This window comes from Oncorhynchus clarkii, chromosome 2 (genome assembly GCF_045791955.1).
Source record: "Oncorhynchus clarkii lewisi isolate Uvic-CL-2024 chromosome 2, UVic_Ocla_1.0, whole genome shotgun sequence".
Taxonomy (NCBI): domain Eukaryota; kingdom Metazoa; phylum Chordata; class Actinopteri; order Salmoniformes; family Salmonidae; genus Oncorhynchus; species Oncorhynchus clarkii.
The window spans coordinates 30,532,571-30,676,749 of NC_092148.1; the positions used below are offsets into that span (position 1 = coordinate 30,532,571).

Below are 144,179 nucleotides of genomic sequence, written 5' to 3' on the forward strand. Positions count from 1 at the left end.
ACCATATCTTGCTGATCTTGTTTTTACACCTCAAACAAATGACGTGGAAGCGGAAACGTTTAAACATGTCAAAATGGTGTCCAAGTTTGAGCGACTGGAAACAGTGATCTAAGGGAGCTCGCATCCACTTCCACCACCAAAGTTAATGGTGCAAAAATTATGGAATGTTTGAGAAAGTAGGTGAGGCATGAAAAAGCCCATGAATAGGCTACCAGGCCCTGGGCTGTTCAACACGATATGGCTCCGTCACAACGTTCTGTAGAATAAGCACCAGACCCGGGTTGAAATACTATTTGAAATCATTTCAAATACTTCAGCTGTGCTTGATTGTGCTTGCCTGCTTGCCCATCCCAAAGGTGCAGACCACGCCCACCTGGCACTCCAAGCAGACCAAAGCAAACGCTCAAAAGTATTTTAAATATTTCAAATAGTACTTGAACCTAGGTCTGATAAACACATCTCAGGGTGAAGCAGGGCATCCCTCTGCCTCTCTTCTCTTCCCTCTCTCTCTATTGTTCTCGCTCTTCTTCTCCAGACAGTGAGAGAACTAGGGCTGAACGACCTCAGTAACACCAAAACGCCCTGTGTTTGGGGTCCAGCACAGCGAGACGGTCGTGGTGATGCCAAACGCTCTGCACTGCCCGGTTGAAAAACACTGTTAGCCGCCGCAACCCATTTATCAAAAGGGAGCTTGGGGGAACCTTGATTCTAATTTACAGGTCCTCGGGTCCACAGTGAAGGGAGTGTTGTGGTTTGCCAAGGATGCCAGTGCTACAGCGCCAGAGCTAGTCCTCGAGTCAGTCAGGTCAGAGAGAAACCATTAAAGGAGAAGGGCAAAGGGTTGTTACTGTATAAAGGCTCATACAGTACATGATTATAAGAAGTTTACAAAGCATTATACCCGTAGGCTTTTAGTAAAATGTTACCAGTTTCTTTTTATGGACTATAAGAAACAAGTCATAAGATGAGGATTGTGCTGTTTAGACAAGATGATTTGGTAGCACTTCATATGTTTGACTACAGAATATGAATGTGCTATGTATGGTGAATAATGGTAACAAGCAGGTTATCATACACAAGGTCACAGATTTGAATCCTACCCCAACACCTTACCCTACACTTAACCAATCACATCTTGCCTCTATTTAGCCCAACTTCTAACCCTAACCAATTAGGATTACTTGCCTAAATTTAAAGTGGCACTCCAGTCTCCTTTTCACCTCGTTTAACAGCTGATTTAACAAAAGGTACATCTCAATAGGTGGTTCAGGTTAGTCATAGCATAGCACAAATTCTCTATTCTCTATTCTCTATTGTTCTGTATGCTACTCTAATGTTCCTCAAGCATGAGGGGAGGCCGATGACATCATGGGTTTTCATCAGACCAACTCCTTGAAGGTCCTACTGAACTCCTTGATGCTTTTTTACCTTTTGGTGTGTGTACTTTACTGTATTTATACTTGGGATGTCGCTTTTCAACAGTAAACGTACAAAGTATTGCTGGAGAACGTCTTGAACCAATCTTCCCTAAACTTAACCAATCACATTTGTTTCTGCCCTCGTGGCAGAACAGCCCTCAGAAAAAGATTGAATAAGAGAAACTCAACTCTAAAAGTTGCTGACACAAAGAAATATAAAATATATAGAACTCTAGGTCTCTGACATTAGCAAGCTCCCAGTCACTAAACCTATAGGTGCTGAGTCTTGTGGCTATATGATGTGGCTTTTCTTGAACATTGCCCACCTCTGGGATGCCGAGCGAGCAGACAAGGGGTACAAAGACGAGGGGAAAGACAGCGTGAGACAGAGAGAGAAAGAGAGAGAAGAGAGGAGGAGTGCAGACAGACTACATGGGAACTAATTATCTAGCAACTAATAATCCCTACACAATGGCCCCAGGAATGAAGGTTCTGATCCGCACCATGGTGGCTATCCCTGGTCCCGCACATTCTTCCTGCCCCAGGTTTAGTTCCTCCGGGAAACGGCACTCACGTTGGGTCTTTTTCCCACTCCCCCGTAGAAGCCAATATCTCTGATCTTTCCCCTGGTCCATATTGCACAAGGTTGGGGGTCGGAGGGAAAAACTTCTGACTCATACCCTTCATGCCTCTTTGTAATAGCTTTTTAAGCATCAAGGTCAGACTCTGCATCACTGTAATGGTTACAGAACTTAAAGAATTGTTACAGAAAATCCATTTGATTTGTCTTTGACTACTGATTCATTTTAGTCTATAATCTCTCTTTATGGAGTGCAAAATGCCACATAGGCATATACAGTAATATGTGCCATGGCATGTCAATCATACTACTCTGTCTTGTTACAGCCCTCCCAACCTCTGTCACTGCCAGAAATACTTTTTTGGATCCTGGTTCCAATTCAAAGGTATGTAAATCATATATATCATTGTTTTTGCATATTGGTGGACATACTTGGAGCTCTAGCTGAAGCATGCTAAGAGATTGTTTATGATGGTTTATGTTTAAACTCTCCCATCGTGGTCTGTAAAGAAAGGGGGAGGCTAGGGAGTAGCTGTGGCATCCCTGACTCGAGGCCAGATAGCATCAAGCTTTAGCAGCCATTAAACAGCTAGTGCTAGCCAGGGGTGATGTGAATTTCATCTTGGCAAAGTGAAACTTAATTTACAGCGATGCTTCTGTTTCATTGCACATACACAGAGAGAGAGAGAGAGAGAGAGAGAGAGAGAGAGAACCTCATCAGGCCTGGAAAGCAGCAGCAGCCCACATCTCTATTCCCTCGCGTTTCCCCCTAGACTACTTTGTCAGCATTGCCTCAGTCAGCATTTTACGTAAATAAAGCTCCTCAAAAGCTCTGTTCCTCTGTATGTGACAGCAAGAGGTTTCAACAGAGATGAACATTCCACAACCGGTGTCTGTGTGTGTCCTTAGTCTTCACACTCCAGTATGTGCACACTGAATACTGGTTATTGATAGACTGCCATTCCACAATTCCATGCTATATTTGTTCTTCCAGCCTTTCCCTGACAAAGCAATCCGTGCTCATTCCACATTATACACATCTGGCCAAAATCGAAAACGGAGAAAATAGACATAGGGAGTTCAAAGTGTGTGTGTGTGTGTGTGTGTGTGGGGGGGGGGGGGGTTGTGAATAACAACTTCTACTATAAATCTTGTTATTTGATCAGCTGGAAGAAGAGGGGAGAAGAGGCACTCCAGTAGCGTGAGAGAAGAAAAAAAGAAATGCACTCCACAAAGGATAAGGGGATGATTTTCAACCATTTTATAACCACCTTTGCCGGAGTCATTAAAATAAGCCAGAAGCATTGTGGTTTGTGGGGACCGGGACAGACCTTAGGTAAACATGTCTTGAAGCAACGTAGAAGGGCGCCGTTAAACCAGAGCTGTTTTTTTTATGTTCTCTGGCGGAGGTCATTGTGGGTTGGATATGGAGACCAGTGTCTGGAAGAGGTTGGGTGGAAACACAGACACAAAGAAACACACACGGCTGCCAGGGGTGTCACTGTCTCTATCTCTGTCCTTTAAAGGTAACACTTGCACCATAGTGATACTCTGTTGTTGTTTCCCCCCCGGGACACATAGTTGCGATGGTCCCCATCTTGTAAGCACCCAAAAGGTTACATCACAATACCTAGAAAGAAACTGATTTCATCCATTTGTCCCTTCCAGAGACCCACTTAAAGGCGCTGTAAGTGTTCACTTCCGCAAATATTTAAAGTGAGACAAATACAATAGCTTCACCTGATCAAAACTGATCCTATATCAGCAATTCTACTGTGAGACTTGTGCATACGGCACAGAGATTAAAGACCTCTCATGGGGTACTTCTAGCAATTCTGGTTGAATTGGAAGGATGCAAAACTCAAGCCATTCTCAATTATATTGAAGTGAAACAGCAACCCACATTATAAAAGCACCAATATGATACACATGCAGTATGTAGTTTGGCGGTGTGATACGACCCCTGTATGACACACAAAATAGATTTTTCCCGGTCAAGTATAGAGTATGACCGCCGCACCATATGTAGAGAATATTGCCTGTCTGCATCCATGCCAATGTGGGGAATTTCTTTCAGACCTCAGGGACTGCTTCTGGTCTCTCTCTCTCTCTCTCTCTCTCTCTCTCTCTCTCTCTCTCTCTCTCTCTCTCTCTCTCTCTCTCTCTCTCTCTCATTCTGATCTTTTTTCAGAGTTGTACTTCTATGTAAAGACTATGAACTTGGTCACCCATTTGCAAAGGCCACTATGTGATTCAATACCAAAGGTATCCTGTCTTCTCTTGGGCTCTGAGCATATATTTGGGTATGTTTGTCAGGGGGTAGAAAGAGGGGTAGTGTATCCGCCAAGCCACATACACTACTGGCCCACAGATAGGAATTCAGTAACAAAACGGTCCAACACTTCACTGTCTATTGTTATGTCCCTCTGCGATTTTCTGAATTTGTAAATTCTTCAGCCCACTTCAATGCATTTTTATACACTCAGGCACTTTTATCCATGCAAACTACAATGAACCATGGTGCTGTTAGAGTATAATGATATTACATTCACACAACTGTCTTTAACTTTTTTAATCGGGGTGATTTTTTGTTAAAAGCATAATTATTATCTCTACGTCAACTCTAATTGCAATATCTAATCTTTTTTTTTTAGATTATTATTATTTTTTCTTAGAAAAAAAAAATGCTACCTAGAACCTAAAAGGGTTATTCAGCTGTCCCCATAAGAGAACCCTTTGAGGAACCCTTTTAGTTCCAGGTAGAACCCTTTTGGTTCCAGGTAGAACCCTGTTCGTTTCCAATTAGAACCCGTTCCACAGAGGGTTCTACATGTAACCGAAAGGGGTTTTACCTAGAACCAAAAAGGGCTCTCCTATGGGGACAGCCGAATAACCCTTTTGGATCCCTTTTTTCTAAGAGTACATGTCAAAATGTATTGAACCATGTTACTGTTACACCAACCCTTTAAACGACTGCCTCGGAACAATATATTGGAAAGGAAAGTGTCTGTGTCTCCGTGGGAGTTGTTCTCTGTGTGGTGTCTGACTGTTCTCTATGTGGTGACTGACTGTTCTCTGTGTGGTGTCTGACTGGTGGTGCCCTTGCTGTGACTGGCCCAGTCAGACAGAAAGCTTTACACATGGTTCAGGACAAACAGCAGAGGCATGCTGGGAGTCGGAGAAGGAATTGTTTCCTTCTGTGCTTCCCCTCTTCACCTGACATCCTCTCCCACGTTGTTACAGAAGAAATCTGTGTTTTACCAAGGCCAGTCCCAGTCCCATGTCATTTCAACGTGGAGTATTGGGTAATATTTGGTAGATACATTGATCAACGAGATTCCAACCTATTTTCACCCTCTCAAAAAGACAGCCAGAAGTTGGCTGTCAAAGATCCACAGATGATGCAATCTCTATTGCACTCCACACTGCCCTTTTCCACCTCACCTGGACAAAAGAAACACATATGTGAAAATGCTATTAATTGACTACAGCTCAGCGTTCAACACCATAGTGCCCTCATCACTAAACTAAGGACCCTGGGACTGGGACCTCCCTCTGCAATTGGATCCTGGACTTCCTGATGGGCCGCCACCAGGTGGTAAGGGTAGGTAACAACACATCCACCACGCTGATCTTCAACACGGGGGCCCCTCAGGGGTGCGTGCTCAGCCCCCTCCTGTACTCCCTGTTCACTCATGACTGCACGGACAGGCACGATTCCAACACCATCATTAAGTTTGCTGATGACACAACAGTGGTAGGCCTGAGATCACCGACAACGATGAGACAGCCTATAGGGAGGATGTCAGAGACCTGTCCGTGTGGTGCCAGGACAACAACCTCTCCCTCAACGTGATCAAGACAAAGGAGATGGTTGTGGACTACAGGAAAAGGAGGACCGAGCACACCCCCATTCTCATCGATAGGGCTTAAGTGGAGCAGGTTGAGAGCTTCAAGTTCCTTGGTGTCCACATTACCAACAAACTATCATGGTTCAAACACACCAAGACAGTCGTGAAGAGGGCAAAACAAAGCCTATTCCCGCTCAGGAGACTGAAAAGATTTGGCATGGGCCCTCAGATCCTCAAAAAGCTAAACGGCTGCACGATCGAGAGCATCCTGACTGGCTGCATCACTGCCTGGTATGGCAACTGCTCGGCCTCCGACCGCAAGGCACTACAGATGGTTGTGCGTACAGCCCAGTACATCACTAGGGCCAAGCTTCCTGCCATCCATGACCTCTATACCAGGCGGTGTCAGGAAGGAGGAAGGCCCTAAAAATTGTCAAAGACTCCAGCCACCTTAGTCATAGACTGTTCTCTCTGCTACCACACGGCAAGTGGTACCGGAGCGCCAAGTCTAGGTCCAAAAGGATACTTAACAGCTTCTACCCCCAAGCCATAAAACTCCTGAACAGCTAATCAAATGGCCACCCAGACTATTTGCATCCCCCCCCCCCCTCCCCCCACACACACACACACACCTTTTACGCTGCTGCTACTCTCTGTTTATTTTCTATGCATAGTCACTTTAACTCTATCTAAATGTACATATTACCTCAATTATCTCGACTAACCGGTGCCCCCGCATCAACTCTGTACCGGTACCCCCTGAATATAGCCTCGCTATTATTATTTTACTGCTGGTCTTTAATTGTTTGTTACTTTTATTTATTTTTTTATCTATTTTTTACTTAACACTTATTTTTTCTTAAAACTGCATTGTTGGTTAAGGGCTTGTAAGTAAGCATTTCAGTGTAAGGACTACACCTGTTGTATGTTCCCAATGTGTTTTCACTGTGCTTTCAACCATTTAAAAGCACAACACAGTTCAAATGGGCATACGATGTCAGATATTTGGGGTACTTATACAACAACTTAATGTATTATCACTGTGCTTCATCTAATAACACAACCAAATGACCTGGATTGCAGTTGAGATTACAATAAAATACATGGTGCAATGTCGTTTGAGATTCAGTGCAGATTATTATAGCAATTGTGAAGATCTACACAGGCCTGCGAATCCGAACACGCACGCACACTTTCTATGATTACAGTTGAAGTCGAAGTTTACATACCCCTTAGCCAAATACATTTAAACTCAGTTTTTCACAATTCCTGACATTTAATCCTAGTAAAAACTCCCCGTTTTAGGTAAGTTAGGATCACCACTTTATTTTAAGAATGTGAAATGTCAGAATAATAGTGGAGAGAATGATTTATTTCAGCTTTTATTTCTTTCATCACATTCCCAGTGGGTCAAAAGTTTACATACACTCGGGCCTCCAGGGAAGCGCAGTGGTCTAGGGCGATGCATCGCAGTGCTAGCTGTGCCACCAGAGACCCATTCTTCCTGACAGGTTTGTAGGCCTCCTTGCTCGCACATGCTTTTTCAGTTCTTTGCCCGCAAATTTTCTATGGGATATAGGTCAGGGTTTTGCGATGGCCGCTCCAATACCTTGACTTTGTTGTCCTTAAGCTATTTTTCCACAACTTTGGAAGTATGCGTGGGGTCATTGTCTATTTGGAAGACCCATTTGCCACCAAGCTTTAACTTCCTGACTGATGTCTTGAGATGTTGCTTCAATATATCCACATAATTTTCTTCCCTCATGACGCCATCTATTTTGTGAAGTGCACCAGTCCCTCCTGCAGCAAAGCACCGCACAAAATGATGCTGCCACCCCCGTGCTCCACGGTTGGGATGGTGTTCTTCGGCTTACAAGCCTCCCCCTTTTTCCTCCAAACATAACGATGGTCATTATGGCCAAACAGTTCTATTTTTGTTTCATCAGACCAGAGGACATTTCTCTAAAATGTACGATCTTTGTCCCCATGTGTAGTTACAAACCGTAGTATGGCTTTTTTATGGCGGTTTTGGAGCAGTGGCTTGCTGAGCAGCCTTTCAGGTTATGTCGATATGGGACTCGTTTTACTGTGGATATAGATACTTTTGTACCTGTTTGCTCCAGCATCTTCACAAGGTTCTTTGCTGTTGTTCTGGGATTGATTTGCACTTTTCGCACCAAAGTACGTTCATACCTGAGTGGTATGATGGCTGTGTGGTACAGATGAACGTGGTACCTTCAGGCGTTTGGAAATTGCTCCCAAAGATGAACCAGACTTGTGGAGGTCTACAATTTTCTTGGTCTTGGCTGATTTCTTTTGATTTTCCCATGCTGTCAAGCAAAAAGGCACTGAGTTTGAAGGTAGGCCTTGAAATACATCCACAGGTACATCTCCTATTGACTCAAATGATGTCAATTAGCCTATCAGAAGCTTCTAAAGCCATGATATAATTTTATGGAATGTTCTAAGCTGTTTGAAGGCACAGTCAACTTAGTGTACAGTTGTGGCCAAAAATTTTGAGAATGACACAAATATTAATTTACACATAGTTTGCTGCTTCATTGTCTTTAGATATTTTTGTCTGTTGTTACTATGGAATACTGAAATATAATTACAAGCATTTCAGAAGTGTCAAAGGCTTTTATTGACTATTACATGAAGTTGATGCAAAGAGTCAATATTTGCAGTGTTGACCCTTCTTTTTCAAGACCTCTGCAAACCGCCCTGGCATGCTGTCAATGAACTTCTGGGCCACATGGCAGCCCATTCTTGCATAATCAATGCTTGGAGTTTGTCAGAATTTGTGGAGTTTTGTTTGTCCACCTGCCTCTTGAGGATTGACCACAAGTTCCTGGCCATGAACCGCTCTCCTTGAAGTTGGTAATGATCCGATAAATGGTTGATTTAGGTGCAATCTTACTGGCAGCAATATCCTTGCCTGTAAAGCCCTTATTGTGCAAAGCAATGATGACGGCACGTGTTTCCTTGCAGGTAACCATGGTTGACAGGGGAAGAACAATGATTCCAAGCACCACCCTCCTTTTGAAGCTTCCAGTCTGAGTTCGAAAAACAGTCAGCATGACAAAGTGATCTCCAGCCTTGTCCTCGTCAACACTCACAGCAGTGTTAACGAGAGAATCACTGACATGATGTCAGCTGGTCCTTTTGTGGCAGGGCTGAAATGAAATGTTTTTGGGGGATTCAGTTCATTTGCATGGCAAAGAGGGACTTTGCAATTCATCTGATCACTCTACAAATTTGAATAATTACTGTTACATTAGTTTAAAAAATAGCCTTAACATTACACTATTTATTGTCTTACAAATGTCATATTGAATTGTGTTCGTTTGACAATGCAACCAGATATCAACATTTAAAGGAGATGTACAGTGCATTCACAAAGTATTCAGACTTTTTACACATTGTTACATTACAGCCTTATTCTAAAATGGATTTAAAAAAATAATAATCCTCATCAATCTACACACAGTACCCCATAATGACAAAGCATAAACAAGTTTTTAGATTTTTTTGGACTACAAAACAATTATAGAATATCACATTTACATAAGTATTCAGACCCTTTATTCAGTACTTTGTTGAAGCCCTTTCGGCAGCGATTACAGCCTTGAGTCTTCTTGGGTATGAGACTACAAGCTAGGCACACTGTGTATTTGGGGAGTTTCTCCCATTCTACTCTGCAGATACTCTCAAGCTCTGTCAGGTTGGATGGGGATCATCGCTGCACAGCTATTTTCAGGTCTCTCCAGAGATGTTAGATTGGGTTCAAGTCCAGGCTCTGGCTGGGCCACTCAAGGACATGTCCGAAAGCCACCCCTGTATTGTCTTGGCTGCTTGCTTAGGGTCCTGTTGGAAGGGGAACCTTTGTCCCAGTCTGAGGTCCTGAGCGCTCTGGAGCATGTTTTCATCAATAATCGCTCTGTAATTTGCTCTGTTCATCTTTCCCTCGATCGTGACTAGTCTCCCAGTCCCTGCCGCTAAAAATCATCCCAACAGCATGATGCTGCCGCCATGGTTCACCATAGGGATGGTGCCAGGTTTCCTCCAGACATGATGCTTGGCATTCAGGCCAAAGATTTCAATCTTGGTTTCATCAGACCAGAGAATCTTGCTTCTTATGGTCTGAGAATCCTTTAGGTGCCTTTTGATTAACTCCATGCGGGCTGCCATGTGCCTTTTACTGAGGAGTGGCTTCTGTCTGGCCCCTCTACCATAAAGGCCTGATTGGTGGAGTGCTGCAGAGATGGTTGTCCTTCTGGAAGGTTCTCCCATCTCCACAGAGGAACTGAAGCTTTGTCAGAGTGACCATTGGGTTCTTGGTCACCTCCCTGACCAAGGCCCTTCTCCCCAGATTGCTCAGTTTGACAGGCGGCCAGCTCTAAGAAGAGTATTGGTGGTTCCAAACTTCTTCCATTTAAGAATGGTGGAAGCCACTGTGTTCTTGGGGACCTTCAATGCTGCAGAAATGTTTTGGTACCCTTCCCCAGATGTGCCTCTACACAAACCTGTCTCGGAGCTCTACGGACAATTTATTTGACCTCATGGCTGTAATGCTCCGGGTGTCGTGGGTGTGGAGTCAAATGCAGGAGACAGAGAGTTCAATGCTGCACGTCTTTTAATCGCACCAACGCACCACAGGGTGCTCACAAAAAAGTTATGTTCCCACAACACAGGGAATCAAAATGTACAAGGGGAAACAATCCCGACCGGGCACTAACACGTGCCTATACCACAGAGCCGAAGGTTACATAGAAATAATCCCGCACAACAACCAGGCGGGCCGGCTGTCTAATAAAGACAAACTAATTAAACATCCACAGGTGCTACCACTCAACATACAAGGAGGGGGAGGAAAAACAATCAGTGGCAGCTAATAGGCCGGTGACGACGACCGCCGAGCGCCACCTGCCCGGGAAAGGGAAACACCCTTGGTCGGACTCGTGACAATGGCTTGGTTATTGTTCTGACATGCATGGTCAACTGCCTTTCCAAATCATGTCCAATCAATTGAATTTACCACAGTGGAATCCAATCAAATTGTTGAATCATCTCAAGGACGATCAATGGAAACAGGATGCATCTTTGCTCAATTTCGAGTCTCATAGCAAACGGTCTGAATACATATGGAAATAAGGTATTTCAGTTTTTTATATTGAATACATATGCAACATTTAAAAAAAATCTGTTTTCACTTTGTCATTATAGGGTATTGTGTGTAGATTGATGAGGAAAACATGTAATTTTATACATTTTAGAATAAATCTGTAACGTAACCAAATGTGGAAAAAGGGTAGGGGTCTGTATACCTTCCAAATGCACTGTATCTACTGCTTGGATAGTTCGATCTGAGCCACTGGCTTAATCCTGTTCTGTTATTTCTTTCACATTTATTTTGAGATGGAGAGGTAAATCCACATATCATTTGTTAACAAGTTAACAGGCTATTTGCCTTATTGCAAAAGTGATACTGAATGGTGTTTGGTTGTCAACGGAACCAAATATCAATATTTGAAGGAGATGTTTCCTCTGCTTGGATAGCTCCACCTGCGCCAATGAGTCTAGCTTTATCCCAGTTTGTCTACAAATTAATAATTGATTTGTTGGATTCATGTCCAAAAATTGAAGTTAAAGAATAGGACTATATCAAATCAAAAACTTTAAATTCACTTTAAATACAGTTTGATTTGATTTAATCATATTCTTTAATATTCCAAGATATTAATATTCCAAGATTTTTGGTTGAGATGGACACATATTTAATATTAACTTCCATTTCAAATTCCATTTGAAATCAACCAAAGCTTGAAACTCTAGGCCTACTGTATATGTATTGTATATGAATTTAAACAATAGCTGTTGTCCACTGAAGTCGGTTACCACGCCGAACTGCAGTCAGGTCAAGACCCTGGTGAGGACGATGAGCACATAGATGAGCTTCCCTGAGATGTTTACTGACAGTTTGTGCAGAAATTCTTTGTTTGTGCAAACGCACAGTTTCATCAGCTGTCCGGGTGGCTGATTTCAGATGATCCCGCAGATGAAGAAGCCGGATGTGTAGGTCCTGGGCTGGCATGGTTAAACGTTGGTCTGCAGTTGTGAGGCCGGTTGAACGTACTGCCACATTCTCTAAAACGACGTTGGATGCGGCTTATGGTAGATAAATTAACATTAAATTATCTGGTAACAGCTCTGGTGGACATTCCTGCAGTCAGCATGCCAATTGCATACTCCCTCATCTGCTGCACTGTGTGACAAAACTGCACATTTTCGAGTGGCCTTTTATTGTACTCAGCACAAGGTGCACCTGTGTAATGATCATACTGTTTAATCAGCCTATTGATATGCCACACTTTTCAGGTGGATGGATTATCTTGGCAATGGAGAAATGCTCACTAACAGGGATGTAAACTAATTTGAGCACAAAATTTGAGAGAAATATGTTTTTAACGCGTATGGAAAAGTTTTGGGATCTTTTATTTCAGCTCATGAAACATGGGACCAACACTTTACATGTTGCGTTTATATTTTCCTTTTATACATATAAAACTAAAAGCATTGTATTTGTTCCATCTGCTAATGCCACGCCCTCTACTTCTCATCCTGGACCTCCCTAAACCTGCCACCACTCCCCCAGTGCTCTCTCCCTCTCTCTCTCTGTGTGTATGTGACTGTGTGAGTGGAGACAGGTGTGCTGGAAGCAGAGCAGAATCCCATCAGCTGCAACCTGTTCCATAATCAAGAACCCTACAAATACTCAGCCCTGCCACTTCCACACCGCCAGATTGTAGCCTCTACTCAGTCAGTATGCTGTGCGAGCTGGTTGTGCATGCATTCATTCATCCTTTTGCACCTGGTTTCCCTAGTCTCGTGTTGCTTTTTCTCTCCGCTACAGTCCCGTCTGCTCTGGTACCTGTCTCCAGTCCCTCATCTCCTCAGTCCTGCTTCGCTGCCCTGGATCCCTGCTCTACTGCTTCATTGGATTCAGCTCCAGACTTGCTTACACGGTTCCTAATCTCCTTGACCTCAGCCTCAGTCCAGATTCCCTACTAACAATCCGAGATCCCCCTGGACTGCACCCCATCTCCTCTCCCGCTTTTCAAAAAATACATTGGTTACCTATCCGTGTCTCCTCGGTATGCGTGGATCATACGTAGGTATGATCCAATAATTTGGATGGTCAATTATCATGGTCAAGTCATTAACAAAGTTCTAGTGAAGATGGGGAGGGTATGTTATAAAAAAAAGTTTTTTTTTACATAAATCAACTGTACTAGTTGTTCAGGCTCTGGTCTTGTCTGATTAATATGGTCAAGTGCAGCAAAGAAACACCTAGCAAAGCTGCAGCTGGCTCAGAACAGAGCAGCACTCCTTGCCCTTAACTGTACATACAGAACTAACAACATGCATGCCAGTCTTTCTGGGTTGACGAGAGATTAACTGCTTCTTTTCGAGAAATATTACTGTGAAAATTCCAGATTGTCTGCGTAATCAAATAACATTTAGCTCAGACACTCCTACATACCCTACAAGACATGCTACCAGGGGTCTCTTCACAGTCCCCAAGTCCAAAACAAATTTACACCAATGCACAGTATTATACAGAGCCATGATCACATGGAACTTCCGTCTCCAGCAAAATCACCTTTAAAAACAGATTAAACATTGAACAGTGGGGACTGTGAGGGGACACACTAAAACACTATTTTTTGTTGTATTGTTTGTAGTTGTTGTATATCCTGTTTTATCAGTGGTTTGTTTTGTGTTACTTGTATTGTGGGGTTTTTGTGGACCCCGGAAAAGTAGCTGCTGCTTCTGCAAAAGCTAATGGGGATCCAAATAAACAAATACAAATACTGGCATTCATATCAACTTTATCAATCAAATGGTTAACAAGAAAATATATGTTTTCCCCTCGCAACTAAACCTGGCTGATTAAGCTAGCTAGGTGATAGTAAAGCTAGGATGAATGTCAGACGTTAGCTGCTGTCAATGGAGTTCATCTGAAATGTACCACTATATTTCCCATGATAAACAAACTACTGTCATGCCTTTTCACCAAAAATCGATGGACACATATAAAATAGATGGTTACCAGGCCGAGGAATAACGTTAATAGCATTACTTTGCAGAAATTACTTATCTTCTCCTTTTCAAGCTACTTCCTGAGATTTGATTGATGGATCAATCTAGCAATAGTTGCAGCAATAGGCAGCTGTGTTATTGGCTGAATGGTCAGGAGTAATAGGTCCTGTCGCTAGAGCTGCTCAAACCTCGTTTTTACTTGCGAATCTCTTTCTACAAACTTAAACATTCAACAAGCTTACAAATCTTTTAGTAAAGTGATAGAACTCTGAGCGTGCACAGATTCAAAATCTGCAGGTGTATTTTTGATTCACAGCAGAATATTTATAGTCGTAAATGGACCAAAAAATCTTATTAAATATATTTAAATGTCAATTTACAAGTTTGCGACCATTGTTATATTTTTCACACATCATGATACAAGTTTGCAAAATTACATTATACATTTGGGAATCGTACTTGAAACCACGAATCTCAATGTGTGACCACGAAATTCAAAATACAAACTCATGGGCTTCCGTTATCATTATCCCATAGAACACTGGTTACCATGATGACATAATCTTGTGGTTTTAAATTTTACCCTCAAAACAACAGTTGCTGACTTTTTCAAATCCAATGTATTTTCCACATAGATTCCACAACACAATACATTGACAAAATTTGTTAAAACAACATTGATTTACGCAGCTTGTGCCCAGTAGGTAATTACTGAAAGGTCTCCTTATCGCATAGAAAGTTCTGCAAATGTGCTTGAGTAGGAGAGGTATTTCTTTACCCATTGGTCTCACTTCATATTTTACCTCATAGATTGAGGTATCAGCCAACCATTTGTTTTACTGGGTAAAAGGCGCAAGATAAACAAATTAAAGAGACCCTAACTGAAGCATCTTGTGGTTTTTAGTATCACACACTGTTCTCACAAAGTTCAAGATGGAAATGTGAGGTATGGTGCCATAGTCCCTCTGCCCAGAGCCCCAGACCCTTTCCCTTCCTCCCCAGGCCCTCTCTCCTGGCAAGAGAAGTGAGAGGTAGTGGTTTCTTGGTTTTCTTTGATCCACACCGGTCCATGACTCTTTGGAGAGGGTAGAGAGTTGTTGTAATCATCTGTGCTGCAGATACATCTCACTGCATGACCTCAGTGGTTCCCCCCTAAAAGTTTCAGGGTGCCACAAACCTTGGCAACAATGGTCTCCTCTGTTGTCTCTATCTAATGCAAAGGGCACCAGATAAACAGTGGAGACAAGGTGGCACAGCGGGTAGCGCCCACCACAGAAAAACAAGAGGAATAGGAGAGAGGGGTGGAGGTGCCCACTGGGGAACACAACACTGTTTCGTTTCAACTGGAGAGAACTATTGGCAGCGGAGCAAGCATGGTATTAAGCCCTCTTTAAACTTACCGTGCAAAACATATTTTTAGCCTTCCCCTCCAGTTTTACATCACAGCCTGACCGCAATCCAGTTACTGACATTCAAACTATGGCCTGCAGTCCAAGCTCTGTACATTTGCACGAACACCCCAGATGCACAGACGTGGTGCGAAGGAGAGGCCTGAACTCCATGACAGCTCATCGTTGGACTTTGGAGAGTGAGGAGCGTCCGAGCGTGTTTGTTTTGGACCAACTATAGACAGACCTACATCTGCCAGCTTCTCTGAGCAAGTGCTCTGGCAGAGAGCAATTGGCTCGGGAAACTGAGATTGCGGGCGGGGAATCGTTTTCGCGTTTCACTTCAGATTAGCGCCGGGTTTCCGAGAAACCCTCGGCTGCACATATTTTTCTTATCAGAAGGTAATTATTTTATTGTTACTTTAAACACTCTGGGATAGTTTGCATACTTGCCTTCCTTAGTGTGTTGCTTTTGAAATACTAGGCCCGTAAGAAACAGATGAGTGTGTTTTCAGTCACATAAAGAAACAAGCTGTGTAGAATAATAAAGGAGAGCAAGCTTTGAACCTTTTTGGTCCTAAAGGGCTGTGGGAGAGCAGTTTCCTTGATGTCCTGTTGCCTTGGTCGCTCCAAGACACAAGTCTTTCTGTGTTAGTTCAGTCATGCACCCTGTTTTACAGATTTTGTAGTCCTTGATATTGTTCCATCAAAAGACCCTTGAAAGTATAGTTATTTAGACTTTTTGGGCTTTGCTCGTAATTGCTCCCACATGTTTCATTGGAGATCGCTATCTGATCAGATAAAACACTAAACAAAAGTGGAAAACTATTTTCAGGCTAACTAATAAATGCATTTCAATGTAAAAAATGATTTGTAAAGCCCCTGACTCGCTATAAAACACATTCAATCACTGGCTCAATGTGAAGGCAACTGCTTCTTTCCACTTACATCGGAGTTGTCAGTTTGATTGTCTCAGCTCAAAGCTGCCTGTATTCCAATGTTAGGAGGGCAGAGGCTGTTTTACTCTCAGTGACCATGCACGCATTTCCTTTAACTATGATGCTTACTTGTGATTTGTGGCAAAGAGAGAGTACGTAGGTGGCGAATTAGCGGCCATTATGAGAATGATGCCGGGTTTTCCTCTCTACTGTGAGGCCTACATTACTTCCCATTGGGCAACGACATCAGTTCAAGAACTGTCACCCTTTCATTGGATTTAGGTTCAAAGTTGGGTGAGGAAATAAAATGAAATTCCCTTGCGTTGATTACTTTTTGCATATCCAATCAGTTTCCCCTATTGATTCAACGTCGTCACATTAAATGTTTTTGTTGATATGGCGTGGAAACAACGTTGATTCAACCAGTTTTTGCCCAGTGGGTTGCCCCCAATATGATTCCAATTTTAGAGGAAAAGTCACTGAACGACTGTAAATTGGTAGCCTGGAATTAACTGATATGAAGTCGAACAATGGTAAAACTGAGTATATCAGTTTGGATTCTAGCCAGGCTAGCAGATTGGATCCTACAGGCAATCTAGGGAAAGGTTCAGCTAGTGTACTACATACACTTGGCCTAACCCAATTGATGGAGACATATAGACCAAATAGTGGTTTACATGCCACAGATTAGGCCCCATAAACACCATTCATTATAAAAGTAGGCATAGAGAACACCTCACACAGCCCCAGCCAGCAGATAATGCCATGATTTATGTGGTGTGATTATCGTGTCCACAGCAAGCTAGAGAACTCAACAAGTGGAAGGTTTTGGGGAAGTGGGGCAAAAATAAACAGAGGATAAAACACATTAGTAAAACATATCCCCTTAAAGAAGAAAATACAATAAGTGCCATAATTCCATCCTAGCTGGGTTTTTCCAACATTGTTTTCATTAGTTTTAGTGATTCACCGTTTGTTCCCGTCTTTCCATCTTTCATTGTTCGATCCTCTACCGTAAATTCCAAACCGGTCTAATCCCACATTAAACTGGCAATAGTCTGTCCATATATTTAATGAGGTGTAGGCGGGTATGAGTGATCTGCAGACAGTACTGCTGGGTAGCTGCTTTGGCCTGTTCGCAGAGTGTGGATAGATGGAGATCGAGGAGCTGAGATTGCCGCTGCCTCATAGCAAAAACCACAAGCCGCCAAGAGGATCTTCAAATGCTATATAATGACACAAAGTGGGGATGTTGGAACCGCCTTAACAACTGGGTTTGGCTCCACTGAACATACTACCACCTAAAGAAGATGGAATCTCATTTCTCTACGTTCCCAACCCACAACTTCTCTCCAGTTATTTTGATTGAAATGGCTCAAAGCAGCAGTGGCTCCGTCAGCACTTCGGTAGCACTTCAGTCCAGCTCTGAAACCCCCTTGTCCTGAGAGCAGGTTTTCTACAGCAGGGTCTCCACAGCACAGCACAGCGCTCAGAGTGAGAGAGAGAGCTTAGACCGTCAGCAATTAATCTCTTTTTGTTTAGTCAGGCCGGTAGAAAGCTGTACTCCCTCACCAGGGCCACCTATCCAATTTTGACTCAAAGCAAAGCTGATTTGAGACCCTTCTAATTAACCACACTGAGATATTATCTACAAATGTACATAGACAGTCAATTAGGAGCTTACTTCAATGCGACGCCACGGCTGCTTTGATTATCCCCTCTCGCCGCATGCTGTCGATTTTAAAAAGGCAACTGTACCTTTTAGCCTCGCTGCATCCTCTGCATCTGGCATTTGTCTAGCTAGTGGATAGGGAGAAAAATATAGATTTTCCACGAAAAGAAAATGTTTATAATTGCTGCCACAGTGTATTAGTGCCCCGCCAAACAATAGCGAGGGAGGAATCACCTAATTGCATTGCTTATGACGAATCATTGTGCTTTTCGGGCACTCTGGTTTTATACCAGCTTTAATTTGATGCTGCTGTGGCCTTTTGAGATTTTTCAGGGCTTCACTCTACAGAGGGGGGCTTTAACGCCTGGCTTTGTGTTTTGGAATGACATTTTCCTGTAGGCCAAAATCTGTCCTCGGTTACAAATTTTGAAGAAGTTATGTGACTTGTTTTGCTCTGACAAAATCAAGACCGAGGCCACGCACTACATGTTCCTGTACTGAACACCTAATCTCCTCACTGAATGGTGACAACGCTGACCTGATTTTGACCTGCATTCCATCAACAGCCATAGTACAGCAATGGAACAGCTCAGGTTCCTCTGTCTTATATCATCTATGTTACCAGGTACAGGTAAGCCATCCAAGGGGAATTGGTTCTCATTCATTAAACTGCACCAGCCTTTCTGAACCCTCATATACTTAGGTTAGCTTGAAGACACCACCTCTGGAAACTCCGAACCTTGTTCTATATTGTAGCCTAAGGACAGCAACATCAGAGGTGAATACATAATTAGCCCTGGATTAAAGACATACCGTAACTGAATGATCTCTCAACTCCATTACTATGCAATCTCAAAGCAAAGCAATGGTGGCCTAACGACAACGTTTACAGTATCCACAGGTGTAAGAGCAACTTAACGTAAAGTGTTACCCAACAGTACAGTCAAATATGAGATGCCTTGACCCGTAGAACAATATGAGGTCCAGTGTTATAAAACATACGATCAGCTCTGAGAGCTCGGATGGGAAACAGTGTTGCCTGGATCTCACGTCCTACTTCTGTGATGTCAGTCACGAACACGCTCCATGGAGGAGGTCCGCATCCATCCATGAACTTGATTGAGTGAATACCAACCCGCCAGAGGGATGCCATGACCTCGCTCATTGGCCCTGGGCAGAGGCAGAAACGAAATAAACAGGCTCTCCTTCCCGTGAGGCTCCAGAAGAGGACCCAAAAAGAAGAAAGGGAAGAGAAGCACTCTGCAAGTCATCTGTCAAACATTTCTCACACTGGCTCCTGGATGAGTGGCCAGAGCACATGGGGCTCCCCCTACTTGCTAGCCCACTTTTTTTTATATAGTGCTATAAAAACTAATACACGCAGAATCCTGTATTTTAATACAAGATTGCTTGGTAAATCTGCAATTTATTGCAGTGGTGTAATTTAGCTGTGTCTGCCGCAACTTGCTCTGTCTGCACGAGAGCACTGTGACCTCACTCTCCCTCCAAGACATGGCTTAGACGTACCAGAGTCTGGGAGCACTGATACATGCTTTTGTAAACCTGCCTGAAGAGTAGGGCATAAATAACCTTACCACACAAGTGGAGGAGAATATAGACCCATCTCACATGGCAAACATCATCAGGATCACTTTGACTACGTCCTAAACGGCACCCTACTCCCTATATAGTGCACTACTTTTGACAAGAGCCCTATGGGGCCTGGTTAAAAGTAGAGCACTAAATAGTCAATAGGGTTCCATTTGGGATGTACACTTTGTCTGTTTAAAGTCAACCTACTGAAAATGTAAAACACTTTGCAAAAACCCCTATGATACAAAGTGACATAGTATATAGTTTACGAAAGTTCAATCAAGAAGGCTGGTCTGAATGCTTGTTTAAATTCATCAATTGACTTTGTTTCCTATTAAATGGGCATGGTGGGAATGAATACAAACATATCATCATCAGCATAGCGTTTTGCTTCTTCTCCTCTTTCCTATTAGTCACGTGCGAAATGTCATTCACCTATTTACCTCATAGCCTATAAGCACGGCACAGTGATGTACATTCCCTCATGCTGTTAAACCTATGGTCTCACTCTTGCAGTTTTCACCATCTCTCTCAACCAATGGGTGTAAATCTTGGGAGGTATTTTTGTCAACTTACACATGTTCTCTCACTTGCTGTTTTTCAGCAACAGTTGTCGACAACCATTCACTTCCCCATCACCACCAGCATAATAACCATAAGCCCCCATCATTGGAACTCCTTTCCCCCAGCGAGGGAGTTTTGATGCCAGCTGCCTAGCATTGGGCTGTCATCAGCATCTGGCTCCGATGAGTACACCCCAAACTATTCAATAAAATTCCATATTGCATTCTGTCTTTGTTGTCTATTCAGTTTAGCCTGTGTTCTGCTTCTGTTAGATAGTTACAATTACAACGAAAACAAATCTTAGTCAAAACGTTTTCCGTATGTTGTCGATGGCTGGTTACATATGGTAGTAATGACTGGTTACACTTTGCAACGTTCATTTTGCAACACTTTATTGCTCAAAGAACAACATGTTAAACAGATTAACAGGAATAGGGTATTATCTGTGACGTATGATATGACCAGAGTAATACTACGAAATTACCCTAAATTGAACTCCCACTCTAATCTAAACGGTTAGGAAAATGTGAAGTGTTCCTGAAGCAAAAAAAGGCAAGACATTGTTTGATTTGCTTCTTTTGCTCCGACAACAGCTCGAATGTTAAAAAGACAGATGAGCTCAAAAGGGGCAAAAGGTATAAAACCTGAAAATAATGTAGGAGCATTTGTCTGTTCTCTCTTTGTTTGTCCTAACAAGACTTGACACTTGACATTTCAATACCCTTTGAGGGGAAAATGCAGCTTTATGATATGAGGGCGCTTTATTTATTTATTCGCAGTGCATTGCTGACGCCGTCTGTTTCAATTTCATCTGTATGAAAATTAACAGAGAACATTCCTTGGTCTGGTCTGAACTTTTCTCCTGCTGCTGTTGCGAGTTTACTGGAGTTGAACACTGGCAGATCCACCTTCAGGGGCAGTGAAAATTGGTTCTACGGCATGGCACTGTGCCATATAGTGTAGTACTACCACAGTAGCCAACTCTACACAATCTTATCTTTACTTCTATAAATTGCTAGTGTTGAGTGCAATTTATGTTCTTGCGTCATATACCTGATGATGAAAGTAAAACACGCTTAATTGGCAGTTAAAATGGTACCTTACGTGTGTCTTCTGACAGGGTAAAATGCCTCTAAATACACAGTCAAGGTAAAACGTTTCAAAATTCATTTAAACCTCATAAAATGGATATAGAGGGCATTATTAGGCTGGGTATGCCTGTTTCTTATTGGCAACGTGCAAGGCCTTTTATGCCATTATCTACGCATTCCACAAGCTATCTGTACAGGTTTCGAGTGTATTAGCCTATATACCGTAGGCTAAACACATTTATTATATTTGCCTGGGCTGTACTAAGATCACATTTTCATCAATTTATCTATTATGAGTACAGATTGTTGCAGAATAACAATGTAATCTAAACAACATTTGCATTTGAGCTGAAACTGATGCATTTAAGCTAACTTTTTAATAAATTAGTGGACAAGTAATCAGAATGACAGTGTTTTCAGTTAGGAATGCTGAGTGGAAACAACAGCAAAAAGACAGGTAGAATGTATGACTAACAGTCCAAAGTTGGTAGTTAGGCCTATATAAATAGTTGTGTATGCCTATAAACTGCACACATGGGTAGGGTGTAAAATACATGTTATGTGGTTGAATAAAGTGCAACTGTAAAACCAATTTATAACCTGACAGAACAGTTGCAATATGAATAGATGTATAGGATTGACAGTAAAAGGCTTAATGTACACTTCTGTGCATAATCCTCAATGACCCAGGCAAGCAAACCAATGCCTCTGTGTAGCACCCTCTTCTGGAAAAAGCAGCAATGTGCAGAATTATAGCATTTAGTAGCTAGTATCACCAGTACAAGCTACTACAAGCTACTAACTATATAAATAGGGTCTAAATAAAAAAAACTGCTTTCTCAGTTGGTGATTAAAAAATATACAAATTCTACAAAAAAAATGAAACAGCAGAACATTTAGTTTGGGGAGGGAGGGAGGTCACCTCGAAAAACACAGAAAATGTATTGTATTTGTCGTTTTGGGGCGTAGTTTACATTGTTAGTATTTCGCTTGGCTAAACAGCGCCCGTTTGGGAATTTGTTTGGGAATGTAAAGTAAGCAGAAGACCTGAGACCACCAGCTAAACGATTTTAGGACATTCCCCAAAATGTAGGTCTACTCTTAAGGAGCCTACCGTTACTCCTTAAGATCCAAGGATGATATTTATTACATTCATAGGTAACTGGCTCTGCCAGCCAAAACAGCCAAAAGCTCATTCTAAAGGTGAATTGATTCCCAATTGCTAGACGGTTTTAGAAACATAAAGCCCTTTACTTTCATGTCACATCGAAATTATTTCACAAATGCAAAATATACACTTACTATGCACTGTGTTAACCGACTTCACAGTTGCAGCAGACATTATTTTCAATGATCAAGTTTACATGCGCACAGTATTCCAGATAGTAACTCATACCCCGCTTAAGGTGTTACTCGGGAGCTGATTACATGCACCTTTGATAACCCACTCATAAATATCCCTGTATCTATGAATAAACAGAATATTCCTCATTTAAATATATGGGTTATAAATGGAATAGTAACTGAAATATGAACTCTGACAGTAGGCCTATAACCGCTCACCTGTTGAGTAATATACACTGAACGAAACATGTAAAGTGTTGGTCCCATGTTTCATGAGCTGAAATAAAAGATCCCAGAAATGTTCCATGTGCACAAAAAGCTAATTTCTCTCAGATTGTGTGCACACCTTGTGCTGAGGACAATAAAAGGGCATTCTAAAATGTGCAGAATCTGAATCTGCAGAATTATGCATTTCTTTCAATTAAATTATACAAGACATCTTAATTTTGTTTCAGGAACAGGAGTGAATAAATATTTTTTTATTTTTTTGGCATCTCTTGAGAAAATGCAAATGCTGGTGTAATCTGTTGTCTTTGACACTGTTAAGCAAGCAGACAGTATTTCAACCACATAAAATATGCACCCATACGTGTTTCATTGTTTTGTCAACTTTTCATTTCCTATAAAACTGTTCAAACTGATGAGACGTTGTCATTTTGCACAGGACCAATCTTTGCACTGTTGGAATACAAAACTTAACAAGTGTTAACTACACTGAACAAAAATATGAACGCAACATGTAAAGTGTTGATCCCATGTTTCATGAGCTGAAATAAAAGATCCCAGAAATGTTCCATGGGCACAAAAAGCGAATTTATCTCAAATGTTGTGCACACATTGGTTTACATCCTTGTTAGTGAGCATTTCTCTTTTGCCAAGATAATTCATCCAACTGACAGGTGTAGCATATCAAGAAGCTGATTAAACAGCATGATCATTACACAGATGCACCTTGTGCTGGGGACAATAAAAAGCCACTTTAAAATGTGCAGTTTTGTCACACAACCCAATACCACATACTGTATCTTGTAAGTTTTGAGGGAGTGTGCAATTGGCATGCTGACTGCAGGAATGTCCACCAGAGCTGTTGCAAGATCATTTTATGTTAATTGCTCTACCAATAACTGCCCCCAACATCGTTTTAGAGCATTTGGCAGTACGTCCAACCGGCTTCACAACCGCAGACCACGTGTGACTACGCCAAATCCATAGATTAGGGCCTAATACGTTTTCTTCAGTTGACTGATTTCCTTAAATGAACTGTAACTCAGTCAAATCTTAAAACATTTTGCATGTTGCATTTATATTTTTGTTCAGTAAAGATTACTAATGCATTAATTCTATCTGTTACGGTGCGTGAATGAGGACCCAAAAGCGAATTAATGTAAACAGAGCTTCTTTAATAACCAAACATAGGTAGGCTCAGATGGACCGGCAGATTCCGACAGGACAGGACAAGGTTGCAGCAAACATGACGATAGTCTGGTTCAGGCATGACTAACACAAACAAGAATCCGACAAAGACAGGAGCAGAAAGAGAGAGAGATATAGAGACCTAATCAGAGGGAAAAAGGGAACAGGTGGGAAAAGGGGTGAACGAGGTAGTCAGAGAAGACAAGGGACAGCTGGGGGAAAGAGGGGGAGAAAAGGTAACCTAACACGACCAGCAGAGGGAGACAGGGTGAAGAGAAAGGACAGAAACAAGACACAACATGACAGTACATGACAGTACCCCCCCACTCACCGAGCGCCTCCTGGCGCACTCGAGGAGGAAGCCTGGCGGCAACGGAGGAAATCATCGATCAGCGCACGGTCCAGCACGTCCCGAGAGGGAACCCAACTCCTCTCCTCAGGACCGTACCCCTCCCAATCTACTAGGTACTGATGACCACGGCCCCGAGGACGCATGTCCAAAATCCTACGGACCCTGTAGATGGGTGCGCCCTCGACAAGGATGGGGGGGGGGGGGGGGGGGAGACGAGCGGGGGCGCGAAGAACGGGCTTGACACAGGAGACATGGAAGACCGGGTGGACGCGACGAAGATATCGCGGCAGAAGAAGTCGCACTGCGACAGGGTTAATGATTTGAGAAATACGGAACGGACCAATGAACCGCGGGGTCAACTTGCGAGAAGCGGTCTTAAGGGGAAGGTTCTGAGTGGAGAGCCAAACTCTCTGACCGCGACAATATCTTGGACTCTTAGTTCTACGCTTATTAGCAGCTCTCACAGTCTGCGCCCTATAACGGCAAAGTGCAGACCTGACCCTCTTCCAGGTGCGCTCGCAACGTTGGACAAAAGCCTGAGCGGAGGGGACGCTGGACTCGGCGAACTGAGATGAGAACAGCGGAGGCTGGTACCCGAGGCTACTCTGAAAAGGAGATAGCCCGGTCGCAGACGAAGGAAGCGAGTTGTGGGCGTATTCTGCCCAGGGGAGCTGTTCTGACCAAGACGCAGGGTTGCGAAAAGAAAGACTGCGTAAGATGCGACCAATAGTCTGATTGGCCCGTTCTGCTTGACCGTTAGACTGGGGGTGAAAGCCGGAAGAGAGACTGACGGAAGCCCCAATCAAACGGCAAAACTCCCTCCAAAATTGAGACGTGAATTGCGGACCTCTGTCCGAAACGACGTCTGACGGAAGGCCATGAATTCTGAAAACATTCTCGATGATGATTTGTGCCGTCTCTTTAGCAGAAGGAAGCTTAGCAAGGGGGATAAAATGAGCCGCCTTAGAGAACCTGTCGACAACCGTAAGAATAACAGTCTTCCCCGCTGACGAAGGCAGTCCGGTGACAAAATCTAAGGCGATGTGAGACCACGGTCGAGAGGGAATGGGAAGCGGCCTGAGACGGCCGGCAGGAGGGGAGTTACCGGACTTAGTCTGCGCGCAGACCGAACAAGCAGCCACGAAGCGACGCGTGTCATGCTCCCGGGTGGGCCACCAAAAACGCTGGCGAATGGAAGCAAGCGTACCCCGAACGCCAGGGTGGCCGGCTAACTTGGCAGAGTGAGCCCACTGAAGAACGGCCAGACGAGTAGGAACGGGAACGAAAAGAAGGTTCCTAGGACAGGCGCGCGGCGACGGAGTTTGAGTGAGTGCTTGCTTTACCTGCCTCTCAATTCCCCAGACAGTCAACCCGACAACACGCCCCTCAGGGAGAATCCCCTCGGGGTCAGTGGAGGCTACTGAAGAACTGAAGAGACGAGATAAAGCATCAGGCTTGGTGTTCTTAGAGCCCGGACGATAAGAAATCACGAACTCGAAACGAGCGAAAAACAGCGCCCAGCGTGCCTGACGCGCATTAAGTCGTTTGGCAGAACGGATGTACTCAAGGTTCCTATGGTCAGTCCAAACGACAAAAGGAACGGTCGCCCCCTCCAACCACTGTCGCCATTCGCCTAGGGCTAAGCGGATGGCGAGCAGTTCGCGGTTTCCCACATCATAGTTACGTTCCGACGGCGACAGGCGATGAGAAAAATACGCGCAAGGGTGGACCTTGTCGTCAGAGAGGGAGCGCTGAGAAAGAATGGCTCCCACGCCCACCTCTGACGCGTCAACCTCGACAACGAACTGTCTAGTGACGTCAGGTGTAACAAGGATAGGTGCGGATGTAAAACGATTCTTGAGGAGATCAAAAGCTCCCTGGGCGGAAACGGACCACCTAAAGCACGTCTTGACAGAAGTAAGGGCTGTGAGAGGAGCTGCCACCTGACCGAAATTACGGATGAAACGACGATAGAAGTTCGCGAAGCCGAGAAAGCGCTGCAGCTCGACGCGTGACTTAGGGACGGGCCAATCAATGACAGCTTGGACCTTAGCGGGATCCATCTTAATGCCTTCAGCGGAAATAACAGAACCGAGAAATGTGACGGAGGAGGCATGAAAAGAGCACTTCTCAGCCTTCACAAAAAGACAATTCTCTAAAAGGCGCTGGAGGACACGTCGAACGTGCTGAACATGAATCTGGAGTGACGGTGAAAAAATCAGGATATCGTCAAGGTAAACGAAAACAAAGATGTTCAGCATGTCTCTCAGGACATCATTGACTAATGCCTGAAAGACAGCTGGAGCGTTAGCGAGGCCGAAAGGAAGAACCCGGTATTCAAAGTGCCCTAACGGAGTGTTAAACGCCGTCTTCCACTCGTCCCCCTCCCTGATGCGCACGAGATGGTAAGCGTTACGAAGGTCCAACTTAGTGAAAAACCTGGCTCCCTGCAGGATCTCGAAGGCTGAAGACATAAGAGGAAGCGGATAACGATTCTTCACTGTTATGTCATTCAGCCCTCGATAATCTATGCAGGGGCGCAGGGACCCGTCCTTCTTCTTAACAAAAAAAACCCCCGCTCCGGCGGGAGAGGAGGAGGGGACTATGGTACCGGCGTCAAGAGCTACAGACAAATAATCTTCGAGAGCCTTACGTTCGGGAGCCGACAGAGAGTATAGTCTACCCCGGGGGGGAGTGGTTCCCGGAAGGAGATCAATACTACAATCATACGACCGGTGTGGAGGAAGAGAGGTGGCCCTGGACCGACTGAACACCGTGCGCAGATCGTGATACTCCTCCGGCACCCCTGTCAAATCACCAGGCTCCTCCTGTGAAGAAGAGACAGAGGAAACAGGAGGGATAGCAGACATTAAACATTTCACATGACAAGAGACGTTCCAGGAGAGGATAGAATTACTAGACCAATTAATAGAAGGATTATGACAAACTAGCCAGGGATGGCCCAAAACAACAGGTGTAAAAGGTGAACGAAAAATTAAAAAAGAAATGGTTTCGCTATGATTACCAGAAACAGTGAGGGTTAAAGGTAGCGTCTCACGCTGAATCCTGGGGAGAGGACTACCATCCAGGGCGAACAAGGCCGTGGACTCCCTTAACTGTCTGAGAGGAATGTCATGTTCCCGAGCCCAGGTCTCGTCCATAAAACAGCCCTCCGCCCCAGAGTCTATTAAGGCACTGCAGGAAGCTGACGAACCGGTCCAGCGTAGATGGACCGACAAGGTAGTGCAGGATCTTGAAGGAGAGACAGGAGTAGTAGCGCTCACCAGTAGCCCTCCGCTTACTGATGAGCTCTGGCTTTTACTGGACATGAAGTGACAAAATGACCAGCAGAACCGCAATAGAGACAGAGGCGGTTGGTGATTCTCCGTTCCCTCTCCTTAGTCGAGATGCGGATACCTCCCAGCTGCATAGGCTCAGCACCCGAGCCGGCAGAGGAAGATGGTAGTGATGCGGAGAGGGGGGCAACGGAGAACGCGAGCTCCTTTCCACGAGCTCGGTGACGAAGATCAACCCGTCGCTCAATGCGAATAGCGAGTTCAATCAAGGAATCCACGCTGGAAGGAACCTCCCGGGAGAGAATCTCATCCTTAACCTCTGCGCGGAGACCCTCCAGAAAACGAGCGAGCAAAGCCGGCTCGTTCCAGCCACTGGAGGCAGCAAGAGTGCGAAACTCAATAGAGTAGTCTGTTATGGATCGATTACCTTGACATAGGGAAGACAGGGCCCTGGAAGCCTCCTCCCCAAAAACAGATCGATCAAAAACCCGTATCATCTCCTCCTTAAAGTCCTGATACTGGTTAGTACACTCAGCCCTTGCCTCCCAGATTGCCGTGCCCCACTCACGAGCCCGTCCAGTAAGGAGAGATATGACGTAGGCGACACGAGCAGTGCTCCTGGAGTAAGTGTTGGGCTGGAGAGAAAACACAATATCACACTGGGTGAGGAACGAGCGGCATTCAGTGGGCTCCCCAGAGTAACACGGCGGGTTATTGATTCTGGGCTCCGGAGATTCGAAAGCCCTGGAAGTGGCCGGTGGATCGAGGCGGAGATGGTGAACCTGTTCTGTGAGGTTGGAGACTTGGGTGGCCAGGGTCTCAACGGCATGTCGAGCAGCAGACAATTCCTGCTCGTGTCTGCCTAGCATCGCTCCCTGGATCTCGACGGCTGAGTGGAGAGGATCCGAAGTCGCTGGGTCCATTCTTGGTCGGATTCTTCTGTTACGGTGCGTGAATGAGGACCCAAAAGCGAATTAATGTAAACAGAGCTTCTTTAATAACCAAACATAGGTAGGCTCAGATGGACCGGCAGATTCCGACAGGACAGGACAAGGTTGCAGCAAACATGACGATAGTCTGGTTCAGGCATGACTAACACAAACAAGAATCCGACAAAGACAGGAGCAGAAAGAGAGAGAGATATAGAGACCTAATCAGAGGGAAAAAGGGAACAGGTGGGAAAAGGGGTGAACGAGGTAGTCAGAGAAGACAAGGGACAGCTGGGGGAAAGAGGGGGAGAAAAGGTAACCTAACACGACCAGCAGAGGGAGACAGGGTGAAGAGAAAGGACAGAAACAAGACACAACATGACAGTACATGACACTATCGATGTAAGACATTATTCTGGTGAGCACAACTTTATTTAGTCTTCTGTGGGAATAAGTTATGATAGAAGAGAAGCTACTGTACATGTATCAAACTATAGTTGACAAACAAATGGTCTACCAAATGTCGGAAATTATAATATGGCCTAGCAAATGTTGGAAATTATAAGCAGAAAGTTGTCTAAATTAGGGGTAAAAGTAGCCAGTAGTAAATTATAGTAAATTAATTATAGCAGGCAAAATTATTATGTTGGATTGAACTGCGCAGGTAACCTGCTTTTTGAAGTGATTTGTTTGACAATCAGATTAAAACATCATCACACAACATCCATGTGAAACTGAGCCTGCGCAGACTGCAATAACAACAGTAGATAGGATAAGATGTTTACATGCAACAGTATCCTGTTTAAGATCAGCATATCCCAGGTATCTTATCCTGGTTCTTCATAACCGGGATACAAGCTTTTTCGAGTGATTGTAAATGAGATATGAGGCTTATACAGTATGTGTCAACTCAAAAACAGAATACTTGAGTATCCCGAATAATAACGGGATATTGGTGTGCATGTAAACGTGGACACTGACAACACGTTTCTGGCGGCCTTCATCCATCACGCACAGGTGTAGCATGCTAGATAACTAATTAGCACAGGTGGTCCCTCTGACTTCTGTAAATACATGCTGTAACATGGATATATGGCTGTGTGGGAACAGTAACCCCCGCATAGCCGCGGGAAGTAGGGGTGCTGCGCTACAGCAACCCCTGAAAAATCTGAATAAAAATATAGAATTTTTCATGAAAGTAGTGCACTGCGCTTTTAATAGTCCTTTATTAGCGGAACAATATGGCTATGGGTTAAGGGTTATGGCTAAGGTAAGGGTGGAAAAGTCCTAATGATCCTGGATAGCACTGACCCTTACTTGAGCATCACATGGTCAGAGAGGAAGAGGTGAAGTGAGAGATTTCATGCAGCATTCAAAACAACTGGGAACTCTAGGTAAAAACTAGCTCCGACTGGGAAAAATATTTTTGAACGGCATCCAACTTGGAATTCCAAGTCGAAAACTGCCATCTTTCGAGAGCTCCAGATCAGTGTTTTGGTACATGTATTGTCGATGTGACCCTTTCGGTCACTTTTTTTGTCTTGTTATCAACTGTAACAACATTGTTACTATTATTATTAACAACATTTATGGGTACAATTCCAAACTTGAAAATGATCAGTTACTTGAATCTTTGGAAAGCGTATTCTCCATTGGCTAACCAAGTTCACTAATGCTTGACTTATAGTAGGTGGGAATTTAATATTTCTCAGAATAATTTAATTGATAGATGGCCTCCGGGACAGTCCACTTCTATGAATACAAGTTTGAGGCAGTTTATGGAAAGGTTTGATATTATATATATTTGGAGAGTGAAGTTTCTTTATGACCAGTCTTTAACTTGGAGTTATAATATATTTTTGGCTGGTGTCTAAATGTTTTAATAAACAGGATATTTCGGTTAACATCCTTGCCACTCCCCTTACTGATCATAGAGCTATTTATATTGACATTAAACTTTTTATTTCTAATAATGGCCTTGGCAGAAAATCCTACTGGATGCTTAATAGCTCTATATTAAAACATGAGTTGGTCAAGATGGAGATAACCAATTTAATTACAAACTTCTGGAACAAAGCTATAAACTACAATTCATACAAGTAATAATTGGGAACTTTTTAAATATGAGGTTGGAAAATATTCAAGAAAATATGGGAATATTCTTGCCAAGACGAGGAGAGCTGAAGAAGAAAGTGTAATTACAAAGATCACCTCTCTTGTTCAAAAGCCTGTTGAAAGTCTCTCAGAGGAAGACAAATCTGTTCTGTATGAGCTACAACACAAGTTGGATGATATGTATAAACTGAAAGCAAAGGGAGCCTTTGTCAGATCTAGGAAGAAGTGGCTAGAGGAGGGTGAACAAAATTAATCTTATTTTTTCAGGTTAGAAAAATACTACTCTAAAAATAACACAATTCAACAATTAAATGCTAATGGTCTCATCACAGATGATCCCATATGAATCACTAACTGTAGTTATAGTTCTAAGTATTGTGAGGTTTCCTCAACTCTTTTTTTTTTACTCTCTGGGGGATGTGAAATCAATTGGGGAGGCTGAGAGGGAACAGTGTGATGACCCTATTATAGTTGAAGATATCATTTATTCTATTGAACAGCTTAAAAATGATACGTCTCCTGAGACTGATGGTATATCTGCTGAGTTTTACAAAACATTTTGTCAACATTTAGCCCCGTTTCTGTTGGAGGTCTTTTCTGAAAGCATTGCAAATAATGCTCTCCCTCCCAGTTTGACTCAAGGTCTGATTACATGAATCCCTAAGCCCAAGAAATACTTGCTTCTCCTCGATAATTGGCGTCCAATCTGTCTGCTCAATAACAACTACAAAATATTAGCCTCTATATTTGAAAAAAGAATGAAGGCAGTATTGGACTCAATTATAGAAGAAACCCAACCTGGCTTCATGAGGAATATACATATAATCTAATAATATCCGACTGGTGTTAGCCTTATTGACTATTCTGATCTAATCTTCGAAGATAGTTTTATTGTCTTCTTAGACTTTTATAAAGCCTTCGATACAGTGGAACATAAGTTTATATTTCTCTCTCTTGAGAAATGTGGTTTTGGGGAGTTATTTTGTAGTACTATTAAAACTCTTAATATGAATGGCAACAGTTCCATTAAATTAAAGCATGGCACTTCTCCCAGATTTGATTTGAAAAAAGGAATTAGGCAAGGTTGCCCAATTTCACCTTACCTTTTCCTGCTTGCAACCCAACTTCTTACAAGTTTTGTTAAATCCAGCGATATAAAAGGGATCTCTGTTGCTGACAGAGATATTATCATAAGTCAGCTTGCAGATGACATCACCTTCTTTTTCAAAGATGCTGACCAGATTTCTAGAGCAGTCAATAAATATTTTTTCCAAAGCATCTGGTATTTGCCTAATCTTTAATAAGTGTGAATTGTTTGTTGTTAACGACTGTGTGATACCCTCTATATGCAACATTACAGTAAATAAAAAAGTAACATACCTTGGGATTAACATTTCTAAGGATCAACAGGAAAGATGCTCATTAAATGTCATATTATAGAAAAAAACTAAAAGAAGTTGAACCATTGGTTGCAAAATGATTTATGCTTGAAAGGTTGAGTATTGCTTTCTAAAGCTGAAGGTATCTCCAGACTTACCTATGCAGCCCAGTCCCTACATCTTGACAACAAAATAGGTAAAGCAGTTGACCAGATGCTTTTCAACTTCATCTGGAAAAATCCTAAACATTATATTAGGAAATCGTTCGTTTTGAACACATATGAATATGGTGGTCTGAATTTTTTTGATTTTCCTACTTTGAATAATACTTTTAAGATAATTTGGACTAAACATTTCTAAAAGAATCCTAATTTAATTTGGAATTTCCTCCCTCATTACATCTTCTCCCGTTTTGGTGGCTTCAATTTGATGTTACTTTGTAACTATAACATTGATAAGATTCCTTCAAAATGATCTGCTTTTCATAGACAAGTATTCTTAGCGTGATCAATAATATATAAACATCATTCTTTTCCCCGCATAGGTATTTCATTTGGATGGATATTTTGTATAGAAACAAGTCTTTATTTTTAAAGAACTGGTAAGTCTTTAAAAATAAGTTTAAAATGCTGGTAAGTCAACTTTTTAATGCAGAAAGATTGTTACTTAATCATGACGAATGTTTATCTCGTTACAATATTCCTGTTACACATAGAGAGTTTGCCATGGTTTTTGATGCTATTCCATCTGGAACTCTCATGTTGTTTAGAGGTGTAACCAGACCTCACCTTCTTGAACTATCCTTGCTTAATCCAGTTGACTCTCCAATAGGAATAATGTGTTTCTCCTTGCTCCCTCAGAACAACAGATCTATACATGCTTTATTTCAAAGGGATATGGTATCCATTCCTTATGTCACAACTTACTGGAATACATTTGTCAATAATATCTGTTGTAAAAAAAAAGTATGGTTATTACCACACATACCTGCTGTTAGTATTAACCTGCTAATCATTATTTGAAGAAACTCAAAAAATACATTAACATTAACTGTACTTTTTGTGTTGAGCATCCAGAAACAGTCTTACATTTATGTTGGCATTGTTTACATGTAAATAAATGATTTGTTTGGATGTATGTTCGTAGTTTTATAATTGTTAATATTCTTGATGACTTTAGTTTTGTTATGGGAGAGTGTGCTCCTCGGGTTTCCTTAACTATAATAGGGATAAAGAAACAGAATTTTACCTCGTAATATCGAATTGTGCAAATGTAAAATTAATATTCATGAATGGAAATTCATGAATAAAAAAAACACTCTTCCGTGTTGTCTATAAGGAATTAGAACAGTACATTCTACATTCTTCTAATAAGAAAGCTGCTAATTAGCTAATCTTCTAATCTGTAATTTGTTGTACCCCCTAGCATATGTTATAATTGTCTGTTTGTATACTTATTGTATGTATACTGGTTTGTCTGCAATAAATACAATTTTTAAAAAGACAAAAAAATACACGTACTGTCGCTCTCTGATGACGTCTTTCCGGAATGTGCGGGACGCTGAGTTAAAACACGTGGTTCGGGTACATAGAAGAAGTTGAAGATATCACTTTACATTTGGAGTGTTTTCGCTTATTGTTCATCGTCTACCTGTGTGTCAGATAACCTGCCAAAATGGTGAAGCCACGGTTCAAGGGGAAAAGCACGATAAACACCTCGGCGGCCAGCAGTAATCCTGGTAAGTTACAGTCCTTGCGCGGTGTAACGTTACTGTTTGTTTATAGCTAATGTTAGCTAGCTAACGTTAGTTGGCTAAGCCGATAGACTTTCTCTCTGAAAAGACTACATGGACAGATCCAACCTTACCTAACTAACGTTATCTATGCAGAAACATTTGCTCCATATGTGACATTCATGTTAGCTACAAATTGAAAAGTATACAATATGTTTGGCACTGACATAATTAGTTCGCTACAGTAACTACCTAATTTAGCTACACATTATGTGTAACGTTATGCCAAAAACACAACACAACTTCCATAACATTGAGAACTACACGTTATATGGATTTCCAATATTGTTCTGACACTGACAATTAATTAACCCGAAATACCACCACCTATAGTCTCCAACACTGTGTGTGACATGAAATTGCTATATCATTGCTATACCTTTTACAGACCGACCCAAGACTCCTGCAGGTTCAGGCAACAGCATGAGGGACCGAGCAACTGTCAGGCGTCTGAATATGTACAGACAAAAGCAGAGATGGTAAATGATGGGTGGGGGAAAAATGTGACACTTCCCCTGTGACTTACATATTTCCTATAATGCTAGTGTAACGCTCAGGTCAGGGGTTGACACATTACCCAGATAGAGCACACTAGTTCCTGGAATTCCAAAGTTAGCTCATCTTCATTTTTTCTTGTTTAAAATGATTGTTTTGTAATATATTTGACTGTAACATCCTTTGCCATTAGCAACAACCGAGGCCAGGTGATCAAGCGTTTGTCGTACCAGTCCACTGTTTCTGATGGGACACAGGCCAGAGTGGAGCCCAACATCAAATGGTTTGGTGAGTAGTGCTGTTAACAGCAATTTGTCTAACAATTGATCAGCTCTGAGCAAGTTCAAACTGTATACAGAATGGCAAAGTTCTTGTCAATAATGACTGGCAAACTCTTGATTTTTTAACAAATCAGTTTTTATGCCTTTTTTAAAAATATCTGTATGAGAGATAAGATGGTAGCCTCAACTCACACACACACTGGATAATTCTTCCCCTCTGGTCTCCTCTGTCTCAGCAAACACTCGGGTGATCAAGCAGTCGTCCCTACAGAAGTTCCAGGATGAGATGGGTGCAGTGAAGAAGGACCCATACCGCGTGGTGATGAAACAGAGCAGGCTGCCCATGTCACTCCTGCACGACAGAGTCAAGGCACACGTAAGTACCAAACAGGGTCGTATTAATTTGGGCACACTATAGTGTGGTCACGATACCAGCATTTTGACCTCGATAGCAGGTCTAGTATCATGATATGGAAAAAATACCGTTGCAAAAATGTCACCGCATAACCACTGGTCGTAATTGTTTTTTAAACATATGCTGATAACTAGTTTTATTAAACCTTCATTTAGTACATCTAAAATAATATATTCAAATTCTTTCAAAAAATAAAACACCGTATAAATAACCCCCTAGAGTTGGGGGTTTGTGAGAGTGAGAGACTTATTATATATCCTAGATGTGACAGACACTTCAAAATGTTTTTTTTTTTTTTACTGTCATTTTTGCCATTTGTGAATGTGCTATTCAATTTGTTATTATGGACTACAGTAGTAAAGGCCAAATTCAATATTTATCACATTTTTATACTCTTAAGCATTAAATAACAGAAGAATATCTCTTCTAAAATGTAATTTGACATACAGTATCATGGTTAATATAATCATCGATGGCCATAATATTGGGTCAAATGACATTCATTAGACCTATGATCCATTTTTCATTACAGCTAAATAATTTTAATAGTTCCAAAACAACGTTAAAAAAAGGTATTTGAGGGTCATTTCTGAAGCTTCTATACTGCAGTAGTCTACACCCCTCAAACTCGACCCTGGACCTCGAAGCCAGTTCCACTGCTTGTTTTCATTGTTACCCTCTAATAAAGCACCGATTTAGACCCGGCAGACCAGGTGGGTATAATACATTTTCAAGTAGAACAGCAAACCAGCAGGCTCCCAACCTCGTATGGTAAGAGTTGGTCTACGCAGTACACACCATAGGAATACAATGGATTTTTACATAGCATACTACAATTCCAAGAGTGCACTTTAACTCCCAGGGTGAAATGCACCGCCCAGGAATGCTGGCTAGCAAGCCCAGACAAATGCAAAATAGTCTAAATATATTGCCTTCATACTTCGGTTATGCAGCCAACGAGTGCTCAGCATATGTGGGAACTCCTTCAAGACTGTTGGGAAAGCAACCTCATGAGGCTGGTTGAGAGAATGAAGTGCAAAGCTGTCATCATGCAAAGGGTGGATACTTTGAAGAATCTTAAATATGAAATATACTTTGTTGGTTACTACATGATTCCATATGTATTATTTCATAGTGTTCAGGTCTTCACTATTATTTTACAATGTAGAAAATAGGAAAAATAAAGGAAAAACCCTGGAATGAGTTGTGTCAACTTTGACTGGTACTGTGTGTTTGTCATTGTCACTCAAATCATTCAAATGTAGTTGCTAGTAGAATAAGATTACAATGCAAATGTTCTGTGTACAGTGGCAAGAAAAAGTATGAACCCTTTGGAATTTGACATAAGTCACACCGATATCCGAACTCTGTGTGCTTAAACTAATAACACACAAATGTTATTTTTCTTGTCTATTTTGAATACACCATTTAAACATTCACAGTGTAGTTTGGAAAAAGTGTGAACCCCAAGGCTAATTACTTCTCCAAAAGCTAATTGGAGTCACGAGTCAACTAACCTGGAGTCCAATCAATGAGACAAGATTTTGGTTAGACCTGCCCTGCCCGCCCCATGAAAAAATACTCATAAAATGTTAGTTTCCTGTTCACAGGAAGCATTGTCTGATGTGAACCATGCTTTGAACAAAAGAGATATCAGAAGACCCAAGATTAAGAATGGTTGACTTGCATAAAGCTGGAAAGGGTTACAAGTATCTAAAAGCTTTGATGTTCATCAGTCCTGCAAAGATGACTGCAAGAGCACAGCGCAGAATGCTCAATGAGGTTAAGAAGAATCCTAGCGTGTCAGCTAAAGACAGAAATCTCTGGAACATGCTAACGTCTCTGTTGACGAGTCTACAATAAGTAAATCACTAAACAAGAATGGTGTTAATGGGAGGACGCCATGGAAGAAGCCACTGCTGTCCAAAAAATCATTGCTGCACGTCTGAAGCTCATAAGTACACCTGGATGTTCAGTTGTTTTGAAGGAAGGAACATACAACACTGTGTGGAGAAAAAATGGCACAGCACACCAACATTAACCTCATCTCAACTGTAACTATGGTGTTGGGAGCATCGTGGTTTGGGGCTGCTTTGCTGCCTCAGGGTCTGGACAGCTCGCTATCATCGATGGAAAAATGAATTCCCAAGTTTATTAAGACATTTTGTAGGAGAATGTAAGACTATCTGTCCATCAATTGAAGCTCAACAGAAGTTGGGTGACGCAATGGGACAGCAATCCAAAATATAGAAGTAAATCAGCAACAGAATGGCTTGAACAGAAGAAAAAATGCTTTATGGAGTGGCCCAGTCAGTCCTGACCTCAACCCGATTGAGATGCTGTGGCATGACCTCGAGCGTTTCACACCAGACATCCCAAGAATATTGCTGAACTGAAACAGTTTTGTAAAGAGGATTGGTCCAAAATTCCTCCTGACTGTTGTGCAGGTCTGATCCTCTACTAGAGAAAACATTTGGTTGAGGTTATTGCTGCCAAATAAGGGTCACCCAGTTATTAAATCCAAGGATTCACATACTTTTCCCACCCTGCACTGTGAATGTTTACACGATGTGTTCAATAAAGACATGAACAATTGGATGAAGAGCAGATACAATTTAATGTAGAAATCCAGGTAATTCTAAAGGGTTCACATACTATTTCACAGTGGGGAGAAAAAGTTTGTCGTTTTGGAACTTAACCTCCCTTGCACTGCTTTGTGGCACCTTTTGCTTAGTAGTTTCGGTTGGCTGGCCCTCATATGCTCTGTACGCAAAGTATTCCCATCGTGCGCTTCTGGAGACAGTTTCGTCAACAAGCTGGGGTTGTGGACGTATGATGTTTTAGTTTGAGGAAGCCATGCTGTCAGTATTTTCTCTCACTCTCCTCTCGCTTACTTTCCAAATGTGGCTCGCGCTGTGTCCGCTGCATGCGCAAGTAATCTGCCCCCCCCCCTCAAAAAGATTCAGACAAATTACTAGATGAACTAGATCCTCTCAATCCGACTTGAGACACATTTGACACAAGTACCGAAAGTAACAAATTCTAGTATCAAAGTATTTTTCATGTTTTGTTATCAAAGTACCAACTTTTCGGTAGACTGTGCTATATTAGCCCACTGTAGCAAAATTTTTTGCGACTGAAAACGAAAAGTGTTTCAGATGTTTGTCTTCTGTTTGGTGCCTAATGAATACAACCCGATCAAATTAGTACATCCAAGTGACCCAACACTGGGGTGGAGTTGACTACTTGATGCTGAGCAGATGGCACTTTCCCCACTGTGCTTTCATATGATGTTTTTGACTACAGGGAGTATCGATTGTGTTCAATCCCACACAATGTTATTCAATATTGTCCCATCTGGCAAAGCTGTAGCTGTCTGTCTTGTGTAGTCACTGTGATTATAAATGTGCATTTTTATTATTATTATTATTATTATTATTATTATTATTTGATCCTATTAGCTTTTGCAGAAGCAGCAGCTACTCTTCCTGCGGTCAACAAACTCAAAACAGTAACAACTCTGATAGACAAGTCACATTTTTTTTATACAAATATATACAAACAATACTACACTTTTATACAAACACAACCCTCAAACAAGAGACTGGCATGCATGTTGTTAGTTCTGTATGTACAGTTAAGGGCAAGGGGTGCTGCTCTGTTTTGAGCCAGCTGCAGCTTTGCTAGGTCTTTCTCTGCTGTACTTGACCATATTACAAGACGACAGTAATCATGATGGGACAAGATCAGAGCCTGAAAAAACAGTACAGTTGATTTGTGTTAAACACAGACAACCCTCCCCATCTTCACAACTTTGGCAATATGACTTGACCGTGATAATTGACCATCCAATGTTATAACTTGGAGTTTAGCGTCCTCGACTTGCTCAATGGTCACACCTTTATTTGCAACCCCAGTTGAGGTTTCGGTCTTAGAAATTGTTTGGAACCAAATACAATGCTTTTAGTTTTAATGTATTTAAGAGTTTATTTTGAATTACCCATTCTGATGCTGACAAACTCATTTTTTTTAGAATTTCGGTGAGTTCTTTGGCTTTGGTTGCTGAAATGTAGCGTGTGGACTCATCCGCATACATAGTCATTATAGCTTTGGGTAAAATCGTTTGTTTAAAAAAATAAATAGATGAGTAACGGCCCAAGACGACTGCCCTGAGGGACACTGCACGTACTTTTGTTCATGTAGTGTATGCGAACAGCTCATTCCAAAATCATGGCAAATAATATGGAATTGGTCCCCGCTTTGCTGCTATGACATCCTCCATGCTTCTGGGGAGGCTTTCCACTTAGATGTTGGAACATTTCTGCGAGGACTTGCTTCGAGCATTAGTGAGATCAGGCGCTAATGTTGGCCGATTAGGCCTGGCTCGCAGTCGGCGTTCCAATTCATTCCAAAGGTGTTTGGTGGGGTTGAGGTCAGGGCTCTGTGCAGGCCAGTCAAGTTCTTCCACACCGATCTCGACAAACCATTTCTGTATGGACCTGGCTTTGTGCACCAGGGCATTGAAAGTAGCAGCTCAAGATGGGCATAAATTTGGCAAATTTACTTGTTGGAAAGGTGGAATCCTATGACAGTGCCACGTTGAAAGTCACTGAGCTCTTCAGTAAGGCCATTCTACTGTTAATGTTTGTCTATGGAGATTGCATGGCGGTCTGCTCATATTTTATACACCCGTCAGCCAAATCCACTAATTTTAAAGTGTTTCCATACTATATATATGTATATATACACACACACACACACACACACACACGTATATGCACTGCTCAAAAAAATAAAGGGAACACTTAAACAACACAATGTAACTCCAAGTCAATCACACTTCTGTGAAATCAAACTGTCCACTTAGAAAGCAACACTGATTGACAATCAATTTCACATGCTGTTGTGTAAATGGAATAGACAACAGGTGGAAATTATAGGCAATTAGCAAGACGCCCCCAATAAAGGAGTGGTTCTGCAGGTGGTCACTTTTGAATGCTGGCGGTGCTTTCACTCTAGTGGTAGCGTGAGATGGAGTCTACAACCCACACAAGTGGCTCAGGTAGTGCAGCTCATCCAGGATGGCACATCAATGCGAGCTGTGGCAAGAAGGCTTGCTGTGTCTGTCAGCGTAGTGTCCAGAGCATGGAGGCGCTACCAGGAGACAGGCCAGTACATCAGGAGATGTGGAGGAGGCCGTAGGAGGGCAACAACCCAGTAGCAGGACCGCTACCTCCGCCTTTGTGCAAGGAGGAGCAGGAAGAGCACTGCCAGAGCCCTACAAAATGACCTCCAGCAGGCCACAAATGTGCATGTGTCTGCTCAAATGGTCAGAAACAGACTCCATGAGGGTGGTATGATGGCCCGACATCCACAGGTGGGGGTTGTGCTTACAGCCCAACACCGTGCAGGACGTTTGGCATTTGCCAGAGAACACCAAGATTGGCAAATTTGCCACTGGCGCCCTGTGCTCTTCACAGATGAAAGCAGGTTCACACTGAGCACGTAACAGACGTGCCAGAGTCTGGAGACGCCGTGGAGAACGTTCTGCTGCCTGCAACATCCTCCAGTATGACCGGTTTGGCGGTGGGTCAGTCATGGTGTGGGGTGGCATTTCTTTGGGGGGCTGCACAGCCCTCCATGTGCTCGCCAGAGGTAGCCTGACTGCCATTAGGTACCGAGATGAGATCCTCCGACCCCTTGTGAGACCATATGCTGGTGCGGTTGACCCTGGGTTCCTCCTAATGCAAGACAATGCTAGACCTCATGTGGCTGGAGTGTGTCAGCAGTTCCTGCAAGAGGAAGGCATTGATGCTATGGACTTGCCCGCCCGTTCCCCAGACCTGAATCCAATTCAGCACATCTGGGACATCATGTCTCGCTTCATCCACCAGTTGCACCACAGACTGTCCAGGAGTTGGCGGATGCTTTAGTCCAGGTCTGGGAGGAGATCCCTCAGGAGACCATCCACCACCTCATCAGGAGCATGCCCAGGCGTTGTAGGGAGGTCATACAGGCACGTGGAGGCCACACACACTACTGAGCCTCATTTTGGCTTGTTTTAAGGACATTACATCAAAGTTGGGTCAGCCTGTAGTGTGGTTTTCCACTTTAATTTTGAGTGTGCCTCCAAATCCAGACCTCCATGGGTTGATACATTTGATTTCCATTGATAATTTTTGTGTGATTTTGTTGTCAGCACATTCAACTATGTAAAGAAAAAGTATTTAATAAGAATATTTCATTCATTCAGATCTAGGATGTTATTTTAGTGTTCCCTTTATTTTTTTGAGCAGTGTATGTACACACACAAAAGTATATCTGATGTTAGAAGAACACTTTCTAGGTTCTGTTGGATAAATAACTTTGCAACCATGTGATGTAAAGCCATAGCAAGTGAGGTTTTTCTTTTTCCCCCAATTTATGATCAATAAAATAAAAGGCTTCACTGAAATCTATCATTTTATTATCCATTTATTTTAAACATCAGTCATCTGAGTCAGTGCAGTACAAGTTGAGTGCCCTTCTCCTTATTTCTGCTGAAAGTCAGTAGTTAACTTATTGTAAAATCAGTACTCTGTATTCCTCAGGTAGCCAATTTCTTAGAGCCTGGTTACACCAGATTGAGCGATCTTTCGGGTTTAACCAGGCTATATTTGTGACCTATTGGCCTATTCCCTCTTGTTTTGCTCCTCTTCACAGTGAACCAATCTGCCTGTATCGCGTTGTTTTGCAAGAAATAGTTTAATGCAGTCGGCCAACTTTGCACCCCTGCCAACGGTGATTTTGCTACACGGCGTTCCTGTAGATTATTTTCAACTGTAATAGTCTGTGTTATGAGGATTCCTGCTATGAAAGTATCTGCCTGTTTTGTGGCCGGCTGCTGTGTGTGCGAGTCACTCCTAACTGTGCGCATGGTGGATGGAGAGAGGCATTTTGAGAAGCTCAAAACGCTACTACAGGAAAATGTACAGTTTTCAAAGCTTCTACTGTTTGTTACATCGAGTAGCCTTCGCCTAGTGCTGGAAATTTGAAGTCTGAAGTTTACTTAGCCGTAGCCAAATACATTTTAATCCCTGTAAAAATTCCCAGTCAGTTAGGATCATCACTTTATTTTTTTGAATTTGACCCCCTTTCCCCCCCAATTTCTTGGAATCCAATTGTTTAGTAGCTACTATCTTGTCTCATCGTCTCTCCCGAGCCTGTACGGGAGTTGTAGCGAAGGTTGAAAGTCATGCGTCCTCCAATACACAACCCAACCAAGCCGCACAGCGCGCATCCAACCCGGAAGCCAGCTGCACCAATGTGTCAGAGGAACCAACGTGCACCTGGCGACCTGGTTAGCGTGCACTGCGCCCGGCCCGCCACAGGAGTTGCTGGAGTCAAGGATATCCCTACCGGCCAAGCCCTCCCTAACCCGGACGACGCTGGGCCGGGCGTCGCCCCACGGACCTCCCGGTCGCGGCCGGTTGCAACAGAGCCTGGGCGCGAACCCAGAGTCTGGTGGCACAGCTGGTGCTGCAGTACAGCGCCCTTAACCACTGCGCCACCCGGGAGGCCTGGATCACCAATTTATTTTAAGAATGTGAAATGTCAGAATAATAGTAAAGAGAATTATTTCAGCTTTTTCACATTCCCAGTGGGTCAGAAGTTTACATACTCTATTGGTATTTGTTAGATTAAATTGTTTAACTTGGGTCAATAAGTTGGATGAATTTTGGCCCATTCTTCCTGACAGGTTTGTAGGCCTCCTTGCTCGCACATGCTTTTTCAGTTCTTTGCCCGCAGATTTTCTATGGGATTGAGGTCAGGGTTTTGTGATGGCCACTCCAATACCTTGACTTTGTTGTCCTTAAGCCATTTTGCCACAACTTTGGAGGTCATTGTTAATTTGAAAGACCCATTTGCGACCGAGCTTTAACTTCCTGACTGATGTCTTGAGATGTTGCTTCAATATATCCACATAATTGTCCTGCCTCATGATGCCATCTATTTTGTGAAGTGCACCAGTCCCTCCTGAAGCAAAGCACCCCCACCACATGAAGCTGCCACCCCCACGCTTCACGGTTGGGGTGATGATCTTCGGCTTGCAAGCCTCCCCTTTTTCCTCCAAATGATGGTCATTATAGCCAAACGGCTCTATTTTTGTTTCATCAGACCAGAGGACATTTCTCCATGTGCAGTTGCAAACTGTAGTCTGGCTTTTTTATGCTAGTTTTGGAGTGGTGGCTTCTTCCTTGCTGAGTGGCCTTTCAGGTTATGTTGACTTAGTACTCGTTTTACTGTGGATATTGATACTTTTGTACCTGTTTCCTCCAGCATCTTCACAAGGTCCTTTTTGCTGCTGTTCTGGGATTGATTAGCACTGTTCGCACCAAAGTACGTTCATCTCTAGGAGACAAAACGCGTCTCCTTCCTGAGCGATATGACGGCTGCGTGGTCCCATGGTGTTTTATACTTGCGTACTATTGTTTGTACAGATGAATGTGGTACCTTAAGGTGTTTGGAAATTGCTCCCAAGGATGAACCAGACTTGTGGAGGTCTACAATTAGTTTTTTCTGAGGTCTTGGCTGATTTCTTTTGATTTTCCCATGATGTCAAGCAAAGAGGCACTGAGTTTGAAGATAGGCCTTGAAATACATCCACAGATACACCTCCAAGTGACTCAAAATGTCAGATGCTTCTAAAGCCATGACATAATCTTCTGGAATTTTCCAAGCTGTTTAAAGGCACAGTCAACTTACTGTATGTAAACGTCTGACCCACTGGAATTGTGATACAGTGAAATAATCTGTCTGTAAACAATTGTTTGAAAAATTACTTGTGTCATGCACAAAGTAGATGTCCTAACCGACTTGCCAAAACTATAGTTTGTTAACGAGATTTGTGAAGTGGTTGAAAAATGAGTTTTAATGGCTTCAACCTAAGTGTTTGTAAACTTCCAACTTCAACTGTATGTATTAAAAAAATGATTGTAGGACATTAGCCCACATTTTACTGATGGATTAATCAATTATCCTACATGGCTATATAGAAACACTATCATATTTATAGTTATCAATCTAGCTAGATGTTTTGAGATCCCTCTTCCTTTGGATGTAAGTATTATAGCTTATAGGCCAATATGCACAAAGAAGAGCAAAAAATAAATCTAATTCTGGATCCTATTTTGACAGGTTTCATATCAAAATATCAATCATGCATTCCCTGTATATGTTAGATGAAATAATAGCTTTTTTTGATCAAAGTCTACCATCTCTGTATTACTTGGCACTGAGTAATTGTCCAGAGCCCTGCCACTAATGTGCAGTGAGTGTCCTTGTATTTGTTATCAAGCAACATGGTCAAATGTATCACACTTTGACTTATTGTCCATTTCGCCCTGCTAAGATTTATATGATATGCATCTTTGTGCTATTACTAAAGAAGAAGCAGCTATGTTCTGACTTATTGTCCATTTCGCCCTGCTAAAAACGCCCCGAATGTCTCCAAGCAACACTTCTGTCCAGTTCTTCATGTTCTCTCTGAACATTGTTGTTGACTGAGTTTCAGTGTTCTTTTCCCTCTAAATAGCTCCATATGCGTGTAAGACCTTTCAAGATGCTCAAAGCTGTTGGAGATGAATGGCCTTTTCCTTTTTTACTCTCCCTGCTTTCCCCACTCCTCCTTCCTTCTCTTGCCATTTTATGTCTTAAGCCATTTCAGGGAATTGAGCCCCATGCCAAAGCAATGTGAGCAAGTCCAGATATGTTGCATAAATTATTTTTAATTGGATGTCAATTTTGGTTCTCTCTTTTGATCTGTTCCTGATCTTCACTGTTTGTTGGCAGAGTGTTCTCTCGCCATGGTCTTTGTCAGGTCTCTTATTCTATTTTATGGTGATGTTTTCACCATAGTTTCTGTCTTCAGTCGGTAACACGTATTTTGAGTTTTTGCTCCCCTTCAAGGATTTTTTTGTTGTCATTTACTGTTAATTTTAAAAGCCAGGGTTAGCAATAGAATACTGCAAAAAAAGACCAGAAGGGGTGGAAGAAGGAAACGGGAGGTGATAGACGCATAGTTTTAGAAAGAACAACCTCCAAAACATCCTGGCGGGTAGTCAAAGTGAAGCTGAAATCTTAAACATCATTGCTTTTGACAAGATCCATAAACTGTTTGTTTTCTGTTTCTCTCCGTGTTGGAATAGGACTAAGGCTTCCTTTTACGGCTGTGTTGGAGGGTAATTTAACTCCTAATCAGATCTGGCACAGACAATGCAGTTTATTGACCGTTTCACTGCGTACTTGGGGTTCTGTGTGTTGTGTGTGTTCTCCGCCGTTGTTTATTGGTGGAACCCCTGGAACATGGCCACCAGCTTCGTCGCATAAAGCTTTGCGGTTTGCACCAACTAATTATAACCTAACATATACCTCACACGGAACACACATGGAATTCTACATCACTGTTCTTTCTCTCCACCACTGTTCCACCCAAGAGTTTTGTTCCAGCTGTAACCCCCTCCAAGCCGTTGTATTTTAGTTCTGCTTGTATCTTCGCAGTGAGAGAAATAAGCTGTTGCTTTAGTGGAAGCATTTATTTTGCATTGCATGCACCATTACAAAGCCACACTATCCAACGCAGGCAGCCATAAATCTGTTGTGCGAGCACAGAGCTGCTCTCCTCCAGCCCCCCAGGGTTGTGGTTTGTCTGTTAGGCAGCTGAACAACTTGCAGACGTTACGTTTTGAGGACACTTGTGGTTGTAGAGCTCAGACACCCATTGAAAACCATAAGAGAGTGCAGCACAGACGTAATTGCATCTATCGTCCCACATTTCCACATCCGTCTTTCACATCTATCATAAAGTCTTCCCCTTGTCTGTCTTCCGAATGTCTCCCTCCTGCTGCTTCTCTCAGGAAGCAGCTGTGATAGAATGGCCTCTCAAATAGATTGCAAGAGCCCCTTTTTCTCCTCCTGTTATCTAACCAATGCAGTATGTCAAGCAATTTTGTCTAAATTATCTCTCCCCATCTCCCCCCCCCCTGGCCACCATCTTCTGCAGAACTCTAAGGTACACATCCTGGACACAGAGGGCTTTGAGACCACGTTCGGGCCCAAGGCGCAGCGTAAACGACCCAGCCTGATGGTGGGAGACGTGAAGGACCTGGCAGAACAGGCCGAGGTCTCGGCACAGACCTACCGCGCTGAGAAGGACCGCGACCTGGTCACCGAGGACGACGGGGTCAGGTAAGTGCAGGAGCTCCTGTCACTTTGGCACTGTTAATTCTGTCAATGGCTACTGTCACTGATGTCACTTTGACTGACAGTGACAATGCCTTCAAACAGTACTGTGCTTTTTCAGGTATTCAATGTCTACCAATAACTACTAACCATTTTCTATTTACTACTACCCCAATTCCATGATTGATACTCCATTTTCTTTGTTTTGATAATATAGCCTAGGTTTTGACTGTATGTCGGACCACATGAGCAGTTCCAGTCTGTGGTTATTTTTAGGGTGTGGGCACCTGTTGAACTGTATGTTACCTACACACAGAGAGGAAGCTCGTGAGGAGATCTTCAAGAAGGGCCAGTCGAAGAGGATTTGGGGAGAACTCTACAAGGTACAGCATCTTTCTATCGGATTGATATAGGAATGTTTATTGTAGTTCACCTTGATCTTTCCTAATAGATACTGCGTACGGTGCAGGTATCAGGGATGCGAACTTGCCACTATGTTTCTCATATGGAAATTAATGACAGAATGCGTCCCTGCGCTTCCTACAAATAGAATATCAAAGTTCAGAGCGTGATGTCCGATATGGCATAACGGAACTCTTCATCCAATAAAATCACGTGTGATGGCTGTGAGCAGCTCTCCGCATCCCCTAACTAGCCATTAGTCTACTCAGCTGCTTTTCTCCCTCCATTCTTTCTGTTCAGCTCTATCAGTTAAAAAATATGTTATTTAGCCTTGATGGCGAGCTGGGGTGTGCAGGCAGTTATGGAGTTGAATATGCATCTTTTCATTTCAGCTGTAAGGCTGAAGCAGGCCAGTGACTAAGCTTTGTTGTCATGCAGCCTCAGTCACTGCCATAGATGAAAAATGGAGCACAGTGACAGTCATGCTTATACCTTTACATCACTGAAAATAAAGTTCCAAACCACTTTTTACTGCAAATTGGGGCTAATGTTATATAATTGTATAAATCATGTCACGGGCTGTTTTTATACTACTCATGGGCCGCAAGTTTTTGGTTTGATAACAAGCAACGTTGTTTAGTCATGTTAGCTAACAACATGGTACCATGGTTATGCACACATAGGGATAGATGCTTCAAACGTAGGCTGCATAATCAATGTAATTCTAAGCTAAATCTGAATAAAAATGTATTTTTCTGGTGATCCTTAAATTCTGTTTGGCGCCTAACATTTGGGAGGAGTGTGTGAGGGATGTGTGAATGAGTGAGCGGGAAAGAGGATCATTATGCATTTATACTCCTTCCTACATTGAGGCCTTTAAATATGAGCAAATCAGCTATTTTCTGCCTTGGCCTTTTCTAATATATCGTATGAAGTTGGTATTTTAACAACTTCTTTCTGGCACATTTTTGGGCCCTCATCGGTTTGCATCCCTGAAGTATAGGTATTTTAGATCAACTAAGAACTCTCAAACCCTGAATCTGCTTCCTCTCTCAATCTCACTCCTTAACCCGCAGGTGATAGACTCGTCAGACGTCATCATACAGGTGCTGGATGCCCGCGACCCCATGGGTACGCGCTCGCAGAGCATCGAGACCTACATGAGGAAGGAGAAGCCTTGGAAGCACCTGATCTTCGTGCTCAACAAGTGCGACCTCATCCCCACCTGGGTCACGGTAAGATACCCCTTTATCCTGAAACAAATACACGTGTAGTGGGGTAATAATTATCGTATATGAGGATTACGCTGAACAAAAATATCAATGCAATATTTAAAGTGTTGGTCCCATGTTTCATGAGCTGAAATAAGAGCCCAGAAATGTTCCATATGCTCAAATTTTGTGCACAAATGTGTTTACATCCTTGTTAGCATTTATTTTTTGCCAAGATAATCCATCCTCCTGACAGGTGTCGCATATCTAGAAGCTGATTAAATAGCATGATCATTACACAGGTGCACCTTGTGCTGGAGACAATACAAAGCCAGTAAAAAAGAAGGCCCGTACACTGTTAAAGGCCCGTCTCTAAATGTGCAGTTTTGTCACACAATGCTACAGATGTCTCAAGTTGAGGGTGATATGAATTGGCATGCTGAATGCAGGAATGTCCACCAGAGCTGTTGCCAGAGCATTGAATGTTAATTTCTCTACCATAAGCCGCCTCCAAAATCATTTGCGAATTTAGCAGTAAATCCAACTGGCCTCACAACCGCATACCACTTGTAACCACGCCAGCCGAGGACCTCTACATCTGGCTTTTTCAACTGCGGGATCGTCTGAGACACCCGGACAGCTGATGAAACTGGGTTTGCACAACCAAAGAATTTCTGAACAAACTGTCAAACTGTCTCTGCGTGCTCGTCGTCGTCACCAGGATCTTGACTTGACTGCTTTTCAGTGTCGTAACTGACTTCAATGGGCAAATGCTTACCTTTGATGGCCACTGTCACAATGAAAAGTGTGCTCTTCAGGGGTGAATCCCGGTTTCAATTATACCAGGCAGATGGCAGACCGCGTGTTTGGGCGAGCGGTTTGCTGATGTCAATGTTGTGAACAGAGTGCCCCGTGGTGGGGTTGTGGTATGGGCAAGGCATAAGCTACGGACAACGAACACAATTGCATTTTATTGATGGTAATTTGAATGTTTGGAGATACCATGACAAGATCCTGAGGTCTGTTGTCGTGGAATTCATCCGCCACCATCAACTCATGTTTTAGCATGATAATGCACGGCCCCATATCGCAAGGATCTGTACACAATTCCTGGAAGCTGAAAATGTCTGTTCTTCCGTGGCCTCCATACTCACCAGATTGAGAATGTTTGGGATGCTCTGGATCGACGTGTACAACAGCGTGTTCCAGTTCCCGCCATTATCCAGCAACTTCTCACTGCCATTGAAAAGGAGTGGAACAACATTCTACAGGCCACAATCAATAGCCTGATCAACTCTATGCTAAGGAGATGCGTCGTGCTGCATGAGGAAAATGGTGATCACACCACAGAGATAACTTTTAAAAAGGTATCTGTGACCAGCAGCTGCATATCTGTATTCCCAGTCGTGGGAAATCCATAGATTAGGGCCTAATGAATGTATTTAAAATGACTGATTTCCTTATAGGAACTGTAACTAAGTAAAATCTTTGAAATTGTTGCATGTTCCGTTGATATTTTTGTTCTGTGTATATACACACCTCCCGTACGTCTCATAATAAGACTAAGCAATTAGCCTATTAAAATATGACTCCAAAAGATAAATGGCAATATGCATATTGCCAATGTTTGAGTTAAAGTAATAGGCAATCAAGAAATGTCTAAATAAAAGTGTGTTTAACCTCTAGCGTTGAGCAATCCCGTATCCGGGAGCGTAATCATAGCCTCAAGCTCATTACCATAACGCAACGTTTCCTATTCATGAAAATCGCAAATGAAATGAAATAAATATATTGAAACACAAGCTTAGCCTTTTGTTAACAACACTGTCATCTCAGATTTTCAAAATATGCTTTAACCAAAGCTACACAAGCATTTGTGTAAGAGTATTGATAGCATAGCATTAAGCCTAGCATTCAGCAGGCAACATTTTCACAAAAACAAGAAAAGCATTCAAATAAAATAATTTACCTTTGAAGAACTTCGGATGTTTTCAATGACGAGACTCTCAGTTAGATAGCAAATGTTCATTTTTTCCAAAAAGATTATTTGTGTAAGAGAGAGCTCCGTTTTGTTCATCACGTTTGGCTAAGAAAAAAAAACAAATGCAGTCAACACAACGCCGAACTTTTTAGCTCCATAATATCGACAGAAACATGGCAAACGTTGTTTAGAATCAATCCTCAAGGTGTTTTTCACAATTCTATTCGATGAAAAATCATTCCTGGCAGTTGGTTTCTCATCAAAGGCAAACGGAAAAATACTGCAGCTGGAGATTACGCAATAATTGCGACGGAGGACACCAAGCGACCACCTGGTAGATGTAGTCTCTTATGGTCAATCTTCCAATGATATGCCTACAAATACGTCACAATGCTGCAGACACCTTGGGGAAAACGTGGAAAACGTAAGCTGACTCCTAGCTCCTCCACAGCCATATAAGGAGTCATTGAAATGAGGCGGTTTCAAAAAATGCGGCACTTCCTGATTTATTTTTTATCTGGGTTTTGCCTGTAACATCAGTTCTGTGGCACTCACAGACAATATCTTTGCAGTTTTGGAAACGTCAGTGTTTTCTTTCCAAAGCTGTCAATTATGTGCATAGTCGAGCATCTTTTCGTGACAAAATATCTTGTTTAAAACGGGAACGTTTTTCATCCCAAAATTAAAAGAGCGCCCCCTATATCGAATAAGTTAATGGCTTTGTAAAATGAGGCACAAAGCTTAAGTTGCAAGCATTACAAGGCATTATTCCAAGCCTATAGATCTTAACCTTAGCTTTCAAGACAAAGCATGAACAAATATGCCTATTAGGCCAGAGACCTAGAAGCCTAGGAAATGAGAATTGATCATACAACCTTCCTCCGTGGACTGGATACAGGATAAGAGGGCAAACAGACCTTGATTCCATTGATACCTTCTGAGGTGTAATCTTTTCAACCTAAAAACAACTACAATTGACCAATCAAACGACACCAAGTTTATAGTAAGTAACCTGATCACCAAGGCCCAATCTCAACATGATGTCACAGCATTTAAAGGCTTGTGTGGGGTATGAGACCATTGTAAGTAAGACAGAATTCCTGAAGACAATAACCCCTTTGCATAGAGTAATTCCGTGTTCACCCTGTACAGATGAGTTACCACTTCTGACTCACTTCCCACTTCTGACACCATTTTTTGGGGGCTCCCGAGTGGCACAGCGGTCCAAGGCACTGAATCTGTGCTAGAAGCATCACTACAGACCCTGGTTCGATTCCAGGCTGTATCGCAACCGGCCGTGTTTGGGAGTCCAATAGGGCGGTGCGCAAGTGGCCCAGCATTGTCCGGGTTTGGCTATCATTGTAAATAAGAATTTGTTCTTAACTGACTGGCCTAGTTAAATAAAGGTTTAAAAAAAAACACAGATCATACATCCATATAGATAGCATCAGTTATCCTCGCCCTACAGCTCCAGGTGACAGAGAGCACATCAATTAGGGCCGAGCCCAGAGGTGAGGCCAAGTCACAAGGGCCGAGTCTCAAATCCAAGTCATGCATTCTGAGCAAATCAAGTAAAAAAAATCTGTACATGCAATGACTTAACCTTATGTCCCAAGGTCTCGATTTGTAGTTATGTCTGACTTTAAAATTAAAAAAAATCAAAAATAGATCTTTTAGGTGTTTTTTTTCATGTCTGTGAAGTTAGATTTTTTTTTTAAAGTAAATTAAGTGAAAAATAAACTAGGAAGTTCTATTTGCAATCCAATCACAACAAATGCAGACCAATCAAAACACATGTATTTGCCATCTCCCTTTTTAAGTATGGTTTAGGCTAGTCTAACTAGCAATAATGGCACGCAAACAAAAAACAGTGTCAAATCTTTTAATTAGATTTCACGTTGTTGTTCAGTGATAACAGTAATTTGTCTGACCATAATACATTAAGAAATGTATCTGTTTTCTATTTTAGTAAAACCAGTGCTATTTTATAATTTATGTATTTATATGATTTACTCCATCGGCATCAGAGAAGATGATGCCTTACCCTAATGATACATTTCTAGACATACATTTTTCAATGGCCAACTGAATTGTGCATACTTGCAGGATATTTGATGGATTTGACATTCGCCTGGTTTGTAGGCTACAATCTACACACTTTCCTTTCATACTGACACACGTTCTGGGCAAACTATTTACAATTTCACATGGAGTAAATGTATGTCCATGTCTGTCTGACTTAGGTCTGTCTGTTTTGTCTTCAAACCAGAAACGCTGGGTAGCCGTGCTCTCCGCAGAGTACCCCACTCTGGCCTTCCATGCCAGCCTCACCAACTCGTTCGGCAAGGGCTCCCTCATCCAACTCCTCAGGCAGTTTGGCAAGGTAGGTACCACCTTCTCACACATGAGTCTCCCACTCCACACGGACCGAACTAAACTCCCCATTTGGTCAAAAGTAGGTCCCTAAGGGGCAGAGGTTGGTACAAATGGGCAACTTTTGTCATGGCGCCCTACTCTAACCACCCTTTTGAACGTGCGGCTCCACACAAGGTTCTCCCATCTGCTGCCGAGCTATTGTTGGTATGCACGGGCCATAAAACAGGGCCTTGGATGCTCAGAGGAGGCTTAGTTAACATAAATAAAGTTGAAAGGTATATCGCTGACACTTTCCCTGTTGGGTTTAAGATAACCGTGTTGAGTAGAAAACATACTAAGGTTTCCATGATCTCTCTGTGTGTGTGTGTGTGTGAACTGAGGTTCTTTAGGCATTTGCCCCACTCCAGCGGTTTAAGTTGTTGGCCTCGCCTCACAGACATGTCAGAGAGATAACGAGGCAAAGAAACGGTTAAAATAAATGGCTGTTAGAATTGACCTTTCAGGACAAAGTGGAGAGACTAATATTTATACCTACCTCTTGGTTTTGACAGATTTTTCATCCATGGTGTAGACTTATCTGCTTCCAGTAGCTATTTTTCTCTGGTGAAAACAAGCTTTTTTAGATTACATGGTCATAAGTTTTATTAGTATTGGCCTCTGTCGAAGTGCTTTCTAGAGTTGTGGCTCTCCGGAATTGAAGACAGGTTAAGTTTAGACTATTGTTCAGGAAACTGCTATTTTAACTTGTTTTGCCTCTTCAGCTCCACACAGACAAGAAACAGATCAGCGTTGGATTCATTGGCTACCCCAACGTGGGAAAGAGCTCTGTCATCAACACTCTACGCTCCAAGAAGGTCTGCAACGTGGCACCCCTCGCCGGTGAGACTAAGGTATGGTATCATTCCCCTCAAGAATACCTTCAAAATAAAAACACTTGAACATAAGCCCATATTGATACCGGAGGTGTCATGAGCAAATTACATATGTCCATGTAATCTCAATAAAGGCCAATGCAGGGGGTACAATCTCACGCTATTCCCTTGATTGCTAAGAGAGCACACACAATGGGATGTTGCAGGCAGCACTGTTTGTGTATCAATCTGCTACTCATAGCCTAAGTAACTTCCCGACGATGTGCTGAAGTGTATGTATTTAAACCCTTCGCCTCGACTATATACACTATCGTTCAAAAGTTTGGGGTCACTTAGAAATGTCTTAGTTTTCCATGAAAGCATACATGAAATGAGTTTGTCAAATTAATTGGAAATACAGTCAAGACGTTGACAAGGTTATAAATAATAATTGTGTCCTTCAAACTTAGCTTTCATCAAAGAATCCTCCATTTTCAGCAATTACAGCCTTGCAGACCTTTTGGCATTCTAGTTGTCAGTTTTGTTGAGGTAATCTGAAGAGATTTCACCCCGTGCTTCCTGAACCTCCTCACACAATTTGGACTGGCTTGATGGGCATATCTTACGTACCACACAGTCAAGCTGCTCCCACAACAATAGGGTTGAGATGCGGTGACTGTGCTGGCCACTCCATTATAGACAGAATACCAGCTGACTGCTTCTTCCCTAAATAGTTATTGCATAGTTTGGTGCTGTTGTAGAAGGAAATTGGCTCCAATTAAACGCCATCAACAGGGTATGGAATGGCGTTGCAAAGTGGAGTGATAGCCTCCCTTCTTCAAGATCCCTTTTAACCTGTACAAAGCTCCCACTTTACCACCACCAAAGCACCCCAGAGCATCACATTGCCTCCACCATGCTTGACAGATGGCGTCAAGCACTCCTCCAGAATTGTTTTTTTTCTGCTTCTCACGAATGTTCTTCTTTGTGAGCCGAACCCCTCAAACTTAGATTTGTCTGTCCATAACACTTTTTTCCAATCTTCCCCTGTCTAGTGTCTGTGTTCTTTTGCCCATCTTTTTCTTTTTATTGGCCAGTCTGAGATATGGCTTTTTCTTTGCAACTCTGCCTAGAAGGCCAGCATCCCGGAGTCACCTCTTCACTGTTGACATTGAGACTGGTGTTTTGTAGGTACTATTTAATGAAGCTGCCAGTTGAGGACTTGTGAGGCGTCTGTTTCTCAAACTAGACACTAATGTACTTGTCCTCTTGCTCAGTTGTGCACCAGGGCCTCCCACTCCTCTTTATATTTTGGTTAGAGCCAGATCTGTTCTGTGAAGGGAGTAGTAGACAGTGTTGTACAAGATCTTCAGTTTCTTGGCAATTTATCGCATGGAATAGCCTTCATTTCTCAGAACAAGAATAGACTGAGTTTCATACATGTCTACATTGTATTTCTGATCAATTTGATGTTATTTTAATGGACAAATCTTTTGCTTTACTTTCAAAAACAAGAACATTTCTAAGTGACCCCAAACTTTTGAACGGTAGTGTACGTCTGATACCTGGCAGAGACGTGGCCAAAAAGCAAGAAAAACAATAACCCTCATCCTTCATTTCCTCTCTCTGGACCCGTTTATCCTGTTTGGAACCCAACGGTGGATCTGAAGGTCTGGAAACCCCACTGAGGGTCATACTATCGGAGTTGGCCGTCTGTTGCCAGAGCTGTGAGCGTGCAAAAAAGATCAGGTTTTTTCTCTCCCCTTTGGGATCTATCAGATCGGCGTGTAACCAGCAAGAGTTTATCGCCCAATGCAAGGTGGCTCTTGCCAGAGGCTGCTAGCGTCTGTCTGTCTGCCTTTGTCTGTGGCCAAACAAGGTTGTTCAGCATTGGGCTGGCCCTCCTCGCTCTCTCTCGCCCCGGTTGTTTGAATGGATGTGCAATGTGTTTGTGTTTCTGTGTATATAAAAAAAAAAAGCTTGTCAAATATTTCCTTCCGTCGTCCAAATTGGGATATGAGTATTGGTTTTCAGGCAGAAGAGAAAAAGAAATGTGATTCTCAGTACAGTAGCCAGCTCCTCTCAAAAGCAGGGGAATAGACCTTCTTACCAGGGGTTGGAACTGAAATTATTTTCCAGTTTCGTTCCTTTTCAAACCTCTGAAATCAATACTTTTTTTTCCATTTACCTCAACATTAAATTACTTCACCAATGGATAGAACCGCTTGCTATGGAGCAGGCAGGCTATGCACATGCATTGGACAGACAAGTGTAGTGTAGGGTGCGGTATGTGACTGAAATTGGGAATCTTGTTCTTATGACATGCATTATCTGAATTAGGCCTACAGAAGTATACCTACAGAGGAGTGGCTTCTATGAAGGAACTTTGAATGTCTTTGAATTTCAGAGATTTGGCTTAACTAACGTTGGACCAGAGCTAGCCCTTAATCATGACGCTGTTCCATTACATTACACACAATGCCGCCTATAGTTTGAGAGCTAGACCAGAGCTAGCTAGCTAACAAGCATATGTGCAGAGTGGCACCAGAATTAAAATTCAACTGTCTTACCTTTTTGTAGTTACAAAATTCAATGTGAAACGTGATAACTATAGTATCCTTAACAAGCATGGATTTAAAAAATATAGTTCCTTTCACTGATAATCATAAGAAACGAGATTCTATCCACTTCCTCATTATGTCCCCGTTGTTGCATAGAGATTTATAGAGCTAGTAATGTTTTCTGTCCCATTATGGCATCTGTAAGCACACAGGCAGCGCCATTGAGACCAATACAACATTGCGATCTCTATGCAACAACTGGTCAGAGAATGAGGAAGTGGATAGAAACTCATTTCATATGATTATTGAAATTAACAAATGTATAAAATAATGATTACTATGTATAGATTTGTAAGACTATAAATGACCAACCACCCAGTTTTGGTGTAGTTAGGTCTATTTCCCTGCTTTTGAGAGGAGCTGGCTACTGTACTGGGAGATTTCCAGCAATTGCGCTAAGCGAACTTCAATCCCCAAACTGCACGCTGCCATATAAAAATTGTATTCATGAGTTCGTCTGACTCTGGGCAAGTAGATAAACAACCTAAATTAGATCCTGACTGGTCGCCCCCCAGGTAGTAGGGTAGAAAACAACACATCTGCCTCTCTGACCCTCAACATGGGGGCTCTCTGGGTGTGTGCTCCTGTACTCCCTGTTCACCCACAATTGAGCGGTCACGAGTCATGAAGGCAGTCAAATTCTGTGTGACCGTTTAGTCACGGTAATTAGGCTTCTCCAAGCTCTGATGCTGCTGATGATCATTAGTAGCCTGCCAAACTGCCAGGTACTGAGCACTCTATTGTCCCTTCTATTCACTCTGATATCGATGCAAATGTGATCAAAAATCTAATCAAATACTTCATGAGAGCCCATGAGCTCATGTTGCGCAACATTTCTATAAGCTATGCAATTGTGTGAGATAACAGCGTGATCGCTTCTATTAAAAGATAATCCCATCAGTTTTCTATAGGCTAGGCCTACTATATTAATTTCTCAACTTTCCTAATATTAAGCACATTGCTTGTCTTTGTAACAGGAGTATAGCCTACCTGGCTGGCATGAAAAATAAACCACGGGGGAAAGCGTCTACCATTTGCTATTCAAGCATAGATGACGTGTATTTTTTTCCACCTACCCCTGTTTCGAGAGAGGTACATGGTAATGGGCCATTCTAAATCGAAACAAATTTCACACATTTTATTTAGTATATGTAAAGACAAGATTTAATAAAAGCATTCTATGCATAATCGCATTTGTGGTCACTTTTGGAAATGGTGTTTTCCCGCTAATGGAACATTTGAGAAATATGTATTTCTTGCACCGAAAACAATAGTTCAACTTTTGTACTATGGGGGATAGTCGATTGACATAAGCTAGTCCTCTTGGTGTTCGCTAGTCCTACTGACCTTTTTGGCTGACAAAGTACATGTGGACAGTTTCTGTGGTGCGCTCTGAATGGTCTGGCCTCTTTTTTTTAAAGATCTGTTTTGTTTATGTTGATGCACTAGGGTCTTTATTTCTGCTACATTATCAAATGTGATTGTCCCAAACCGATGAAAAGTTGTGAACAGGCTCCGAGTATAAAATCATTAGATCCTGTTACTTAGCTGATCTTTGGCCCGGTCTCTTCTTCCAGGTGTGGCAGTACATCACTCTGATGCGACGCATTTTCCTCATCGACTGCCCCGGTGTCGTTTACCCCTCTGAAGATAGCGAGAGCGACATCGTGTTGAAAGGAGTGGTATGTTATTATTTTTCTCTATCAATAATCTATGTGGTTGTTTTTGTTTTGTGGAAAACCATTTATTATATTTTGAGTAGGCAGGGTTATATGTATGTGTGTGTGTGTGTGTGTGTGTGTGTGTGTGTGTGTGTGTGTGTATGAGTTCAAAGTATTGGGACGGTGGAAAATGGTTTGTTTTGGCTCTGTACTCCAGCACATTAGATTTTAAATGGTTAAAGTGCAGACGGTCGGCTTTAATTCGAGGGTATTTTCATCCATGTTGGGTAAACTGTTTAGAAATGTATTTTTTGTGCCTGGTCCCCCCCCATTTTAGGGGAACAAAAATATTTGGACAAATTCACTTCTGTATTAAAATAGTCAAACGTTTAGTATTTGGTCCTATATTCCTAGCATGCAATGATTTCGTCAAGCTTGTGACGCCAAACTTGTTGGATGCATTTGCTGTTTGTTTCAGATTATTTTGTGCCCAACAGAAATTAATGGTAAATAATGTATCATTTTGGTGTCACTTTCATGGTGAATAGAATGTTTCCGAACACTTGTATATTAATGTGGATGCTACCATGATTACAGATAGTCCTTAATGAATAGTGAATAATGATGGGTGAGAAAGTTAGACGAACAAATAGCATACCCCCCCTCCCCTCCCAAAAATGCTAACCTCCCCTGTTATTGTAATGGTGAGAAGTTAGCATGTTTTGGGGGTATGATATTTGTGTCTAACTTTCTCACTGATAATTTTGTATACTTCCATGTCTAAACCTGTACCATTTCTAACCTAACAAGTGTATCATTGTACGCTTCACTGCTGTTTCCCAGGTGCAAGTGGAGAAGATCCGTAACCCGGAGGAGCATATCCCGGCGGTGCTAGAGCGGGCCAAACCAGAGTACATCCAGAAGACGTACCGCATCCCCACCTGGAGCTCCCCAGAAGACTTCCTGGAGAAACTGGCGATGCGCATGGGCAAACTCCTCAAGGTCAGGGCCTGGGTCATATTAATTGCTGCACACCGTAGCAAAACATTTTAATGGAAAACAAAAAGTGTTTCTTATTGGACAACCCCAGATTGTCCCTCCCTGTTCCAGTCAGTTGTCTCTTGTTTGGTACTTAATTAACATCTCCCTGGAGTGTATCAAAGGGGGCTGGAGTCACAGTCCAGGGTCATTGACTGTAGGCTGTTGGTCGCTCCAGATCTGTTTGTGCTTCATAGCCAACCCCTATGGTTGTCGTTTGGTATGCTAATGACCATAGGGATTGGCAAGACAGAGCACAGATCTGAGACCACCAGGCTACATTGTCTGGGCTGCTTGTCTTCATTTCTGACCATCTTTCATCTGTCTGAATTAGCTTTATAACTCTTTGTGGTCAATGGAATTTGAGTGTCACAATATATATTAGTCCTGAAAGGTGTATGTTCAGGATTTATCTTTGTGTATTTGAGAAGCTATAGGTCAGTGGTAAAAATGATCTTCCCTAAACATACACTGTTTTTGTATGGGCCTTTTTTTTTATCTGTTTGAAATTCTACACTTGACCCTAAAGCTTATTTGGAACTCATCAATCCAAGTGGCACAAGGTCTGTATAAGGATGCTCCATTTATTCCTACTTTATTTTCTTCTCATGTTTCCCTAATGCATGATCTGTTGCAGGGGGGTGAGCCAGACCTTACCTGTGTCTCCAAAATGGTGCTGAACGACTGGCAGAGAGGACGCATCCCCTTCTTCGTAAAACCCCCTGGCTGTGAGGAAGAGCATGAGGTGAGGGGTGGACGAACGGCTGGAATAAAACCCTCTCTCGCATACAAATGCAAAGAGACATTCCCAACAGCAATGTTAGCACCTATTCTAGTTATAGTCTGCCACCCTCTGGCTAAATGTAAAATATCATCACAGGACTTGCCAAGAGTGCTTGCATGGTCACGTTGACTTTCTTTGCTCAAGTTATCTTTTTATTAGATTTATTTGACAAGTAAAAATAGATATAAAGCTGCTCCAGCCCGGACAACAATGCATACATTAAAATGATTGAGGCTAAAACCAAAAGTCTTATTTCCGTTGTCATCTCAGGTGAGCAACAAGATTGTCCACTCTGAAATGTTCACATGGTCTGCATGCATCCCGATTCTCTACCTTTCTCCTGAAGTGTGCACTTTCACACACTCCCCATTGTGGATTTAATTGGATTGGTGTAAGCATTGGCTGAAGGTAGTTTCCATTTTTAAATCCACGCGAATAACTGCAAGTGCCCACTTTAGGTGAATCGAAACGTAGCCATGATTATGACAACTGTACTGACTGGTGTGTTGTTTTCAGGGCAAGGATAAACTGCCAGTGGAGGGGGCACCAGAAGCTACAGTGTGTGTACAGGAAGAAGGAGCAACAGAGGAGCAGTGCAAGGAGATGATGGCTGCAGTGTCGGCCGAGCAGGAGGCCCAGCAGAAACACAAACATGAGCAGGTGCAGAAGATCCTCTCCAATGTCCGGCAGAATTTCGGCAAGATCAACGTGGCGCCCGAGTTCAACGACGAAGACCTGGCACCCGTGCAGACAGACGACCTCGCTTTCTCTGACCTGTCCGGCTCGGACGTGGAGAAGGATAGCGAGGAAGAGGAAAATGGAGATGAAGAGAAGGGGGATGGGGAGACAGCAGCTGGTGACGCTGAGGCCGCTGCCACCACCCCAGCTGGTCAGCCTGCCAAGGTGGAGGAAAAAAAGAGTTCTCGTGAGACGATCCGCGAGCTGGACGGGAAGATTGCGAAGTACAAGCAGTTCCTGGACCGGGCCAGACTCAAGCGCTTCTCCGCCATCCGGTTTGTCTTATTCTTCTCAGTTCTCCCCACCACTTATCATTTCAGTCTTGTTTTGAATATGTGCTTAATTAAGCTCCCATCAACCCCAGAGCTTGTCCAAAAGACGGACATAGCTCTGTCCCAAGTGGCACCCTATTCCCTATATAGTGTACTACAAAAGTAGTGCTCTATGCAGGAAATAGGATGCCATTTGGGACGAAGCCATAGAGGGAGATGAAGGGTGCCTGGGTCCTTTGAGGAGAAACAGGATTGGCAGCGTCAAATAAGAGTCGTCTGTGGCCAATTTGCTTTCCATTGTCGGCTCAGCGAATAACAACTGGACTAAACCGTCTGGATGTGTAGGGAGTAATGAGGTTATGTGACGTCTCTACTTTTCTTTTTTTTTTGTACAGGATTCCGAAGGCACTTTCTGACAAAGTGCTCACAGACATGAAAGTGAAGCAGGCGGGGAATAACCCACAACCTAAAGGTAACAACTTCATTTCAATTAATTTGTGATTTTCCTTCCTTTTACCTGACATCCCAAATGCAGGGGTTAAAGTTCTGTCACTGACGGATTTCTGTCGTATGGATTAAAAAATATATATATTTCCAATTGAAAAGGACTGGAATTGGTCAAACTTGCAGTTTAATACATTTACAAAATGATCCTCTTTACCCTAAAAGCATGATGGTCATTACTTTTTTGTTACATGAAAGGGGAGGTTAACTTCCCTCCAGACATTCGATCTGAGATCAACTTTAGTGTCAGTCATGGGATTTATTTTCCCATGAAATGTATTCTCCCATGAAATGTATTCCATCAAAGAATAAAAGGGCCTTCTTGCAAAATATGCACCTTTCTTTACACAAGTCTTCATGGATGGCAGCAGATAAAATGTATAACTAGAGTAGGTATTTGGCCAAAGACCACTGTTAAACTGACCACCAAACAAGCAATCGAACCATATAAAGGGGGATACCTAGTCAGTTGTACAACTGAATGCCCTTAACTTCTTGGCGCACCGATCCCTTTAGCGGGATCATTTTCGTCAACATCCGCTGAATTGCAGAGCGCCAAATATTACAAATATTTAATTTTCATGAAATCACATGTGCAATATAGCAAAACACAGCTTAGCTTGTTGTTAACCCACCTGGCATGTCAGATTTCAAAAAAGCTTTTCAGCAAAAGCTATCCAAGTGTTTGTTAGGACATCTCTCTCAGCAGACAAAACATTACAAACAGCTAGCAGCAAAGTAGATTGGTCACGCAAGTCAGAAAAGCAATAAAATGAATCGCTTACCTTTGATGATCTTCGGATGTTTGCACTCACGAGACTCCCAGTTACACAATAAGTGTTTCTTTTGTTCGATAAAGATTATTTTTATATCCAAAATACCTCCATTTGGTTGGTGCATTTTGTTCAGAAATCCAGGCTCGTGCAGGTCACGACGGGGCAGACAAATTCCAAATAGTATCCGTAAAGTTCGTAGAAACATGTCAATGTTATACTCACAGACAATATTTTGAAAGTTTTGGAAACTTTAGTGTTTTCAATCCTAATCTGACAATTATATGCATATTCTAGCTTCTGGGCCTGAGAAATAGGCAGTTTCATTTGGGTACTTTTTTCATCCAAACATCAAAATACTGCCCCCTACACTCAACAGGTTAACTGAAATGTCTTATACATTTAACCCAACGCCTCTGAATCAGAGAGGTACGGGGGGCTGCCTTAAATTGAAATCCACGTCTTCGGCGCCCGGGGAACAATGGGTTAACTGCCTTGCTCAGGGGCAAAACGACAGATTTTTACCATGTCGGCTCGGGGATTCGATCCTTTTGGTTACTGGCCCAACGCTCTAACCACTAGGCTGCCTGCCGCCCCAATGGGAATGTCCTATTAACTGTTTTAGTAATTCCATGCCTACGGGTCATCCACTTACTTGCCAACCTTTTTGTTCCTCAGCCGTAACACAGGTCGGCAAGAAGAGGAAAACCGAGGCGGCAGAGGAGCCCACACGTCCACACAGAAGTTTAACATCCAAGCAGGTACTGCATGTTCACTTATCCTGCTGTTTGACATCAAACAGGCCCATCCATCTTGACTGGACGCCTCTGATGGAAAGCCACTCCGCTACCGCTATTGTTAATGGAATGACGGCCCTGTTCCTCCTTAATCTTAAATCTCCCTCATTTGTCCCCCCCCCCCCCTCTGCAGAGGAGAGCAGCGGATCGTGCTCAGAAGGTGAAGAAAGTTGGAACGCGCTATTACGAAACACACAACGTCAAGAACAAGAACAAGAACAGAAAGATGCCTACGGCGCCCAGCGAGGGCAAGAAAGCCAAGAGATCGAAGCGCTAGTCTGGGGTTCGAGACACCAAATTGGGTCATTTCTAATAAATATTTATTTTAATGACCCTGTCATTGTAATGACTTGTTTTAAGTTGTCTTGGTACCTACCCTTGGCATCTTGATGGAAAGTGATTTGGGTTAGGTTGCATTGAGTGAATTAGATTTTGATGAACCTAATCGCTTGACGCCTTAACCTAATCCTGAGTGACCTTCAACGAAGTGACAACGATCAATGTTGCATCAAACTATTACTTAAACTCATAAGGAGTTTCACTGCGAAGTGAAAGGATGAGTCTGTCATCCAAAAAAAGTACATTTGTACTGCATAGCCTGGATGCCAGTCTGTTTTCATTCTTTTGCTAACTCCTTATGGAACTGTCAAATTTGGCATGACAATTCCATAAGGAGTTGGCTAGAGAGCAGAAACACACTGGCACCCAGGTTATGTACAGCACTTTTGGAAAAAAAACAGTGACACAATTTTTCTCCAAATATACATGTCATACCATAAAATAAAGAATATGAACAAATTATTAGAATTGTTTTATTTATTCCGCTATAGTAATGCAAGGCTTTATGGTTATGAAGTAGACTTATTACATAATGCTGTGTTGGACGATCTGAAATCTGCCAGTTATAGATCACTTGTGGAATGAAGGGGTCACTTTTTTGGGGCAATGAACCCTTCCAGCTGGGCCTGTAAAGGAGAAGAAATTGAAATGTTAAATATCTATCAAATATACACACAAGTATGTGGACACCCCTTCAAATGAGTGTATTCAGCCATACCTGTTGCTGACAGGTGTATAAATTTGAGTATGCAGCCATGCAATCTCCATACAAACATTTCAGTAAGGGCATTCTACTGCCGGAGCTCAGTGACTTTCAATGTGGCACTGTCATAGGATGCCACCTTACCAAGAAATCAGTTTGTCAAATTTCTGCCCTGCTAGAGTTGCCACGGCCAACTGTAAGTGTGGTTATTGTGAAGTGGAAACGTCTAGGAGCAACAACTACTCAGCCGCTAAGTGGTAGGATACAAGCTCACAGAACGGGGCTGACACGTGTAGTTTGGAACTCCCTACCGAGTTCCAAACTGCCTCTGGAAGCAATGTCAGCACAAGAACTGTTCGTTGGGGGCTTCATAAAATGGGTTTTCCATGGCCGAGCAGCCGCACACAAACAGTGCCAAGCGTTGGCTGGAGTGGTGTAAAGCTCGCCACCATTGGACTCTCGAGCAGTGGAAACATGTTCTCTGGAGTGTTGAATCACGCTTCAACAGACAAACCTGGGTTTGGAAAATGCCAAACAAGACTCAATGCCCTTGAGGGTCCAGACTTGAACCTGATCGAACATCTCTGGAGAGACCTGAAAATAGCTGTGCAGCAACGGTCCCCATCAAACCTGAGACAGCTTGAGAGGATCTGCAGAGAAGAATGGGAGAAACTCCAAATACAGGTGTGCCAAGCTTGTGGTGTCAACCAAGAAGACTCGAGGCTGTAATCGCTGCCAAAGGTGCTGCAACAAAGTACTGAGTAAGGGGCCTGAATACTTATGTAAATAATGTTTTTTTATATAAATTAGCAAACATTTCTAAAAACCTGTTTTCTTTGTCATTATGGGGTATTGTGTGTAGATTGATGGGAAATAAATATTTTAGAATAAGGTGTAACCTAATAAAATGGAAAGTCAAGGGTTCTGAATACTTCCTGAAGGCACTGAACGAAAGTATAAACGCAATATGTAACAATTTCAAATATTTACTGAGTTATAGTCCATAGAAGGAAATCTGTCAATTCAAATAAATTAATTAGGCCCTAATCTATGGATTTCACATGACTGGGAAAACAGATTTGCATCTGTTCGTCACAGATACAGTTGAAACGGGGATTCATCTGTGAAGCGCACCCTTCTTCAGCGTGCCAGTGTCCATCAAAGGTGAGCATTTGCCCACTGAAGTTCGTTACGACGCTGAACTGTAGTCAGGTCAAGACCCTGGTGAGGACAACAAGCATGCAGATAAGCTGACCGTTTGTGCAAAAATTCTTCAGTTGTGCAAACCCACAGTTTCATAAGCTGTCTGGTTTGCTGGTTTCAGAAGATCCTGCAGGTGAAGAAGCCGAATGTGGATGTCCTGGGCTGGCGTGGTTACACGTGGTCTGCAGTTGTGAGGCCGGTTGGACGTACTGCCAAATTCTCTAAAATGACGGAGGTAGCTTATGGTAGAGCAATCTACGTTAAATTCTTTGGCAACAGCTCTGGTGGACATTCTTGCAGTCAGCATGCCAATTGCACATTCTCTCAAAAATGTTGACATCTGTGGCATTGTGTTGTGTGACAAAACTGCACATTTTAGAGTTTGTTTTATTGTCCCCAGCACAAGGTGCACCTGTGCAATGATGCTGTTTAATCATCTTTTTGATATGTCACCCCTGTCAGATGGATGGATTATCTTGGCAAAGGAGAAATGCTCACTAACAGGGATGTAAACAAATTTGTGCATAACATTGAGAAATAAGCTTTTTGTGTGTGGAAAGTTTCTGGGATAATTTATTTCAGCTGGTACCAACACTTTTGATGTTGCGTTTATTTTTGTTAAGTATATTTTAAATTACATAAATTGATTGATTTCATTCCAAAAACTTTCTAGGAGTTAGGAAAATCCTGCCTTATTTGGCGCGACAATGCCCATAGGAGTTGGCAAGACTGCACAGGGATGGTGACTGGGCACCTTTACCTTGAGCTGCTGGTTGGTTCTCTTCAGGAACTAAATCTCCTCTGTGTGTTTCTTCTCCACCTGCCTTCTGTCTCCCTCTTCTCAATGGCCTCAGTCTTGGCCTTCTGCTCGTTAACCTGTCTCTCTAGGTCCCGCTTCTTGTTCTACACATCGGAGATCTACACAAGTAGATGCAAATCAAATTCACTTTGGGGTAATAAAGGTTTTTAATCATTCAATGGCATAGCATTATCTTTATCTGTAAAATGAAGTGCTAAAAGATGAGAGTTCTCTGACGTCATGGGCTGGGTTTCGACAGGCAGCCTAATTCTGATATTTGCTTTCACTAATTTGATATTTTAACCAATCAGATCAACTCGGACACAGATTAAACCCACTGAAATTGCCTTTTAGTTCAGAACCAGGTTTATGCTAGCCTAATCTAGGACCTCTTGGAAACTGGCCCGGCTTTAGAATTTGTATCCAACACACTTTTTCAATATTACTACCATCCATGCACCTCATCTTTCCTTCCTCTCTCTCCTTACCGAAGCACTGGGAGTAGAGCTCCCTGAGGACTGGGCAGATGCCAGTCTCCCTGGCCTGTCTGCTGCAGCTTCAGGTCCAGCTGATTCTATAGGTGCACCACATCCATGCGGGTACACAGCGTGCTAGACACCTGCTGCACCCACAGCTGGTTGGTCTCCATACATTCCCCGTAACAGTGGTACAGCTGAGAATATTGGTTAATTTCCCTAAGGGGGAAAAAAATAGGGAGAAGGGTGTTAAAGATGTGTGCTTGTCATGTCATACCGGGGTGGTAGGATGGCATTGAGGATCTCCTCGGTTTGTTGGCATCGGCTGAGGGGGTCTTGGGTTTGGGTGGAGGTGACACAGGTCCAGTCATGGCAGGCTGTTGAATTTGCAGTACTCATTGAGATTAGAAGAATATCCATATTCAGCCAATTTGATGTTGAAAAAAAGCAAAGACAATTGTTTGACATCTCTCACCGCTCACTAGGAACATTGGCATGATATTGATTTCAAAATAATGCCTGTGGATGTAATAATGTATGTTAGATACCACTATATGGATACATTTAGCTACCTGCAGCTACTGTAAGTAACGTTCGCAGCCAGCATTAAACACGTTTTGTTAACGTTACTCTACCTTTTGTGACTTATTTTATGTTTCTGCTCACCAAGACTGGGTTGTCATATTTCAGCTGAGAATCAGCTGGAGGAATCATTGTGATACTTTGATTACTACAAAAAAAACGTGGTTTGTTGTAGCAAGTAATGTCTCAATGAATGTATATGTTGTTGAAATGTGAATTGATAACTCATTTGTTTATTTTTTTTACCATGGCAACTTAATTCCATGCGCGACTCACTAACCTCTCCGAGCTGCTCGAAGGCATGATTTAGAGTTGTTTCAGGAAAATTAAGTACATTTAATTATAACATCTGTAGGTGCATTACCTCATTGTAAATATGATAGAATAGGTCTGCAATATTACAACGGAACTAAAGTGGTGAAGTCCATAGCCACGGTGAAAAATATAAAAAGCGTTCTGCCGGAAGCGGAAACGCGTTTCCTCGCGCACAATAGGAAAACTTTCTCAGCGTTTGCAGTGGAGTTTGTTGTTCACGTTTTATACATATGTATTCGCTGTGCCCTTTATTTAGTCGATTAACAACGATTGGTTGAGTTTAATAATGGATAAAGAGAGACGACATAAAAGAGTGAAATCCCCTGTGCGGAACTCAAAACCGAAAATCAAACAAGAGAAACTGAGCCCTGCTAGGCCCCAGAGATCACGCCACTCGAGTTCGGGGTCCAACGGCAGCCCAAGCCCACCGCCACAGAGGAGACGAACGAGCAGGTAGCTAGCCTAATTTCATGGGTGTATGGTATTGTAGTTAGCGAGCACAAATTACACAGTGCGGTTGCAAGTCCATGATTTTACACAATATCAATAATAGCAACTAGTTAACCATTTAGCTAACCAGCAGGCGTCATTGTTATGAGTTAGTCTTGGAACGTTAACGTCAGTCCTCAATTAGCCCTTGATCATGACTCTGTTACATTTTACACAATTCATTGGACAAATGCGTCTTTGGAACGCGTCGCTGGGGTGCGGCTTTGTAAGTATAAGGACCTTAGTTTTAGTATTATATCATTTCAAAAAACAAAATGTTAAATTGATACACGCCTTGATAGGGTTAAGGTTAGTGTTCCCACACTGAAATATCTCCATGTTAAAGTGCTTGTTTACGGAAGACGAGGCTACCGACCACCTGTGCTATCTAGCTAGCATGCTCCATCCCAACACCTGTGTGTAAGCGTAACTCGGGAAGTGTAGTTATATCTGGTGGAGGCTACCATAGCCGAATGGATCTGCAAAAACGGTTGGATTAATTGTTTTTTTTTCTCTCTGATGATGGATAACTCCCATATATGTTTTGAAAGACGTATGGGAAGTGATGATTTATTGACGTTTCTAAACGTTAAAACGGTGTCAGGATTGTACCTAGTTCACATGAGTTGGTAGTGGGCAAAGTAAATGACTGAACTGTGGGATCAAAGCAGAATGCTGCCTAGTTTCCCCTCAATTAGCTAGCTACGTCTCATTTAATGTTAGCTGACTGGAAACAGTGAGAGCTAGCTAGAATTCAAATAAAACTGTCACAAACACTGGAGACTTTACCGTGAAATGCTTGCTTACGAGCCCTTTCCATTCATGCAGAGTTTAAAAATGAAATGGTAAGGAGGAATAAAATAGAATAGCGCTACCATTGACTAACCTGTACCCCTGCACATTGACTCGGTACCTGTACCCCCTGTATAAAGTCTCATTTTTGTTATCTGATATTGTTAACATATAATATACACTGCTCAAAAAAATAAAGGGAACACTAAAATAACACCGTCTTACATCTGAATGAATGAAATATTCTTATTAAATACTTTTTTCTTTACATAGTTGAATGTGCTGAGAACAAAATCACACACAAATTATCAATGGAAATCAAATATATCAACCCATGGAGGTCTGGATTTGGAGTCACACTCAAAATTAAAGTGGAAAACCACACTACAGGCTGATCCAACTTTGACGTAATGTTCTTAAAACAAGTCAAAATGAGGCTCAGTAGTGTGTGTGGCCTCCACGTGCCTGTATGACCTCCCTACAATGCCTGGGCATGCTCCTGATGAGGTGGCGGATGGTCTCCTGCGGGATCTCCTCCCAGACCTGGACTAAAGCATCCGCCAACTCCTGGACAGTCTGGTGCATGTTGGTGGATGGAGTGAGACATGATGTCCCAGATGTGCTCAATTGGATTCAGGTCTGGGGAACGGGCAGGCAAGTCCATAGCATCAATGCCTTCCTCTTGCAGGAACTGCTGACACACGCCGGCACATGAGGTCTAGCATTGTCTTGCATTAGGAGGAACCCAGGGCCAACCACACCAGCATATGGTCCCACAAGGGGTCTGAGGATCTCATCTCGATACCTAATGGCAGTCAGGCTACCTCTGGCGAGCACATGGAGGGCTGTGCGGCCCCCCAAAGAAATGCCACCCCACACCATGACTGAGCCACCGCCAAACCGGTCATACTGGAGGATGTTGCAGGCAGCAGAACGTTCTCCACGGCGTCTCCAGACTGTCACGTGTTCAGTGTGAACCTGCTTTCATCTGTGAAGAGCACAGGGCGCCAGTGGCGAATTTGCCAATCTTGGTGTTCTCTAGCAAATGCCAAACGTCCTGCACGGTGTTGGGCTGTAAGCACAACCCCCACCTGTGGGCGTCGGGCCCTCATACCACCCTCATGGAGTCTGTTTCTGACCGTTTGAGCAGACACATGCACATTTGTGGCCTGCTGGAGGTCATTTTTGCAGGGCTCTGGCAGTGCTCCTCCTTGCACAAAGGCGGAGGTAGCGGTCCTGCTGCTGGGTTGTTGCCCTCCTACGGCCTCCTCCACGTCTCCTGATGTACTGGCCTGTCTCCTGGTAGCGCCTCCATGCTTTGGACACTACGCTGACAGACACAGCAAACCTTCTTGCCACATCTCGCATTGATGTGCCATCCTGGATGAGCTGCACTACCTGAGCCACTTGTGTGGGTTGTAGACTCCGTCTCATGCTACCACTAGAGTGAAAGCACCGCCAGCATTCAAAAGTGACCAAAACATCAGCCAGGAAGCATAGGAACTGAGAAGTGGTCTGTGGTCCCCACCTGCAGAACCACTCCTTTATTGGGGGTGTCTTGCTAAATGCCTATAATTTCCACCTGTTGTCTATTCCATTTGCACAACAGCATGTGACATTTATTGTCAATCAGTGTTGTTTCCTAAGTGGACAGTTTGATTTCACAGAAGTGTGATTGACTTGGAGTTACATTGTGTTGTTTAAGTGTTCCCTTTATTTTTTTGAGCAGTGTGTATATATACTTTAGTTTATTTAGGAAATATTTTCTTAACTGCATTGTTGGTTAAGGGCTTGTAAGTAAGCATTTCATGGTAAGGTTGACAATACCTGTTGTATTCGGCGCATGTGAGGAATAACAGTTTTATTTGACAATATGTACAGCGAGTACCAGGTCATTGTGCATAGGTACGAGCTATTTGAGGTAGATATTAGAGGTCGACCGATTAATCGCAATGAACGATTAATTAGGGCCGATTTGAAGTTTTAAAAACAATCGGAAATCTGTATTTTTGGGCGCCGATATAGAAATGTTAACTTTTTTTATACCTTTATTTACCTAGTCAAGTCAGTTAAGAACACATTCTTATTTTCAATGACTGTCTAGGAACGGTGGGTTAACTGCCTTGTTCAGGGGCAGAAAGACAGATTTTCACCTTGTCAGCTCGAGGGATCCAATCTTGCAACCTTACAGTTAACTAGTCCAACGCAATAACGACCTGCCTCTCTCTCGTTGCACTCCACAAGGAGACTGCCTGTTACGCAAATGCAGTAAGCCAAGGTAAGTTGCTAGCTAGCATTAAACTTATCTTATAAAAAAACAATCATAATCACTAGTTAACTACACATGGTTGATATTACTAGATATTATCTAGCGTGTCCTGTGTTGCATATAATCTGACTGAGCATACAAGTATCTGACTGAGCGGTGGTAGGCAGAAGCAGGTGCGTAAACATTCATTCATACAGCACTTTCGTGCGTTTTGCCAGCAGCTCTTTGTTGTGCATCAAGCATTGCGCTGTTTATGACTTCAAACCTATCAACTCCCGAGATGAGGCTGGTGTAACCGAAGTGAAATGGCTGGCTAGTTAGCGCGCGCTAATAGCATTTCAAACTTCACTTGCTCTGAGCCTTGGGATGGTTGTTTCCCTTGCTCTGCATGGGTAACGCTGCTTCGATGGTGGCTGTTGTCGTCGTGTTGCTGGTTCGAGCCCAGGGAGGAGCGAGGAGAGGGACGGAAGCTATACTGTTACACTGACATTACTAAAGTGCCTATAAGAACAATGCAACCGACCAATTAACCAATAGTCAAAGGTTAATGAAATACAAATGGTATAGAGGGAAATAGTCCTATAATTCCTATAATAACGACAACCTAAAACTTCTTACCTGGGAATATTGAAGACTCATGTTAAAAGGAACCACCAGCTTTCATATGTTCTCATGTTCTGAGCAAGGAACTTAAACCTTAGCTTTCTTACATAGCACATATTGCACTTTTACGTTCTTCTCCATAATGTTTTTGCATTATTTAAATCAAATTGAACGTGTTTCATTATCTACTTGAGGCAAAATGTATTTTATTGATGTATTATATTTTGTTAAAATAAGTGTTAATTCAGTATTGTTGCAATTGTCATTATTACAAATACATTTTTTTTTCCGGTATCAGCTTTTTTGTTCCTCCAGTAATTGGTATCGGCGTTGAAAAATCATAATCGGTCGACCTCTAATCTACATAGCAGTCCTAATTGTAATTTTTAAACTTTTTGTAGGAAAGCATTCAGAAATGTCCATTCAAACAAATCATGATGACTGAATTGCGCATCGGAGGGATTTAACCATGACTTCGGACCAAACTTTTTAAATACCTGGTTTGCATACCCATTTGTTGCCTTAGCTTTTTCTGGTAGTTATCATAAATTGAGACGTCTTCCCTACTGCTGTCGTTCTTCTGTGAGTCGCTCTACGTGACAACCAGTTGAGAGCTGCATCCTCTTGCTGCCCGACAGATTATATTCATCTCAAAGGCTGTGTGTGCGACGCGTGTAATAAATAATATACATGAAGAAGTAACAGCTTTGGGAATTTCTGTTTTTCATCAATTATATAGCCCAGATTGAAAATAGCATTATTACAATATATTTTTTTCACTGGCCCAAGCAGGCCATTGACAGGGATGATTGACTCCCTAGGCCAGCGATCATCCTGTATGTCAATCCCTGTATTACAAATTATTTGTCAGATGTCGCTCAGAGAAGAATCCAGTAGGAGCTGTCCGTTGTAGCTAGCTAACCTTGGTGTTAAATTACTCAACTATTGGTTTTAAAGCGTTTCCTTGTTGATTTGATTGACTAGATCGCCACCCAGGACAAAAGGTCATTCGCCAGGTAGAAGGGCGTTGGGAAGACGAGACAGATCGCCCAAAAACACCGGCAGGAGCCGAAGCCCTCCCCGCAGTGCCGATGTCAAAATAAAGCGGGTGATTCTGCCACTACTTATGAGTAAATGTAACAATTGGGGAAATGCATTCATGTAAAATTTTAATGCAGCAATTATCTTCTTTAAATAGTAACAATTTACCAACTAATTTTGACCCCATGCTTGACTCTGGAATCAGGCTAATTCCTTTATCTCCTGTCCCATTGTCTCCCCTATAGGAGCAGGATGACCACCGCGGTGTCGATGACCGTAGAAGGCGTGACCGCAATGACAAACCAGAGCCCTCGGAGCCACCAGTGCGGCGAAGTAGGTGGGAGCAGGCTGACGGACCCAGAGAATCTGACAGACCCAGGGAGAGAAAACGAGTTGAGAGAGAGCGGGGTGGAGGTGGGGACAGGCCCAGAGAGCGCGAATCCCGCTCCTTCCAGGAGCAGCAGGCTGCGAGACAGCAGCATGACAATCAACGACGGGACAACCGGCACCGGTTTGAGGAGAACAACGGTGAGGGGCAAGCTTTCGGACAAGGTACCCAAGAGGGGGGCGAGGGCAAAGACAGCCCCCCAGTTGATAAAGAGAAGCCCAACTTTGAACTGTCTGGCGCGCTCACGGAAGATACCAACACGTTCAGGGGGGAAGTGATCAAGTATAACGAGCCCCCCGAGGCTCGCATCCCTAAGCGCAGATGGCGACTGTACCCCTTCAAGAACGATGAGCAGCTCCCGGTCATGTACGTCCACAGGCAGAGTGCCTACCTGATGGGGCGGCAGAGGAAGATTGCTGATATCCCCATCGACCACCCCTCCTGCTCCAAACAGCACGCAGTGTTCCAGTACAGGTGAGATCTGACAATCACTTGGTTGCTCAAATCAGGCCCTCGGGATGACATTATTTTAGCTGCCGATCCTTCGAAAATCATCTCTATGTTTTGAAATTATGCCATTTTCCCATCTTACATCATTTCCCAACATTTTGTTGAAGTCTGACACTTAACATCTGGTTAATGCAGTTCTGTTGGGTTTATGTGATTTCAATCTCTAGGTCAGGACTCTCCAACCCTGTTCCTGGAGAGCTGCCCACCTGTAGGTTTTTGTTTCAACCCCAGTTGTAACTAGCCTGATTCAGCTTATCAACCAGCTAATAACTAGAATCAGATGATTAGGGTTGGAGCGCAAGCCTCAATGACGGTAGCTCTCCAGGAACAGTGTTGGATAGGCCTGGACAGGCCTGCTCTAGGCTATGTAGTTCTGAGTTGGGACACTTTCAACCTTTGGGTAATGTAGTTCTGTGTTTGCTGATTTCCAGGCTGGTGGAGTTCACGCGTTCTGATGGAACTGGCGGGCGGCGGGTGAAGCCCTACATCATTGACCTAGGTTCGGGCAATGGCACCTACCTGAACAACCAGCGCATCGAGGCGCAGCGCTACTACGAGCTCAAGGAGAAGGACGTGCTCAAGTTTGGCTTCAGTAGCCGCGAGTACGTCCTGCTGCATGAGTTCTCCGACACGGCCGAGGTGGACGCCAGGGCGGAGGAAGACGACGAGGGCCTGGACGAAGGCCTGGATGAGGAAATGCAAGACCTCTGAGTCTTTTCGAATAGTTGACTTGCGTTTTTCCGTCCTACTTTCCTTTGAAGTAATCACAGATCTTAATTGGTTGGATTGTTGAAAGTAATAGGATTTTGCTTAGTTAAACCTATTCAGCCAGTTATAAATATGTGCTTACCTCAGGGGAAACAAGGAAGGGGAAATGCACATTCTTTCAAGTATTCTGACAGTGCCACAGATTATCCCATCAAGTGTATTGTGGGAAAATAATGTTCTCACTGATGCCTGCCACCTGTTGGCCATCATCTCTTTAAAAACATGAATGGAACAATGACCTGACATGATGGCGTGTTGGGTTAAGCATCTTTCCTGGTTAACAGAACAAATAAAAAAAGTGGTAGGAGAAGTCGGTGTGGTCTCTATTTGGCGGTCATAAAAACCTGCTTTAACCTGCAGTAACCGGGTCTCCGTACTCTCTATTCTCAGGACATTAGTATAAGATCAGTAGTGTGGTTGATTCCCCCCCCCCCATATCTGACTGCATACGTTCAACACAAGTGCTCAAATGACAGAAAGAAGTTCCTTGACAAAATAAATATTTTGTTATTATATTTTTGGAATACAACATTGAATACAAAGTAAGGCTAGCCTTCAGCAATAGACTATATCCAGACCTTAACTGTAAATACACTGGATGTATTGAATGTGAATGCTGGATTCATCATATGGTGTACTGTATTTGGGTTTGAGCATTGCAAGTTGCAAAGAAAGCATAGGTGTATATGTATCTGCTTTAAATGTGTGTTTCTTGTGATGTAGGAAAAACGTGTGTATCGCAGTGTATTCTCGTTTGTCCGGTCTTTACCACCGAATTGACTAGGCTATGGAGGTTTCTGGAGAAAAATCATACCACACTGTAAAGCATGACTATTCCTACTACAAAGACAATTTTGTTTTTTTACTTTTTCAGACACCATCTACATTGTAGTTCCATTTTAGATGTTTTGTATTGTACATAAAGGTTGTGAAAGACTTAGTTTTGTTAATGTTTGTTCGTAGTTCAGGTTTACATCTGCCATTCCTTTGGTTTACTGTATGGTCAAGTAAAACCATCGTAACCTTACAGTAAGCCACATACATCAAGTGATAAACCAGAGGTAAATGTTGCAACTTCTACAAACTAATGTATCCAAAATTCTGATAACCATGGTTATTTCAGTTTTATTAGCCTCGCCTGTGTTGTGAGTAACATTTTCTCATACATTTCTGTCATATCATTAGTAATAGTATCGCGTAGACCCCTCAAACTTAACTCTGGACCACACTGCATTTTTTTTTAGGTACTGATTTAGACCTGGGACACCAGGTGTGTGCAATTAATTATCAGGTAGAACAGAAAACCAGCAGGCCCTGGACCTCGTAGGTTAAGAGTTGAGTACCCCTGGCGGCTCTCAGTGTGGGCCACGGAGGTACTGCAAGATAAAAAAATTACATGAATATTACAAAATGCATTTTGGTCAAGGACCGGTATCTGTCGAATAAGTTGAGGGTGTAATGCAATTTAATAATATTAAAGGAGCTAGATGTAATATGTTTGTATTATAATTTCATAAGTCCTTAAATGTCCTTAATATATATACAGTGATAGTATTTTCCCCAAAAAAGGTTGTGGGCAGACACAATTGCATTCTAATGGTGCAGCCTTATTGGTCAACAACTGGGGCCAGCAAATCTCTTGTCAAAATTGACTGGGGCCAGCAAATCTCTTGTCAAAATTGACTGGGGCCAGCAAATGTTAAACGTAGAAATCGCTCAGCCCCAGTCAATTTGACGAGATTTGCTGGCCCCAGTCAATTGGTCGTCACTCATTTCTATAACTACAAAGTCATAAACCCCGCCTATTTCTACAATTTCTCTAACATTTGAATTTAAACCTAACCCTAACAGCCGCAATGCTAACCTTATGTCTAACCTTAAATTAAACTCACCTATTTTTTTGTAGCCAATTTTGACTTTTGGCATCTTACTTTGGGGATTGATTGTTTAGCAAAAGAAAAGGAAGGAAAACACCTACAAATAAGACATCAAATGAGCTGAAACGAGCCACTAAAGATTCACCAAATGGCAGTTTCTTGACATTGTTGCTAGCTCTCTGGCCATCCAGAACCATAACACACTGCCTTCTGCCCCTTGTAAGCGTCCACATCGTTTTTGCGACGTCAGCTAACCTGTCTATTGAACCTAATGGAAACTCGGTCATGTTGATAACGAGATAGTAGTCTTTTGTTGACCAATAACAACGCTCTACTATTAAATGCAATTTTGTGTGGCCCTAATACATTTTGGGGGAAAATAATATTGTGAAACACTCATTCCACTATTATTGTCGATATGAAGAATATTTTTAGAAATAACAATGAAAACTATAACATATAGCCTAGCGCCTTTATTCTACAATGTATGTTCTTAACCCTGGGCAACATGGGTCTTGGAGGCTCCATAGTACTCAGTACTTCTTGTATTCCCCTTAAAATGTTTTTGGAACATAAACAACATTTTGTTATCTGCCTCATGGCAAAATGTGTAGAATTGCAGGATATTAGCTTGGAAAGTGACACATTTTCTCTCTGATGCTGTTGTCGAGGCTGGATGTTGAAGCAGCCTTTTATGTAGTAAGTAGCAGGAGGCAGCAGGATCAGGTGCAAAAGAGTGTCCAGTTTATTAACAGTGAAAGGTGGTTCCTGGTGAATGACGGAATCAAATGAATGAATGTTTACACAATGTTTACATATTTACAATATGAACAGACTCTCAAAATACAGATTTAAATCTAAATCGAAAACTTAAGCCTTAATCAGACTTACCCTACTAAACCAACTATAGCAGGTTGGGGTATACCAGGCTATAGACAGCCTCCCACACAGCTCACATAGCAGAGCCAGAACATATTTCCAGCTCACAGGTACCTTTATACCTATGTCCCCTCCCTGTGGACTATACCATTAAACATGGGGCTCTTTTCCCAAATATGGCATATTAACCCTTATACAATTTCCATGGCCCTGCGGAAACCAAATTAACATAATATAAAAATCCCCATCAAAATCCTGTTTAAAAATTATATATTTCTGCATGGGCTGCGTCTTAATCCTACGGCTCCGCAGATATCACCCTTCCGCATCTGTGGTGAAGGTGGCAGCACTACTTCTAATGCGTCCGAATGGTTTGACCTACAAACTATTATGGAAGGCAGGTCCTCACCAGACATCACCGGAAACAACATCGCCTATGGGCACAAACCCACTGTCGTTGGACCAGACAGGATTGGCAAAAAGTGTTCTTCACTGACGAGTGGCGGTTTTGTCTCACCAGGGGTGATGATCGGATTTGCATTTATCGTCTAAGAAATTAGCGTTACACGAGGCCTGTACTCTGGAGCGGGATCGATTTGGAGGTGGAGGGTCCGGCATGGTCTGGGGCGGTGTGTCACAGCATCATCGGACTGAGCTTGTTGTCTTTGCAGGCAGTCTCAACACTGTGTGTTACAGGGAAGACATCCTCCTCCCTCATGTGGTACCCTTCCTGCAGGCTCATTCTGACATGTCCCTCCAGCATGAAAATGCAACCAGCCATACTGCTCGTTCTCTGTGTGATTTCCTGCAAGTCAGGAATGTCAGTGTTCTGCCATGGCCAGTGAAGAGCACGGATCTCAACCCCATTGAGAATGTTTGGAAACTGTTGGATCGGAGGGTAAGGGCTAGGGCCATTCCCCCCAGAAATGCCCAGGAACTTGCAGGTGCCTTGGTGGAAGAGTGGGGTAACATCTAACAGCAATAACTGAAAAATCTGGTGCAGTCCATGAGGAGGAGATGCACTGCAGTATTTAATGCAGCTGGTGGCCACACCAGATACTGACTGTTATTTTGACACCCCCTTTTTTCAGGGACACATAATTCAATATCTGTTAGTCACATGTCTGTGGAACTTGTTCAGTTTATGTCTCTGTTGTTGAATCTTGTTATGTTCATACAAATATTTATACATGTTACGTTTGCTGAAAATAAACGCAGTTGACAGTGTGAGGACGTTTATTTTTTTGCTGAGTTTATTTGGTATTCTATTAGGATCCCCATTAGCTATTGCAAAAGCAGCAGCTTCTCTTCCTGGGGTCCACACAAAACATAAAACATAATACAGAATGACATAATACAGAACATAAATAGACAAGAACAGCTCAAGGACAGAACGACATAAAACGTTTTAAAAGGCACAAGTAGCCTACATAATCAATGCTATCACACAAACTATCTAGGTCAAATAGGGGAGAGGCGTTGTGCAGCGAGGTGTTGCTTTATCTGTTTTTTGAGACCAGGTTTTCTGTTTATTTTAGCAATATAAGATGGAATGAAGTTCCATGCAATAAGGGCTCTATATAATACTGTACGCTTTATTGAATTTGTTCTGGATTTGGGGACTGTGAAAAGACCCCTGGTGGCATGTCTGGTGGGACAAGTGTGTGTGTCAGAGCTGTGCGTAAGTTGACTATGCAAACAATTTAGGATTTTCAAAACATTGTTTCTTATTTTTTTTAAAAGAAGAAATGATAGAGTCAGTCTCTCCTCAACTCTTAGCCAAGAGAGACTGGCATGCATAGCATTTATATCAGCCCTCTGATTACAATTAAGAGCAAAAAGTGCCGCTCCATTCTGGGCCAGCTGCCCCTTAATTAACTAGGTTTTTCCTTGCATTACTGGGTCACATGACTGGACAATAATCAAGATCAGACAAAACTAGAGCCTGCAGAACTTGCTTCTTGGAGTGTGGTGTCAAAAAAGCAGAGCATCTCTTTATTACGGCCAGACCTCTCCCCGTCTTTCAACCATTGAATCTATATGTTTTGACCATGACAGTTCACAATCTAAGTCTCCTCAACTTGTTTAACAGCCACACCATTCATTACCAGATTCAGCTGAGGTCTAGAACTAAGGGAATGATTTGTACCAAATACAATGTTCTTAGTTTTAGAGATGTTCAGGACCAGTTTATTACTGGCCACTCATTCCAAAACAGACTGCAACTCTTTGTTAAGGGTTTCAGTGTCTTCATTAGCTGTGGTTGCTGATGCGCGTATGGTTGAATCATCAGCATACCCCACCCACTGGGGAGCCAGACCCACCCAATCACCCAAACATATTTTTATGTTCTTTACATGTCAGTGTTCCAAACAGGACATTATTTGTATTTTTACCTAAACATGCAAACACCATCAGGTAGAATTCATAGCAAGCATTGCACTTCGTTAATAAGATGTTATGTTTTTTTTGTAACATTAACTGAATTATGTTCTCTCAGCCTCATTGCAAAATGTGTAGAATAGCATGAGATGAGCTATAAAACGACAAATGTATCTCTACCACATAGCAACATTTCTGCAGGCTCACCCACCAACGAATTTCTGGCTACACCACTACGTAGTCAGCAGAGGTCGTAGAAGAGCCTCTCTAAATCTAACAGTTAATCTGGGCTAGACATGGGGCAAATTCGTTTCGCATGGCCCGGTGCCCCTGGTGAGTAGAGAATTAGTTAAGGACCAATGGAATGGTCTAAAATATGAAGACTACGCCGACCGGGTGCACCGAGCCACGCAAAACGAAATCGCGCATTGCAACCGGGGATATGGGAGGGGTTAAAGACGTGTAGAGATTATGGAACAGTTCGCGGAATGTCACTGGAAACGGGGGCGAGACGAAACGCACCTGGGGAATTTGCAAGAACAGAGCTGCACTGTCTATGAAGGGTATTCAACACTGGAATATGCGTTCTTGAATATTTGGAGAAATGTATACCACCGAACGCAGGCGTATGAGCCTGCACGAGGCTAAGAGAAAGGATCCTGTTTGGGTATCAGCTGGAAGTTTATGGCAGGACCCTTTGGCTATTGAACTCAGCACCTCGAATAAACACATTATTTCCCCCCGGAGCCGGACTAGGGCTGTTGCTGTTGCATACATTGTCACTGAGGATGCATCCCTGCCACAGACAGAAGAGAACTTGTCACTAAAGTCCGTGAAAGAAGCCTGCGCGGAAACGCACGCGGTGTTCAAAACCATTCCATTCGAGCGAATATCGCTTGGGACGACTGACATTCTTGATATATTCTACAATGCAGGCAAGTATAGTCATGCCGACTGTCTGTAAGGCATTGGCCACACCACACGACTTAATTCTTCTGAAGTGTTGTTGGCCAACAAGTTAGTGTGTGTGTGTGTGTGTGTGTGTGTGTGTGTTCTGCACACAGGTATTTTAAGTGCGTACCTGCGCTGAACGGGTGTTTTCGAATTTCGACACCCAATTTGACCCTTCTCTTTTGACAGATGTGGCAGTGGTGGAAATGAGTGATACTTACTGCCAGCAGTCCCTCTTCTATCACCTGGGTGTAAGAGAGAGCTTCAGCATGACCAATAACATCATCCTGTATTGTCACAAGCAGGACAGTGACCTGGAAGCACTCAAGGTACACCCAGGGCATCGTGAGAGTTTACAACTATTAAATGATTGAGGAAGGGACCAAGTTGGCCTTTTGCTAGCTCACTTTGGGGGGAAATTGGGTTGTAAACAGATATTAGGGTGTGACATTTTGGAAGAAGCAGGCTACAGTGCCATAAAGATGTCCTCTCCATTGCCACAACAATCCCACCACCAGTTGCGTAATATTGCCAATAACTACTGCTGTACTTAAAAAAAAAAAACATTTGCGACATATTTTTAGCCCTGATTTTTCTGATAAGTTGATCCTAGGGTTGTTTTCTCTGGCTTGTTGAACAAAGGTTGAATTGCAGTATTTTATGGGTTTATAGGTCAATGGATTTCCTTTGACCTATCAAGCGGATGTGTGTGTTTAGTAGATATGTGTGTTTTAAAGCAGCACCGCTATTAGAGCACGATACCACTCTGGTATGGATAAGGTACCAAGGTGAGTACTCCATTATCATAAGACAATGGAACAGTGTTCATAACCTCATTTATGTTAATTAAACAAAAAACATTTCCTAATATTTGAACACGTTAACACAGTGGTACCAAAGTGAATATTGTGTATGTTTCTGTTCGCTAATAGTGTGCTGGGCTTTCGTCATAAAATGTTTATGTATGCTGCATATAGATAACGCTTGTGTGTGTGTGAGAGCTTGTATGTTAATGTCCGTATGTGTGTCTTCCCTCAGGAGCAGTGTGGGAGCTACACGTTCATCCCGTATGTAGTGTTGCCACAGGGCAAGGTGTTTGCCTGCGACGCGACCCTCTTAAACGGCATTAAAGAACTGATGCAGCCAAGCTTCCGACTGGAACCCCTCCTCACCCCACTGGTAGAGAGGCTCATTCAACTGCTGGATAATGTGCACGTTCATGCCAGGTCAGCATGTCATGCTACCCCCGCTGCATGTCTACTTATTCCCTTATGACTCCCTTGTTGTGTTTTTCACTTAGTTTTGCTCAACCAAACTGCTTGGCAAATAAAGTACAAGGTTACGCTTGGAAATGTCTAGACTGCCCATCTGCAAATGTCTTTCAGTTAGCAATTATCAGTCTTTTGTGCTGTATACAATATATGCCTCTGGATCAAGAGCAGTTTCAGGTGCTAAGTGCCTTGCTTAAGGGTACAACTGTCTCTCTTATTAGTGAGTACTTCCGGGAGTCCATCCGGCATGAGATCCGCACAGCCCGGGAGCGCTTCAGTGGCCAGGACTTGAGTCAGGAGCTGGGTCGCATCCAGAAGCGACTTGACACGGTGGAGCTGCTCAGCCCAGACATCATCATAAACCTACTGCTGTCGTACCGGGATGTCCAGGTGGGCTTAGCTATGGGAGCGAGGGACAGGGACCTGGATCATGTTTATTAGGTTACACTGTAGCAAAGCTTTGTGTAATGGAAAATGAAAATGAGCGCTTCTTATTGGACAAGTCCAGGTAGTTCCTACTATTTGTTGCCTAATGAACATGACCGAGGGCTCAGTGGTACTGTGTTTGCCAGTGGCAAGACTGCCCTTATTTATGTTATGCTGGCTGTTGTGTTTGGGCAGTATATATTTGGGCATGGGCTCACTTTTAGGGCTGTGGAATGCTTTTGTGGTGTTTTAAACAGAGAATCGGCGATATGACGTTACCACGAGCAGAAGAATGAACCACGCATGTTGCAGATAAGCGTGATGCAAGACAGTTAACTCACACAGAGTAACTGCTGCAATGTGATGGCTGCAGGACCACAATTGCTGAGAAGTTTATCCTCGTGCTCATACTTTTAGTTGTTTTTGTGGAAATTGGCCCGACTCTACAGTTTACGACAAGCATCGCTGAATCTACCTTTAAAACCTGTGTGTTGGTGTGGCGGATCTACAGTCTGCATGACGGTTGCCTGTTTTTGCATGACGGTTGTCTGTTTTTGTATGACGGTTGCCTTCATTGAAACATTAATGCTCTTTGTCTGCGAACACAAATACCAATATAAAGGGGATTGAATGCTAACAATGATTAGATGGCAGCCCTCCATGGTCATTCTAAGTAAAAAACAATTAACTCATCTTATCGGGGTCTCAGTTGTAGGCAAGAACACTGTCTAGTAGGGGTTGGCTGATATTATGATAGTATTGGATATCGAAGCTGATTGACAGCCATCGTTGATGGTGATGACATCGTGACGTGACAGACAAGGTATAGCCTATTTCAACTTGATTGGCACCAAGCAGTAAAGAGCTGCCCGGGCAACCCACAGCAGAGCCATGCCGAGTGGCCTAATTTTTTTACTATAGCCTGCATAACCTATTTCAATATATATGTTATAAACAATTTATACAATGCAAAATAACAATGTAGACAGAGCTAAGATTTTCACCAAAGCAGCTCAAAATGTCCTGTCAGAAACATATATTTTTTCTCTCTTAGTGTCGGGTGATCTGGGCATATAGCCGAAGCCTATACATTTATTTTTATTTTTATAGCGGACAATCCGGTGTCTAATTATTTTAAAAGCCTAATTTTGTATTTTCTCTCCATTTGATATGAATATGACACCTGTTTTATGCATGCTGGCTTTCTCCCGCCTCCTCCCTCTGTACTACTTCCTGATCAAACAATACATTTATTTAACAGAGCTCTCAGACAGTTTCAAGTTGATTTTGAATAACGTAACATGATAGGCCTATGGTAATAATGAGAGGTAGAACAAACAATAGCAAGATAGAAAAATAGAATGAGTAGTTTGAACAAACCTTACAGTTGAGCCAAGCTTAGTCTGAAATAAATTATTCATCCCTCCTACTTGCCGTTGCGAACCAAATGGCCAAAAGCCAAATCCTATTAATTAAAAAAGCTTATCAAAAGCATTAAGACAAGTTAACATTATAAAAGATATTTCCCAAGTAGGCCATTCTAATAAAGTGTTTAATGTCCTAAAGTTGCAGCTTTCAAATGGAAACAATTGTGAAAGTCAGAATCTATAGGGGATTTTCTGATACAGATTTATTTTGAATGGCAACTATTACAGGCAACAAGAAGTGAAATTGTGCAAACAATATTTTGGTGGACCAATGAAGTCAAAAGGAAACTTACAGCTGAGCCAAGCTTATGAAAGAAATGATGTGTAGAGTAGGCCTATTTCAATAGCCTATTATTAGCAATGTACAGAACCTACCTACAACGTATAAAAGCCTTGGCCTAATAAGAGAGGAAGATTTGTCAAAAATGCAAATCATTGAATAATTATCCAGTTCTGGGGACAGCAGAGTTGCTTGCTCTGCAGCCAGGCCCTTCATTATTTACAAACCATAATATATCACAGAAGCACAGCCCATGAGGCTGTCTTGCGTGTCGGCACACACACACTCACACTTCTTTTATGCCACAGCTCCAACAGAGAGGACTAGGCTACTAAAATATATTTTTAGCAGTCTTTTTAGTGTCCATTTTATAATTGTATTTCTTTTAAATAAATAAAAATATACAGCACCTGTGGCAAGTTTGGACACACCTAGTCATTCCTGGGCTTTTCCAAATTTTACTATGTTCTACATTCTAGAATAATAGTGAAGACATCAAAACTATGAAATAACACATATGGAACCATGTAGTAACCAAAATAAGTGTTCAACAAATCAAAATATATTTGAGATTCTTCAAAGTAGCCACCCTCTGCCTTTGATAACAGCTCAAATAAGCAAAGAGAAATGACAGTCCATCATTACTTTAAGACATGAAGGTCAGTCAATCTGGAAAAATGTCAAGAACTTTGAAAGTTTCTTCAAGTGCAGTCTCAAAAACCATCAAGCGCTATGATGAATCTGGCTCTCATGAGGACTGCCAAAGGAAAGAAAGACCCAGAGTTAGAGGATAAGTTCATTAGAGTTACCAGCCTCAGAAATTGCAGACCAAATAAATGCTTCACAGAGTTCAAGTAACAGACACATCTCAACATCAACTTTTCAGAGGAGACTGTATGAATCAGGCCTTTAAGCTGCAAAGAAACCACTACTAAAGGACACCAATAAGAAGAGACTTGCTTGGGCCAAGAAACACGAGCAATGGACATTAGACCGGTGGAAATCTGTCCTTTAGTCTGAGGAGTCCAAATTTTAGATTTTTGGCTCTAACCGTCTTTGTGAGACATGGAGTAGGTGAACAGATGATCTCCACATGTGTGGTTCCCATCGTAAAGCATGGAGGTGTGGGCGTGCTTTGCTGGTGACACTGTCAGTGATTTATTTATAATTCAAGGCACACTTAACCAGCATGTCTACCACAGCATTCTGCAGCGATATGCTATCCCATCTGGTTTGCGCTTAGTGGGACTATCATTTGCTTTTCAACAGGACAATGACCCAACACAACTCCAGACTGTGTAAGGGCTATTTTGACCAAGAAGGAGAGTGATGGAGTGCTGCATCAAATGACCTGGCCTCCACAATCACCTGAGCTCAACCCAATTGAGGCGGTTTAAATTGAGTTGGACCCCAGAGTGAAGGAAAAGCAGCATATGTGGGAACTCCTTCAAGCATTCCAGGTGAAGCTGGTTGAGAGAATGCCAAGAGTGTGCAAAGCTGCCATCAAGGCAAAGGGTGGCTACTTTGAAGAATCTAAAATATATTTTGATTTGTTTAACACTATTTTGGTTACTACATGATTCCATATGTGTCATTTAATAGTTTTGATGTCTTCACTATTATTCTACAATGTAGAAAAAAGTTATAATAAAGAAAAACCCTTGAATGAGTAGGTGTGTCCATACTTTTGACTGGCACTGTATATACTTTTGGCTTGGCAAATAGGGGGGATATTCATTTTATGTCACCATTTTTTTTTATGGCTACTTAATCAAGTTAGAACAAAGGTTGACATCGCCCAACCCTAACAAGTACTGCAAGGGTTAAAGTAAATGCATTTGAATGAGGATCTTCACTCTGTGTCTATTTAAAAATGTTAAAGGTGTCTGCATGCCTAATTTATAATGAATTGACATCAGATATGTTATTATAATGTTGATAAAGGGTTTGCTGTAATCCAGTCCTCTTTCTGACTTCAGGACTACGATGCCATTATCAAACTGGTAGAGACTCTGAACAACTTGCCCATGTGCTTGGTGGCTGCCCAGCAGAATATCAAATTTCACTACATATTTGCTTTAAACAGGTACCATTGTTCCTCCACTTGTGTATTGCTCACATATTCTGTTTGACGATAGTCTTTCACATTATATAATAGAAGGAAATAATGTGTATATAACACTAAATGGGTTAAAGCCTTCCCCCATTTTAACACTTAATTAGTGGGCTTTCTGAAAGCACACTACTGTTTTTCCCCCTTCCCCCATTTTAACTCTTAATTAGTGCGCTTTCTGAAAGCACATTACTGTTTTTCCCCCTATCTTTATTATTTTAGACAGCTTGAAGCAAGCACACAGATTTTCTTCAAGAAATTTACCCGACACTTTAAATTTGCAGCACAACACATGCGGTTGATTCTGAGGATTCCATCTGTCATAATGTTTCCTAATTTTGACCTTCAGGAGGAATCGTCCAGGTGACCGTGCCAAGGCCCTGGAGGTGATTCTGCCCATTGTGGAGTCAGGTGACCGGGTGGTGTCGGACGTGCACTGCCTCTGCGGCCGTATCTACAAAGACATGTTCATGAGCTCTGGCTTTAAAGACCATCGCAGTCGAGACCAGGCCTGCTACTGGTGAGACACACCATTACAGTGTCCATATTAGTACAGCCTTCGAGTCACAAGGAGGCAGTTTGGACTTGTAAAGTCGTCCTAATATGCACACCATAGACACAGCATCCCTTCACTCACTCCAGTCAAGTCCTCCTTACTAGCGCTCTACATCAGTCTATGTCATGTTATCCCTTTGAGTTCCCTCCGTCCTTTCAGTTACACTTTACTTGAGTCCTCTGTCATAAAGGCTGCATAACACTGTTAGAATTATAACATAGCAGATGGCATAAACAGTCATGACACACCTGATACTATATGTTACTCTGTTATTAAACAAATCATTGCTTAGGTCAGCTCATTGACTAGGCAACAATATGTATTAGTTAATGAATCAGTTTTAATCTCCCTTCATGGATTCTCCCCCAGGTACGGCAAAGCCTTCGAGACAGAGCCAACCCTTCATTCCGGCATCAACAACGTTGTCCTCTTGATGGCTGCCGGCCACGAATTTGACACCTCCATCGAGCTGCGGAAAATAGGTACATTGTTCTCACGACACTCCACTGCCCTGAATCAGTAGCCTGTCAAAGGGAACTTGTGTGTTCATGTTTTGTTTTGTTTAATTGCTTAAATAAACTACAATTGCCTTATTTTTTTATCCATGTCTGTGATCAACCGAGTGTGGGCTAATTGTTGGGGCAGTCGTAATCCCTGCCAATCCGTATCATCATTGCTAACAGCCTGCATAAAGACACTAAATAATTACACCCGTACATTATTTATCAATGCATTTCACTGTTATGCTGGGCTTCTGTGCCATGTCATGCGTCTCTTTTTCTTTTGTTACATTTCGATGCCATACTGTTAGCCTGAAAATTATAAATATAATACTAATATTCTCACTATCTAGCATGTGTGTCTGTCTGCGCCCATCTGTGTTTGTGTTGTGTGTGTGTGTGTATCCAGGCGTGACCCTGAGCAGCCTCCTGGGGAGGAAGGGCAGCTTGGAGAAGATGCAGGACTACTGGGATGTAGGCTTCTACCTGGGAGCCAGCATCCTGGCTAACGAACACAGGAAGGTCATCGAGGCTTCAGAAAAACTCTACCGGCTCAATGCACCCATGTGGTGAGAGGAGTCACAATTTGTTTAGTCAAATCCTATGGTCATTGTCACTGCAAACATTCGAGACAGGACAAACAGATCTGGGACCAGGCAGGCATTCTTGATGTGAAATATATGAGCATATCATTCTAACAGATTCAAATCAAATCTAACTTTGTCACATGCGCCGAATACAACAAGTGTAGACTTTATCGTGAAATGCTTACTTACAAGCCCTTAAGCAACAGTGCAGTTCAAGAAGAGTTAAGAAAATATTTCCCAAGTAGACTAAAATAAAAAGTAATAAGAAAAAGTAACACAATAAGAATAACAATAACGAGGCTATATACAGGGGGCACCGGTACCGAGTCAGTGTTGGGGGTACAGGTTAGTTGAGGTAATTTGTACATGTAGGTGGGGGTGAAGTGACTATGCATAGATAATAAACAACCAGTAGCAGCATTGTACAAAAGGGAGGGGGTGTCAATATAAATTATATAGGTCCCGGATGGCAGAAAGCTTGGCCCCAGTGATGTACTCAAAAAAACACAGATGTTATATGCACCTTGTTTTTGAGATTGAGATGATTAGAAACCAGAATGAGAGGGCACATTTCAAAATATCTTGTTAAAGGGCCCGCACAGTCATTCGGATTATCATGTAAAATAGCCTTTATATTTTTTCCCTGATTTAATTATTTATTTATTTTTTTTAAAAGCTCAGAATTTGAGAAAAATTTACTTTTTCTCTCATGTCTAACTATCAGTAAGGCTGAAAAGACAGGCTGAGTGGGCAGGGAGCTAATCGGCTGAGTGGGGGGGGGGGGGGGCTCACCTTGACTGACATTTCTTTGAAATACTTATGTCAAGCAACTTGGACGTAATGAGCTGTGTCGTGTCTCTGGCTATCATTAAAGGTGAAGTCTGTTATTTTATCAAATCAATTCTCTGTAATTATTATTACTTGATTAAACTAATCATGTACATTTAATTAACTAGGAAGTTGGGGCACCATGGACAATCTTCATATTACAAAGTTAATATTTTAATATCTAATCAATTAGTCTTCAATTACTGAATTATTCTTTACCTTACGTCAGTCTCATTTCAAACATCGTAGAATTCTTGGTTATATGCACAAACCCAGCCTACACCATGAATCATCCATAGACCAATTGGCTTAATTATTTATTTACTAACTAACTAATGTTGGGACATGGTAGAATTGGGCCGGAGAATCCCTTTGTCTTACTGTGAAACTCTCTCTCAATTGCATGGTCAGGGAGAGTCTCTGTGGTATTTACAACCTGGGGCAATAAAACCTGGGTTTAGGAGAGGGAGAGTGAGAGAAAGAGAGGGGGAAGCCATGATCTACACCCAGAAAGGTCCACGTCATGACAGCCGTGGTTGCAGTGAGATCATGAAGATAGCTAGCTTGTTCATCTTGTAGCTAGTTCATCTTGGACAATTTCAGTTGAAACTGGACAGGGTGAGGTCTGGGTATCTCTCATATGAGTGTAGATCATGGCTTCCCCCTCTCTTTCTCCCTCTCCTAAACCCAGGTTAAAAAAAAAAATATATATATATATATATATATATATATATGTATGTGTGTGTGTGTGTGTTGACTGCCAGACCATGTTCATAAACCATGACTATCAATGATGTCAAAATCTCCCATTTGCCATGCCTCTTCTGTTGCAGTTTGCAGCAGCACTGACAGATATATTACATGACAACTGCTTCTGAATTTTGAACGACCCCCCCCCCCCCCCCCTTTGTTCCATGATGACTAAAGAACTAGCTAGCCAGTAACTAGCAAACACCAGACACCGATGAAAGGGGAAACTTATCATTTTTTTGGCCATAGATGAATAGGAGAAACCTGTAATCTGATGTCACCCTGCAGTCAAATTTTGGCAGCAGTAGACTAGCTAGCTATGCAAACACACCTTCTGTGCTGATGGTTACCAGGCGGTACTTATTTAAATTAGGTAAGAGAATAAGACATTACCATTGGTATATTCAAATTAGGGCTTTATGTGATGTAGCACAAAGCCCTAAATAATTCCACCATCTGAATTCAAGTGTTTGACAACAGGGGAGGGGACCAGTAACTTTATGATCAGACTTGATCAATGTACCAGCAACAGTCATTTTTCATACTTAGGTCATCCAACTCTGATCTGGTTTCATCCAAATATCATCCATTTGATGGAAAACATGTTTTTTTGCAGGACCTTTAATGTTAAAGATAGGGGAAAGGGGTCCCCTAAATGGACACTAAGAAAAATATTGATATGGCCTCTTTAAGGTCAACTTTATTTTGATTTTCAAATACTTATTCGCATCTTTCTTTTGAGGTATGTGGGCTCGATCATGGAGACGTTCATCTTGTATCGTCAGTTCACCAAGCCCCCAGAGGTGAAAATGTCTAAACAGGAGACTGTGGACTTCTGGATGGAGCTGATGCTGCAAGCCTGCAAGCCTACTGTTTCCACTGACCGCTGCCCAGTAAGACCTCACCACAGCTCCCAGTCCATTCAGCTTTATTTAGTTAGTGTCTTGACCGCTGCAAAGACACTCTGTCAGACTCCACCACTCCCAACACTCCCAGTTCCTCAAACCCACATTGCTTTGTGAGATCTCAATAGATTCTCTCTGTCTAGTATATAACAGTTCTGGGCATTCAAATTAGAGGTTGACCGATTAATCGGAATGGCCGATTAATTAGGGCCGATTTCAAGTTTTCATAACAATCGGAAATCTGTATTTTTGGGTGCCGATTTGTCAATTTAAAAAAATATATATATATTATTATTATTTTTTTTGTGTTCCTTTATTTAAATAGGCAAGTCAGTTAAGAACACATTCTTATTTTCAATGACAGCCTAGGAATGGTGGGTTAACTGCCTTGTTCAGGGGCAGAACGACAGATTTTCTCCTTGTCAGCTCGGGGGATCCGAGCAGTTAACTAGTCCAGCGCAATAACGACCTGCCTCTCTCTCGTTGCACTCCACAAGGAGCCTTCCTGTTACGCGAATGCAGTAAGCCAAGGTAAGTTGCTAGCTAGGATTAAATTTATCTTATAAAAAACAATCAATCATAATCACTAGTTAACTACACATGGTTGATACACGCTAGATAATATCTAGTAATATCCAAGTATCTGACTGAGCAGTGGTAGGCAGAAGCAGGCGCGTAAACATTCATTCAAACAGCACTTTTGTGCGTTTTGCCTGCAGCTCTTCGTTGTGCGTCAAGCATTGCGCTGTTTATGACTTCAAGCCTATCAACTCCCTGTAACCGAAGTGAAATGGCTAGCTAGTTAGCGCGCAGTAATAGCGTTTCAATCTTCACTCGCTCTGAGCCTTCTAGTAGTTGTTCCCCTTGCTCTGCATGGCTAACGCTGCTTCGAGGGTGGCTGTTGTCGTTGTGTTCCTGGTTCGAGCCCAGGGAGGAGCGAGGAGAGGGACGGAAGCTATACTGTTACACTGGCAATACTAAAGTGCCTATAAGAACATCCAATAGTCAAAGGTTAATGAAAATCAAATGGTATAGAGGGAATTAGTCCTATAATTCCTATAATAACTACAACCTAAAACTTCTTACCTGGGAATATTGAAGACTCATGTTAAAAGGAACCACCAGCTTTCATATGTTCTCATGTTCTGAGCAAGGAACTTAAACCTTAGCTTTTTTACATGGCACATATTGCACTTTTACTTTCTTCTCCAACACTTTGTTTTTCCATTATTTAAACCAAATTGTTTCATTATCTACTTGAGGCTAAATTGATTTTATTGATGTATTATATTATGTTAAAATAAGTGTTCATTCAGTATTTTTGTAATTGTCATTATTACAAATTTAAAAAATTGGCCGATTTAATCGTTATCGGCTTTTTTGGTCCTCCAATAATCGGTATCGGCATTGAAAAATCAGAATCGGTCGACCTCTAATTCAAATGCAGAGCAGTAAAAACATATTTGCTTTAACATGTATTTTAACTGCACCGTCATGGTTAGATAATTTGTTAATGAAGTTGGCACTTGGCGTCACCCTGCCGGGATAGTTTGTCACATTCCCAATTTTAGGTGCCTTTCTGCAGCAAAAGTATTTATAAAAATTGTTAGCACCATTAACCGTTCCTCAGGTTCTGATCCTGGAGCCGACCAAAGTGCTCCAACCCACCATAGTCTGTGTGAGTGAGGAGGACGACAGCTGCACAGTTCAGCTCAACCACATCACACCCCTGAAGGTACAGACCATGTTTGGCATGACAATGACCATAAGAGTTGGCTAATACAGTACAAGCAGATCTGGGACCAGGTAAACGGACCCCTACCGCCTCGTAGATATTTAACTACTGAGCTATACTGTACAGGTCTACATTTTTCAACGTGTCAAGACATTGAAAATGGTAGTTCAGGAATGGTGTGAGACAGAATGGTGTGTTTTAACTAGAATAGGCGTGGAGTGTTTTCTTAACGGCACCACGTCAGTGATGGGGAAAGAAGACATGCCTAATGAGGAAGTGTGCGTGCGAGGCCGCCAGTGTGTGCAGGCACGTGCATACTTTGTGTGTGTGTGTTTAGGTTGTTGAGTGAGCATTTTGACAGTCTGCCATGTCTTCCCTTCCATAGAAAGGCCAGAAAGCCCAGTGGACTTTCCCTGCCTCGCAAATCCGGGGAGTGAGGTACGGTAACAGACAGTACAGAGTGTGCTAACATTTGCTGTGTGGGTGTGTGGTGTTCACGCCTGCAGCCCATACACATCATCAGGGCTAGTCTACCAGACCTAGATTTAAATACTATTTGAAATATTTCAGCGTTTGCTTTAGCCTGATGGGTGGAGTTTGCAGGTTTGCGACTACTCTATTGGTTCCATTGTGCTCAGTCAAGCCCAGCTTTAGTATTTCAAAGGATTTCAAATAGTATTTGAACCCAGGTTGCGGTCTACTGAGTCTAAACACTTTTTAACTGTCTGGCGGACTTGGCCACTGGCCATCAGGGTGTTTTTGTCTGTGCTGTTCTCGAAGACTGTGACTGGATATGTGTGTGTGAGTCCGTGTCTATTTGGCTGTGGAGGTCACTGTGTATTTTCCCCTTTTTTTGCTTACCGAACTGCCTCCAGGGGCAGTAGATATATTTATTTTATTTCAGTTTGCATTTGCAACACTATCAACCGGTGGCTTGAAACATATCAGTATTTCAATCTATACGAGATACAAAGAAAAACATTTTCTCTGAATTGCAGAGCCACCTATTGAATGTGTTATTATTGGCTTTTCTTGTCTTGATTCGTATTCCTTTTAACTTTGTTTGCCTGCATTGCTATTTTGAGAGTACTTGTTGTGATGCCGCTCTTCGCTTTGAAGTGTTGTGTAGCTCCTAATCCTCCTCTTTAACCTTTTTGACCTGCTCAGTGTTTCCAAGTTTGACGAGCGTAGCTGCTTCCTGTATGTCCTGGAGAACTCGGATGACTTCCAACTCTGCTTTCCCAGCGAGCTGCACTGTAAAGGGTGGGTCCCACACACATACAAACACAGACACACGCACGCACAAACACACACCAAAAGACAGCCTTTAGCCCAGCTGTCTAGCAGGAACTGGCGTAACAACCAACCATATCAACCAATGATTCATTCCCCACATAAAACGTACATACAGATTGGGCCTGTTCATTCGACCATTATCACATTATTTGATTGTGTTGACATGACAACTGTTAATGTTTATTTTACACTGGCATATGGAAATACAGCCTGCTTCTCTCTCCCCTTTCTGTGTGGATTGATAGGTGTATGTATTTTACATTGTGTGCTTATACAGTACATTATTATCTAGGTGCTGTGTATTGGGAAACAGTAAATACTCAGTGTTATCCAAGACCTTCTGAGAAGGAAGGAAATAGGAAGTGGTTTTCATAGTAGTATTTGCGGAATCAGTGAAAGGCAAATAACTAGCAATTGAAAGGTCCCCTTTAATATGTCATGACATGACATATAAGATTGATAACAGTGCTGTGTACTGAATTTGTTTGTGTGTGTTTCAGCAGGTCTTATCTATGACTTGCCTGTGAGGTCCATGAATATATGACTGTCTTTCAATATGATTTAGTTTCTTGTGTGTGTTGTTTCTCCATCAGGTTCTGTGAGCTGGTCAACTCTCTCCTAAGCCAGGCAGAAGCCCCAGTGGAGTACCCCAGCGAGCTCACTGGAGGATTACTGGAGGTCAGCTAGGCTCTTTCTCAATTCATCTTTCCTCGATTTCCTCTTTTCTTGCTTCCTTCTGAAAGTGCATTGGAAACCAGGGTTCGAGGGGAGAGACATTGGACCTTCTCCTCCAATACGGTTGAAAAGGAGGTGAGGAGAAAGGATTCAAGGAATTGCGGAGAGACAAATTGAGATAGGGCCATAGAAGCCTAGAATCCTCCCTCTCGAGGCTGCTTTTCTGTTTCTGACCCCCCTTCTACCCTACCAGTACACAAACAAGCCCTGTCATGATGGGGTCAAAAGGTGAAAAGTTTCCCTTAACCGCTCCCCAATGGTTAACGTATTCCCGACCCCTCATTTTTGTGTGTTAAGTTCCTGGTATTCACAGAACATTGGATTCAGTCCAGCATGTCACTCCAGCAAACATGGGTTCAAATACTATTTGAAATAATTGCAAATAGTATTTCAGTTCACTGCAGTTCAGAGCAGCAGAAGGTTTCTAAATTAACATATTTTTCCATTGCTTCGCGCTCTCACTCAACCTTTTCTGTTGTGGTTGCCTGTGAAATTCTTTACAATATTTCTAACCTACACACTCTAAAACTATTTTTTTAATGAAACACACACACATTTAGTTTCACATCCATCTTCCTGTTGAATTAAACCTTCTCCCTTACCTCCTGCAGTTTATCTATGAGACCAGCGAAAACGGAGACAAGGTGGTTCTGGGTAAAGGAACCTATGGCGTGGTGTATGCTGGGAGGGACCTGAGCAACCAAGTCCGCATCGCCATCAAGGAGATCCCAGAGAAAGACAGAACGTATGGAAAACACATTTCCCCTTTTTACTTTTTTTTTGCATGGTCCCAGATCTGTTTTTTCTGTATTGTCAAACAATGACCATACTTGTTGACACGACAAAACAGATCTGGGACCAGGCTACTTTTCTTTGCACATTATACCATAAATCCCAATTTATTATTTGAGCCTAATATGTATAATATATGATATAATTGTGAGCGAAACCATTCACGATTAATGATGAGAATAAGGAATGTGCATATGTTTTCCTCAACATTCCAAATGTGTCATGTTTGTCCAGTATCCCCATAGCTACACCGGAATCTACTCCCTGAAGAGATGGATGTCAATTTAGATTTCCCCATTCCTTGTTTACGAGCCTTCGACCTCGACTAAGAGCTTAGCCCCATAGTTCAAGAAATGTTAATACTAAGTTCCTCTGCAGAACTAATGGCCACATAGGCCAAAGCAGCACATGACAGGTGATTGTAAATCTCTCATCATATTCATACAGTATGTATGGGTCACAGCTACACCATGTCAGCACAACTGCCAGATTAGAGTGTGAATTTTGTTGTTTTTCAATGACGGCACAGCTAGCACTAACATTGTTTATGTTTTGTAGCAATGTTGTTATAACGGCAGATGAACACTGTTCCATTTGCTAATGCTATGCTAAATCTAGTGCCAATGTTAACTGTTGGTTCTCTCCCCATCTGCGTGTGAATCTCAGTTACTCCCAGCCTCTGCATGAGGAGATAGCTCTGCACAAGAGGCTGAAGCACAGGAACATCGTTCAGTACCTGGGCTCTATGAGTCAGGACGGCTTCATCAAGATCTTTATGGAGGAGGTTCCTGGAGGTACAGAGGATAGAAATATAATTTATTTAATTCTATATTAAAATCTCATTCTGTTTCTAATGTCCCATAAACCAGGTCACATAGAACCATTCAGTGTTCTAATTTAGATTTTTGTGCCTGTCTACTACAAATTAGTAGTCTTTAGACAAATCTTTATATCACTCCTTCACTCAGTATGTACAGTATTCATTAATTCTCTCACTGACGAAAGCTTTGGTAATCTTATACTGTCCTGCTTTAACTTTTAAACTGCCGTACAACTAATGGTTTCAGTCTTCACTTCTCAGTTTTTGTGTCTCTCTACTACTCATTCTCCTTCCTTCAATCTATGTCTACCACTCACACACTCTGGTACTGTATTCTCTCATCAATAATTTCACTATTGCTCATCTTTCTCTGCCCCCCTAATTATGAAACTGTCACATGTGCCGAATACAATAGGTGTAGACTTTACCGTGAAATGTTTAATTACAAACCTTTTCCCACCAATGCAGAGTTAAAAAATAATACAATTAAATAACATTAAAGGAAATGTTAACACAATAAAATAAGTAATGAGGCTATATACAGTTGAAGTCAGAAGTTTACATACTCCTTAGCCAAATACATTTAAACTCAGTTTTTTTACAATTCCTGACATTTAATCCTTGTAAAAATTCCCTGTCTTAGGTCAGCTAGGATCACCACTTTATTTTAAGAATGTGAAATGTCAGAATAATAGTAGAGAGAATGATTTATGTCGGCTTTTATTTCTTACATCACATTCCCAGTGGGTCAGAAGTTTACATACACTCAATTAGTATTTGGTAGCGTTGCCTTTAACTTGTTTAACTTGGGTCAAACATTTCAGGTAGCCTTCTACAGCTTCCCACAATAAGTTGGGTGAATGTTGGCCCATTCCTCCTGACAGAGCTGGTGTAACCGAGTCAGGTTTGTAGGCCTCCTTGCTCGCACATGCTTTTTCAGTTCTGCCCACAAATTTTCTATGGGATTGAGGTCAGGGCTTTGTGATTGCCACTCCAATACCTTGACTTTGTTGTCCTTAAGCCATTTTGCCATAACTTTGGAAGTATGCTTGGGGTCATTGTCCATTGGGAAGACCCATTTGCGACCGAGCTTTAACTTCCTGACTGATGTCTTGAGATGTTGTTTCAATATATCCACATCATTTTCCTACCTCATGATGCCATCTATTTTGCGAAGTACACCAGTCCCTCCTGCAGCAAATCACCCCCACAACATGATGCTGCCACCCCCGTGCTTCACGGTTGGGATGGTGTTCTTCGGCTTACAAGCCTCCCCCTTTTTCTTCCAAACATAAAGATGGTCATTATGGCCAAACAGTTCTATTTTTGTTTAATCAGACCAGAGGACATTTCTCCATGTGCAGTTGCAACCCGTAGTCTGGCTTTTTTTTTATGGTGGTTTTGGAGCAGTGGCTTCTTCCTTGCTGAGCGGCCTTTCAGGTTATGTCGATATAGGACTTGTTTTACTGTGGATATAGATACTTTTGTACCTGTTTCCTCCAGCATCTTCACAAGGTCCTTTGCTGTTGTTCTGGTATTGATTTGCACTTTTCGCACCAAAGTACGTTCATCTCTAAGAGACAGAACGCGTCTCCTTCCTGAGAGGTATGACGGCTGCGTGGTCCCATGGTGTTTATACTTGTGTGCTATTGTTTGTACAGATGAACGTGGTACCTTCAGGTGTTTGTAAATAGCTCCCAAGGATGAACCAGACTTGTGGAGGTGTACAATTAATTTCTGAGATCTTGGCTGATTTCTTTTGATTTTCCCATGGTGTCAAGCAAAGAGACACTACGTTTGAAGGTAGGCCTTGAAATACATCCACAGGTACACCTCCAATTGACTCAAATTATGTTAATTAGCCTATCAGGAGCTTCTAAAGCCATGACAGCATTTTCTGGAATTTTCTAAGCTGTTTAAAGGCACAGTCAACTTAGTTTATGTAAACTTATGACCCACTGGAATTGTGATTAAGTGAAATAATTTCTCTTTAAACAATTGTTGGAATAATTACTTGTCATGCACAAAGTAGATGTCCTAATGGACTTGCCAAAACTCTTGTTTGTTAACAATACATTTGTGGAGTGGTTGAAAAACTAGTTTTAATGACTCCAACCTAAGTGTATGTAAACTTCCAACTTCAACTGTACAAGGAGTACCAGTACTGAGTCAATGTGCAGGGGTACAAGGTAGTTGAGGTGTTTGCGGTAATATGTGCATGTAGGTAGGGGTAAAAGTGACTAGACAATCAGGATAGATAATAAACAGAATAGCAGCAGTGTGAGTGTGTGGCTTCAATATGCTTGTGTGTGTCTGGAGTGTCAGTGTAGTATGCTTGAGTGTGTGGGTAGAGTCCAGTGAGTGTTCATAAAGCCAGTGCAAGAATGTCAGTACAAAAAAATGTAGGTCAATGTAAATAGTCTGGGTAGCCATTTGAGTAACTGTTTAGCAGTCTTGCGGCTTGGGGGTCTTACGACTTGGTGCTCCGTTACCGCTTGTGCAGTAGCAGAGAGAACGGTCTATGACTAGGGTGGCTGGGGTCTTAGACAATTTTTAGGGCCTTCATCTGACACCGCCTTGTATAGATGGAAGGGAGCTAGGCCCCAGTGATGTACTGGGCTGTACGCACTACCCTCTGTAGCGCCTTGCGGTCAGATGCCAAGCAGTTGCCATACCAAGTGGTGATGCAGTCAGTCAATATTCTCTCATATTTTTGAGGATCTGAGGGCCCATGCCAAATATTTTCAGCCTCTTGAGGGGGAAAAAGGCGTTGCCATCACACCCATGTTGGGAAGCATCACTGACTGGACTATGGAGCTATCACATAAGTGAGAGTAAAGAGGAGGGGATAGCATTCATATGTTAGAATTATACAGTGCATTCGGAAAGTATTCAGACCCCTTGACTTTTCCACATTTTGTTATTCTAAAATGTATTAAATTGTCTTTCCCCTCATCAATCTATATACAATACCCATAATGACAAAGCAAAAACAGTTTTTTAGACATTTTTGCAGATGTATAAAAAGAGGAAAATCACATTTACTCAAGTGTTCAGACCCTTTACCCAGTACTTTGTTGAAGCACCTTTGGCAGCGATTACAGCCTTGAGTCTTCTTGATTGGGGAGTTTCTCCCATTCTTCTCTGCAGATCCTCTCAAGCTCTGTCAGGTTGGATGCGGAGAGTTGCGACACAGCTCTTTTTAGGTCTCTCCAGAGATGTTTGATCATCGGGTTCAAGTCCGGGCTCTGGCTGGACCTCTCAAGGACCTTCAGAAACATGTCCAGAAGTGACTCCTGCGTTGTCTTAGCTACGTGTTTAGGGTCGTTGTCAGGTTGGAAGGGGAACCTTCGCCCCAGTCTGAGGTTCTGAAAGCTCTGGATTAGCTTTTCATCAAAGATCGCTCTGTACTTTGCTCCATTCATCTGTCCCTTGATCCTGACTAGTCTCCCAGGCACGCTGAAAAACATCCTCACAGCATGATGCTGCCACCACCATGCTTCACCATAGTGTAACGCAGGTCAACTAATGTCGAATAATTATCTGTACTAGTGAGATTCCAGTAACCAATCATATTATACTATATTGCTATTGATATGTTTTAAGTTGAGCGATATTACAAATCAGCTGTCAGAAGCTGCATGACGTGCAGTTTATTTTGAGCCAATCAATATTCTCTTAGTCCCTCTCCTAACCTCAAGTTATACACCAGTTGGCGCCAACATGCTGAAAATGAGCTAGAACGGAACGTGATGAGCTACCGCCATTCCATGGAAGAAAAATAACATTTCAAATCGTTGAGAAGTTTTATAAAACTGAAAAAGAGAGACCTGGATATTAACACTCACTTATCTGTACGAATGTGCTGTGACGCGATTGAGGGAATGGTTGATGCCAGGATTTGGTGAGTTTTCATAAGGAAAACGAGCTGCTAATGATTAGGCTAGCTAAACTATTGCTAGCATTTTGTGCGCGTTCATACTGAACCAAGCATACGCACAAGCCATTAACATTTAGGCTAGCTCAGCTATCGATCAATTGAAATAGCAAACGTTAGTGAGCATGCTAATCATGCATGGCGAACTATTTTCGTTTTCATACTTTTATGAAATGTGATTAACTAGTATCACAATCCATTTTGGTACACTTATGTTTTAGATTACTTTATAATAAATGACGTGTAGGTGTAAGCACTAGTACTTTTCATTTACCCAGGCTATTTTATTGTTCAGTCCGCGTGAGCCTGGTGCTGTAGTTAAAAGTGTAAAGTATTTTGACTAAGTTTGATTTCTTAGTCCTGTAAGAGATTAAAGCTAAGCACTATATTAATGGTTATATGAAAGGTACTTATGGGGTGTGTGTGTGTGTGTGTATATATATAATATATATAGCTACTATACTATATTGCACTATATATATATATTAGTGCAATATAGTATAATATGATTGTGTGTGTGTGTGTGTGTGTGTGTGTGTGTGTGTGTGTGTGTATATATATATATATATACACACACACACACACACACACACACACAGTGCCTTGCGAATGTATTCGGCCCCCTTGAACTTTGCGACCTTTTGCCACATTTCAGGCTTCAAACATAAAGATATAAAACTGTATTTTTTTGTGAAGAATCAACAACAAGTGGGACACAATCATGAAGTGGAACGACATTTATTGGATATTTCAAACTTTTTTAACAAATCAAAAACGGAAAATTGGGCGTGCAAAATTATTCAGCCCCCTTAAGTTAATACTTTGTAGCGCCACCTTTTGCTGTGATTACAGCTGTAAGTCGCTTGGGGTATGTCTCTATCAGTTTTACACATCGAGAGACTGAATTTTTTTCCCATTCCTCCTTGCAAAACAGCTCGAGCTCAGTGAGGTTGGATGGAGAGCATTTGTGAACAGCAGTTTTCAGTTCTTGCCACAGATTCTCGATTGGATTCAGGTCTGGACTTTGACTTGGCCATTCTAACACCTGGATATGTTTATTTTTGAACCATTCCATTGTAGATTTTGCTTTATGTTTTGGATCATTGTCTTGTTGGAAGACAAATCTCCGTCCCAGTCTCAGGTCTTTTGCAGACTCCATCAGGTTTTCTTCCAGAATGGTCCTGTATTTGGCTCCACCCATCTTCCCATCAATTTTAACCATCTTCCCTGTCCCTGCTGAAGAAAAGCAGGCCCAAACCATGATGCTGCCACCACCATGTTTGACAGTGGGGATGGTGTGTTGCTTTTACGCCAAACATAACGTTTTGCATTGTTGCCAAAAAGTTCAATTTTGGTTTCATCTGACCAGAGCACCTTCTTCTACATGTTTGGTGTGTCTCCCAGGTGGCTTGTGGCAAACTTTAACCAACACTTTTTATGGATATCTTTAAGAAATGGCTTTCTTCTTGCCACTCTTCCATAAAGGCCAGATTTGTGCAATATACTGACTGATTGTTGTCCTATGGACAGAGTCTCCCACCTCAGCTGTAGATCTCTGCAGTTCATCCAGAGTGATCATGGGCCTCTTGGCTGCATCTCTGATCAGTCTTCTCCTTGTATGAGCTGAAAGTTTAGAGGGACGGCCAGGTCTTGGTGGATTTGCAGTGGTCTGATACTCCTTCCATTTCAATATTATCGCTTGCACAGTGCTCCTTGGGATGTTTAAAGCTTGGGAAATCTTTTTGTATCCAAATCCGGCTTTAAACTTCTTCACAACAGTATCTCGGACCTGCCTGGTGTGTTCCTTGTTCTTCATGATGCTCTCTGCGCTTTTAACGGACCTCTGAGACTATCACAGTGCAGGTGCATTTATACTGAGACTTGATTACACACAGGTGGATTGTATTTATCGTCATTAGTCATTTAGGTCAACATTGGATCATTCAGAGATCCTCACTGAACTTCTGGAGAGAGTTTGCTGCACTGAAAGTAAAGGGGCTGAATAATTTTGCACGCCCAATTTTTCAGTTTTTTATTTGTTAATAAAGTTTGAAATATCCAATAAATGTCGTTCCACTTCATGATTGTGTCCCACTTGTTGTTGATTCTTCACAAAAAAATGCAGTTTTATATCTTTATGTTTGAAGCCTGAAATGTGGCAAAAGGTCGCAAAGTTCAAGGGGGCCGAATACTTTCGCAAGGCACTGTATGTATGTATGTGTGTGTGTATATATATATATATATATATATATATATAGATCTCCACACACATATATTGTGTGATCCTCTTTGTAAGACGGGTCAGGTTTTATGATTATGGATTCAGTTCCACCAAGGATGGTGAGCCGCCCGAATCCAGGACATAAATAAGAAGATTTGCATGCGAAGATTTTCCTTGGAGAACACTGAATTTGCACTGCCATACTATGGTGTGATAGGATTTTTCTTGCAAGACGTCATTGCATCATACATTGCTGTGGGACAGTTATAAGATCCTACACTTAAAAACCTTAGTGTTTCTTGGTGGGCACAGTTACTCACATTTGATTCCATCTCATAGTGGGTTATGTCAGTATTTGTGAATTGGTTTGTGTTTTCTGTGGATTCATGTTTATTGTATTGCTATTGAATTTTGAACATTGAAATCTGAGAGATTCTCACCCTAGTAAACTATAGGCCGGATATATGGCTGATATCTAAGTCTATAGTACCATTTATGTATTTCATTCATATTGAGCTCATTGTACAAATTTAACATATGAGGTGATTCATTTTTTGTAAATATTTTTATTTACAAAATACAAGCAGGCATTCTTATCCTAAATTATTCAGTTGTGCAGTTTTCATTTCTCCCTACTGTTCCAGTAGGGAACCTAACTGGTCCAATAGAGTTTAAGCTTAAACATACAGTAGCCCATAGTGTTAAGCAATTGTTACAGTAGGGAGGGTGACAGGTTTCTTCTAGACGTCATACTTGGTATTCAGGCCAAAGAGTTCAATCTTGGTTTCATCATACCAGATAATCTTGTTTCTCATGGTCTGAGAGTGCTTTGGGTGCCTTTTGGCAAACTCCAAGAGAGCTGTCATGTGCCTTTTACTGAGGAGTGGCTTCCGTCTGGCCACTCTACCATAAAGGCCTGATTGGTGGAGTGCTGCAGAGATGGTTGTCCTTCTGGAAGGTTCTCCCATCTCCACAGAGGAACTCTGTCAGAGTGACCATTGAGTTTGTGGTCACCTTCCTGACCATGGCCCTTCTCCCCTGATTGCTCAGTTTGGCTGGGCGACCAGCTCTGGGAAGAGTCTTGGTGGTTCCAAACTTCTTCCATTTACGAATGATGGAGGCCACTGTGTTCTTGGACTTTCAATGCTGCAGTACCCTTCCCCAGATCTGTGCCTCGACACAATCCTGTCTGAGCTCTATAGACAATTCCTTTGACCTCATGGCTTGGTTTTACAGTGGGGCAAAAAAGTATTTAGTCAGCCACCAATTGTGCAAGTTCTCCCACTTAAAAAGACGAGAGAAGCCTGTAATTTTCATCATAGGTACACTTCAACTATGACAGACAAAATGAGGGGGGGAAATCCAGAAAATCACATTGTAGGATTTTTTTATGAATTTATTTGCAAATTATGGTGGAAAATAATTATTTGGTCACCTACAAACAAGTAAACTTTCTGGCTCTCACAGACCTGTACCTTCTTCTTTAAGTGGCTCCTCTGTCCTCCACTCGTTATCTGTATTAATGGCACCTGTTTGAACTTGTTATCAGTATAAAAGACACCTGTCCACAACCTCAAACAGTCACACTCCAAACTCTATAACACTATAGCCAAGACCAAAGAGCTGTCAAAGGACACAAACAAAATTGTAGACCTGCACCAGGCTGGGAAGACTGAATCTGCAATAGGTAAGCAGCTTGGTTTGAAGAAATCAACAGTGGGAGCAATTATTATGGAAGACATACAAGACCACTGATAATCTCCCTCGATCTGGGGCTCCACGCAAGATCTCACCCCGTGGGGTCAAAATTATCACAAGAACGGTGAGCAAAAATCCCAGAACCACACGGGGGGACCTAGTGAATGACCTGCAGAGAGCTGGGACCAAAATAACAAAGCCTACCATCAGTAACACACTACGCCACCAGGGACTCAAATCCTGCAGTGCCAGACGTGTTTTCCTGCTTAAGCCAGTACATGTCCAGGCCCGTCTGAAGTTTGCTAGAGAGCATTTGGATGATCCAGAAGAAGATTGGGAGAATGTCATATGGTCAGATGAAACCAAAATATAACTTTTTGGTAAAAACTCAACTCGTCGTGTTTGGAGGAGAAAGAAGGCTGAGTTGCATCCAAAGAACACCATACCTACTGTGAAGCATGGGAGTGGAAACATCATGCTTTGGGGCTGTTTTTCTGCAAAGGGATCAGGACGACTGATCCGTGTAAAGGAAAGAAAGAATGGGGCCATGTATCATGAGATTTTGAGTGAAAACCTCCTTCCATCAGCAAGGGCATTGAAGATGAAACGTGGCTGGGTCTTTCAGCATGACAATGATCCCAAACACACCGCCCGGGCAACGAAGGAGTGGCTTCATAAGAAGCATTTCAAGGTCCTGGAGTGGCCTAGCCAGTCTCCAGATCTCAACCCCATAGAAAATCTTTGGAGGGAGTTGAAAGTCCGTGTTGCCCAGCAACAGCCCCAAAACATCACTGCTCTAGAGGAGATCTGCATGGAGGAATGGGCCAAAATACCAGCAACAGTGTGTGAAAACCTTGTGAAGACTTACAGAAAAGTTTTGACCCCTGTCATTGCCAACCAAGGGTATATAACAAAGTATTGAGAAACTTTTGTTATTGACCAAATACTTATTTTCCACCATAATTTGCAAATAAATTCATAAATCCTACAATGTGATTTTCTGGATTTTTTTTTTCCTTCTCATTTTGTCTGTCATAGTTGAAGTGTACCTATGATGAAAATTACAGGCCTCATCTTTTTAAGTGGGAGAACTTGCACAATTGGTGGCTGACTAAATACTTTAGTCAACTGTGGGACATTTATTTAGACCGGTTTGTGCCTTTCCAAATCATGTCCAATCAATTGAATTTACCACAGGTGGATTCCAATCAAGTTGTAGAAACATCTCAAGGATGATTCATGGAAATAAGATGCACCTGAGCTCAATGTTGAGTCTCATAGCAAAGGGTCTGAATACTAATGGCAATAAGGTATTTAAAATATTTAAAAAAAAAACATTAATACATTTGCAAACATGTCTTACCATGTTTTCGCTTTGTCATTATGGGGTATGGTGTGTAGATTGATGTGGGGAAAAAATGTAATCCATTTTAGATTAAGGCTGTAGCGTAACAAAATGTGGAAGTCAAGGGGTCTGAATGCACTGTAAAAAAGGACTGTACAAATCCCTACAATTTCAGCTACATACTGTTGTGAAGGCTTAGTGAAACCCACTGGAATATTACGAAATGATCATATTTTAGTTTTCAGGAAGTCTGGAGGTCGTGTGTGTGTGTGTAACTCAATGCAATAGCTACAGGCAGGATATCACACCGGATGTGTGGGTGTTTCCAGTATCCCAGCGATAGAGGAAAAATGGATTTCACAATGCAATCAAGTCACTGATGTACCAGTGTTTAAAGAAAGTGAAAATACTTTTAAAAAGTAATGTTTTATTTCAGCTTCCGACATTTTATCTTTGTGAATATTCTGGGCCTTGTTTCCCAGAGCCTTCATAGCGTTAAGATCATCGTTACAACCTTCTTACGATGTATGTTTCGTAGCCGAGGTGTTTCCCAGTTCCTTCGTTAGTAACGTGGCACATCTAGTGATCCAGACCACTCGTAGCACAGCCAAAGTGCATCATTAGGTGCTTTCCCCCCCCCCCCCCCCCCCCCCCCCCCCCTTTCGCATCACTTTATTCACAGAAGATCTTCGCTAAACACAGCATAAACATCTAGATTTTTTTTCTGTCTGACTGTGAAGGCTGTTGACTACAAATACAACAAGTGAAGAATAAAATGATGTTTGGAATGAAAACTGAGATGACTGCATTTAAAGATGCATAGCCTACATGGGCTATTTCCATCAATGAAGTTATATTTTTCGACTAGGGTATTGTCTATTATTTTTGCTTAAGTGTTTCATGATGTGTGACAATGTGGTCAATAATGTGCCCAATCTGTGATGTAGTGCAGTATTGTTGGGTAAGCATAATAAGCTGCCTCAATAGCCTAATTTGCAGCCGTAGGTGGTAATATCTCTAGGAGCTGATCCTTGGTCAGTATTGTGGAATCGTTTTAATGTTAAGATTTGAATGGAGAAATCTGACCTGAAAGCAGTGCTGCTTTTCTTTTGATCCTATCAGTGTCGACACGCGGTATAACAACGCACTAAGCAAATTTTCTCTTTACGTGGTTGTCTGGGAAACACTCGTAAAGTTGGCTCGTAAAATAAGGATGTGTCTAGTACGTCATCGTAACGCTTAAGTTACATCGCAACTGGGAAACGAGGCCCAGAGGAGTTGCGAATCCTAAATTGAACCCCTTGCATATCTAACTGTAACCCAGTCCAATGTCCTCTCTCCCATGTAGGAAGCTTGTCCTCTCTCCTGCGTTCCAAATGGGGACCCCTGAAAGACAACGAGGCCACCGTCATTTTCTACACCAAACAGATCCTTGAAGGGCTTAAGTACCTCCATGACCACCAGATAGTCCACAGAGACATCAAGGTGAGGTGTCCTCAAGGAGACAGTTTGTTGTTGCTCCTGCTAAATAAATGTTCCAATGCCACAGCAGATTTTAATTCACACAGTCCGAGCTGGTTGTGTTGGAGTGAAACAGGAAGGGACTTCCTGGACTTGAGAAACGCTCCTTTATTATTTCCATTTCTAAACGTTTTGCTACTTTGTGCCCCACTGAGCATGAACCTGGTGTATGTTGCTTACTCAACTACTGTGTTACCATGTTTTATGGGGAAAGTGAATCCAGTGGAATCGACCGATTTTATGATTTTTCAAAGCCGATACCGATTTAATCGGACGTTTAAAAATAAAATATATATATTTGTAATAATGACAATTACAACAATACTCAATGAACTTTTTTTATTTTATCTTAATATAATACATAAATAAAATTATATTTAGTCTCAAATAAATAATGAAACATATTCAATTTGGTTTTAATAATGCAAAAACACTGTGTTGAAGAAAGTAAAAGTGCAATATGTGCAATGTAAAAAAAACTAACGTTTAAGTTCCTTGCTCAGAACATGAGAACATATGAAAGCTGGTGGTTCAATATTCCCAGTTAATAAGTTTTAGGTTGTAGTTATTATAGGAATTAAAACACGCTGGCTGTTTCCCTCTATACCATTTGTATTTCATATACCTTTAACTATTGGATGTTCTTATAGGCACTTTAGTATTGCCAGCCTAATCTCGGGAGTTGATAGGCTTGAAGTCATAAACAGCGCTGTGCTTCAAGCATTGCTAAGAGCTGCTGGCAAATGCAGTAGTGTGCTGTTTGAATGAATGCTTACGAGCCTGCTGCTGCCTACCACTGCTCAGACTGCTCTATTAAATATCAAATCAGACTTAATTATAATATAATAAACACAGAAATTACAAGCCTTTGGTCATTAATATGGTCAAATACGGAAACTATCATTTCGAAAACAAAAGTTTATTCTTTCTGTTACGGTGCGTGAATGAGGACCCAAAAGCGAATCAACTTAAACAGAGCTTCTTTAATTACCAAACATAGGTAGGCTCAGATGGACCGGCAGATTCCGACAGGACAGGACAAGGTTACAGCAAACATGACGACAGTCTGGTTCAGGCATGAATGACACAAACAAACAAGAATCCGACAAGGACAGGAGCAGAAACAGAGAGAGATATAGGGACCTAATCAGAGGGAAAAAGGGAACAGGTGGGGAACGGGGTGAATGGGTAGTTAGAGGAGACAAGGGACAGCTGGGGGAAAGCGGGGGAGAAAAGGTAACCTAACACGACCAGCAGAGGGGGACAGGGTGAAGGGAAAGGACAGAGACAAGACAACATGACAGTACATGACAGTACCCCCCCACTCACCGAGCGCCTCCTGGCGCACTCGAGGAGGAAACCTGGCGGCAACGGAGGAAATCATCAATCAGCGCACGGTCCAGCACGTCCCGAGAGGGAACCCAACTCCTCTCCTCAGGACCGTACCCCTCCCAGTCAACTAGGTACTGATGACCACGGCCCCGAGGACGCATGTCCAAGATTTTACGGACCCTGTAGATAGGTGCGCCCTCGACAAGGATGGGGGGGGGGGGGGGGGAAGACGAGCGGGGGCGCGAAGAACGGGCTTAACACAGGAGACATGGAAGACCGGGTGGACGCGACGAAGATATCGCGGAAGAAGAAGTCGCACTGCGACAGGATTAATGACCTGAGAGATACGGAATGGACCAATGAACCGCGGGGTCAACTTGCGAGAAGCCGTCTTAAGGGGAAGGTTCTGAGTGGAGAGCCAAACTCTCTGACCGCGACAATATCTAGGGCTCTTAGTTCTACGCTTATTAGCAGCTCTCACAGTCTGCGCCCTATAACGGCAAAGTGCAGACCTGACCCTCTTCCAGGTGCGCTCGCAACGTTGGACAAAAGCCTGAGCGGAGGGGACGCTGGACTCGGCGAACTGAGATGAGAACAGCGGAGGCTGGTACCCGAGGCTACTCTGAAAAGGAGATAGCCCGGTCGCAGACGAAGGAAGCGAGTTGTGGGCGTATTCTGCCCAGGGGAGCTGTTCTGACCAAGACGCAGGGTTGCGAAAAGAAAGACTGCGTAAGATGCGACCAATAGTCTGATTGGCCCGTTCTGCTTGACCGTTAGACTGGGGGTGAAAGCCGGAAGAGAGACTGACGGAAGCCCCAATCAAACGGCAAAACTCCCTCCAAAATTGAGACGTGAATTGCGGACCTCTGTCCGAAACGACGTCTGACGGAAGGCCATGAATTCTGAAAACATTCTCGATGATGATTTGTGCCGTCTCTTTAGCAGAAGGAAGCTTAGCAAGGGGAATGAAATGGGCCGCCTTAGAGAACCTATCGACAACCGTAAGAATAACAGTCTTCCCCGCTGACGAAGGCAGTCCGGTGACAAAATCTAAGGCGATGTGAGACCACGGTCGAGAGGGAATAGGAAGCGGCCTGAGACGGCCGGCAGGAGGAGAGTTACCGGACTTAGTCTGCGCGCAGACCGAACAAGCAGCCACGAAACGACGCGTGTCATGCTCCCGGGTGGGCCACCAAAAACGCTGGCGAATGGAAGCAAGCGTACCCCGAACGCCAGGGTGGCCGGCTAACTTGGCAGAGTGAGCCCACTGAAGAACGGCCAGACGAGTAGGAACGGGAACGAAAAGAAGGTTCCTAGGACAAGCGCGCGGCGACGGAGTGTGAGTGAGCGCTTGTTTTACCTGCCTCTCAATTCCCCAGACAGTCAACCCGACAACACGCCCCTCAGGGAGAATCCCCTCGGGGTCAGTGGAGGCTACTGAAGAACTGAAGAGACGAGACAAAGCATCAGGCTTGGTGTTCTTAGAGCCCGGACGATAAGAAATCACGAACTCGAAACGAGCGAAAAACAGCGCCCAACGCGCCTGACGCGCATTAAGTCGTTTGGCAGAACGGATGTACTCAAGGTTCCTATGGTCAGTCCAAACGACAAAAGGAACGGTCGCCCCCTCCAACCACTGTCGCCATTCGCCTAGGGCTAACCGGATGGCGAGCAGTTCGCGGTTACCCACATCATAGTTACGTTCCGACGGCGACAGGCGATGAGAAAAATACGCGCATGGGTGGACCTTGTCGTCAGAGAGGGAGCGCTGAGAAAGAATGGCTCCCACGCCCACCTCTGACGCGTCAACCTCGACAACGAACTGTCTAGAGACGTCAGGTGTAACAAGGATAGGAGCGGATGTAAAACGATTCTTGAGGAGATCAAAAGCTCCCTGGGCGGAAACGGACCACTTAAAGCACGTCTTGACAGAAGTAAGGGCTGTGAGAGGAGCGGCCACCTGACCGAAATTACGGATGAAACGACGATAGAAGTTCGCGAAGCCGAGAAAGCGCTGCAGCTCGACGCGTGACTTAGGGACGGGCCAATCAATGACAGCTTGGACTTTAGCGGGATCCATCTTAATGCCTTCAGCGGAAATAACAGAACCGAGAAATGTGACGGAGGAGGCATGAAAAGTGCACTTCTCAGCCTTCACAAAAAGACAATTCTCTAAAAGGCGCTGGAGGACACGTCGAACGTGCTGAACATGAATCTGGAGTGACGGTGAAAAAATCAGGATATCGTCAAGGTAAACGAAAACAAAGATGTTCAGCATGTCTCTCAGGACATCATTGACTAATGCCTGAAAGACAGCTGGAGCGTTAGCGAGGCCGAAAGGAAGAACCCGGTATTCAAAGTGCCCTAACGGAGTGTTAAACGCCGTCTTCCACTCGTCCCCCTCCCTGATGCGCACGAGATGGTAAGCGTTACGAAGGTCCAACTTAGTGAAAAACCTGGCTCCCTGCAGGATCTCGAAGGCTGAAGACATAAGAGGAAGCGGATAACGATTCTTAACTGTTATGTCATTCAGCCCTCGATAATCTATGCAGGGGCGCAGAGACCCGTCCTTCTTCTTGACAAAAAAAAACCCCGCTCCGGCGGGAGAGGAGGAGGGGACTATGGTACCGGCGTCAAGAGCTACAGACAAATAATCCTCGAGAGCCTTACGTTCGGGAGCCGACAGAGAGTATAGTCTACCCCGGGGGGGAGTGGTTCCCGGAAGGAGATCAATACTACAATCATACGACCGGTGTGGAGGAAGAGAGGTGGCCCTGGACCGACTGAACACCGTGCGCAGATCGTGATATTCCTCCGGCACCCCTTTCAAATCACCAGGCTCCTCCTGTGAAGAAGAGACAGAGGAAACAGGAGGGATAGCAGACATTAAACATTTCACATGACAAGAGACGTTCCAGGAGAGGATAGAATTACTAGACCAATTAATGGAAGGATTATGACAAACTAGCCAGGGATGGCCCAAAACAACAGGTGTAAAAGGTGAACGAAAAATCAAAAAAGAAATGGTTTCGCTATGATTACCAGAAACAGTGAGGGTTAAAGGTAGCGTCTCACGCTGAATCCTGGGGAGAGGACTACCATCCAGGGCGAACAAGGCCGTGGACTCCCTTAACTGTCTGAGAGGAATGTCATGTTCCCGAGCCCAGGTCTCGTCCATAAAACAGCCCTCCGCCCCAGAGTCTATTAAGGCACTGCAGGAAGCTGACGAACCGGTCCAGCGTAGATGGACCGACAAGGTAGTGCAGGATCTTGAAGGAGAGACAGGAGTAGTAGCGCTCACCAGTAGCCCTCCGCTTACTGATGAGCTCTGGCTTTTACTGGACATGAAGTGACAAAATGACCAGCAGAACCGCAATAGAGACAGAGGCGGTTGGTGATTCTCCGTTCCCTCTCCTTAGTCGAGATGCGGATACCTCCCAGCTGCATAGGCTCAGCTCCCGAGCCGGCAGAGGAAGATGGTAGTGATGCGGAGAGGGGGGCAACGGAGAACGCGAGCTCCTTTCCACGAGCTCGGTGACGAAGATCAACCCGTCGCTCAATGCGAATAGCGAGTTCAATCAAGGAATCCACGCTGGAAGGAACCTCCCGGGAGAGAATCTCATCCTTTACCTCTGCGCGGAAACCCTCCAGAAGACGAGCGAGCAAGGCCGGCTCGTTCCAGCCACTGGAGACAGCAAGAGTGCGAAACTCAATAGAGTAGTCTGTTATGGATCGATTGCCTTGACATAGGGAAGACAGGGCCCTGGAAGCCTCCTCCCCAAAAACAGATCGATCAAAAACCCGTATCATCTCCTCCTTAAAGTCTTGATACTGGTTAGTACACTCAGCCCTTGCCTCCCAGATTGCCGTGCCCCACTCACGAGCCCGTCCAATAAGGAGAGATATGACGTAGGCGACACGAGCAGTGCTCCTGGAGTAAGTGTTGGGCTGGAGAGAAAACACAATATCACACTGGGTGAGGAACGAGCGGCATTCAGTGGGCTCCCCAGAGTAACACGGCGGGTTATTGATTCTGGGCTCCGGAGATTCGAAAGCCCTGGAAGTGGCCGGTGGATCGAGGCGGAGATGGTGAACCTGTTCTGTGAGGTTGGAGACTTGGGTGGCCAGGGTCTCAACGGCATGTCGAGCAGCAGACAATTCCTGCTTGTGTCTGCCTAGCATCGCTCCCTGGATCTCGACGGCTGAGTGGAGAGGATCCGAAGTCGCTGGGTCCATTCTTGGTCGGATTCTTCTGTTACGGTGCGTGAATGAGGACCCAAAAGCGAATCAACTTAAACAGAGCTTCTTTAATTACCAAACATAGGTAGGCTCAGATGGACCGGCAGATTCCGACAGGACAGGACAAGGTTACAGCAAACATGACGACAGTCTGGTTCAGGCATGAATGACACAAACAAACAAGAATCCGACAAGGACAGGAGCAGAAACAGAGAGAGATATAGGGACCTAATCAGAGGGAAAAAGGGAACAGGTGGGGAACGGGGTGAATGGGTAGTTAGAGGAGACAAGGGACAGCTGGGGGAAAGCGGGGGAGAAAAGGTAACCTAACACGACCAGCAGAGGGGGACAGGGTGAAGGGAAAGGACAGAGACAAGACAACATGACAGTACATGACACTTTCAGTGAAATATGGAACCGTTCTGTATTTTATCTAACGGGTGGCATTCCTAAGTCTAAATATTGTTGTTACATTGTACAACCTTCAATGTTATGTCATAATTACGTAGAATTCTGGCAAATTAGTGTACAGTTCGCAATGAGCCAGGCGGTCCAAACTGTTGCATATACCCTGACTCTGCTTGCACTGAATGCAAGAGAAGTGACAATTTCCCTACTTAATATTGCCTGCTAACATTAATTTCTTTTAACTAAATATGCAGGTTTAAAAAATATATACTTTTGTGTATTGATTTTAGGAAAGGCATTGGTGTTTATGGTTAGGTACATTTGTGCAAAGATTGTGCTTTTTTCGGCAATGTGTTTTTGTTAAATCATCACCCGTTTGGCGAAGTTGAAGTAGGCTGTGATTCGATGATACATTAACACGCACAGCATTGATTATATGCAATGCAGGACAAGCTAGTTAACTACACATGGTTGATGATATTACTAGGTTAACTAGTGATTATGTGAAGATTGATTGTTTTTTTATAAGATACGTTTAATGCTAGCTAGCACCTTACCTTGGCTCCTTGCAGCCACAAGGTGCCCTAATTAATTGGCCATGCCGATTTTAATTGGTCGACCTCTACAGTGTAAAAAAAACTGTCATTTTCTCACAGGGTGACAACGTGTTGATTAACACCTACAGTGGTGTTCTCAAGATCTCTGACTTTGGCACCTCGAAACGACTGGCGGGAATCAACCCCTGCACAGAGACCTTTACAGGTGTGTTTGATGCTTGTGTATGAGTGTGGTTGGGTATGTGGCCATGCTTTTTTCATATGAACATTTATATTTAACTTTGTTGGTATGAATATTATTTACATGTGTTGCCTACATGTTTGTGTAGGCGGGTGTCTAAACGTCTCTGTGGTGTTTTAGGGACCCTGCAGTACATGGCTCCAGAGATCATCGACCAGGGCCCGCGGGGTTATGGGAAGCCTGCAGACATCTGGTCCTTGGGCTGTACCATCATAGAGATGGCCACGGGGAAACCACCCTTCCACGAGCTGGGCAGCCCACAGGCAGCCATGTTCAAGGTAATCTTTCTCTTGGAAACCAGAAGGTTTGATAATTAGTATGTTATTACATTGTAACCTATACTTTGTTAGTACTTGTGAATACTATATAAATACTGGACTGTAAAGAATTTTACCAGCTGAAACCAGGGTTGTGTTCAAAAAGCTTCAAACTGAAGATATACTGAAACAGGGAGGGACTACCTGAACATGTCCATTGCAAAATGTTTTACATTGCGTGCCCTACTGAACACAACCTTGAAGTGTACGTACTCTGTTTCCATCTCCCTCTAGGTTGGTATGTTCAAGATCCACCCGGAGGTGCCGGAGTGTATGTCAGCTGAGGCCAAAGGCTGCATCATGAGCTGCTTCACACCGGACCCAGACAACAGGGCCACGGCCTCTGAGCTGCTCAAGGATTCCTTCCTCAAATCCACCTCCCGGAGGAAGGCCAAGCCAGAGCCTGAAACACTTCCTACGGATGCTGGTGAGTCATCTTCATTGTTATTGTAATCATCATAATCAGAGAGTGTTATTTAAATCATCATATTTATCATTTTTATAGTCATCATCATCATCAGTGCCAGAGTCCAGTCTTGTGGTAGCACTGCCTACTCTGGACCACATAACCCCCCGACGATGAGAACACAATCACTTTCCTGGCCTCTCAGGCTGGCTGTCTGTCTGTGTAACGGTTCTCTTGTGGTGAAGGAGATGCCAAAGGTTTCGTTTCCAGGTGCCAAAGGTGCGGACTCCGGCCGCAAAACCTTGACCTATAGGGGAGGGTCTGGGTGGGCGTCTGTCCGCGGTGGCGGCTCTGGCGCGGGACGCGGACCCCACTTCACCATTGTCTTAGTCTGCCTCATTGTCCACCTCCGTGGCTCTCTAACCATGGCAACCCCTCTCAATGACCCCACTAGACCGAGGTGCAGCTGCTCGGGACCGAGGTGCAGCTGCTCGGGACCGAGGTGCAGCTGCTCGGGACCGAGGTGCAGCTGCTCGGGACCGAGGTGCAGCTGCTCGGGGCCGAGGGGCGGCACTGGCGTCCCCAGGGCCGAGGGGCGGCACTGGCGTCCCCTGGCAGACGGGTGGCTCCGGCAGCACCGGAGAGGCGAGGCGCATTGAAGGCCTGATGCGTGGTGCTGGCACTGGTGGTACTGGGCCGAGGACACGCACAGGAAGCCTGGTGCGGGGAGCTGCCACCGGAGGGCTGGTGCGTGGAGGTGGTACTGGGTAGACCGGACCGTGCAGGCGCACTGGAGCTCTTGAGCACCGAGCCTGCCCAACCTTACCTGGTTGAATGCTCCCGGTCGCCCTGCCAGTGCGGCAAGGTGGAATAGCCCGCACTGGGCTATGCAGGCGAACCGGGGACGAGCGCAAGGCTGGTGCCATGTAATCCGGCCCAAGGAGACGCACTGGGGACCAGATGCGTAGAGCCGGCTTCATGGCACTTGGCTCGATGCTCACTCTAGCCCGGCCGATACGCGGAGCTGGAATGTACCGCCGGGCTATGCACCCGCACTGGAGACACCGTGCGCACCACAGCATAACACGGTGCCTGCCCGGTCTCTCTAGCCCCCAGGTAAGCACAGGAAGTTGGTGTAGGTCTCCTACCTGGCGTCGCCATACTCCCTGTGAGCCCCCCCCCCCAAGAATTTTTTGGGGCTGACTCTCGGGCTTCCATCCGCGTCGCCGTGCTGCCTCCTCATACCAGCGCCTCTCCGCTTTCGCCGCCTCCAGTTCTTCTTTGGGGCGCCGATATTCTCCAGGCTGAGCCCAGGGTCCTTCTCCGTCCAATTCGTCCTCCCATGTCCATTCCTCTCGCTGCTCCTGCTGCCGTTTCCCCTGCTGCACCTTGGGGCGGCGACACTCCCCTGGTTTTGCCCAGGGTCCTCTCCCGTCGAGGATTTCTTCCCAAGTCCAGAAGTCTTTATTACGTTGCTCCTGCTGCTGCCCTTTACCACGCCGCTTGGTCCTGTTGAGGTGGGTGATTCTGTAACGGTTCTCTTGTGGTGAAGGAGAGGCGGACCAAAACGCAGCGTGGTGGTTATTCATGTTTTTTAATAAAGACACTATACATGAATAAACTAACAAAAACAATAAACGTGGAAAACCAAAAACAGCCCTATCTGGTGCAAAACACAGAGACAGGAACAATCACCCACAAACACACAGTGAAACCCAGGCTACCTAAGTATGATTCTCAATCAGAGACAACTAATGACACCTATCTCTGATTGAGAACCATACTAGGCCGAAACATAGAAATACCCAAAACATAGAAAAACAAACATAGACTGCCCACCCAACTCACGCCCTGACCATACTAAATAAATACAAAACAAAGGAAATAAAGGTCAGAACGTGACAGTCTGTTCTTTTACAAATACATATAAAATACAAAAGGGGATCCTAATTTCAATCACCACACTCATTATTTTCATAATTGTCTGAAATATGAATTATTATAGCCCTTGTCTGTGTATAGTCTTCCTAATTCAGAAACGCTATGCTCATCGCCATTCCGTCACCATTATTGGGGTAATTAATGACTCTGTCCAGCTTTGTGTCCTGTAGGTGACATCTACCAGCGGAGTATGTCTGTCCCAGTGTCTATACGTGTGACAGATACAGACAGGGACACTGACAGGATGGACCTGTCGTGCTCATGGGACCTCCGGAGGACCATCTCCCCCCTCAGAGGAAAGGACATTACAAAGAGCCCACCCAGCACCAGAGGCTTCCTGCTGTAGGTCAATACATCCTATACCCTCTGGTTCCCCATTCGATTACATCAGATTTGTGAAGCAACTTCATTGTAGATCATTGCCTTACTGTAAATGCAATATAATGCCATAGATAACCTCAAGATAGACCATGGCTTTTCCTAAATTGTCTGAAAAATCCAGCTGCTCCGTGATGAGCTTCCACCATGTGGTCTTATTTTCCAATCACTGTAGATAGAGGGGGGAGTAGAGGAGAGGTCAGATTTTCAAGCAATTGAGATAGAGCCCATGCTATATATTGCCAAAGACCATATTTGTATGGCAGAATGCTTTATCTATGTGACATTGGTGTATATCTGTCTCCCCCTTGTGGTGGCCAGGGTGTCAGAGGAGCCCAGTACTGTGGACATGACGGCTAGTCCAGCCACGTCAGGGGAGAACCTGGGCCTGTTCCTACTGAGGAAGGACAGCGAGAGGAGGGCCACACTGCACAGGATCCTCACTGAGTACATCACCGACGTGGTGCACAACATCCAGAACACACTACCTCAGGTAGAGAGCGAGAGTTCTTGGGCTGTATGTATCAAGAGTGTCAGAGTAGGAGTGCTGATTTAGGATCTGTTTTGCCTTTTAGATCATAATGAATAAGACAGGATGGACCTGATCTTAGATCAGTACTTCTAGTATTTGATTATGGGCCCAGAGAAGGGTCTATCCCTAATTGAGATAGTCAACTCCTGATAAATGCAATGGCTTGTGATTGTTATGAGGGCATGCACCCAACCGATCTGAGCATGCATATGTCTAGAGCAATTAAAGACAATGTGTGGTGAAATAATATAATATATGTCACTTAGCAGACTTAGTCATGCGTGCATACGTTTTACGTCTGGATGGTCCCAGGAAAGTGAACCCACTACCCTGGCGTTGCAAGCACCATGCTCTACCAACTGAGCTACACAGGGCCACAAGGCACTTGAACAGAGTATACTCCCTTATCAGGAGTCGTCTGTACATGTTAGGTGTGAAAGAATGAGTGTTTATGTCTGCATTTTACATTTGTAGGTTTCTTTGCCTATAATTATTTTATCGCGTTTCCTCTCTCCTTGCCTCTAAGCAAACAGACGTTGGGTCCGTGACCTCAGAGCACATCTCTGAGCTGATTGGCTGCCTGCGGGAGAACATCCGCTCTCCAGACAGAAGGCACCTGACCAACAGCCTGGTGAAGTTGCGCTCCACACTGCTTGAAGCTGCAGTACCCCTCAAAAACCTGCGAGCTGTGCTCTTCAGCCTCCAGGATGCGGTAGGTCACTGGAGGTCACGGTTGTGTTCATTAGGGTATGCAACGGAAAACATTATAAACGTCTTGCAACATCTTATTGGACTAGTTTGGGTAGTCCCTCCCTGTTTTTTAAAATGTGGTACATAATGAACATTACCCAGGAGTTGCAAAGCCAGTCCTTGAGGGCAGTAGCCCTGCCAGTTTCCATTTCTCCCTGGCATGTAAAAGATTGCGTACTGTCATTGATTGGCCATATATTTCACACACATGGTTCCTCAAGTATTAGATAGTTAGTAATCACAAGGCAAGGGTGGATGTGGAATTAAACAGGGGGAGTCTTATATGTGTCAATAGGCAAGAGATTTACCACTCGACCACAGGCTCTGTGTCACACCCAGTAGTATTGTGCTAACCCATTCTTCTCACTCCCGTGTGTGTGTGTGCGCAGGTGAAAAAGGTGTTGAGGCAGCAGCGGGTGAAACCTCACTGGATGTTTGCTCTGGATAACCTTCTGAGGCAGGCCGTACAGGACGCCATCACTGTGCTGTTACCAGGTAAGAACCAGCAGAGTCAGGCCTAATTCCATCTCAACTTCTATCAGTTGTTTAGACATGGAAATTCCTCATAGAACTACAGTTCAATTTCATGATATGAGTCCAACCCCGCCATTCAAATACCTCACCACCTCCCAACCCCCGTCCCACCTCCACACACACACACACACTTGCTCACACACACCTCGATGACTTTCAGAGCTCAAGCTTCAGCTGCAGTCTTCCTTTGAGACGGAGGAGAGTAGCCCAGAAAGAGAGCAGCAGCCCAGTGAGCTAGCAGAGCTTTTGCCTGCAGCCCTCTCAGATGACCAGGTGGCGGCGCCAGCCGACACAGAGCTCATAGAGGAGGTTTCAGAAAGCCCCTGCTTACCCAATGGCCTCCAGTACAACACTAACTGTCCCCTCAGTCAGGAACTGAGAGATCTACGGCTAGAGACGCGCAGGTTCAGTACCATTTACTTAGCTGTTTATATTACATTGCTTTTTGGCGTGGCATAAATGCATTTGTGTTGTCATTTTATTCTTTGTTCCACCTTTTATTGTGGGGGTTTCCTTTTTTTTCACCTTTAGTATAACGGGCTTTAAAATGTAAAGAAAATAAGGTCATTTCTACAGATTCAGTGAACAATGCCAGCACACCACCAAGGATTACATTGCAACCAGTTACAAAATGGACAGTGAAGTGATATGTGTAAAAAGTGAAATGTGCTGTTTACTTCAGGCCTGGTCCATAATGACTAAGTGCGTTTTAGACTGCTGACCCAGCTGAGTGAGAAAGAGAGGGAATACCAGGAGCTACTGAGGAACTCTGTCCAGAGTAGACAGGGTCAGATCGACACTACCAGGAACACATCAGAACCCACAGGTAATGTTTTCTGCTCCTACTCCCCCCCCAAAGCAGTCTGACTATTGATAATGTCAGCACATTGAAGGCTAGAGTGTTGGTAAAGATTGTAGGTTTGGGTGAGGTACCTTTAGTGAGCCAAATTCTGTGTCACTCTGCCACACCTTAGTATGTAGCAAGGCCAAACACTCCTTGCCCAACGAGTAATGAATATCAGCTGTTAAATCCTCTTGTGTGTTTTTGTATACATGTAGATACAGGAGGTTGAAGGCCCACAAGTTACAGCCTGCCTACTGTAATATTCCTAAAATGGAGATATGTAAATACCATTGAGACACTTGGTAGGCCTTGTGATTCACACCCTGTGTTTCTAGATCTATCTCCACACCTCACCCTCAGGCAGTGGATTTCTGCTCTACTGGTTTGAGTTTAAGGCGTATAGCTCATTGCGAGAGTTCGAACCAGATGTGTCAGTCATAATAATGATTTAGAAACTGGCTTAGGAAAATCTTGGACTGTTTTTGTTTATTAGACCCTAATGACCTCCTTTCCCCTTTGTTAACATATACTGTCGCGATTAGCCCAGACTGGGGCTAACACCTTAACCATTTCTGAAAATCTGTATTTGAAATACTCAGCTTAGTAGCATGATGGTGCAAACTGGTGACCAGATCATGCCGACTTGTCTTCTCATCCTCCTGTAGATACAGAGTTGTCCCTGCAGATTAGTTCGAACTCAGAAGTCACGTCCTTGGTTTGCTGGCTGAAGGCTATCCCAGTAGATCAGGACACCATAGACAAGGTAAGGAACTTCAAAAATACCTTGTGATTTAATGATGTGGGATTGGTTACCAAAATATGGTGTGACTATTGATTGATGGGTAACTACATGCATGGAATAAACCATCTAACTGGTGAGAAGAGTGAGCCGTATTCACATTATCATAATATGACAAGTCACAAAAGTCTAGACCACGAAAAATCTGAAAAAAGAGGACGTAATCCATTATGACAATATTCTCTTTATGATGTAGCTCAGTTTCAGTCAGTGTTTGCGTGAGGCTAGAGGCTTGTTCTCACCGATGTTGTGTAAGTAGAATTCATGCTGTGCTTTTGTTTCTAGTTACTCTCTCACGAGTTCACCTTGGACTGTCTCCTCACCATGGCCTGCAGGGATGACTTGATGTACTGTGCCATAAGGTGACCTGCCTCCTCCAATCATGTTCACACATCCTTAAAGCAGAAACAGGAAACAACTGATCTGCGCTTAATGAGGGAAAACCCGCTGTTCTCTGTTTGGATGGTTGTTATGTTGTTATTCAAAGGACTGTGAAAGTACTGTGGATTGCTGAGATTTGTCAATGTGGATGTGACTAGGGATCTGTGCAGTGTGAGGGTGTATGGATGTGACACACACACATGGACACACACCCACACACAAAGGGTCTGTACCGTAATGGTTGTTTTCTTTACTGTAACTGTTTCTCCACAGAGGAGGGATGCTGTGTCGTATCTGGGCGGCCATCACAACATGGAGGAAGTCACAGCTCAAATCTCAGCTCAGCACACACTCTGAAGAGAGCGAGGACACATTCTCGGATGGGTAGTCACATGTTCCAATAGGCTGGTCCTATATGCACAACATGGTACAGATTTACTGAGTGTGAATTTATCTCATAGTTAAGGTGTGTGTGTGTGTGTGTGTGTGTGTGTGTGTGTGTGTGTGTGTGTGTGTGTGTGTGTGTGTGTGTGTGTGTGTGTGTGTGTGTGTGTGTGTGTGTGTGTGTGTGTGTGTGTGTGTGTGTGTGTGTGTGTGTGTGTGTGTGCAGTTTTCTGAGAACAAGATAATCATGTCATAAAAAGTGGACCTACCTTAGTATTTCCCCAAAGTTGTTATATTGAAACTGAAATGGTTACAGAAAGATGGATGAACAGTAAAGGATATGTTTTTCTGTCATTTCTTATTGTGAATACCTATACTTATAAAAACGGGTTTGAGAAATCTGCAATCTGATTGGTTGAAATGGCGTTCTAAACCATTTGACAATTCTCTGATATTTGAAATGCATATGCAGGGGAAAGGGGAATATTTAGGGCCAACAGCTGTCATATTTTTACCTCAACAGACAATCCATGCCTCCATGGATACTTTATATTCCTTTGTTAGTTTGGTGTGTAGTATAAAACAAAATAACTTATTTCTATTGTACCTCTTTAATGTACACCATTTCTGAGATCTTAGAAGGGCCTAAAGCTTGAAGAAAAGGTATGTTATTGATGGTAAATATACACTTTTGCGAGTCTGTGCACTGGTGACTGGTCATTAAAATAAGCGGGAATAGTGGTGGTGTCTGTAAGATGGGTATTTTGATAAAGAAAGGTGCCAATGTTCATGTTAAAAACTGTCATGTTTTAAATATGATTTTCTTTCAGTTTCACATGGGTAGGTACAGGAATAAAAGTCTAGGTAGGCATAATGACACTAACGCCACCTAGCAACAACAAAACATCTACATGTCATTCAAAATGTCACATGAAACATGGACACTGCATGTTTCTTTGTCATGCCTAGTAGCCAGGTCTGTTTGTGCTTTAGTCAACTTCTCTATAATTTATAGCCATGCTAAACATTTCTGAAGAATGGAAAAGTTAAACAGCTTCTATATGTTTTTATAGTTTATAAAATACAATGGGTCCTGTCAAGAAAGTTGATGATCGTTAATGATCGAAAGTTAAATCTATATAATCCGTGAATTTATCGAGCATTTTGTTTGGCTGAGTGAAAACTAGCCATCAAATGCTTGCTTTCTCTGTCCTTGTTTCCTTCACTCCTTGCCTCTCTGAAAGTACATTGGGGCCCAAGGGGAGGATCCTTCACTACTCTCCCACAATGTGCTTTGAAAGGGAGGTGAGGAAACAAGGGGAGAATCTCAATTGCATCCTCACGTCCTCTCGCCGCCTCAAAGTCCATTGGATTAAAAAGGTGAGGGGAGTGAAGGAGACAAGGACAGAGGATGCGACTAATCAAGGAAATGCAATTGAGATTCTTCCAAGGACAGAGGAAGCAAGTATTTAACAGATAGTGACAGTGAGTGAGGGACTGAGCTACCATAATACCCATGGGTGGTGACATGGTGAAAGATCCACCTTACTTGGTTGAATTTTTCCCATATTGCTTACACCTGTCCAATCCTATCAGATTTACATTTGTACATTTTAGTCATAAAGCAGACACACTTATCCATTGACAATTTACAGGAGGAATGAGGGTTAAGTGCCTTGCTTAAAGGCACATCAACAGAATTTTCTCATAGTCAGCTCAGGGATTCAAACCAGCAACCTTTCAGTTACTGGCCCAAACGTTCTTAACCACTTGACTACCTGTTTCCCAGATCTCCACAAGTGTCTAGGGGAAGAGGTTGTTTCTGGACAGGACCCCACAACCCTTTGTGTTTGTGGTGGACCTGCAGCACAACACTTGATGCATGGTTGGATGTTTAATTCCATTGCTGTACACATGGATTTGCACATGGTGCCGTGGCTGTGTCCAGATTACACCTATCAGGCTGATCAGGCAGTTCTGTGTAGCTGATTAGTAATTCATAAATAATAGATGCATAGAATGGAGTTGGAAAGGTGAACTACTTTGAAAGGACAGGAAGTGTTAGCTGTGCACTTGACCAATGACAGGCATTCCACATTAAACCCCACACGTGAACATTGAAAGTCATTTTAAATAGTTTTATTCCAAAACAACAATTTGGCTGTTTTCACATTCCTTGTAAACTCAAGGAAAATGTACACTGACTGTAATCTTATCTCAGGAATCCTGACTTAATGTTGTCCACGAAGTAGACTAATTATGTTGACTGCTGTAACATGGACACAAGAATGTTCTGTCAATCCTGGAGATCAACAGTCAATCCTGCACTTTGGCTGTTGTTCAATCACATGCGGTATAACAGGAGCTTGACTGTCATTCCACAAAAAAATCCTGAATCAGATGATGTAGTGCGATAATGTCCCCTCATACTAAACAGCCAGACATCAAATGCGCATCAAACAACTATTGTGCAACAACTATTGTAAACTAATATATTCTTGTCTATAGTGAATACATCATTTAAACATTCACAGTGTAGGTTGGAAAAAAATAAGTGGATCCCGAGGCTAATGGCAGGAGTCCGCTAACCTGGAGTACAATCATTGAGACGAGATTGGAGATGTTGGTTAGAGCTGCGCTGCCCTATTAAAAACACACAAAATGTTAATTTGCTATTCACAAGAAGCATTGCCTGATGTGAACTATGCCTCGAACAAAAGTGATATCAGAAGACCCAAGATTAAGAATTGTTGACTTGCATGAAGCTGGAAAGGGTTACAAAAGTATCTCTAAAAGCCTTGATGTTCATCAGTCCACGGTAAGACAAATTGTCTATAAATGGAGAAAGTTCAGCACTGTAGCTGCTCTCCCTAGGAGTGGCCGCCCTGCAAAGATGACTACAAGAGCACAGCGCAGAATGCTCAATGAGGTTAAGAAGAATCCTAGAGTGTCAGCTAAAGACTTACAGATATCTCTGGAACATGCTAACATCTCTGTTGACGAGTTCAAGATACGTAAAACACTAAATAAGAATGGTGTTCATGGGAGGACAACATGGAAGAAGCCACTGCTGTCCAAAAAAAACAAACATTGCTGCACGTCTGAAGTTCGCAAAAGAGCATCTGGATGTTCCACAGCGCGACTGGTCAAATATTCTGTGGACAGATGAAACTAAAATTGTGTTGTTTGGAAGGAACACACAACACTATGTGTGGATAAAAAAAGGAACAGCACACCAACATCAAAACCTCATCCCAACTGTAAAGTATGATGAAGGGAGCATCATGGTTTGGGGCTGCTTTGTTGCCTCGGTCTGGACAGCCTGCTGTCAACGACAGAAAAAATGAATTCCCAAGTTTATTAAGACATTTTGCAGGAGAATGTAAGACTATCTGTCCATCAATTGAAGCTCAACAGAAGTTGGGTGATGCAACAGGACAATGACCCAAAACACCGAAGTAAATCAACAACAGAATGGCTTCAACAGAAGAAAATACGCCTTCTGGAGTGGTCTTGGAGAGTCCTGACCTTAACCCGATTGAGATGCTGTGGTATGACCTTGAGCGGTTCACACTAGACATCCCAAGAAAATTGCTGAATTGAAACAGTTTTGTATTGAGGAATGGTCTAAAATTCCTCCTGACCGTTGTGCAGGTCTGATCCGCAACTACAGAAAACGTTTGGTTCAGGTTATTGCTGCCAAAGGAGGGTCAACCAGTTATTAAATCCAAGGGTTCACATACTTTTCCCACCCTACACTGTGAATGTTTACACGGTGTGTTCAGTAAAGACATGAAAACGTAGAATTGTTTATTTGTTTAAGCAGACTGTTTGTCGATTGTTGTGACCTAGAATTTTATAACCAATCTATGCAGAAGTCCAGGTAATTCCAAAGGGTTCACATACTTTTTCTTGCCACTGTAATTATTGAAGAACCCTGTTAATGATAGTATCACATTTTTTATTCATGTTAGTTACTCTTTCTGTTAGATGCATTTGATTTTGCAATCGTATACATGATTTTGGATATGTGTGCACATCAAAACTGTTTTCACAATGTAACATAGAGAGATACGAAATGTTACGAGGTGACAGTTCACTTCTGAGTTCTCCATACAAAAAAGTGTCCGACAGCAATCTCCAGGAATTTTACAGGATCAAATTCAATATGTAAGTACATTGTTAAATGCTTAGTATATGATGTAACAACAAACAGCATTATAAATGTAAGAAAAAGGAAAGTAGTGTTTTATCACCATTTTTGCCAAATCTATGAAAATTCCAAACATGAGAAAAGGTTTAAACAGGTTTTGATTTTACTCATGAATTATACTGAACGCTTCATATAAGGGAATCAGTCAATTGAAATAAATCAATTAGGCCCAAATCAATGGATTTCACATGACTGGGAATACAGATACTGTATGTATCTGTTGGTCACAGATACTTTAAAAAAAGGTAGGGGTGTGGATCAGAAAACCATTCAGTATCTGTTGTAACCACCATTCGTCTCATGCAGCACAACACATCTCCTTTGCATAGAGTTGATCAGGCTGTTGATTGTGGAATGTTGTTCCACTCCTTTTCAATGGATGTGCGAAGTTGATGGATATTGGCGGGAACTGGAACATGCTGTCGTAAACATCGATCCAGAGCATCCCAAACTTGCTCAATGGGTGAGTATGCAGGCCATAGAAGAACAAGGACATTTTCAGCTTCCAGGAATTTACAGACCCTTGCGAGGCCGGACGTTTCTGAGATACTGGAACCGGGCTCGCCTGGCACAAGTGGTCATTCCACGCTCAAAATCTCTTAGGTCACTCGTTTTGCCCATTCTAACGTTCGTTCGAACAGTAACTGAATGCCTCGATGTCCATCTGCCTGCTTTATATAGCAAGCCACGTTACTCACTGTGTGTAGGATCAAACTATTTCCGTGAACGGGTGGTGTACCTAATAAACTATCCACTGATTGTATGTTCCCAGTTTTATATCTTAATGTGTTCACATGAAGAAAGAGCTGAGTATTATTCATGACTGTAACAGCTCCAAACATTTTCCCACTACAAGAAATGTTCATTGGTACCCTAGTTTATAGAAAGACCCACACGCTGAAAGAACAATAGAAGGAAAGATGATCATATTTGTGTGTGAGTGTACAGTGTACACATGCCCCTGCTCTCACTCACTCACTCACTCACGCACACACATAGACACACAGTCTGGTGGAAGAAGTGATGCAGTGGTGCCCACACTGTAAAATTCCACACATGCTTCCCCATCTGTTTTCATACTGTTGACATCACCATGGAGACAAGTGTTTGGGCCTTCCTGTTATCTCAGGCCATATGGCTACACATTGTGTTTGTGTGTGTTTCATTCATTTAGTTGTGTAATTATTCCCCAGTATTCTCTATGGTCCTATATGCAATTGGTGAGATGGGACAATGAAGTCAATAATTTTCATAACTACAATAAGTGCTGGAACTATTAGAGGGCTAGTGAAGTATAAGTCTACTCAAACACTGCGTCATAAGGGATATGAATTCATTTAGGGACTGGGCTTGGTTCACTTTAATATATGAAAAACACCCACAAAGGCGTAACAGTAATGTCTGTTTTTTATTTAGATAAATGTTTATGTCCTCTCCTTTCTTGTCTTTATAAGAGTGTTTTACCCTATTGCTACTGGATGTAGCACATGAGGGTACATGATTAAAAAAATCCAGAGAAATTAGTTCAGAATAAAAAATAGTACATTTACATTTTAGTCAATTAGCAGACGCTTTCATCCAGAGCGACTTACAGCTCTTCAGCTGGTCGGGACAACCACATATCACAGGCACAGTAAGTACACTTTTCCTCAATTAACTAAGTGTCAGCAAAATCAGAGCTAGAAAGAGGGGCAGTCAAGTGCAAGTGTTGGTTTAGGAAGTTGTTTTTGTTGGGGGGTGGGTCGAGGTGAGGAGGGTTATTATTTAAGATTCTCTTTGAAGAGGTAGGGTTATAGGTACTTGCGAAAGATGGGTAGGGACTCTGCTGCCCTTGCTTCAGGGTGAAGCTGGTTCCACCATTGGGGTGCCAGGACAGAGAAGAGCTTGGACTGGGCTGAGTGGGAGCTGCCCCCCTGTAGGGGTGGAGGGCCGAGAGACCAGAGGTGGTCTTGTAGTGGATTCGAGCTTCGACTGGAAGTCAGTGGAGGTTGCAGAGGAGCGGGGTGACATGGGAGAATTTGGGAAGATTGTCCAGGGTCACGCCAAGGTTCTTCGCACTCTGGGAGGGCGACACTGGAGTTGTCAACCATAATGGTTGGTCTTTGTGTGGGCAGGCCTTCCCCGGGAGGAAGAGCAGCTCCGTCTTGTCGAGGTTGAGCTTGAGGTGAGGGGCCAACATCCAAGCTGAGATATCTGCCAGGCACGTAGAGATGCGTGTCGCCATTTTACAACCTAGGTTTAGGTGGAAGAGGAATGGGAAGTGGCAGCAGTGTCAATAAAGAGGCGAGCCATCTTGGCCAAATTGTACGCGGCGCTGTCTATCAGTGATACAGTTGAAGTCGGAAGTTTACATACACTTAGGTTGGAGTCATTAAAACTTGTTTTTCAACGACTCCACAAATTTCTTGTTAACAAACTATAGTTTTGGCAAGTCGGTTAGGACATCTACTTTGTGCATGACACAAGTACTTTTTCCAACAGATTATTTCACTTATAATTCACTGTATCACAATTCCAGTGGGTCAGAAGATTACATACACTATGTTGACTGTGCCTTTAAACAGTTTGGAAAATTCCAGAAAATGATGTCATGGCTTTAGAAGCTTCTGATAGGCTAATTGACATAATTTGAGTCAATTGGAGGTGTACCTGTGGATGTATTTCAAGGCCTACCTTCAAACTCAGTGTCTCTTTGCTTGCATCTTTGGAAAATCAAAATCAGCCAAGGCCTCAGAAAAAAAATTGTAGAGTCTGGTTCATCCTTGGGAGCAATTTCCAAATGTATGAAGGTACCACGTTCAACTGTACTAACAGTAGTACGCAAGCATATACACCATTGGACCACGCAGCCGTTATACCGCTCAGGAAGGAGACGCGTTCTGTCTCTTAGAGATGAACGTACTTTGGTGCGAAAAGTGCAAATCAATCCCAGAACAACAGCAAAGGACCTTGTGAAGATGTTGGAGGAAACGGGTACAAAAGTATCTATATCCACAGTAAAACAAGTCCTATATCGACATAACCTGAAAGGCCGCTCAGCAAGGAAGAAGCCACTGCTCCAAAACCGCCATTAAAAAAAGCCAGACTACGGTTTGCAACTGCACATGGAGACAAAGATTGTACTAAAGGCAATGATACCAAATACTAATTGAGTGTATGTAATCTTCTGACCCACTTGGAATGTGTTGAAAGAAATAAAAGCTGAAATAAATCATTCTCTCTACTATTATTCTGACATTTCACATTTTTTAAATAAAGTTGTGATCCTAACTGACCTAAGACAGGGAACTTTTACTAGGATTAAATGTCAGGAATTGTGAAAGACTGAGTTTAAACTCAATTTGGAGTATGTAAACTTCCGACTTCAACTGTATATGGTCGCGTCACAGTCCATAGTGCTTAATTGTTTAAGATTGTACACCATGCACATCTTGACGGACAACGGACAATGACCAAAGTAAGAGTTGTAAATCATGCTCTTTATACAGATAGTGTTCCTTGCCTTTGCAGTGTCCTATTGTATCTCAATGGGAGCTCAGAATACAAATTCTAAGTAGAGGCTTGTGGAGCCAAGTCCGAAGATGTCCTGATGATGTTGGACGGTTTCCCATGTGAAGAATCTTCCATCACCAAGAGTTGCAGTCTGCAATGAATTGGTCCTGAACATCTTTAAAACTAAGAGCATTGTATTTGGTACAAATCATTCCCTTAGTTCTAGACCTCAGCTGAATCTGGTAATGAATGGTGTGGCTATTGAACAAGTTGAGACTAAATTGCTTGACGTTTCCTTAGATTGTAAACTGTCATGGTCAAAACATATAGATTAAATGGTTGTAAAGATGGGCAGAGGTCTGTCCTTAATAAAGAGATGCTTTTTTGACACCACACTCCCAAAAGCAAGTCCGGCAGGCTTTAGTTTTGTCTTATCTGGATTATTGTCCTGTCGTGTGGTGCAAGGAAAGACCTAGTTAAGCTGCAGCTGGCCCAGAACAGAGCCGCATGCCTTGCTCTTCCTTGTAATCAGAGGGCTGATATAAATATTATGGATGCCAGTCTCTATTGGCTAAGAGCTGAGGAGAGACTGACTGCATCACTTCTTCTTTTTATAAGAAACATTCATGTTTTAAATCCCAAATTGTTTGCGTGACACACACACACACTTACCCCACCAGACATCCCACCAGCGGTCTTTTGATAAGCACCTGATGTGCTTATCAACCAGGCTCAGCACTTGGACCAGGTTGCTCCTGCCCCCTGGGGGAATTGAGCGTGGTACTGAACTGTATTGTGCTGTCTAAACTACCTAACCTATTCCAAAACAATATGATGTTGATTTTGAATGTCTGTTGCAGACCACTTACTGAAGGAGACCAGGCTCACAATTAGGATGTTGGAAACTCTGAGGGCAAAGCAATTTGCATCTGAGCTTTGGCCGACCCATTGAACAAGCTTTTCGAAGTCACCAAGGACTAATCTTTAAGGCCAGGGCTGTGAGTATATAGTGGACAGGATGGTGAGTACAACACTTCTCCAAGCTGAAACAGATCTGTTTTGGGAGATCAGACCGCTCATAGCTGTGGTGAAGCAGATCAATGCTTTTATATCGGACCGTATACAGCAGACCCTGGCCAACCTTAGTGGGCTTAGGGCAACATGGCTAGAACTCCCAACGGCTAATGCCCAGATAGCTGCTCAGCTAGTGGCAGTAGTCACTGTTCAGCTCCCTTGTTGACCAACATGTTGCACAACAGGCATCAATGGAGGACTTGACAATGGCCATTAGTGGTGTCAGTGAGGTCCTTGTCTGATCCTCAACAAGCCTTACTCACCACCAAAATCAGTGCCCCATGACACTCCAAACTCCAAATGTTGTCATCAGTTTCCCAGAATGTTGAGACTAGATAAAGACTTGGACTTAGAGATGCCTTTTCCAGTTCAAGAAGACACAGCCACACCTGAGGAGCTTCAGGATGACTTGAACCATGCTGCCATTTCCATTGTTCCTATCAATTATATACAGTACTTCCATCCAAGGAGAATGATAAACTTTCAGAGACCCAGGTAAAGGCATTGGGACCTTTGTGAGAAACTCAGCAAGAGTTCTCATTCCCTGTCTGCCAATGACCAGGAGGCATACCAAGGCCACGTAGACACGAGGACCAAAAAGGTTATTGGTACTATTGACCTCTCTTACTTATCAGAGAATACAACAGAGGAATCTTTGGGAGAGAAAATCTGAAACCTCCATGGAGGTCAGTATATTTCTGAACAGTTTGTTGTTCCACATGAAGGATTACTCCTCCTCTGATACAACTTATTGGTACTCTGTGAGATTGGAGACGTACTTTGACGATATCACTATTAGTGCTACAACGGGGTCCTCTTGGAGTATCCCTATTATTTTTGCACCACCATAAACGATCACATAAAGCAAGTTGTACCTTTTTTTGTCCTTATAGGGATGTTGGGATTACTGCACAGTTTCCCAGACCAATGTATGAGTCACCCCAGCATAAAACAGCCAGGAGGGTGGACATGATTGTCTGGCAGAAGCAATGTGCTAGCTCAACCCAAACAAGATGAGTGCACCAGAACATCCAAATGTGCAATTGTAGTGAGCCAGCAGAAGGTCATGTTGGATTCAGGCAGACGTATTGGACTAGAAATGAATCAAAGCTCACTTCTAAATGATCAGCAGGTGACTTAAGAGTTAACAATCCTGGAGGGGCAAGTTATACCACAGTGGGGGCAAGTTGTAGAGCTAGGGAGAGGGTGTCAGGGTTGGAATCTCTTTCCATTCGTTGGAGCCTCCCTGTTGCCTCATTGATCCTCAAAGAAGACTTGTGACTTGGAATAATTGGTGTTGCCATGCCAAGCAGTCTGCTGCCGTTTTATATATCCAGATAAAGGTGTTTGAGTGTTTATGGTGGGCATATTGGATTCTTAACATGCACTACATGGCCAAGTATGTGGACATTCCTTCAAATTAGTGGATTTGGCTATTTCACACTTGTTGTTTGTTGACAGGTGTATAAAATCGAACACACAGCCAAGCAATCTATATAGACAAACATTGGCAGTAGAATGACCCGTACTGAAGAGCTCAGTGGCTTACAACGTGACACCGTCATAGGATGCCATATTTCCAACAAGTCAGTTGGTAAAATATCTGTCCTGCTAGACCGTCCCTGGTCAACTGTAACTGCTGTTATTGTGAAGTGGAAACGTCTATAAGCAATAACGGCTCAGCCGCAAAGTGGTAGGCCAGACAAGCTCACAGAATGGGACTGCTGAGTGCTGAAGCACATAGTGCTTAAAAATCATCTGTTCTCGGTTGCAACACTCACTACTGAGTTCCAAACGGCCTCTGGAAGCAACATCAGCACAAGAACTGTTGGGTTTCCATGGCCGAGCAGCCGTACACAAGCCTAAGATTACCATGTGCAATGCTAAGCATCGGGTGGATTAGTGTAAAGCTTGGCGCCACTGGAGCAGAGGAAACACGTTTTCTGTATTGATGAATCACACTTCACCATCTAGCAGTCCGACGGACGAATCTGGGTTTGGTGGATGCCAGAAAGCATAGTGCCAACTATAAAGTTTGGTTGTGGAGGAATAATGAGACTCTTTGCCACCAAAACATTTACGTCAATAAAAGGGAAACATTGGAACATTATTCCTGACATCCAAATGTTAAGAATCGTCGGTGGGGATCAAAAGGATAATCATGTCATATTGTTTATTATTTTGTGATGTCATTAAGGATTGTATTACAAAGTAACTGTAACTACGAAAGTGTAAGCATTCTATGTATCAACTTTACATCTAAATGTTGTTTAAAATATATGATTAAATATGAGAATACTTTTGTGAAGATAGCAACGTGATTTTAGCCTTCTAAATGAGAGTTTATCATTTCAATTTGTGCCCAGTCAATAACCACGCCAAAGTGAGCACAGACATTGTGTCGGCGTGATGAAACATCCCTCTTTTTACCCGAGGATAAAAGCCCAGCCGATGTACAGCGCGACCAAGCAGACGCACATCACGAATGGTTAAAACTACAATACCAGAAAGCGTGGAGCGATGGCTACATGGCTGAAAATGGTGAGACCAGGACATTGCCGGGCTACTACTGGCATGTAAAGTGGTTGTGAGATGAACCCTGATTAATCAATCATTGTGATCACTACAAGACCAAAAGACGTGAGGCCATGGTCCACACATTGAACTGGTTAGAAACTCTGAAGCTCTCAACCTCTACACAAGAAGATGAACTCACTAGACCTTATCATATCAGTCTGCAGCTGGCATGTAAAGTCATCTAGAACTTTTTCTAAAGACACAAGGTGGGAAGGAGAATCCCATCCAACAACCGTTGGTACATCTGAAGTAGCTGTTCTAACAAACGCTTCACTACCAGAGAAACTCTACAACCTAGAAGGCCATTGTGACCTCTTGTGGATGACCAGAGCCTTACATCGAGCCACTCCCCATAGACGGCTCGATTGGTTTCAACAGATAGACGACCTAGAAAGACATCTACGCATAAATATATATATATATTGTATTTCTTATCCGAGCGGTGGTTCATGTGCAATGTATTACTATTCCTTTGAGCATAGGTTCCAAGTGTATCCAAGTGTTCTCTCTATGTCTCTCCCTCTCTTTACCTACCCCTCCCTGTCCAAATGTATAACAAGTCATCATATCTTGTCAGTCTACTAGGGACTTTTATCTCATGTAGGTGTGTTTGTATTCTGTGTAATTATTTAGTTAGTTAGTGATTCATCAATAAGGTTAAGGTTCTTGCAGATATCAAGGAGTATGCGACATTCAGAATGAGACTGATGAGGTAAGGATTAATAAGTGACTGTTATTGATGTAAGAAATAACTATATATCTTTAGAGTCGGGAGATAGTAACTCGTTAAACAACTTTTCCAGTGGTGCCCCAAATTCCTAATGAGTTAATTGTTACATGATTAATTTAGTCAAGTAACAATTCAACATAGTTAGTTGATCAAATAAATAACAGTCATCAGATTAATGATAATCACGTCACGACAGCTCCCATATACAAAGCGAGGTCCATACAAAAATTTGTTGAGATTGGTGTGGAAGAATTTGACTGGAGTGCACAGAGCCCTGACCTCAACCCCATCGAACACCTTTGGGATGAATTGGAATGCCAACTGCGAGCCAGGCCTAATCGCCCAACATCAGTGCCCGACCTCTTGTGGCTGAATGGAAGCATGTCCCAGCAGCAATGTTCCAACATCTAGTGGAAGGCCATCCCAGAAGAGTGGTGGCTGTTATAGCAGCAAATTATTACACAAAATAATCTTGAGTACAGGTCAGACGTGCAGTACACAAATCTGAAAAATGGCTCTGAATTTAAAATGTGTACATATACAGGTGATTAAACCACCATTTAATGATAATGTGGCAGCCATATTGGAATTTGGACTCTATTGGATTTGGAGACAAATCTAGTGGGGTCCCCTGAATTAATTGCAAGACTATGGGCTAAATATGCAAAATCCTTTATGGAACCTTGGACCCCAATTTTTTTTTATTTTGGTCTCCGAGCCCACTTGTTTTCCTTAGATCTGATTACAATAGCCACAACATCAAAAAACGTGTAACTGTATGCATTCTTGTCAGGCAGTACCACACCACACTGAATGAGAGGAAATTTGACTTGGAAAGTTGTGTATTGAACCAAAAAGTGAAGTTCATCATAACTATTCATAGTTGATACTTCCTCCTATGGTATCTGTGTTTACAGGTCTATATTTCCACAATTATTTAAGATATCCTAATGCTGTTTGTTTGTATATGTAGGGCAGACAATATTCTGTTTTCAGCCTGCAGTGCTATGACACCACAGACTGCACAAGAGGTGAATTCTGCCTCCTGTTTGTCCGAGAAGGAGAAGAGGAACAAGCGCCCCTTAATCGAGAGAATATTTTCTGCCATGACCAGACTTGTGAGTATCAGTACTAATCTCTCTCTGTGGCAATATACTGTACATTGGTTAAAGAACCAATAAATCGAGCCAGGCGTTCGCTGCTGTGTCCTTGGACCAAGGTGTCAGCAGACAAACTTTGTCCACGACTTTCCAATATTCATTTCAGTAAAACCTTTGATAGTGTGCAGGTATAGTGCATTATGATGGGGCAAATTATGCATTGTAAGACTTGATATAAGCATGAATAACACCTTTTATAATGTCTTATCTTAGAATGATCTTGCTTAAATAGCAACCTCTTTGTTATTTTGCATTACAAGACTTAAATCTGTATAAGTCAGGATGGCATCCAAATGTACATTTGGTAAATGTAGATTGATAGGTGTCTCTTGTGATTTGTGATCACTTCCACATCCTATGACTTGGCTGATGTGTTACCATGGTTCCATCACATAATGCCATGACAGTCAGCACTGTCGCAGGCTGCGCTGACTGCAGCTGTCTTTTCAAAGGCATTCCTCATAGGATAATTGAACGTAAAGTCAAAAGAAGCCCTTGAGTCGCTGCTGTAACAGGCTTTGTACCTCAGTGGTATTAAGCATGTCCATCTAATGGGATAAAAAAAAATGGTTGTTGTCGTCGCCAGAAGTCATTCCTGTAGGATTCTATTGGTATTATGTTGAGTTTCTCTGTGTAAACATGATTGCGTCCAATCTGATGTGGGACAGAAAACGAATTGACAGTAAAGCGGATAGGAAATTCAATGTAAGATGGTTGGTTGATAGTGGGGCTTTTTAAAGGGTTTTTATGTACTCTGAGTGACGGAACGGTCTATAAACTAATTTTAGCTGCCAACACTGCACCAGTGGATGTTGGACAGGCCCAATTGACTGTATTTAACTGAAAATTGAATACTAAGCCTGCAGCGTTCTTCTTGCTCTCATATTTGATACACTATGTATTACATTAAAATGTACTGTTTGCATTTCTAAGTTTATAGGTAAACTAAGGACAACAGTTAGCTCTGTTTTCATTGCTTATAACCTATAACACTCCTCAATCCTCTTCTCTCCCCATCCTCCCCCTCTGCAGTGCTGGCTGGAGGGTGGGGCTAATCCATTGATAGGCGAATAATGAGAATCTCTGTCAAGGGGATTGGGGTCTCTTTAAGAGTCCGGTCTAAACCACTGGGGACTAACACGGGGGGGGGGGGGGGGGGGGGGGGGGGGGGGGGTTGTGCTAAAATAGATCATTCTGGTGTACTGCTTGTAAACATCTCTTTGGACTAATAGTATACAAGTAGAGTGTATTCTGTACGACTGCATCCTAAAGACTGCATCTTAAAGACTGCATCCTCTTGAGTACATACCCCTCATTGGTCATATTGAGGGGCACAGCTGGTAAATAACCAACTCATCTGCCTAATCATACTGCAAACTACAGACAATTTTCAAAATCAATAACATGCTGTGTTGCTTCTACTGAGCTCTTGTGTGTATGTGGTGCATCCCAAGGTGGAAGCTGTCCTAACACGGACACCATATTCTACACAGAGCACAGACTCTTATCTTCTGAGTGTGTATGCTATAACTGTGTAGCGAGGGCATATAGCAGGCAGCGTGTGAGCTCACTCCTCAGTGTCGTCATTCCCTTTTGATGATAAGAATGTGATTAGTCCCGTGGGTAAGGGACCTTGGCCTGTATTTCAGTTGGTTGACTGAGTCTCGTGGTGGCCAGTTAAAAGGGAATGGGACTTTTTAATGACCATGTTGGCGGCAATGGTATGATATATGGACAATGATGAGAGAGAATGAATTACTGTAACAGACATTGTCATAAGAAAATCTGTTCATCTGCCAGCTGTCCAAATGTACCCATAGTGCGTGCGTGCCTGCCTGGGTGCGTGCGTCCGTCTGTGCGTGCGTGGCAGGCAGGCAGGCAGGCAGGCAGGCAGCAGGCCCTGACCATAGTAAGCTGTTTATTCTCTGTGTTGATTGGGGCGTGATAGTGACTTGGGTGGGTCATCTAGGTGAAATGTATTTCTATGGTGGCCTGATATGGTTCCCAATCAGAGACAGCTGTTTATCGTTGTCTCTGATTGGGGATCATATTTAGGTAGCCATTTCCCCATGTTTATTCGTGGGATCTTGTCTAGTTAGTTGCCTGTGTGCACACCAGTAGCTTCACGTTTGGTTTGTTGTTTTTGTTCTGTGAGTTTCGGTTTATTAAAATTATGTGGAACTCTACGCACGCTGCACCTTGGTCTACTCATTACGACGTGTGTATGTGTGTGAAGGTTAATGGAAAATGGAAAATGGAGTGTCACAGTCACCAGGGCTTTACCTTTTAACCTTTCCCCTTAGTTATCTCAACCTGCTGTACCTGTGTGACACTTTTACACTTGTCTGGCCATGTGACATCTAATCAATACATTTTTTTCACAGAACAGTGACCTAAGCCCAACAGTTGGCTGCAGACGGCAAAGCAAATGTGAGCATTTCTACCTAATAGCTCAGTCTATAAACCCAGTGCACCACGCTTGCTTGTCTCTTTCTTTTTTAATGACAATTATTTACATTAATACACTCCTTAAAAAACATTTTGTCTTTCCTAACAGCATGAATCTGTCCTTCTCTTGGTCATCCTTCTAAATGAAAAGCACTGATGAACTCCCGCTCTAATTAAATGATTTGTTCAGAGTGTATCTAAATACACGCAATTACATTTCTTGACACACAACAATTCATAAATGTGCTGAACAATGGAGGTTAAGGAATACTCTGTTAGGGCCAGTAGGAGAGGAGGGAGAATTCAAATGTTCAGCTGCAACCAGAGGACAAGGGAAGGAGGTGCCATTCTCTCATTTATTTTTCCCTCTCTCTCTCTCTCTTTCTCTCTGGTTTGTCATGGTAATGAAGGCACTGAGGGAGGCTCTTTAAGCTGCTGCTGAGGGGGGTTGTGTGCATGTGAAGGGGGGGGGGGGGGGGGGGGGGGCCGGTGAAATGGAGCGTTGCAGTCATATAAACATGGAGTGCACTGAAGCAGAAGGAGGATAAAGGTGGTGAAAAGGGGGTATGGCGCGGGACCCTGAGGGCAGGCAAGGTGGACTGAGTGCATGGAACCATGCAGGCCCACGTGTTGTGGAGCGGTCTGGAGTTAGCCTCTTGTGCCCTGTTGCCCAACAGAAAACACGTTTGGCATCACATTAGTCTGAAATGTGTATAATTTCTTCCACTTACATAATGCTTAACTTAATATGGTAGACCCTTACCAAAAAACACAGGCTTCTGGCAAACAGTTGTGGCATACCTTTGGCCAATTTGTCGCAAATTTGCGGCAAACTCATATTCACATGCACATTTGTTTTGTTGCCAACTGTTGGGGTAACTTCTGAACTTCTGGCAAACTATTCTGGGAAACTTCTGGCGAACATTTAGTTTACTGCGAACTCAGTATGAATATGCAAATCAGATCAGGTTTTTGGTTACTGTGTGTTAAACATGAAATATATCTAAATAAATCGAATCACGTAACTTTAAATGAACTTACTTCAAATAAAAAAACTAAACATACTAAATGTAGTAAATATACTGTATATATTTACTAAAACATGCATTCGATGTCTTTTAACATATAAAAAATAAATCCAATACGACTTGAAATCATCAGCATGGTAATGAAGAAAATAACAAAGACAAATAAATGGTTGAATCTTTTTATGTAGCTACAACATTTACATGAGAGAAGTGTGAACACTATGGGGATGTTGACCTTAGGATGTTTAAAGGGACAACTACAGAATTATTTACATGAGCCAAATGATAACTGAGCAATAGATTAACCAATGGAAGTTTAAAAGAGAATCAACAAAATATGAGTAATTAAAACAACAAAAACGAAATCAAACCCATTTCAGAACTATTGTCTTTTTGAGTGAACTTCGGAGAGTAGAGGAGAGATGAAGGCCAAGTCCTTCATCCACAGCTTGTTGAATGCATGCACTGAAACAATCAAAATAAAATTAGGATAATGAAAACAACTACTGAAAAATATGTATATTTTGGCGTCTTAAAAGGTACAAATGTAGTTATGCCTAATATGGCAATTCATTTTATATATATATATATGTGTGTGTGTGTGTGGTTATTGTTACTCTTAAAAAATGCTTGGCTAAAAATAACCCAATTTGGGTAATTTCGACAACCCAGTGCTGGGTCAATATCGGACAAACACAGAATTGGGTTAATTCAACCCAGTGCCTTGGGTTGAGGGCTTGACCCAACTGCTGGGTAAATTGGACTGTATTACTGGGTTAAATCCACCTAGTGTGTTGGGTTGTGCCACAAACCCAGCAAATTGGGTTGGTAGCTTGACCCAGCAGCTGGGCAACCAGGTTTTCCTTTAGCAGTTTGCCTGTGCTTAGCTGTATTCTGTTTCTTTTTATCCTAAAAAACTCCATAGTCCTTGCCGATGACAAGCAGACCCATGACATGATGGAACTACCACCACGCATGAAAATATGAATGATACTTGGTGATGTTTTGTGTTGGATTTGCCCAAAACATAACGCTTTGTATTCAGGTCATGAAGTTCTTTTTTTGCAGTTTTACTTTAGTGCCTTATTGCAAACAGGATGCATGTTTTGAAATATCTTTATTCTGTACTGGCTTCCTTCTTTTCAGGTTAGTATTGTGGAGTAACTACAATGCTGTCGATCCATCCTCAGTTTTCTTCTATCACAGCCATTAAAACCTCTTAAGGATAGGCGGGATGCAAATGTCTCAACTGGCCAATTGCCAGGGGAAATGCAGAGCGCCAGATTCAAATAAAATGCTATAAAATTCAAACTTTCATTAAATCACACATGTAAGATACTCAATTAAAGCTACACTCGTTGTGAATCCAGCCAACATCTCAGATTTTAAAAATGCTTTTCAGTGAAATTATCTGATAGCCTGCACCATCTGCACCAGCAGTGAACAAAGGAGTTAGCATATTACAACCCTGCAGGCGCTACACAAAACGCTGAAATAAAATATAAAACATGCATTACCTTTGAGGAGCTTCTTTTGTTGGCACTCCAATATGTCCCATAAACATCACAATTGGTCCTTTTGTTCGATTAATTCCATTCATTGATCCAGAAAAAAACAGCTTACAAAAACGCAACGTCACTATAAAATATTTCAAAAGTTGCCTATAAACTTTGCCAAAATATTTCAAACTACTTTTATAGTTAGGTATTTTTAAACGTTAATAATCAATAAAATTGTAGACGGGGCAATCTGTATTCAATACAGGAAAGAAAACAAACCAGCGCTGCTTTTCACGTCTTGCGCAACTCACAAAAGTTTCCCCAGTTCCGAGTTGGCCTACTTCTTCATTGCACAAAGGAATAACCTCAACCAAATTCCAAAGACTGGTGACATCCAGTGGAAGCGGTAGGAACTGAAAATAGGTTCCTGTGAAATATCCCATGGCAAAGACAATGCAGGGAACAGAGAGGGGGAAAAAATACAATAAAAATTCTGAACAGTTAGTCCTCTGGGTTTTGCCTGCTACATAAGTTCTGTTATACTCACAGACATGATTCAAACAGTTTTAGAAACCTCAGAGTGTTTTTTATCCAAATCTATGAATAATATGCATATCTTGTATTCTTGGCATGAGTAGCAGGAAGTTGAAATTGGGCACACTATTTTTCCAAAAGTGTGGGGGGGGGGGGGAACCCAGCAAACCGGGAACATTCCCATAACATTAGCTAAGATAAAAGACATGGCTTGGGAAGCAAACATTGCATGTTTAAATCCCACATGTTCTGATTGTCAATATATGAAGCGTAAAAAAAAATATGGTTGTGTTTGAATGAGTAACTGCTGTTCAAATGTCCTATGAAAGAAATCATGTGAAGATTGTCAACATATGTAGTGTAAAAAAATGTGTTTGTATCATTAAATGCTGTTCAAAAACAGTCCCCAAATGCGAATTGCCATTCAATCTGGAGAAAACATAATGGAGATGTATTCCAATCTGCTTTAATTTGCATGCTGAGAATGTTATGGTAATATTGGGTCAAACTTAAATACAACATTGTAAAAATGTTCTTGAAGTGTTCCAAGATGAGGTAAAATGTATATTGCGTGAACATCAATGGAATATTATGTTCAACCTAAAACAAATATGCTATTAATGTCATAAAAGCCAACTTATTTCATTCTTACAACATAAAAGGGAATGTCCTGTGCAACCTTTGTGAAAATCACAAGAACTAAAGAACTTAGACCAGGTGTTCTGTCAACATTCTAACAGTATTCTTGGAATGTCCTGTGCAACTTATCTTAAACATTGTATCAATGTCACAACTAAGCATATTTTGTGTTTTGGGAACAACACCCCCACAACCTCATTAAAAGTTCTAGGAACCTTTAAAGAACTTAGTTAAGGCTGTTCTGTCATCATTCTTGCAACATCAAAGGAATGTTTTTTGCACCCTGATACTAACATCATCTGAATTTCAGCACAACTAGACAGTTTTTGTGTTTTGGGAAGCTATGTCTTGTCATGTCCCCACAATGTTCCCACAACCTAAAGAAACATTCTGGGAAACTTTAAAGAACAGACATTCTAGGAATGTTCTTGTTACATCAGATGAATGTTTTTTTGTAACCTAAAATAAACATTGTAGAATCCTCCGCACAACTGGAAAGTTATTGTGTTTTGGGAAGATATATTTTGTGATGCACCCACAATGTTCCCACCAGACTGTTCCCAAAACCTATTGAGGCATTCTGTGAACTTTGAAAGAACAGATTATATGTGTTCTGGGAACATTACGTGAAATTCTAAAATAAACATTGTAGAATCATCCACACAATTGGACAGTTTTGTGTTTTGGGAACATATCTTTTGTAATGTCCTCAAATTGTTCTCTCCAGACTGTTCCCAGGAACCTTCTTGCAACATCAGGTAAGTGTTTTATACAAACATTCTATAATCATCATCACGACTGGACAGTTTTTGGGTTATGAGAACATTTGCTGCAACCTAACGAATGTTCTGGGAACTTTCCCAGAACCAATTTTGGTTTACTGGGAACTTGTTTATAGGGAATAATTAAATAAATAAGAATTAGAGTTAAATCTGTATAATTAATTCTTAAGTCATATTAATTTTCTTAATTTCTTACAATTTATGTCAATAGGTTTTATTGGTTTAAAATCATTTTCATTGTTTGAGTTACCACAGGAGAAGTAATTAACCAAAAAGTACCACATAACTAACTATAAGGTCTAGGACCACATAATTACCACATAAACCTGGATTCCTTTTATTATTTTTTTTAGTCATGACTGATCACTCCTGTAAATTTTTGTAAATGTATTTATTTAAAGTGCTTTTTTTTTGTGACCAAGTTTCCATTTGCTTTTTGTTTTTGACAGTTTACTTGAATAGTTTACAATGTGTCATCTTGACATTAGTTTCAGAACAGATGTTATTTGGAATAACTAGCTAGCTAGCTGAGGACTGGTTGTTTAAGTTTGAATGTCAAATCAAATGTTATTTATCACAGGTGCTAAATACAACAAGTGTAACGCTTGCTTACAAGCTCTTCCCAACGATACAGATGTAAAATAAGAAAAAGACAAACAAGATAAATAAAACACAAGAAGGAAGCTGCACATTGATATGGTACAAGTACCATATCAATGTGCAGGAGTACAAGGTAGTAGCAGCAGCGTATGACATTTGTGAATGTGTACATGTGTTTGTGTAAGAGTGTCAGCTTGAGTGTGTGGATAGAGTCCTGTAAGTGTATGTGGAGTTCGTGCAAAATAGAGTCAGTGCAGATAGTCCGGGTAACCATTTGATTACAGCGGGGGAGGGTGTAAATGTCCATGGGGGGGAGCAGCAGGCAGAGTGGGGGAGGGGCGGGTGATGGAAGCGGGGAGAACAGGCAGTGGCTCGGGTGGCTAGCTTTCAGTAGCACAAGAAGTTGGCAAGCTGGCCCAGTGGAATGCGGAAGTACTGCGTGTATAGATGTTATCTGATATACTCTAAGAAAATAGGTGCTAATCTGGTTAGCATCAGCCATAATGCCAATTAGAAAGATAACCATTTATTTTCAATTGGAGTCAATACCTTTTTCATAGGTCCACATGGGGAAGTAACTTTTTCATTGAAAATCACAGAATCGAGGAAAGGGCAAATCTTTCCCAATTGAGAGCAGTTCAGCCAAGCCTGAATTAAAGCAATATTGACACACCATAGTTACATTTTGGGGGGTATTATAACTGGATTATAACTCCTGTCAAAATGTTGTGAATGATATTCATGTCATTATACTCAAAAGTGACTTCAACCAGTGAATGCTAGCAATGCTAATAGCACACCCTGCACAGGACATGTATATATGTTTATGGAGTATGCAGTAGCTTGGTAATGATATCGACCAAATTATGTTGCATCAGACATATCAAATAACATTTCCAGCTAATGAGAAAACAGTCATGGTATTTAGTTTGAGAGAATGAACAAGATTTAATAAGGCAACCTTGGGGCTAATTTGAATGGTCTCCAACACCATATTTTGAGGGATTTTTACCCCAATGCAACCCAGTTGACCGCAGTCAAACGTCACTCCGTGATAAGGAAAAGTTCCTCATGGAATGAAGTTTCACTGCGGCAGTGGAGGCTCCTCAGAAGAGGAAGGGGAAGATCCTCCTCAGTGAATTTCATGATAAAAATTTCGAAAACGTTTTTAAAAAGTTATCCTTTTTAGGTAAAATGACACTAAATATAATCACGTCACCAAATAATTGATTAAAACACCTATTTTGCAAAGCCTCAACAGTACTCTGTAGGGTAGCACCATGGTGTAGCCGAAAGACAGATAGCTTCAAGCCTCCTCTGAGTACATTGACTTGAATACAAAACAAAAAAGAACTCTGATAGGATAGAGGACGTCCTCCGGAAGTTGTCATAAATACTGTGTATGTCTATGAAGGGGGGTGACTTTAATTTCAAAACAGTGTGTTTTAATCAATAATTTAGTGATGTGACTATATTTAGTGTAGTTTAATCTAAAAGGGATAACTTTTTTAATGTTTCACTATTTATATTTTTATTCAATTCACTGAGGAGGATGGGCCTCCCCTTCCTAGGCAAGTCAGTTAAGAACAAATTCTTTCATGCAGATTGCAAAATAGTTGGGAAGAGATTTTTGATGTACCGATTCCATGGTACTGGGTGTATGAGTTGATATATAAAACAACTCAAGATTCAAGAATTCGTGCTTTTCAGTTTAAATTATTATATCGAATTCTCGCCACCAACAAAATGTTGAATATTTGGGGCATAAAATCATCGAAGCTCTGCAGATTTTGTTGTGAGGACACAGAATCAATAGACCATTTATTTTGGTATTGCCCTCAGGTAGCCTGTTTCTGGTCTCAGGTTCAGGAATGGCTGAAAATGCATAGCATTGATATAAAATTGACCATAGAAATAGTACTGTTAGGAGATCTGGAGAGACCGGGTAATACTCTTAGTAAAGTATTTATCTTCAACTCGCAATCTGGATTCTTTTCGATTTAGATAGATTGAAATTGTACATTAAACATCACAGCATAGTTGAAAGATATGTGTTGAGTAGAAACCTGAAGTGGGTGGCCAGCAGAGATAGATGGGATGAGCTGAGGGAAGCTGAGGGTTGGTATGTGGAATGGGAGACAAGTGGGAGTGGATTTGCTGTGTGAGAGATAGAATGATGGTAGAAGTAAAAAAGAAAAAAAGTCAAAAGAAAACATAATAAAAGTACATATGAATGACACTAAGTGGCAGTGTTTTTACAACTAATGCCGGTTTGCCTGAGGCTGATGCCGTGCAGGTGTTTGTGCACATGCATATACACACACTATCATTCAAATAAACACATACAAGAACACACACATACATGTAATAATGCCAGTCATGCATACAAACATATAAAGTAGGCATTGCTGTTATGATTTCAGTTGCCCTTGATGTCCTTTGTTTTAAATGTATTATTATTATTATTTTTTTTTAAAAACATTTTTGCATTGTTGTTTGCCATTTTCTTCTGTCTTTCCTATTTTCTCTTTAGTTCATTCTCTTGGTTGTTGGTGCATTGGGGGGTTCTTGGGGGTGGGGAATGGAATTAATTGTATTTTTTATTTTTTTATTTTTCCTTGAGGGGGTGACTGTTGGAGGGGTCTCGAATGGTTGAGCGACAGCTATTGGGGAACTGTGGGGGGGATCTTGGAGGGTTCGGGGTTCCCGTTTTTGGCCTTGTGGTAGATCGGTCAACATGCCCTTGAGCAGGGTATTGACCCTGGATGCTTCTGTGTGTCGCTCTGAATGGGAATCTGTTGGATGACTGGTATGATGTAGGTATTGAGCGGCTTCACTGCAGGTATATTGTATGTTTCGAATATTCAATAAATATATAAAAAAAAAAAAAAAAAAAAAGATGTCCACTATCATCCCCGCGCTCATGGCCCTGGGTCTGAACTCCTCCCTATGCAACTGGGTCCTGGACTTCCTGACGGGCAGCCCCCAGTTGGTGAAGGTAGAGAACACTACCTCCTCCACACTGATCCTCAACACGGGGGCCCCACAAGGGTGAGTTCCCAGTCCCCTCCTGTACTCCCTGTATACCAGCGGTGGGCAATTCCAGTCCTCGCGGGCTGGATTGGTGTCACAGCTTTGCCCCAGCCCCAGCTAACACACCTGACTCAAATAATCACCTAATCATGATCTTCAGTTTAGAATGCAATTTAATCAGCTGTGTTTGCTAGGGATGGAGAAAAAGTGTGACACCAATCAGGCCCTCGATGACTGGAGTTGCCCACCCCTGCCTCCTACACATAGTATAAAATGTTAATTACAGGATATTTAGGCTATCCTCTCACAACATAAATAGTTAACATTACTCGGGACACGTTGCACTTGATTGTTCCGGAACACTTCCAGAGGTGGGCAGCCAGAACAATATCAGGTCAAAATGGATCTTTTGCACGTCCAGACCTGTTATTTAAAAGCAAACTCATATGTTTGGATGGCTCAGCTCGCATGTATCCGTCAGGTCTTAACATGCTCAATGTGCTGCTATTGTGTAATTACGCTTATCATTTTCGAAGGCATTGAACAAACACCCGTGTCTGTTGCTGGTAAGCAATTTCAGGGTTGTATTATAGGTTATAACACATAATAAAAAACATTAACGAAACACTTATTTCTGACCAATAGTTTTGTATAGCAACAATTATGCAATTTGTGCTTTTCGGGTTAGCATGAAAATAAATTCAGACACCATGAAATCCAGCATATAGGCTGACAGCTAACTACTGTCTTGACCAAGCTTCCTTGATGCTACTCTACCCATGTATTACAGAAAGCATTGGCAACAGACAGAGATAGCATGTTCAGTAGACTATACGAGCTGGCTCGGGGTACGCTCTCCAGGGACATTCTGGACATTCCTGCTATTGTTATTTCATTAAGGGGCCATGGATGACCTCGGCCATTCACAGCAGCTGACCTCCAGAGTCCAAACTCATTGTGGTGGTGAACACTAGGCTCCG

General features: G+C 42.6%; 3 protein-coding genes across 3 annotated transcripts; all 3 read left to right on the forward strand.

Annotated features, from left to right (window-relative positions):
• Nucleotides 1-33,550: 33,550 nt before the first annotated feature.
• On the forward strand, nucleotides 33,551-63,036 carry LOC139366447 (nucleolar GTP-binding protein 2-like). Its single transcript, XM_071103943.1, has 16 exons — nucleotides 33,551-33,764; nucleotides 34,207-34,297; nucleotides 34,507-34,601; nucleotides 34,831-34,970; nucleotides 46,051-46,235; nucleotides 46,546-46,612; nucleotides 47,708-47,866; nucleotides 52,093-52,206; nucleotides 52,961-53,089; nucleotides 57,249-57,353; nucleotides 58,176-58,334; nucleotides 59,008-59,115; nucleotides 59,671-60,167; nucleotides 60,560-60,636; nucleotides 62,120-62,202; nucleotides 62,372-63,036. Exons 1-16 carry the CDS (start codon nucleotides 33,701-33,703, stop codon nucleotides 62,513-62,515), a joined length of 2,217 nt encoding a protein of 738 aa, XP_070960044.1. The 5' UTR covers nucleotides 33,551-33,700; the 3' UTR covers nucleotides 62,516-63,036.
• A 3,760-nt stretch (nucleotides 63,037-66,796) lies between these two features.
• LOC139366418 (smad nuclear-interacting protein 1-like) lies at nucleotides 66,797-74,455 on the forward strand. Its single transcript, XM_071103890.1, has 4 exons — nucleotides 66,797-67,108; nucleotides 71,793-71,916; nucleotides 72,095-72,711; nucleotides 73,179-74,455. The coding sequence occupies exons 1-4, from the start codon at nucleotides 66,942-66,944 to the stop codon at nucleotides 73,456-73,458; spliced, it is 1,188 nt and encodes a 395-aa protein (XP_070959991.1). The 5' UTR covers nucleotides 66,797-66,941; the 3' UTR covers nucleotides 73,459-74,455.
• A 4,669-nt stretch (nucleotides 74,456-79,124) lies between these two features.
• On the forward strand, nucleotides 79,125-119,796 carry LOC139366442 (mitogen-activated protein kinase kinase kinase 5-like). The gene is made up of 28 exons (XM_071103930.1): nucleotides 79,125-79,588; nucleotides 79,794-79,933; nucleotides 80,643-80,830; nucleotides 81,097-81,265; nucleotides 84,988-85,094; nucleotides 85,471-85,641; nucleotides 86,047-86,159; nucleotides 86,587-86,746; nucleotides 89,085-89,235; nucleotides 90,878-90,982; nucleotides 91,368-91,420; nucleotides 92,150-92,245; nucleotides 92,872-92,956; nucleotides 93,625-93,758; nucleotides 94,472-94,599; nucleotides 105,175-105,311; nucleotides 111,983-112,088; nucleotides 112,245-112,402; nucleotides 112,676-112,868; nucleotides 114,959-115,130; nucleotides 115,488-115,659; nucleotides 116,225-116,410; nucleotides 116,838-116,943; nucleotides 117,143-117,386; nucleotides 117,696-117,808; nucleotides 118,492-118,589; nucleotides 118,911-118,987; nucleotides 119,280-119,796. Exons 1-28 carry the CDS (start codon nucleotides 79,258-79,260, stop codon nucleotides 119,392-119,394), a joined length of 4,008 nt encoding a protein of 1,335 aa, XP_070960031.1. The 5' UTR covers nucleotides 79,125-79,257; the 3' UTR covers nucleotides 119,395-119,796.
• The last annotated feature ends 24,383 nt before the right edge of the window (nucleotides 119,797-144,179 follow it).

Coding starts and splice junctions, on each gene's coding strand:
- LOC139366418 (XM_071103890.1), top strand. CDS start 66,942: ATGGATAAAGAGAGACGACATAAAAGAGTGAAATCCCCTGTGCGGAAC. Junction 71,917..72,094: donor CCGATGTCAAAATAAAGCGG/GTGATTCTGCCA, acceptor TCTCCCCTATAG/GAGCAGGATGACCACCGCGG. Junction 72,712..73,178: donor CACGCAGTGTTCCAGTACAG/GTGAGATCTGAC, acceptor GCTGATTTCCAG/GCTGGTGGAGTTCACGCGTT.
- LOC139366447 (XM_071103943.1), top strand. CDS start 33,701: ATGGTGAAGCCACGGTTCAAGGGGAAAAGCACGATAAACACCTCGGCG. Junction 34,602..34,830: donor GCCCAACATCAAATGGTTTG/GTGAGTAGTGCT, acceptor CCTCTGTCTCAG/CAAACACTCGGGTGATCAAG. Junction 62,203..62,371: donor GAAGTTTAACATCCAAGCAG/GTACTGCATGTT, acceptor CCCCCTCTGCAG/AGGAGAGCAGCGGATCGTGC.
- LOC139366442 (XM_071103930.1), top strand. CDS start 79,258: ATGTATACCACCGAACGCAGGCGTATGAGCCTGCACGAGGCTAAGAGA. Junction 79,934..80,642: donor GTGACCTGGAAGCACTCAAG/GTACACCCAGGG, acceptor GTCTTCCCTCAG/GAGCAGTGTGGGAGCTACAC. Junction 80,831..81,096: donor AATGTGCACGTTCATGCCAG/GTCAGCATGTCA, acceptor CTCTCTTATTAG/TGAGTACTTCCGGGAGTCCA.